Source organism: Meleagris gallopavo, chromosome 1, assembly GCF_905368555.1.
Source record: "Meleagris gallopavo chromosome 1, MGAL_WU_HG_1.1, whole genome shotgun sequence".
In the NCBI taxonomy this organism is placed as follows: domain Eukaryota; kingdom Metazoa; phylum Chordata; class Aves; order Galliformes; family Phasianidae; genus Meleagris; species Meleagris gallopavo.
Window position 1 is genome coordinate 169,996,053 of NC_139404.1, and position 138,540 is coordinate 170,134,592.

General features: G+C 39.2%; 4 protein-coding genes and 1 long non-coding RNA gene across 16 annotated transcripts; 3 read left to right on the forward strand and 2 right to left on the reverse strand.

Moving 5' to 3' along the window:
- Nucleotides 1–36,504: 36,504 nt before the first annotated feature.
- LOC146545780 (uncharacterized) lies at nt 36,505–46,512 on the reverse strand. 2 transcript variants are annotated; one of them, XR_014881041.1, is made up of 3 exons: nt 46,313–46,512; nt 39,066–39,255; nt 36,505–37,575 (listed from the first exon to the last, which is right to left on the reverse strand). XR_014881041.1 is itself a non-coding variant. In XM_085215986.1 (3 exons), the coding sequence occupies exons 1-3, from the start codon at nt 46,325–46,327 to the stop codon at nt 37,475–37,477; spliced, it is 309 nt and encodes a 102-aa protein (XP_085072112.1). In that variant the 5' UTR covers nt 46,328–46,512; the 3' UTR covers nt 36,505–37,474. The 2 variants fall into 2 exon arrangements, 1 of the variants encoding a protein (XP_085072112.1); XM_085215986.1 differs by having other exon boundaries at nt 36,505–37,578.
- On the forward strand, nt 45,532–50,420 carry LOC146545781 (uncharacterized). Its single transcript, XR_014881042.1, has 2 exons — nt 45,532–46,054; nt 46,141–50,420. It is a non-coding gene; the product is annotated as an uncharacterized LOC146545781 (long non-coding RNA).
- Nucleotides 50,421–51,903: 1,483 nt separating this feature from the next.
- On the forward strand, nt 51,904–88,627 carry SUPT20H (SPT20 homolog, SAGA complex component). Of its 10 annotated transcripts, XM_085215996.1 has the most exons (25): nt 51,904–52,044; nt 55,393–55,490; nt 55,665–55,778; nt 57,396–57,431; nt 58,497–58,555; nt 58,642–58,708; nt 65,371–65,500; nt 66,066–66,169; nt 66,641–66,757; nt 66,863–66,916; nt 67,849–67,988; nt 68,956–69,112; nt 69,200–69,256; nt 70,118–70,189; nt 71,115–71,272; nt 72,596–72,628; nt 74,989–75,106; nt 77,075–77,183; nt 77,416–77,583; nt 79,425–79,737; nt 80,778–80,932; nt 83,260–83,315; nt 86,552–86,657; nt 87,177–87,304; nt 88,078–88,627. In XM_085215996.1, the coding sequence occupies exons 3-25, from the start codon at nt 55,752–55,754 to the stop codon at nt 88,213–88,215; spliced, it is 2,502 nt and encodes an 833-aa protein (XP_085072122.1). In that variant the 5' UTR covers nt 51,904–52,044; nt 55,393–55,490; nt 55,665–55,751; the 3' UTR covers nt 88,216–88,627. The 10 variants fall into 10 exon arrangements, with proteins under 10 accessions (XP_085072122.1, XP_085072113.1, XP_085072115.1 ...); XM_085215987.1 differs by lacking the exon at nt 87,177–87,304; XM_085215989.1 differs by lacking the exon at nt 87,177–87,304 and having other exon boundaries at nt 88,081–88,627.
- Nucleotides 88,553–97,318, reverse strand: EXOSC8 (exosome component 8). The gene is made up of 11 exons (XM_085215998.1): nt 97,222–97,318; nt 96,817–96,853; nt 95,287–95,350; nt 94,035–94,108; nt 93,419–93,464; nt 92,350–92,455; nt 92,220–92,265; nt 91,870–91,966; nt 90,986–91,106; nt 89,179–89,285; nt 88,553–88,764 (listed from the first exon to the last, which is right to left on the reverse strand). The coding sequence occupies exons 1-11, from the start codon at nt 97,236–97,238 to the stop codon at nt 88,649–88,651; spliced, it is 831 nt and encodes a 276-aa protein (XP_085072124.1). The 5' UTR covers nt 97,239–97,318; the 3' UTR covers nt 88,553–88,648.
- On the forward strand, nt 97,277–117,548 carry ALG5 (ALG5 dolichyl-phosphate beta-glucosyltransferase). 2 transcript variants are annotated; one of them, XM_010729003.4, is made up of 10 exons: nt 97,279–97,462; nt 98,214–98,382; nt 99,813–99,859; nt 100,518–100,586; nt 101,647–101,739; nt 103,325–103,438; nt 105,520–105,579; nt 107,927–108,078; nt 114,956–115,041; nt 116,280–117,548. In XM_010729003.4, the coding sequence occupies exons 1-10, from the start codon at nt 97,385–97,387 to the stop codon at nt 116,390–116,392; spliced, it is 981 nt and encodes a 326-aa protein (XP_010727305.2). In that variant the 5' UTR covers nt 97,279–97,384; the 3' UTR covers nt 116,393–117,548. The 2 variants fall into 2 exon arrangements, with proteins under 2 accessions (XP_085072123.1, XP_010727305.2); XM_085215997.1 differs by lacking the exon at nt 105,520–105,579 and having other exon boundaries at nt 97,277–97,462.
- The last annotated feature ends 20,992 nt before the right edge of the window (nt 117,549–138,540 follow it).

Below are 138,540 nucleotides of genomic sequence, written 5' to 3' on the forward strand. Positions count from 1 at the left end.
TGGGCAAAGAGCCATGTGAGTTTCTTACAGCATAATAATGAATATGACAAAGTAGATTAATCTGATTAAACCTTTGGCCCCAGTGTTCAGTTGGAAGAAGCAACATGCACTTCTTTGTTTTCCACCCACTTCAAACTGAGCACGAGCACATCTCACTGCTTGGTGTGTGCACTCTGGTCATGAAACTATGCCATCAGCATTACTACAGGATGGTGAGAGGGAACAAGATGTGTTAGGGATACAAACTGAGAAGGCCAGTGGAGCCAACAGGATGACAGAAGGAAATCGCACATACAGTTGAGAGGCTTAGCAATCTGCCCATTTCCAGCAAAACTAAGACTCGCCATGGAAGAGAAAACTCTCACAGGAACAAGAATAATTGCACAATCAGGATAAGGAATTAACACTTGTTATTCAATTTGTTTATGAAGGCTACGCAAATCACATTTTAAAGAATGCTCATAGTTGCTACCTGCTAGTTTTTATGCAGCTAAAACACAGAACCACATATGAGGCATCCAAGATATTTTTTAAATTTAGTGTTTCCAGTAACGGGCATTTTACATTTTGTTGGGGAGATCTGACCTTCTCCGTATCATAACCATGAATCAGCCTTTCATGAGGCATCAATTTGTAGCCAAAAGATATTGCTTTGCTTTCTCATGATTTACGGTCAGGCATTCCTGTAGGCACAAAACATTTCTAGCAGTTCAAGCCAAAAGGACAAGCAAAACCATGAGAAGAACCAAAATCAATTAAAACACTCTATATTTTTTTTTAATGTTTTCTTATTTTCTTTCTTGAGGGAGATTTAGGAAAAATGAAGGAAGGACTTTGCATATTACTCACAATTGCTATAATATACCAATTAGAAAGTGGGTCAGTACTAATCCTGTAAACAAGTAGAAATCATTCCAGTGGGAAAAGGGACATGTTTATCCTATATCAGTCCTGACATCCACTTGACAGTGGAGAGCTATCAAGCCCAGAATAAGTAAGAATTCAAGCCATTCTAAGAAATATTACTAGGAGACAGCTGTGCTGATGCGTGAGATTCCTTGCTCATATGCAATCACTCACCTTTCAGTGTTTTCACAGAATCACAGATTTTCTGTGGTTGGGAGACTGGATGGGATCACTGGATGTCATCTGGTATAATACCCAGAGCAGGTGCCCAGGACCACATCCAGTTGGCTTTTGAAGATTGACAAGGAGGAGATCCCACAGCCTCCGGGCAGCCTGTGACAATGTTCTGTGTGTTCAGAGGGAACCTCCTGTGCACCAGTTTACGCCCATGGCCTCTGGTCCTGGCACTGGGCACACTGACTTCTTGGTACTGTCCATGCAGGAGCTTTTAATGAAACCTAGAGAGAGCAATCTTTGCAGAGGCAGATGAGATGAATTAAATATGGAAGAGCTGTTTTGAAGCTGGTCAAACTCAAGGGACAGACTCCAGCAAATGAATTTCTGTAGAATTACTTTGTGGGTAATTTTTCCTTCAGAACAAATTACATTGCAATCTCTTCTTTGAGGAATAGATCTGTGCTATTTTTACTACAAATAAAGTAAGACTAGGAATTCCTCACATGCAAATCTCTGCCATTTCAATATAGTTGATACCTCATTTTATCAAGTTTTCCCCTTTAAAACCAAGAAATTTATTTACAGACCTGCCCTTCCTTATTAGTCCATTTCATATAGACCAAATCAATATTATTTCAATATTATTTTATTCAGACAGCTAATCTGCAGCATTAAAAAAAATAAAATAAAAAAATTAAAAATTGCAACAACTCATTTTGATTAACCACTGTCTTCCTGTTCATTCCCTCGGAGCCAAGGTCTCACACAAGAATTCACTCATGGATAGTCATTACTCTCAAAAATGTGACAGTGATTTCTATAAATAGAAATTTAAACAATCTCCCGTCAGCAAAATCTCTTTAATTAACATGTCTCAAAGCATTTTCCCCAAAAGTGAATTCTCTCCAAATTGGAAATATATGGATTTGGCAGGTGGACTGTTTGATGGATGAGGAACTAGTTATGAGGTTGTGCCCAGAGAGTGGTGGTCAATGGTTTAATGTGTGGATGGAGATCAGTGGTGACTGGCATCCCTCAGGGGTCAATACTGAGTACCTTCATCAATGACATCAACAGTTGAGATCAAGTGCACCCTCTGAAAGTTTGTGAATTATATAAGCTCTTTGGTGGGGTCAACTCGCCTGAGGGATAGGATGCCATTGAGAGAGACCTAGACAAGCTCAAGCAGTGGGCCCAGGAGAATTCAACAAATCAAGTGCAAGGTCTTGCCCCCCAGATCATGGCAACCTCCATTGTCAGTACAAAATGAGGAATGAAAGTAGGGAGCACAACCTTGCCGGAAAGGATCTGGGAGTTCTGGTGGATGGGAAGCTGGACATGAGCCAGCAGTGTGCCCTCGCAGCCCAGAGAGCCTATCCTATCCTGGGCTGCATCGAAAGAAGCATAGCTAGCAGGGAGAGGGAGGTGATCCTGCACCTCTGCTCTGCACTGGTGACACCTCACCTGGGTACTGCATCCAGATGTGGAGTCCTCACATCCGTACCAGACACCATGCTGGCACTCTGTTTCCTAACTTATCACCGCAGTAAGCTGAGCTTCTAGCACCTCGTCTATTCCTGCTCATCCCAGAACAGAACCAGGGATTACTCTGCTCAAACAGGACTTTCTTGGCTGACAGCTGGCACTAGGGATGCTTCCCACACCTCCCCACGGTTGCACAATTTGACCCTGAGAGGCTAACTAGGCTTCGCCAGGGGTCAGCCCTGCTCCTCCAGCTGCACATCGCTTTCCCATAACGTGCTGAGACATTACCTGCGTTCATCAGTAGCAGCATTCCCAGGAATCTCTGTGATTGCCAGCTGTGAAAATGTCCCCGAGAAGACAAGCCAATACTGAGAACTGCCAGAACTGCTCTGCTTTGCAATCCAGAAATGCTGTGGGGCAAATTGTGGAGCAGGTTTAGGAAAGAGTGGGTTCACATCCTCAAGATAGGTAAGAGGTATCTCATAACCGATCCTCTCCACTATCTCAGTCATATTTAAGTATTAAAATTCATTTTCTCATAACTGCTGCCTTTACTTCATTTGCATGGCAAATGCAGTCCCTTTATTTGTGTTTTATCCGCACAAACACTTACCAACCATCAGCAGATGTCCTCTGCTGAGTGCTCTCCTTTATAATACATTCCAAGCTGACAGACACAATATGTAGTTTCCACGGGGACAATTATAATAAATCAAAGGAAAACATCCTCTGAACAACTGTGTAATTTCTAAGGAAGTCTTTCTTACTCTGTGAAAGAGGAGATTACTCACAGTATGACAAATCTGGAAGAACTGTTAAAGGTTTCACTCCCACTTGTCACCAATACTTAAAACCTGACACTCAGCTTCCAAACGTATTACAATTTACCTAACATTTTCTTGTTAGATGAAAGACCTTGCCAAAAATGAAAAACTCATTCCCTTCCCTTAAAACATGAAGAATTCAGCACAGTTTCTCATTAGCAGTCTTTAACCTGGTGTCAAAGGAACAAGGGCCTTGATCCAATAAAGCACTTAAGCACATGCACAACTTCAGTGAGATTAATTATCTGTGTAAGATAAACATATCCCTAAGTACTATTTAGAGATAAGAGCACATTTGTTCAGGTCCATTTCTGAAGTTTGTTTAAATACAATATAATGCCACAGTACAAAGCAGTGATATTCCAGTTGCTGATACCTTAAATAAAAGAAAGAAATGTCTACCCCACATGATCACATTTCTAAAGAATATTCAGAAGCTGTTCACAGAGGAATAAGCCTGGCAGAGAGGAATTAGAAGAAACAAAATGAGCAGGATGAAACCCAGTGAAGCTTTCAAAGGAAACACAACTTCAATGCTTTACATAAAGAAATCTTACACTATCGGGCAAATTCACCAAGCCATTGCCTCCATAGGTGTACAAATGGGACAAGAGGACAGCAGATTTCTGACTGCAAAGCATAAAACTAATGAGGCAACAGAAAGCAAATGAGATACAGAAACAGAGCTGGTCGGCTACAGCTTCGTTCCCTTTCTTTGAGAGGTTTTGAATAACAGCTGCGGAAATAAGCTGCTGGTTTCTTACCCTAACCCTCCTGGCAATTTTGTAATTGCAGTACAAATGCTCTAGAAGTCAGGATTAACTTTTGTATGCAGCATGCTGCTAATTGTTCCATGTAACTGGAGGATGCTAGTGGGAGAGACTGGGAATCACAGCTATGTGGTCATGCACCTGAGAAGGCAAGGAAAAGAGCCAGGCAAACAATCCCCAAACTGTTTTTTCCTGAGAAGGAAATGATCCATCTTGTCTGTGCTTTATAGCAAAAGAGAATCCATTGATTAAACATTTTTAATATTTCTGCTAAAATTATTAATGGTAATAATCAGAGATTAAGGACTCGGTGTTGTAGTGCCAAATGTTTGCTACTAAGGGAAAGATGAGTTTAAGTGACAAAATAGAAAGAAAATGAAATAATTCAGTGCTCTTGGTGCAATAACAAAATGGTTCCTGGTTAACACTAGTATCAATGCAATAATATTTGGTTATTATTTGAGGGCTGCTTCAAAAATAATGCTTCTTATTTTCTTATGTTGGCCCACAATGTCAGACGCAGGTGGTGGTGGTACGGCAGTAAAAGTTGAAACTTCCCACCAATATCCCATTACATTTTGTTGCTGTGTGGCAGATGGGGCGGAGGGGCAATCTGCTGGAATGGCACCTGACGTGGAAATGCATATGAGGCAAAGGTGTGTCATTGAATTCTACCATGCAGAGAAAATGGCACCCACTGGCATTCATCAGAGCTTTCTGAATGTTTATGGAGATCAAAAAGTGGACGTGAGCAGAGTGAGGCAGTGGATGGTGCATTTCAGCACTGGTGACAGCAAGAGTGGGTCACCTCCGCTGGTACAGAGTTTATGAGCAAAGCATGCAGACTCTTGTTCATCACTGGTGAAAATGAATACTTAATAATGGCGAGTATGTTGAAAAACAGTGTTTTGTAGCTGAAAATTTGCTCTGTCAAATAGTGTTACTGTGCTCTTTTTATCTGTTGCAGCTTCCATGGAATAAATAAGAGACATTACTTTTGGGGCTACCTAGGTATATGCCAGTATATAGAACCAGAATCACAGAATTAGAATCACTGAGTTGAAAGGGACCCACAAGGGTCACTGAGTCCAGCTCCTGGCTCCACAAAGAACCACCCAAAAATCAAACACGGTCTGAGAGCACTGTCTAGACACTTCCTGAACTCCAGCAAGCTTTGTGTCATGACCACTGCAGGGAACCTCTTCCAGTGCCTGACCACCCTCTGTTATCCAACCTGATAATTCAGCCTGAACTTTCCATGTCACAACTCCATGCCATTCCCTCAGGTTCTACCATCACCATTAGTGTCTACCCCTCTTCTCCCCTCATGAGGAAGCCATGGGACACAGTGAGGTTTCCCCTCAGCCTCCTCTTCTCTGAGCTGAACAAACCAAGGGTGGTCCTTCATACATTTTCCCCTCTAAACTCTTCACCATCTTTGCAGCCCTCCTTCGTACATATGTTATATATATTAATAGAATTGCTATGTTATGGCTACTGTGCTGTACTCCATGCTACTCTTCTCTAGTGGAGAATAGAGTGTTTAGCTGCTGTGAACTAATGTTTTACTCACTTTATCCTTGACCCTAGATGATGTACCCTTTCAGCGGTTTTTAACACTGTGTATATTTCTCCATTGATAGATACACAGCATAGTATTGCATGACTGCTTTGTTTAGTTCTAAAATATATCTCTGTAGTCCCATTTAAGCAGTGTATGTCCCACTAACTATCGCTGTAAAATATTGAAAAATACCGAAAGATATTTTCCACTGACGTAGTAAATGTTTGGATATTTTCATTTTTATACTGTTATTGATAGGAAAATTTTCCATGAGTGATAAATCATGAAGATTCAAAAACAGTCAGAATATGCTTTGATATATACTCACTCCTTAGACTGTATCTGGTTAATTAAAAAGTTTCCCTGGAAAATATGACCGATCTTCTAGAGAAGATAGTAAAGTGTAAGTAAATTATGTGAAGAGCAGACAGAAACATGACTGAGTCTCTGTGCTACTTTCAGAGGACATGTGCCTCATTTTTTTAAGGCTACATGAAAGCAAAATCTATAGCAAAAAAAAAAAGCACAGTGAGTAATGCTGGGCTTGTTGCCCACATTCTATGGATAGGAAACTATTGCTTTAGAGCAATAGGATCTCAGGATCTGAAGTGGTGCATAAGACACAAGAGCAATATGACTAGTCTGTGAAACATGCAAACCAAAGCCTACACGTTCTCACCATACAAAAATGCAAAGTAGAAATGTCTAGTAAATGACCATTAGAAGCACATCAGCTGATTGTAAATGAAAACCAGTACATTGTGTGAGATGACCAGCAAGACTGTTTTTAAGAAAAGTTAGGTTACTCCTCATTTAAAAAAAAATAAAATTATGAACACAGCTTTTTATTATTTGAATGCACTGGAGCAGAGCAAAGTCTCACGCTGTATGAGAAACAGCTCAACTTTAAAATAAAACTTGTCTGAAATTCTGACCAGGAAACATGAAGCATGTTTCTGCCTTCAGTTTTAGTCCTTGACCAAATGAGCTTCAAAGGACCCTAGAGTTTCTGAAGTGAATAACTGTGAATGAAAAAGATGTTAAAAGGAGAAGCTGAGAGCCAAGACAGGCCATGCACGGGCTATAGATACCACTGCTCCTCAGAGCTGCACACTTTGCTGACTTGTTCATGGTTAAGATATCTCTCTTCAGTGTGCTGTGATTATAGAATTGGAGGGTATATAAACCACTAAGTGTGGTGAATCAACTGATCATTCCCTTAATAACATAATGTTCAAAACCAATTGCTGACAGCAGTAGTAACAACAGACCTATCTGGTGGATGTCCTTTACACTCATACGAAAGCCAGTCTTCATCTGACACTTCTCCCAGATTCCTGATCTACCCTATATACCTGTAAACGTATTCCAATGAAGCCATTGGAGAACCTGCAGCAGCATTTTAATTTATTTAGTTGGCTTGTTACCTATATTTTAAGGATAACAAAAATTTCAAGTGGAAGACACAAGGTTGTGCACAAGGTTGTGTGGTTGGGCCTCTAAATAGCCTACATTTTGAGTCCAGCTGGCCATTTGCACAACATGTTGTTGTGCCAGACTTGCATGAAACCTGAAGTCTGAAAGGACAAAATAGAAACCGTGATTAAATGAAATTTCCTTTTATTCTGCCTTCCTGTACAAACGGGGCTTTAAAAATCAGTAACTTAAGTGTATTATATCACACATCATTCACAGGATATGGCATCAGTATCTATTTATGAGGCTAATATTATTTATCAGTGCATAAGACTGTTCCTGAAAAATCTGTACTATCCAAAGGACAACTAATTTATGCAACCAGCCCATATGGTTATTACATAAATTGCACAGGGTCCAGCACAATAAATTCAGTCGATATCATGTGCCCAAAAGCTCTTCAAAATCCTTGCTTGTTTTTCATAATTTACTGCTATAACCACAAACAGCTTGGGGGAAAAAAAAAAAAAAAAAAAAAAAAAAGCCTGATTCGGAGAAAATAATGATAATAAATAATAATAATTACAAAGAAAAAAACAAAAAGTACAATCCCATACATAAGCAGTCTATATGCCATTTTTTTATTCTGTATTTCAAACCTTCATATCTAAGTGTCTGAATTTGAGAACAACTATGGGCTAACCATTAGAATACTGCACTGAGGTTCAAAAGAGCTGAATGCTGGTGTAGCCCAAACTTCACCACTGACTGCTATGTGAACTTGTCCCAGGCTGTTTGGGGTTTCTATTTCACTTTTCTCCCTCTATTTTCACTTTTTGTTTATTTGTCCATATTTGTACCACCAACCTTCTGGGATCCAAGAAAATAGGAAAAATAGAAACACTGTTAAACTTGAGTTATATTTAAACATATATTTAAACTATTTGGAAAAGACCAGTAAATAGATCCCATGATCCAGGAAAATAATGGATTTTAATTCTAAATATTATTAGGGCAATATTGAAAGTAGCAGTCAGATTACACATTAGTTTGGATAACAAGTGTCCAAATCCTCAGAATAAAGTTAACTCTTTCCCCTCAGTAATCCCTTTCCTCCTTCAGCTGGATCTCTTCTCCCAGCCTATTCTGGAGCCGGTCTTCATATGCAAAAAAGAATGAAGCATAGTGCTTTAACTGTAATACATCTAAATGAAATGCTTGGAAGTGTCAGTAGGCTCCACAGCTCTCTAGTCATGCCTAACCCCAAGGAAGGAGAGAAACAGATGCTTCTCTTCCTGATCTCCCTCCAACTCTCCTTTGCACTGATAAGAAACTTGGACACATTTCCCCAGTGTAATGTAAGAGCTGCAAGGTCTTCCAACAGATGAGTGTGAGTGTGAACTATGTACTCCTCTGCTTAAAATCTCAAGGAATTGTGTGTGCTCTTGCTGCCCTAAGTGGAAAGAAGATAGAGAAGAGTTGAATCTAGTTCCAGCTTAGATTTCAGTGGGGAGAAGCTCTAAATAGCAGACTTCAATTGCAAGTCTGAGATATTTGTGGTTTTTTTTTTTTTTAATAATTTCACATTTCCATAAATAAGGCGTCAGAACTGTCAGAATGATAACAGGAAGTTATCCAATGGCATCCACAGAAGGCAGCCAGAAAATTAAATCACAAATTGTCTTTCATTTCATAGGGTGGAACAAAATTATTTTATGCTCTTACTGCTACCAGCAGTATTAGATATTTTTAAACAGCAACAACAAATAAAATAGATTTACAAATAAAGCTATGGAATAGATGCTGATTTTGGAAATACAGAGGAATACTAGAGGAACAGGTAGCACTCCTGAAGCATGGACAAAGAATTCTGCTGGAGGATGGAAGAAAAATAGCCCACTACACATAGTGACTTGTCTGTATTTTCATAGAACTGGAGCAAGTATTGTGAATCCTATTTAGTATAATACTGACAGAAGAAATAATAAGCAATACATTTCATAAAGCAGTAGAATGAAAAGCATTAGTTCAAAGAATTTTTTATAAAAAATAAATATTTGCTGTTTTCTTTTCAGAAAAATCAACAGGGTCACTTACTTCATACATAAGAAGAAAAAAAAATGCTGATCACCTTTAGGTTCAGCAGAAGAAAGGCACAAGCAGTAAACAGCCTAATCACAGTCCAAGGTTCTGCTCAGGATATGCTGGTTGATTAAAAACAGTAACAATTATGATAAACCTTCAAAGAGTTTTTGAGTTTGTGTGGTAAAATTAGGTCACAAATTAGGTGTATATGGACTGCAGATGGGTAGTACTTAAACCTCCACGAGTACTTGAAAACTTTTGCCAGATTCCTTTAAAGTATTCCTGCTTTTCTCTTTATAATACATGGTGGATCACACCTCCAGCTGACCTAAATCAGAATGGTTTCCCTGAAGAATATGAAGCATAAAATAAATTAATCGCACAAGTTCAAAATACGACATAAAATTTAAGAGAGATTTTCCAAGTTTTTCATGGCATTTAAACTACTAGACAATGCATCTGTATTGTATACTGTATTACTTCAATCTATTCTGTCAGATTTGTGTCCTTAACTCAAGAAGATATTCACTTTCTGATAACACTACTGATGAGTCTTAATCTGCAATTTTAGTAAGTTGTAAAACTTTTCTCTGGATTTTCTCCCATTATGAAAAGCCACTCATTCTATAGAAGGCACTTCCAGAATCTACAAGAGTCAAGGAAGAAACTTTTTTTTGCGTGCAAGAACCTTGAGTAGGCTCCTGCATATGATCTGGATGCTTTGCTAACTGTAGAGAGCTCCTGTGAAGATCACGGAATCACCTAATCACAGAATGGCTTAGGTTGGAAGGGACCCTAAGGATTGCCAAGTGCCAGTTCCCCTGTCATGGACAGTGCTACCACCCAGCAGCTCAGGCTGACTAAGATCCCATCCAACTGGGTCTTGAACACCTCCAGGGACATCCACAGCTTCTCTGAGCAGCCTGTGCCAGTGCCTCGTTTTAAACTGAGTGGGTACTTTTGTGACAGCTCGTGTGAGCTCTCCTGGTCATGTTAACACACAGACACACACACAGTGGGAGCCCAAGGAGGCAGAGACAGGAGTCAAGCATGTGAGCATGTCTAACTTAAGCCAACCTAAGCACGTGAGCCTTGGCCAATAGGTACTGTACTGGAATGCCAGCTTTCCATGATTTCCAAAATCTCTCAGAGGTTCAAAACCTTTAACAGCTCTGTTTATAATAAAAATGAATATACCTTCTCTTAGCCAAAATCATCAAGATGACAAAACATAAAAGCGAACAGAATGAAAACCAAACCAAAGATCTCTCTAAGTCAGCAGATTATGAATTAGTTAAAAGGACCATTTGGCACTGTATTTTTCTTTCTTCTCCCTGTAGCTGTTATGGAAATCCATATTGCACATTTTTGGAGAGCTTGCAGTTAGTTCTCCCAGACTGCATGGCTGTAGAATGATAATCAAGGTGCTGGAAGGCATATGTAAGGAAACTGAAAAGCAACTTACTTCACACAAAGGCCTTTTATATGACATTTCATAATCTTTGTGGGTCATTTCTTTAAGACACACTCAAACACTGGTCAGCAATAAAAGTAGAATTAGGCATTCATATAGACAACAAGGCTCTTCTTGAAAAGCTAAAATTTTAAGACATAAATTATTCTTACCTTAGGCTCACAAGCTAATGAAAAATCTGGGAGGAGGAACTTTCTGAAATTCAGGCTTTTCCCATAACCATCAGCCTGACCGTGCATATATCTTTTTTGGATGCTGCTCTGCCGAGATCTGGATACTTAACTAACAAGCAGCCCTTCTTATCTCACAGATAAATAAAGTGTTCCTGCTATTATCTTTGGTGCTTGCAAGTATTTTCCAGAGGCCTCCTGGAAAAATAACATCCTGTGACTTACCCTGTACCATGCCATTCCCCGTGGTTCCTGAAGACATCGTGCCTCCCAGAGCTTCTCAGTCCATCAGCTGACCCTGCAGGCTCCAGTGAGGTGTCCACAATGCAGACCTACACCAGATGTTATAAACTCAGTCTGCAAGAGCTCAGCCTGTGTCTCACCCAAGCAAGGACTTGGAGGGAAGGACCCAGTAAAACCGTGTCTGCAGCCCTGCACAGCATAGACAGGACTGAACTTCACAGGTGCTCAGAAGAGCTTCCCAAAATCTGATGGAAACCAAAGCACACTGCAGAGCAGCAGTCTGCCAGAATCATACACACAGGGCCACATCTGTGCTAAGGAAATGGGCCCAAACCAAAGCCCATTTGCAAGCTAGCAGTTATGGAAAAGTAAGCGTCTGTGCTAATGACCCATCTCCTCACCTAAGTCTCTCAATTGGGATTTGAATCAAACACTGCGGGCAGAGTTTATGCTTAAAATTTAGTCATATGGTGCTTACTGTATCAACACTTGAAGGTCAATACTGCCTTAGAGAGCTGCTTTTTTTTCAGTTGTTCCACATCATGCTGTTGGATAGAAAACAGTTTCTATAAAATTAGGACCTCTGGATTCCAATATATATGCATATACACACATATATTTATCTTTCTTTTTGTGAAAAACCAAACTGATCAAACAATACGTAAAAAAAATATTTTCAGTAAGCAAAAAATCAATGTTCTAAGTTTCTATTTCCTAAAGGAATAAGAGCCTGGAAGCCTGAAAGATGCAGTCATTAGTAACTAAAGCTCCTGCGATCACAGAGAGTACAGTTTTCCAGCAAGGGAAGCATTAGGCCTCTCTCTACATGCTTAGACTCTATCCTCCTGAGGAGCTCAAGCTGAAAATGCCAGCACGACTTTCCCAGAAACACACTATGCTTCAGAGCAATGTTCCAGCCTGCAGGAGGGATAACACCAGAAGGCCAAAGGAAAATGAGCACAATGGCCAAATGATTTATAACATCCATTGAAGGCAGTGCTGTTAAAAATGAGGAAAGTGTCTCCACTTTCTCCACTTTCAGCACTCAAGTCAATTGGTGCAATATAGTTATGCCAAAACCTCGCACCTTTTTATGCTGCACTGCCTGCTGCTTTCTCTATTGAGCCTCCCCTGATAACTGAAGGATCCTTATCTATAAGAGCCATTAATAGTCTGAGGTTTGTGCTGTTCTTTTTCCAGTTTTTAATCGCTTTCAGTACCAACTCAGTAGTTCTGTAATGCTGCATCATGAAGAAACTTTTGAAAATATGTCCCCTAATGAAGGCACTGCAATCATGGACGGAGAGTATGAGAGTTCACCTGTGGAAAAACTGCATTGTGCTTCCAGGTGTGTTCTTCACGGTAATCAGTTGTGAGTGTCAGAGCCCTCCCCTCCTTGTCACTGCCCAGCATCCTGCAGACCCAGATTTGTCAACTCCTTGTCTAGACTCTGTTCTGCCCCAGCAGGAGTGTACCAAGGCCAAAGTGTTTTTGCTTGCATCTGAACAGGTGCTCAAATTCTTATGTGTGAGGATCTGTCTGCCTTGACACTCATCAGCAAAACTTCCAGGGTATCAAACATATCCTCAGTAAAATAATGAAGTATGCACTAAGAAGAGCATTAATCAATTGCAAAATAAAGATATTTTAACTGCTTTGGTTTGATGTTTAATAAATGAAAAGAAAGGGATTATCCTATAAAATCAGACTGCTGATCCACCTATCCAGTAAAACTTTGTGGGATAACCCACCCAGAGAAGGGTCTTGCTCACTCCAGACAGACATGCTGAACTATATTCTGAAGTTCAGGTACTAATCCAAAACTAACTTAATGTTCCCCCTATACAAACATGCCTAATCTCTTGATGCCTGCCAAATTTTTTCCAACAGCTAATCCTACTATCATCTAAACTAAGAACTTCTCCATAAATTTAGGTCCTGATGGGTTGTCCAGACTCGTCTCCGGATGAAAAAGTCTACTAATAATTAGCTCCAGAACATGAGTCAGCAGGTTAACTTACATCAACATCATCAGTAAGCCTGGTAAAGAGTCAAGAGAAAATGTATCAATTCATCATCAAATAAATTTTTTGTAGTGAAAGTGAGTGTCATTGGAGTGCAGAAAGAACAATTCTTGAACTGCTCTTCAATGCCAACAGAAAATGTGTTACTGCAATTACAAAGGTCTTTGAGAGATTTCATGTCACTGATGGAAAATTAGATAACAGGAACTAGAAGGACTCTCAGCTTACATTTCAAAACCTGCAATACTGAAAAGATTAGTGTATAAATATATGTAGGTTGCTCCAAAAGTAATGCCTTCTAATTTTTTCCATGGAATCCGTAACAAATAAAAAGAGCACAACAACACTATGTAATAGAGCAAATTCTCAGCTGCAAAACACTATTTTCCAACACTGTCTCACCCATTAGCTATGCATTTTCACCAGCAATGAACAAGAGTCTGCATGCCATGCTCATAAAAATCGGCACCAGTGAAGGTGACCTACTGTCTCTGTTGCCACTGCTGAAATGCACCACCCACCACCCACAGAGCTCACATCCACTCTTTTGTCTCCATAAACATTCAGCAAGTGTCAGAGAACATCAATGGCTGCCATTTTTTCTGCATGGAGGAGTTCAGTTCCACCCTTTAGCTTTATATGCACTTCCATGTCAGACTTCATTCTGTCAGACTGCCCCTCTGCTGGCATCTGTCACACAACAACAAAATGTAATGGGATTTTGGTGGGAAGGTTCAATCTCTATAGCCATACCACCACCATCTGCCTCTGACATTGTGGGCCAACATAATAAAATGAGAGGTGTTACTTTCAGAGCAGCTCTCATATATTAATGTATAAATTAAATTATATATATATATAAAATAATAGCAACAAATGCTTCTCACTCCTGAGTCCAACCCCAGCCCAATTGAATTATGATAGAAATGCGGCTATTCATGTTCACTATGAGAATCAGACACATCAGGTCACCCTGCAAAAGACCCTGCACTCAACACTATATATCAGTACTGTGGTAAGCAGAAAGGCCCGTTAAAACGTGCATTTGGCAAACGTGGAAGGACAGCTCAAGTACCAGTGTAGAATAATTGCTTCCTCTGGGTCTCCTAGAAAGCTCCTGCTGAACCTGAGATTTACATGATGAGAAAAGAAAACAGGACCCATTTCAACCTCCATTGTTTTGCAAAAGGAAACAGTGCTCCAAGCTTTCCTAGAGACCTTGTATTTCCATGAAATCGTGTTTTTAAAGAGCAGAAGATGTCAAAGAAAGTTTGTGAGGTGCAAATACACAATCAAAGCCTTCTGTGAGAAGAGATTCCTAGAAAGACATGGAGTCAGCAAGTTCAGTTCCCTGGCTAGTTAACTCCAGCTGGTCCGTGTTATGCAGATTAGCGAAGGCATGGTCTGGTTGGTTGGTTATCTGTTTGTTTGTTGTTTTTTTTCAGGGAGACCAATTACACCTAACCTTGGGGGAAAAAAAAAAAACAAAAAACAACGTGTTTTATGGAGGTGTGGTCCATCCCTTCCTGTGGACATCTCAGGAACATTTTTGCTGGCACATTTTGATTTGATGACAAGAAAATAAAATATCCAACTAGCACTTCTGCTCCAAACCAAAGTAAAGAGGCTAAGAGCTGACCAAACTTCTCTCATAGTGGACAGGCTTTAATGGGGAAATTTTCCAAACCATAACAGATATAAACAAATAAATGAATGACTTTTTTTTTCTTTTTTTTCTTTTTTTTTTTTTTGTGTGTGATGGAGATTGTCTGCTAACTGCCTTTTCCAAAAGCACTGCATGCAGGAAAACAGAGAGAGTGGTGAGGTACTGGAACAGGTTGCCTAGAAAGGTTGTGGATACTCCATCCCTGGAGATGTTCAAGACCAGGTTGAATGGGGCCCTAGGCAACCTGGTGTAGTACCAGATCTGGAAGTTGTGGCAGGGGGTTGGAACTTGGTGATCCTTGGGGTCCCTTCCAACCCAAGCCATTCTATGATTCTATGAAAACAATTAACGGTTTTCTGCTTAGCACCATCTTGTGCTGACTTGTCTATTGCTAAAGTATTCAGCGCAAGGGAGGGAAGCACATTCAATCTCATCAAACAAATGCACAGTGTACTGAGTGACATGCTCTGGTGCTTGGGCTGGGTTGTTAGATTGGTTATCTCACAACGCTTTCAGAGCATAATCATTCAGAGCAGAGATTGCCAGAAAACATTATTCATTACCCAGAACAACAAAAAGCTGTATCAGCAACAGTGCAATTAAGTAGGAATAGGAGGAATAGCAAAAATATTATAATCTGTGGTTACATGTTGACAAAGTAAACAGATTGTTATGTTCACTATTCTACAGTCTGCAAAGCTCTCTCTAGACTTAGCCTTTGCAGGAAGCAACTAGTGAAATTAGAAATGTTGGCTGTGTAAAGCATCTGAGTTTACTTCAATTAGCTGCTTTTGCAAAACTATGAGAGGGTAAAAATCTGTGTTTGAAACCCAGCCACCTCAGTGACTGTGGGGCTCTCTATCTCAGCCCTGTGGAGTGCTATCAGTGATGCCAACAATCCTGCTCCATATATAGCTCACAGCCGTGCACTGTTCATACTCAGAGCACTTCTTTGCAAGTGTTGCCTCCTCTCCTTACCTCTAAACAGGCGGTATGCTTTACTCCTTGCCCACAGTTGTTATGTAGCACAGGGGTGTGTGCTGTTATTTACACTTTCAGATGGAATGGCCACCACAAGACATGGGGCTGCATGGCCATGCTTGGACCCACACCTGGGGCTAGATTTCATCTTGGACTGAGCTTCTAACACTGTTTATGTACTCCCAGCTCAGAGCAAAAACTGACAAAAACCATAGTCACTTTTTCCATTTGCTTTCCACTGTTCTTGGATTAGATGCTGTGGGAACAGACAAGGTTTCATAAAGAAAAACTCTGCATCCTGCCAAAAGCCCTCTCTCATCAGAAAAAAAAAATAAAATAAACCAAAACAAAATTAAATTAAGAAACACAGAATGAAACCATTTAAATGGCTTCCAAGTGTTCTGATTTTCTAGGGATTCTAATTTTAATGAACAGTCTTTTCAAAGCCTATGGATAGTTGTGAACTGAAGCAAAGAGCAGCATTTCCTCCTATATTCATGGCAGTCTGAAGCCCAGAGAGAATGAAACAGATTTCTCCGATAAACTGTGGTTCCGTCCGTAAACAAGTTCCTACAGTGGGTTCCACAAAGGGCTGGTGGCCAAGACAGCTTGTGGTTTCTCCAGAGCCAAACCTCCACTGTCTGCCTGGACAAGGTGGTGAGGGATTTCACACCCATCTCTGAAAATGTACTCCTGGAACAGGCAGAGATATATACAAGGAGGAAAAGTATAATGAAATATTCCCCTGGAGAAGCTGTGTTTTCCCAGTGTAGAAGTAAAGTGAGTGCTGCTATGAGAATGCCTACAGACGGTGTTCAACTTTTGGGGAGAAAATCATTTGCAAATTCTATGAAACAGTCACACAGCAAGAGATCTATTTGAGTATACATCCAAAGAATTTCAGTTACTATAACAACGAAAAAAAGGTTTTGTGATAAAAAATTATTAAAAGAAATATTTCCTCTGTTTTTTCTACCACTTAAATCCTGTCTAGTAAAATCTGCAATAATCTGAAAAGTCTGTGTCAAATGACAGCTAAATAAAACAAGAAGAAACAGATAAAGGAAAGATAGATTCGCTTAAAATTAGTTTAAATCAATACCCCTCTATTAGTTACCAGGCAATAAAATGAGTTTGATATGCCATTGTAAGTCTGAAGAAACACTTGAAGGTAAAACATGAGTTTACTAATTGAGGTGGAACTGGGAAGAATTGTGTAACTTCTAACATGCATAAGCCTCATTAAAGATACCTTTGTGAAAACTTTCCTTTAAGGGCCTTTATTAATCTTGAGTGTAATTCACAGCACACAAATTTATTGTCCTTTTTACACTTTCAGTTCCCTCGATGTTCAGGGGCATCTTCTGGGAAATAAGTCAGACCTCCTAAAATTAGACCAGATTACACTGGAATGTCAGTGCAAAGAAGCATCGGCTCAAGAACTCTGGAGGGATATCCTGCTTCCCTGCTCTATTTTCACGAAATTGATACCTACATCCACTTTGAATCCAACCTACCTTCCATGTGGGAGAAAAGATTTGGTAGGCACATCTCTTACCTTCTGCAGATGAAAGTGGGAGATGCTTTCTTCATCTAGAATAGGCTCAAGCCTTTTATTAACTGGCCCAATCTTCAGGACAGAAGGTCACTGAGGAGAAATTTCTTAATAGGATCAAATGATTTTCTGCCTGGATGTTTGAATAAAGAGACTTGTATTTTTAAAAGAGCAATTCCCGGCAGATTTACCTTCCAGTAATTTTCCCACAGTCCACCCAGACTTATTCACCAGTGCTGCTCATTTAAGAGTCACCATAGATTTAAGATTTTCGCTACAGTGAAAAACCTACAATTTTCTGAAAGCTGAGAATTTACATGAGAATTTTCTCTGTTACCTGGTACCAGAAATTTTCACATAGTTTGGAGAAGAGTTTTTTCGACAGCAGTGTGTAAAACAAGCCACATTTTGGACAGCCATGCAGATTTTTCTGAGCACAGCATGCTGTTCATTACTGGCAAAACATAAGCATGTGATGACTATAACAAAAAACAATGAGGATTTGCTCTATCAAACAGTGTTATTATTGCCTTTGTTTGTGACCCGCACAGCCCTGAAAACTCCCATATCTGAGGACACAGCTGGATGAGAGCTACTGATTCAGCATCCTTCCTGCCACACCTAGGTAGATTTCAAGCTGTCTCTCGTTAGCCAAAAACTAGTACTTCTCGTTAGATCACGTCTAGACATAGTCTAGACCAGGCCCAGTCCCCACAGACAGGTACTCACCCCAGTCTTCAAGCCCACATGTCTATATGCAATCCTCTCATCCAGATGGGTATGCGCCCACCTACACCCCTTTTCCACCCACATGCCTTGTTATTCTCATAGAAGAAACCTGAATTCCCTGGGCAGAAGACCTACCACCCCCATCAGCTTAAAATACATGATTGAGGGAGAGGCCAGGACTCTGGAAAGAGCTGATCAGTCCAAGATCAAGGTTACCAAACCAGACTACTGAGATGCAGGGAAAAAGCAAGCCAAGCTGATTTAGTTCCCTGGTATCTATTGTCATTTCTGATTACTTATAGTACTGAAGACACAGGACTGACAGACAGAACAAGAAGCTGTGGATGACCCAAGGTCTCTGACACCATACTAGATACCTGAACTAAGGCATTCAAAGCCATATCATAAATGGAGCAAGGTGAAATGTCATCATTTTTTTTCCTTTTGAAAACTAGTTAAAAATTTTGCAAAATAGACACTTCCTGCAGAATGCATGATGGAAAAGAGTGTGAAATAGATTATCTCCCCCAATGTAAGGACTTCTGTTGCTTACTCTTGGTTCCTCTGACAAACATGCCCCAAACTCATCAATCAAATTTTCAACCCATAATTTACCATGGTTTATGTATATGCAACACATACACTTTTATTCTTTTCCATTCAGCACCCCAACGGAGCCACGATCACTTGCAGTTACTTCCAATCAAAACTGCAAAGTATCAATGCCCAGCTAAAGTGCCATAAGATACATAAAGCATAGCATCTATGATACATAAAATTCAAACTTGTTTCTCTAGTCTGGACCAACAGAGTCTTATCATTTTTCACACAGTAATGTGCATAATTAGGGCTGAAACCCCTAGGTGCTTTCTGTTACTCCATTAGTGTAAAGAATGTACAAAGTTGTCTTAGCTGTCCATTATCTGCACAAGATCAAGTCAGATCAGACCACTGCTATTAATCAGAGCATGGTAGATTCTGGGACAGAATACACAGTGAAGTTACAGACATTTAGCACCAGAATTCTGCCTGAGTTAGGCACTAGTCTTCAGTCTTTGCTGATGATGATCTATGCCTTGGGAGTATGTAACACTTGAGCATAGTATATATATATCACAGAAATTGCAGAAACACCAAGGTTGGAAAAGACCTACAAGATTATCCAATCCAACCATCCACCTATCACCAATAGTTCTCATTAAACCATATCCCTCAACACAAAATCCAAACATTCCTTGAACACCTCCAGATGTTCACTCCACCATTTCCCTGGGCAGCCCATTCCAGTGCCTGACCAGTCTTTCAGAAAAGCAGTATTTCCTAATGTCCAGCCTAAATCACCCCTGGCGCAGCTTGAAGCCATTCCCTCTGGTCCTATCAGCAGTTACACAAGAGAAGAGGCCGACCCCCAGCTCACTACAAGCTCCCTTCAGGCAGTTACAGAGAGCATGAGGTCTCCCCCGAGCCTCCTCTTCTCCAGGCTGAACATTCCCAGCTCCTTCAGCTGCTCCTCACAAGCCCTGTGCTCCAGACCCCTCCCCAGCTTTGTTGCCCTTCTCTGAACCCGCTCCAAGGCTTCAATGTCTTTCTTGCAGTGAGGGGCCCAAATCTGAACAGTACTGGAGGTGCGGCCTCACCAGAGCTGAGTACAGGGGGACAATCACTTCCCTGTTCCTGCTGGCAACACAGTTTCTGATGCAAGCCAGGATGCCATTGGCCTTCTTGGCCACCTGGGCACACTGCTGGCTCATGTTCAGCCGAGCATCAATCAATACCCCCAGGTCCATTTCCTCTACGCAATCTTCCAGCCACTCTGCCCCAAGCCTGTAGCATTGCCTGGGGTTATTGTGGCCAAAGTGCAGGACCCGGCATTTGGCCATTGTGAAAAATCTCTTGTTGAGACTGGCATTTGAAATGATAATCTCAACAAGATGTTATGCTGCAGATATTTGGGGAAGGGTGCTGTTTACTTTATTCAACTGTATCTCAGCTTTTTTCAGTATTCAAGAATTTATAAAATATATACTGTGGGCTTTATGTTATTAATGATAATTTTTTTAAGAAATGTTTTTTATCCAAACTACATACATAGGAGCAAACAGCAGAACTCTTCAGGTAAAATAAATGTTTCAAAGTTACATCTCATCAACATTTTACAATGAAATTTTTCCTAGTTGCTTATAGAAAATGAAAGTCCGAGAGATGGCAACAGAGAAGTTGCAGAAATACTGCTTAATATTTCAGCATAAATAGTTTCTGTGGCAAATGATCCAGGAGTTAGTAGGATGCAAGGTGTCACATGAACACCAGCTGAGAATTTACTTTTCTAAAAATGTGACTATCCTCTGTGAAAGTCTGCTGTAAAGTAGTGTCACGTGGTTCAGTGCTTACAAGATCAAACACGTTGAATGCTTACTGAATATGTGTATGTTTTAGGTTTGGGTTGTCTTTTTGTTGTTGCTGTTGTTCCTTAGCACAAATGGAAAAAAACCATGCAACAGTTAGCCAGGCTGGATTGATTCAGGTTCCAAAGCTAGAAATTATGATCAAAAAGGAACACAGAAGTATGGCTTTTTCTTGAGCCTCTACAGACTCCAGTTCTCCCCCCCAGAGAAATCAAGGGTTCACTGATGGAGAGATATAAGCTTAAGGAAAATACATCCTCAGAGGAAGCTGATATGATGCAGATTTATGCTTCTTTTTGCATGTTCATACGTCTATCTTCAGATTATTTTAGTTGACAATCTAGCCTGATAACAATAAGACCATTGCTTTTATAAACAAAATTAGAAGAATGAAACAGATTTTGGAAGAGTAAAATAGAAACTTGAGAGATATACTCATGGACAACATTGTAAGAATGTAAGGATGGACCATAAGAACTACCACATTTGCATTTTGCATCTACAGTGGACTGCCAAATCTCTCTGCTTATTCTTCCTTAGAAGGAAGGAAGGAAAAAAATAGTTATCAATGTTTCACTGATTGAAAGTAGTGTAAGGACTTGTTTTGGCATAAACCATGGCATCTGTCCCATTTTATTCTTGCTCTCCTATGCGATTACTATAGTACAATCTGAGCTCCTTTCATTTGGACAGAAAAGGCCAAAGGACTGTTTTATATTTCTCTCATCAGCTCTCCAGGAGCATAAAAGAGCAGAGCCAGAAACAGGTCAGATGTGTCCTCTATGAATTTGGGTTTTACTTAGTTTGGCATTTGAATTTGCTTTGGGGGTTGTTTATTTTCATGTGATATTAGTTTATTCTTTAAAATACATGGTGACGTGTTTATCTTAGAAAAAGCTCATTTGAAAGAACAAAATATACTGATATTAGTAATGATCCTTAGTTCCCCAATGACCTCTTTCCAAATCCTCAGACTGCCAAGAAAAGTTCATGAGTGTTGCATTGTGTAGAGAAGCACATCATCAACCTCGAGATTTAGGACAGCTTTTAGCTATCCCAGGCCTGAGTCACTAAGTATTTCAATGAGCTCTTGAAACCAGCGACAAATGCCATTAAGAAGCCAGGGTTTGTCTGAAGGACAAGTTTGGCCCCTCTACAACTGAAGAGACAAGCAGCAGTAAACTTTATTATTTCAGACATCCTAACAGCTAAAAAGCCTCGTGTCCAGATAAGTAACATTGCTGTAGTGAATAAAAAATACAATAAAATCGTAATTAACTGCCTTAACATTCAAACTGCTTGAACATTATTGCACCATGTAACAAATATGCCTGATCAGAGAGAGATTTTTTTCCCTGGCATAGCCTCCCAGCTGCTAGTCAACAACGGTTTAGGATGTACCTGAGCCAAATGTCATATTTTGATTATGAATTTTATTTGCTATCTGAGGATTTATCCTCCACAAGCTAGCTGAACTATTTTTTTACTGTGTCTAACTTAGCCTTCTGTCTTTTCAAACATTTCATGATTTACTTGTTCATTATATAAAAAGTGACTTCCTTCTGTTTATCTTGCAGCTACTGCCCATTAAGAAAAAATTAAAAAGGAAGATATTGTAGCTGGCAAGCTGCACAGAGGAAAAGGATCTGGTGTGCTGGTCAACACTCAGCTAAACATGAGCCAGCACTGTGTCCAGGTGGTCAAGAAGACCAATGGCATCCTGGCTTGTATCAGGAATAGCACAGCCAACAGAAGGTGATCGTCCTCCTGTACCCTCAGTCTGGTGAGGCCACATCTCAAGTACTGTGTTCAGTTTTGGGCCCTTCACTGCAACAAAGATATCAAGGCCCTGGAGCGTTTCCAAAGAAGGGCAACAAAATTGATGGGGGGCTCAGGGAACTGGGATTGTTCCATCTGGAGGAGGCTTAGAGGAGACGTTATTGCTCTCTGTAATCACCTGAAAGGAGGTTATGGCAAGGTGGGGGTCTTCTTTTCTGTAATTTTTTCTGTTACGGTTCTTAGGATGACCTACCTTACCATGAAAGAAGGAGGCAGTTATTTTTAAACTACAGATTGAATTGACCAACAAAGCCTAGATATCTTTCCAGCAAAAACAGAAAAAAAAAAAAAAACAACACAAAAACAGTGACAAAGAGTCACTGGATTTTTCAGCATTCTTGGCCTTCCATCCATACCTGACTTGCTTTTGCTCAGCTTCAAGTTCCTATATGTCCCAGTACACTCTGTACTTTTCCTCCTGCAGTGCCTTTGCTGCAGGTGCTCACGGATAGTTTTAACACAGCATGGATATAACCTTGCGTCCAGAGCTATGTGAGAAAGTTGAGAATACCCTTGTCAAGCACCCCTCTCCAGGCCTAGGAGCTGAATTTGAGCTTAGACACAGCTCACAGTCCTTGCCCACAACGCATTGTAGGGATGCTGTGCTTGGCCCTGTGTCATCCTGACTTCATCCCTGATCTGCTCACCTGCCTTCCCAGCTTGGTCTCAGCTTAAGTATATCACCATGAACTTGTCTGGCACTCAAAGCCATTGTATACCCAGTTACTATTCCCAGACTTGCTCTGCTCCTCTTACTTGGATACCATGGGATGGAGCTCTTTCTCTCTGCTCCAGGCTCACCTTTTGCAGAGCAGCCCAACTCCTGCTCCCTGATAGGCATGAAAATGTTGAAATAGGTAAGATGACTGGTTAAGATAAATAGATAAGTAACAGTGAACACCACAGTGCAAGACCAAATGCCAGAGCAGTGGGCCTCTTTCAACTACTCAGAATATAAGTCTTTCAAAGAATACTTCTTGAAGTAAGATACCTCATAGTTACAACTGTCAAAAACCCTCAGATAGACCTGACAGATTAGCATGAATATCAGTCGTCTGCTCACTGCTAGGAAAATTTATCTGTTTCATTCCACATAGATGGAATCATTTCCATGAGACAAACCGACAATGAGCTAAAATATAAGCAAATATTACATGAATATGAAAGCGGTGCTCTGCCAGCTACCCTGTAAAATTGTTGTAGAACAAAGTATGTTATAAAGATTGTCAGATAGCTAGAAATTACATAACTAAGATAGGTTTCCATAGTGGTTTTAGGTGATTCATAGTCCTGTCACTTTTTAATCTTTTGGCAGGCACACCTTACTAGTTAAAAGAGCTTTTGAAGGAGTCTTTATACACAGTTCAAGGAAAACTTCTTGCTGGAGTGGCTAAATCATTATAAATTCAAGGCCTTTTCTCTTGATGTGGAATCTTAACTAAGTGAATAGTCCCAAGATAGTATAAACATCCAGTGTAATACTAGGAGAACTGTTTTTCTTTTCTAATAACTCATCTGCAATCCAGGTGGAATATAGCAGAAACAAAACAAGGCCTAAATATTCTAAACCTTTTCTCAAGAATCAGTTTAAAGAGATACTGTTTGTCACATTATAAGAAAGGACTACTTTCAAATTGAAATTTGTCATCTCAGAGCCCTAAGCTCCACATTCCACAGTACTCCATGAAAAGTTGAGGGGAGGTTCCCTGTCTTTTTAGACAGCAAGTTTCCATTATTCTTAACAGCACAGAAGTTTAAAAAGAGCATCAGGGGAGGGAAGATAAGAACAAAGGGAAAAATAACTCAAAAATATTCCATACTCATTAGCTTGGATGTCTAGAAAGAAAAGGTAATAAGTTATCAGCAGCACATTAACTTAACACATGGCCTTTAAAGATCCACATGCAGGTAATGAACTTGTTTTGTATTCGTCCCACTCACTGCCATTCTAAGTCAATGCCTGTAGATAAGCACCAGGTTTGCAAATATCTTTGACATTTTTATTTTACTTTTATAGTTTCTGTGCATTTTACTCTGCTTCTTCCTTTAAGAATTCTTTTATGGCTGAGGAAACTGAGAACTTTCTGCATGATTTCTTGCCTTAATTCTGAAGCCGCTATAATTAAAGAAGCTACTGACTACACATTTCAGGTTAGACTTAGTAGAGAATGTACAGCTCCTGGGAATCTAGGAGAATCTAGAAAGCTTGCCTAAATTTGGCTTTGGAGATTTTCTGTTGTAAAGCTGACCATTGGACAGAATTTATGTTTTCATAACTTTCCTGGATCCAAAAGAGGAATAAGTGACCCAGAAGGAATTTTATGTGTGAATAAGACAGAATATGCTGAGATGGAAATAGTTGTCATGTTGATATGTGTTGAGTACAGCAAGGCAGACTCTTTCCATTTCACAAACGTACACAATGCATATGGCTATGTGAACAAATAGGGAGGGAGGTCTATCATAATAACACTAGAGCTTTACATAGAAAAATACAGCAGGGACAAAGGAGACAAATTCCTGTGCCTAGAGTATGAGAAAGGACATCAAAGTTTCTGCTGACTTCAAGACTTGATACTTAAATCCATATATAGAGACTTACATATGTGTTTTCATTTTCAAAGAAACTGAAATGTGTCTGTACATTTAAGGACTTACCAAAATTTCAGCACCCAAACTGGTTCTTCATTTCCCCTTATTTCAACTACTCATGCAGTAAATTCTTAAAAACTTACACACCTAAACTAAATTTTTACTTTAAGTTAAAGAGTATTAAGTTTTTCTACTACTGATTCTCTCTGTATTTTTTCTAAGGCTTTACAGACAACTAACTTAATGGTGTTTTAAATGCCTTAAGTAAAGCGGTAGTCCTGATGCCTTAGTAAAAGGTTAATGTTGGCTTCACTGCTATTGTCTGGCCAAGCCCCAAAGTAGTTTATGTAATGCTGAAGGAGACAGGCAATAACTTTATAATTAGGAATCAAATTTCTTAGTAAGAATTTAGTGTTTTACTGGAAAATGTGGTTTTCTGCTCATAAGAACTGGCATCTGCATTTCTTCTGACATTTAACTTACAATGACCAATTCTTGTATTAAAAAGTTTACTCCCACCTAATTCCCCACCTCACCACCTTCTCTTTTGCCTGTCCAGACCACCACAAGTAAGCAAAGTTTTTTAGAATAACTGAAATCATGAGGACTGTTGTTTTTTTTGTTGTTTGTTTTGTTTTGTTTTTTAATACCTAGGCAGATAAGTATTTTGAGAATGCAGACGTATGCTTTCACTAGCTGGAATTATTTTCAAGGTCATACAATGCAAAAGAAATCATGCAAGAAAAAATAATACATAATGATGATGAGTCACATTACTTTGGAATGGTCTAGAAAGCCATCAAACCTCATTACTCCCCACTGGTAAATATTTTGTAGTATACTTCATATTTGTCTGCCACAGTAAATTCAATCTATGAGGCACAATAACTTCTTAATTACAACTTACTTAGCCTGGAATTAGTCTGAATTTGAGAACAATTACTTGCTGCAAATGCCCCTTAAGTTTATATAAAACTAATATTTTCCTCTCTTTCTAGTGAATAAACATAAATCTTTCAAACACAGACTATTAGTCTGTCAGAAAAATGACACGGCACATTACAGCATATGTACATCTTTTGCTCACACGATAAAAGCAAACCAGAAAAGGAAGCATATCAATTAAAGCTCTTTTATATACAGATCAGTAACTCAGTATATGGCTGCTGCTGCATGATTCATATATATGGACGTATACTCTTTGCATCTGTAATTTTCCCCACAAAAGTAGGTTAGCACCTCCCAGTGGGTCTTCTAGATATGACCAAAACTGTATCAAAAAAAGTGTCCAAAGTCCATGCTGTTGGTTACCACAAAGAACCGGAAGACCAGCATTTGGAAGACATCCTTAGGGCATACAATCAACCCAAATTTTGCTGGTGAAAGTAGTCATAAGTGAGTCAGCTCCACAGAGCAGAGACACTCCCAAGCCCCACATTCTGGCTTGTTCTGAAAATAGATTAATGGAATCTCTTCACGATAACCCTGTTACGTAGTGCCTTTTTGTAATCATGTACAGATGTTCATTAGCTTGTTATTATCTGTATTATCATAGTGATTGAAAGTCCCAGGCAACATGAAGGGCCTCTTATGGGACATAATATATTAATTTTCATTATGAGAGAAAAATCCAACTCTGAAGGTCTGAATTAGAATTAAAGCACTCTGATTCCTGAAGGGACACATCACAGAACAGTACCACTGTCACAACTTCCACCCCAGAAGTCTACTTTGTCTCCGGCAGAGGGAAAAAGCAGTGCTAAACTCACAAATCTTCCTCTGAGCTGCTCCAGTAAAGGCTGTGATATTTCAGGCAGACCAAAGCTAGTGATGCTTTACTTTAAAACACGACTCTGCAAATTTTGCCACTTCAACAGCTGGTAAATAACAAGTCCAGCTCTCCTCACTTCGCAGAGGGCATGAGGAAACAGAAGGCAACATCATAACCCATAAGTTTTGCTTTCTGCTTCTTTCTTTCTGAACTGAGGCTCAAAGTAGAACAGACTGACAAGCAATGGAAGGGAAGACGGCTTTCCTGCAGACACAGCTGGAGAACATCAGTGGTTAGAGGCAACATTTAGAATCCAGATTTTTAGACTGACATCTCAATTTTGTAACAGAGCATCCTTCTAGAGCATATGCTGTCCTCATGAATTAGTTGGTGGTAATTTAAGTTCTGCTCTGTTTAGAATTATGAACACTGATGAATGATGAACATTCTTCTCATTTAACTCTATCTCCCTAGGTAAGTAAGTACATTAGTAGCGTGAGTTCCTGCTGTAGGCAATATAATTCCGTTCATGCATTGTTAAGTGTGGCTAAACAGGTGCTTTCATGCAACTGAAACCTGAACTGCCACCCAAAGCAGTTCCTGCATACTTCTATGCAGACACAAAGGCTGCTGGGCCCTGACCCTGTTCACTCCAGTGGCTGCTAAAAGAGAGACAAAAGGAGCAATGGAATAAATGAAGCATGACGGGTCACCTCCTTCAGCAGTAGACAAAAGATATATTAGCTTAAAGTAGGATTCTACCATGACCTCCACCACCTCTCTCCACTGATTGCCAAGGAAGTTTAAGTAACTAGTTCATACTAGGTTGTCTGCAAGGCAGAAATTAATCCCTTCTGCTGTAATTAAATGCATTTCATATTAAATCTGATCAATCCAGCTGTGCTTCATCTAGTGGCAAAACCCTGCAACCTTCAGTGGTTTTAAATCATAAATAAATGACTGTTTACAAGGGTGGATAACAATAGGACAAGGGGGAATGGTTTTAAAGTGAGATAGGGGAGATTTAGGTTAGATATTAGCAGGAAATTTTTCACTCAGAAGGTGGTGACGTACTGGAACAGGTTGCCCAAAGAAGTTGTGGATGCCCCATCCCTGGAGGCATTCAAGGCCAGGCTGGATGTGGCTCTGGGCAGCCTGGTCTGGTGGTTGGCGACCCTGCACATAGCAGGGGGTTTGAAACTGGATGATCATTGTGGTCCTTTTCAACCCAGGCCATTCTATGATTCTATGATTCTATGATTCTATGATTCTATGATTCTATGATTCTATGATTCTATGATCAAGTTTTGTGTACCTGCACATAGTCCCAGTGGTGAAAATGTACACAAAGAAAAGGTAGAATTATATTTTTTTACTTTGGTTAGATATTGTGGCATAGAAAAATATCTTAATACATAGCATAAGAATAACAAAGAATGTGCAGATTATCAAGAACTATACTAAAACAGTTACACACTGTGTTTATGACAATAATATGAGTCACAAAAACTCTCATGGAAGGTATAAGAACAGATTCAATTCATTTTTAATATGGTCATTTTTCATCTGTTCATTGCTCTAATCACTTCATCTTTACAGGTACAAATGTATTTGTAATTGCATTTAAGATTTACATATTTAACTCATTGGACATCTGTCAGTTTCTTTCAGTTTAGCTTGTCTGATACACTCATCTAAATGTTTCCATATGTCAATGACTTCATTCTAGTAAACACAGAAAAGGAATGACAGTGCCAATGAATATTGCTAAGCTTCTTCCATAACAAAATTTCTGTAGCACAAAAAATCAAATACTATAAAAGAATTACTTGGAATCAGTCATAAGAAACAGCTGCATAGTTCCACAGAGCAGATTAAAGCAACATAGCTAATGCTGGAACAACTCGGGCTATGACTCAATGGAGAAGCAGACTGTTTGTGAATGTTCAGACTACTTCTCAGCCTCTGCTTTTAGTATTACACATAGTAGGGTTTATAGCAGCAGCCTGCCATCCTTCTGCTCAAAGCAGTTACCTACTGTTGTACATCCAGAAACCCTAGAGAAATTCATACACACAACCTAATGCAAGGGGTACAGGAACCAATAAGCATCTACACACTCCGAAGTTCATTTCTGTTCAAATAGAAGGCAAAAAGAGAGCTTAAAACAATCCTGCTGGAATTTTTACCACTTCTCTGCCAGAAATATAAACATCTGCATTCACAAAAGTGAAGAGAGCTGAAGAAGCTATGCAATATCTTCTCGAATGCTCCAATCAGTGATTCATCTCAATATTTGGCCATGCCTCAGCCTCTGTCACTATGGACTTTGATATCATTATGTCAATATGATGTCAACTCTAGCTTACTTTATTGAACGTTGATTTTGTAATAAATGTCAACATCAAAAATATAGACATGGGATCCACCTCACATAACTTCAGACCTCTATACAGAAACACTAGTGTTGAAAAAACAGATATTTGTATAGCATGGCTTATCTGTCAGCTTTGATGAACGATCCAAGATGACTGGGTCCTTCTAGGACTGATTTTTTCATACCATTGAGTAGAGGTGCATCTCATTATCTTCCACCTACTCAAAAATGTACTAATTTGAACTAATCTGAACAGCCAGGTGCCCTCAACAGTCAGAGGGGAAAGACTGTATTGGGGCCTGATCCATGTCAAGTAATCCACTGTAACAGTGTTCAGAAGATCACTCCTATGGGTGCAGTCAGATTCCTCTTCAAAAACCTCTCAGTCCCAGAAATGCCTACAGATCCAAATCACCAACACGCCATAGCTTTCACAGGTGGGCCCAGAAGGCCCAGTACTTGTTATTTCTTTTATGCAGTGATCAGAGAGAGGCAGATCACAGCCAGTCTCTGAAATACCAAAGGGTAAAAAAAAGGAAATTATATGCATATCTTTGTCTTTTGCTTAAATGTTACAAGCTCATCCATTATCAGTGTGTCTCACCACCTGGAAAAATAATGGATGAAAAGAAGCTGCCTTAAATATTAACCAGGAAAAAACATTTGATGGTGTGATACAAAGAATTATTTCTAATACATTGTGGTATTGAAACACCAGTCTCAACATCAATCATGGTTCTATAATTTCTGTTAAGTAAAGCAGCAGAAAACCCAAGGCTCATACAGATCCTTTACAGCTACACAATCTGTATATCAACAAGGAATGTCTCTTGATTCTGCAGCTCATCAAAGAAACTCATCAATTTACATGCAAGAAATCTGTGACAGTGACTTGTTTTGCAGCCTTGCTTATATGTCATGCTGCTTCAAACCACTGAACCAACAGCTGTATGTGGCTGCTGTGTGAACAACCCATTCAAGGAGCTAGAATCAGGTTAATTAATGACAAAGCTAAGTATTTATGCACCACCTCCATGAAGTCAGCTCCACTGCTTTCCTGCCTGCTTCTGCCTCAAGCCATGATAGTAACTTTAATTTAAGGCACTTGTAGAACTAGAACCTTATAGACTCAGACAGAAATGCAAATACACAGTCTGCAGAAACACAGCAAATGGAAAAATGCCTTCGGGTAGACTGCAGAAAAGAGGATTCTTGGTAGTGGATTGAATGTATTAAAACAAGCCCCAGTTTTCGAATGCTTTGCTAAAAATACAAAGACTGTCAATTTACTGAAACTTTCACAAGAATGTAAAAAGAAAGAAAAGTAGAACTCAGGTACTGAAGTGGAAAAACTAGACATGAAAGGAAGAGGGTATGCATTGGTGTATAAATCAGAGACACAGGCATAAAGAGACTAAGTATGCTCCCACCAAGAGAAAACCGGGTCTTAGTTTTAAATCTACATAATCTTTTATTAATCATTAGCATATATACTATATTAATTATTAGTCTGCATATTCATTATTTATATGTTAGTATTTGTATTAATTAGTTGGTTGGTTGGTAGGTTTGTTGCAAGCAGTTCTAGAGATACAGGCTTGAAAAACTGAAAGTTCAGGCATAGCAGCTCATTTTATACCCTGTCAATCAACAAAAAGAGCATGGGATCTTCCTGTTCAAATTACAACCTGCAGATTGTCTTCCACATGCTGGCAGCTGCAACAGAAACATATGTCCTGCCTATTGTAAGAAGACTGGTTCACAGCTTTAGAATCAGAATCATAAAGGTTGGAAAAGATCTATAAGATCATCTAGTCCAACCGTCTACCTACTGCCAACACTGCTCATTAAACCATGTCCCTCAGTGTCTCATCTACATGTTACTTAGACATTTCCAGGGACAGTGATTCCACCACCTCCCTGGCAGCCTGTTCCAGTGCATCACCACTATTTCAGAGGACAAGCTTTTTCTAATGTCCAACCTGAACCTTCCCGGTGCAACTTAAAGCCATTCCCTCTTGTCCTATTGCTGTTACCTGGGAGACTGGCCGCCACCTCATCACAACCTCCCTTCAGGTAATTGTAGAGAGCAATAAGGTCTTCCCTGTGCCTCCTTTTCTCCAGGCTAAACAATCCCAGCTCCCTCAGCCACTCCTCATAAGACTTGCTCCAGACCCTTCACAGCTTTGTTGCTCTTCTCTCCAGGGCCTTAATATCTTTCTTGTAGTGAGTGCCCAAAACTGAACACAGTACTCAAGGTGTAGTCTTACCAGAGCTGAGTACAGGGGTACGATCACCTCCCTGCTCTTGCTGGCTATGCTATTTCTTATATAAGCCACGATGTTCTTAGCCTTTTTGGCCACCTGGGCACAGCACTGGCTCATCTTCTGCCGAGTGCTGACCAACACCCCCAAATCCTTTTGCCCCAGCCAGCTTTCCAGCCACTCTTCCCCAAGTCTGTATTGTTGCATAGGGATGTTGTGACTGAAGTGCAGGAACGGCCTGTGTTGTTGAAAAATGATTTTCTTGTGATCATCTCTCGTCTGTTTTTCCTAGTTTTTCACATCATGTTTCTTCATCATACACAGTACACAGAACTATGTATGATGTAGTTTGGCCTGCAGCCAAAATAACTTCCCACTCAAGTATGAAATCACTAGAGGATGAAAAGACAGTGAGAAAGCCATACAGTGATTCAGCAGGAAACACACGATACACAGATGAATGTGAGTCAGATACAGAGGCTTTAGTGACAGGGTTGACTTCTCCCCATCCCTCTGGGACAGATAAGTCAAAGATTGTGCTCGGATGCATCCTATTCTCACACTGAGAACATAAAATGAAGAATGACGTTTCATTCATAAGACAATATGCATGGAATTAAAAGTGCAATCTTAGTTAAAGCAGGTGCTAACACATTAAATACCCTAAAAATGAGAACAGTGTAGGCACCTAAGATCATAAGAACTGCCATTCCAGCTATGAAAGCAACTTCATAAAACCTTCTAACCTCTTTCCAGCTTTTCCATCAGCATTTAATCCACCTCTTGCTGGTTTGCAAGATAATTCTAGTTGGAAAATGTATCTGTTCAAAGCATATCTACTGCAGTGAATTTGCAGTGAATTTAAGAAAAACAATAGGAAAAGCTTAAGTACAGAGGGATCTTCTTTTAATAATATTTTCTTTGTTCCCACAATAATCAGTCCAGGGATAAGCTGGACCAAAGCTTATATTTAGACCACCATTTCTAACAGTTACACAGGACATCTTAATCCCTTTTACTTATGAGGACTGTTCATTTTAACTCTTTTTGTATAATGTTAAACTGTGCAAAGTCACTCTCTACTCAACCTCTCTACCAAATGGTATTCAGAAAGCATGGCAGTTAACAACTGGAAATGCCTTTTTCTCTTTTCAGCACTGCATACAACTGACTTAGTAAAGTTCAGAAGTTTCCCTCCATGTATAGACGTATTTTATTTCTTTTTTGCCATTTTATCATTTTTCCAATGAAAATGTTTTAAAACTTATGAAGGAGGAGAAGGAAAATAAAAAATGCATGAAAAAAAAATGGTTGTTCTAAAACCAAAGGGAACAAAGAAAAAATAGTTCTGAATAAAAGAGCTCTGAAGTATTCAATCCACCTCTTGCTGAGTTTGCAAGATAATTCCAGTTGGAAAATTTATCTGTCCAAAGCATATCTACTGCATCTGTTATGCAAGCCATACATTATTTGCACAGTGCTGTTTTCTGGGAGCCAGGAAAGGAAAATTTATCAGTGGCAAATCAGATATATAATGAGAGAAAAACTTAATCTGCTTTTTACTGAAACCTCTTCCCTCCTTTATTAACTTTTGGGCTTTCCATTTAAGTGCTTGGCTAACTTTAATCTTTCTCCACATTTACAGTGTGATTATTGTTCTTAAAGTGGGACTGATTGGAAAGTGATTTTTTTTTTTTCTAAAATATCTACTAGAAATATGAAACAACTGTCTCTTACTGGGTACATTTTGTATTGCTTTTTCTTTTAATTAGAACAACTCCAAAGCAATGATATTAAGAAACAAATGTTACCACTTGATTCAAGTCAATTATATATTGTATGTACAATCAACCAGCTGCAGTAATCATATTTCTTTTACCTTGTATTCCAATATAGTATTTCAGCACTGCTTAGCTTTAAAAATAAAATATCTTAAAACAAACAAACAAAAAAAAAAAACAACCTGTTAACAGGCCAAGAAGTATTAATTTTAGCTAAATAACTTTTTCTCATTCTGTTATATGGCAATTTTTCTTAACTGTGGTAATAATAGTAATAAAATTAGTAAATTACAAAGTTAGTGAAAATTTGAGAAAATATAGAAATAGCAAATCGAATATTCACCAAACAATACAATAAGGAATATTTTTAAATCTTCTGTAGATGAATGCTGTGGAAAAAAAGTGCATTTTACTCACAAAAGAAACCTGGCACTATGTGATGCTGTCTGGCTACAGTGGGCTTTCCTCAGCCATAGCTGCAGGAACAATACTTTGAGATAAACGCTCCAGTCAATATAGCAGTGAAAGTGACCTCAGCTACAACATGATTTCTGATTTACCAGATCGTGTCACTGTTCATTTTCTGTTAAATTCTTTGTTGTTCACTCTGCACACAGACTTCTGTGTCAATGTCCAGCTGTTCAGTGTTTGGTTTACTCCACGTTCACTCTCATGCATTATTTATTGTAGGCTATTCAACACCATTCTGAAAACATCACTGAATTTTTTGGGTGTAATCTTTCATGGCTATTTCAGGTAACTGAAATTGTGTCTGTCTCTTGGGTGTAGTAAGCATTAAGTGCCTTCGATTCCCATCCAGCTGTGAGTCCTTAGCACTTCTACAAATTTATCCATAAGATCTCAACCTGGGCAGCGATATATTGACCACTTATTAGCCACCAGAAAATGATTTGGCCAGTGGCATAGAACAGCCATGACAGATATACAGGGCTCTCTATGACTGCAGTCATACATGCAATCAATAAAAACCTGTTCCTTCTTGGTAATACTTATTGAGAAACCTTCCAATTTCAGTAACAAGTTATGGGTCTTTCACGCTCCTGCAGATAAACCAAATTTATTTCCTACATAGGAGGGTGAACCATTGCAAAAATAGTGGTATATAGCATGGATAGCCTGTCCCACTAGACCTTGACAGTTAGTTAAGTAGAGACTATTGGGACAGTAGTGGGACAGCTAGTGAATAAACCTTTACTCCTTATGACATAGCCACAAGATGGCTTTCATTGTAAGAGTGGTATCTCTTCAGACTTCTTGTTTGTCCTGTCAACAGTCTTCTTTCAACACCTTGGACTGTGAGTGATTCAGCACTGAGACGCTATTTGAATGTTATCAGATATAGGTCAACCAGCACTGAATTAAATCTTCAGCAAAATGATACTAAAAAAAAAATCATCTATAAAGGTGGCTCTTTTTGTCAAGAATCATAAACTTAGGTCTGGTCTCAGAAGCCCAGGAAGGCAGCCCTAAATATCCAGATAAGCACCGAGGCATTTCTGTTAGTTCCTTACGTGGCTTTCTCCTCGTTATTGTCATAAAATGTGTACTTCATATATTCCACAGTAAACTCTGCATTTGAAAGAGGTAGCTGATTGAAATGACATAAAGCTTATTTACTGTAAAAAAGCACTGGTTTCAAACAGAAATAACAGTGCCAAAGACTTCTCCAGCTTACATCTGGACCAACTTCAACAACTGATTTTTTGTCTAGCAATTCAGAATATTCTTTGCTGAAGAGAAGAGTGAGGTAATACAATTAAGACTGTTCATAGTGTCTGCAGGAGTCTCTAGTTGCTGTCTACATCAGAACTGTTCAAGCTGCTTAAATGGTGAGAGTCAAATGAAAGGACATCCGTATTTATAACTCCATCAGACAAATTGCATTGGTGGTAGAATCCTTCTTGAAAGCAAGTAATAATGACATTAATTAGGAAGATCCCAAAATTGCAAATAAGAATCACTTCACAAACAACTGAAATACAACACAGAGTGATACTTTTGATAAATTATGTTATACTGTTCATAATGCATTTTGAAAAGAAGAACACGGAGTTATAGAATATACAATTCAACTTTCTAACTAAAAACTTTGTGGCTATCTTTAACATTATATGGTCTGATCATTAACATGAAATAGAATTGTTTGTACAACATAAATTTTAAAAGGCTGTAAAGGACCAGTGCCCAACTTTTTGGGCATGCCACAAAAATCTGAAGTGGATTAACAGAGAGGTGATCAGCAGGACAGTGAAGGGTAAAGGCTGGAATCAATTTCACATTGTAATGACTACATTTTGGTGTTCCTGTATCGGGTCTAGGGTAAGATTTAGTGGCCTAAAGAGATTTGCATTGTGACGGACTATCAAAAATATTCACACAGCCCTAGCAGCTATGTCAAGAAACTTGCAGAAAAGATGCTGAACAGCAGCTGAAGTCTGGGAACAAACCTCTCCCAACAAAATGGACAGTAAAGTCATATGCTTAGCCAACTAAATCCTCCTCCAGCCTGTACAATCAAGACAGCGATCCAGCTCATTATAAAAGATGCATCTACAAGTGATCAGTTTAAAAACCTTTTAAGACTGATGGGCTGTACTTGGGCAAATGAATCCCACTCCTGTACTTGGGCAAATGAATCCCACTCCATTCACTATTAATTAGACATCTGTTTTTTGTATGGGCACCTGAGACACATCAAGTGTATGTGGAAATTTCTTTTCAGACACAGAAACCTAAGTGTCTATAGTTTAAACATGATTCCCATCTTGAAGGTACAAATAGAAAAATGATACATGAAAATACTAAGATTTTCAAACAGAAATAGCACGAGTGGTCTGGAGCTCCATAGACATTACAAATGCAGTGAAAGATAGCAACTGAAGTGGTGCTCTCTTCTATCACATCCACTTCCATGCAGTCATAGGCCAACAAGTCCTAAGCAAGAAACATCTATTCCTTACACTTATACACACTGGAAGCCATAACACACTTCTTATTTTCCATATAAAATATGATCTATATTAGTACAGAAGACAAAAACCACAAAAAAAAAAATCAAATGTGCATCATGACATATCAAGGGCTTAGATTGTAATTAAACATACCAGCCAGTTGAGAAAATACAAATGTGTGTGGCATGCAGAGGCAAAAATATGCTACTGCTTGGGCAGCATTTTGTCCTACACATAGTAATTAACATTTCTTGTGAAATATAACAGAGACCTCAAACTGTGGAGGAGACCAAGTCAGTGAAAGGTGCGTGGTGTTTCTTTCAGGGCCGCAGACCTTGGGCTGTCTGGTTTCTTCAGTTAGCCTGCCTGGTCATGCAGCATTCCAAGACTGAGCTGAACTCACTATGAAAAAGTCCTTAGAATCATGAAGAGTGTGTGTGAATATTGATAAGACATTTAATTTAAAACATAAAAGGAAATTACAGATCAATCACAATGGAAATTGGCTTTGTTCATGTAAGAAAGGGCCAAATACTTGATTTTAGAATCAGCTCAAGGCTTTGGAGTCTTTATCATTTGCAGCATACTGTAAACTAATAATAACAAATGAACAAGAGAAGACAAAAAGCCAAATTGAACAGGAAGCAAATTCCCATAAGAAAGCTTTCTGGATTATCTACACAAAAAGATGCAGTGATTGTATTCTAGCTGGGACGCAACAAAACGAAAATGGCTTTGAATCAATTTTCTTCTTAATAGACACACTTAAGGCTCATAAAACTGAAAAGCAGAAGCTTCCAATGGCTGGAAATAAGAATATTCTCAATCAAAATTATGACCTGGTATATAAGATGAAGTTACATCAGAAGGATACTTGGCTTTCTCAACAGGTGATTTTTTCCATGTTATGTCAGTGTAGCAATATTTAATCTGATTTCTTTTCAGAACTACTTAAAATAAACAATGCACACCAATATTAATCTTACTGAATAAAGTTTTAAATTGACATAAAACAGAAGCATTTTGAAAAAATTATCATTCTGAGGGACACAAAGAGAGTAATAAAATACTGGTTCTTTCTGAGCTTGAGAAAACAAAAGGGTCCTGCTTTGAAGTATTAATTTCATTGATCATTGATTAATTTTACTGCACTTAAAATTAACTAAAAATCCAGTTTTTCCTTAAGTGCCTGAGTCTTCTTATGGACGTGTCCCAACTGCTTTTCTAGATGTGTTAATTGGAAGTGAAGCCCAGCAAAATCACCATTCAGTGTCTATTCAGTCTGGACGAGAAAATGTACAGCAGGCCAACTTTTTGATACCAGAGTTCATCTGATGCATAGAATGCTCCATCTAGGAATCCTCAGAAGAAATGTAATCCTGACAGCTCTGAAAAGCTCAGCACCTATTTCACGTCTAAGCCAGATAGGCGTTTCTCCAATTTCTGATCTCTCTTCTGTTTTGATACAAGAGCTCCATCTTCAAAACAATTTATAGGAAGTAATTCTGCTGCACAGAAAGTGGGAAGAGTTACAATTAACGGTATTATTGTTTTCAGTATTTTCAACAGCAGAGCAAATGTGATTTCCCAATCAGCATATCAGCATTCAGGAAACATCCTTTAGCTACTCAGTAACTCAAATACTTAGCTCTGTTCAATTTGGACTTAACAGTATGCTTATACTAGTAAAATGAATATGCCGAAGCACTTGCTCTGTCTCTCCAACTAGATGACATAGCATGATGGACTCACCATCTTCTTAAACAGGATGGTCTCATGACAAATACAAAGTAGGTGACAGAAACCCTAGCACAGAATGTAACTCACAGAGCTTTGAAGTTGCCCACAAACTTTTCTGGCATGTCCTATAGGACACACACCTCTTCATTTGCCGCACATTGCAGACAGCTTCACACTACAGCTGCTCTCTCATGGGCAGTTATTAAGCAAGCACAGCGTGTCTTAACATACTGCCTTTGGCTGCTTTCATTAAGCCTTCAGATACATGTGTCCCCAAAGCTCCTACAGCTTTGAGTTTTTGTTACTTATATTCACACTAGATAGCTTCCTATGCTTTCTCAGGCAGTTTGAGGATTGCCTTCTTGGCTGAAGCCAACAGAAGTGTTACTCAGCATAGGCTCCGTAACACCAACCTCTCATTTCTGGTTCTGGGGTTGGCAATGCCCAAAACAAAATGGATATTGAGGCCCAGGCCTCCCTGAGAAGGCCAATAGCAACAAGGATGGTCCAAGGCTGCTACATATTACCACTTATCAGGAGATCTAAGGCCTGAAAGACTAACGCCTAAGATCACATTATGTAGTGATTGGGATGACCAGCAATGGGTGAAGTACTTCCTCATAGAAAGGACCATCTCTCTGCAGCTGTCTGCAGAAAATCAGCTCTGGATGGCCTGAGACCATCATAATGCATTAGCCCATCCTGGTGGAGAAAAAGATTGTCATTCTTCCCTCTTTGCAGCTCTTGGCAACTCTTGGGTAACAACAGTACCACACTAACTGTAAAAGTATTTTTTCTTACATCTAATCTAAGTCTCCTCTCTTTCAGTTTGAAACCATTTCCCCTTGCCCTATCACAAAAGTATGCTAAAGAGTCTATTCCCCTTCTTTCTTACAGCTCTCCTTTAGATAATGAAAGACTGCTCTCATGGAGCCTTCTCTTTCTCAGGCTGAACACCCTGACTGCATAGCAGAAGTGTTCCATCTCTTGGATCATTTCTGTGACCCTTCTCTGGATGCACTCCAACAGACCTCTCCTGTCCTGAGGACTCCACATCTGGATTCAGTTCTCCACGTGGGGTCTCATAGCACAGAACAGAGGGGCAGGATCACCTCTCTCACCCTGCTGGCCATGCTTCTTTAGATGTTATGGGGACCATCTCAAAGGCCTTACTGAAGTCCAGATAGATTACATCAGTGGCTCTTCTCTTGTCCACCATCGTAGAAGACCACTAGGCTGATAAAGTAGGACTTGCCTTTGGTGAAGTCATGCTGGTTCTCTTGCATCATCTCCCTGTCTTCTTCACAGTGCCTTAGCACAGCTTTCAGGGGGATCTGTTCCAGGATTCTCTGTTCCAGGAGAATAGTTACATGGTCATCGTAATGAACCATTTGTACAAAGTTGCCGTGAGCACTGGAGCTCTCTTTCACACGAACAAGTATGAACTTTACCAAAAAGACAATATTAGAGAGCAGAAGAAAATAATATTAGCAAATGATCATGTGCTATGTTATCTTCATTTATACTAAGACAAAGTAGGTTCTTTCAGCCATACTGGAGGTCAAACCAAAATATTATTTCAAAGACCCAGCCTATTCTTTGGATTACAGATCATTACTATTGTAACCCATTCTTTCAAAACATCACTAAGCAGGTTATATTCCTGGATCTAGCCCTTGATCTAAAAAATATTCGTTATATCTATCTCAGATCTTCTTTAAGCCTATGCTTTCATTATCAGTATATGGAAGACAAACACAGAGCTAGAAATAAAACTTCAACAACATTTAAATAAAATTTTGGGAATATATAGGTTACAAAATATATTATTAATATCATGTCATTGCAAAATCAGCCTATGTAACTTCACATTAATGATAGATCTGCTGAAGGAACCCACTTTGCCCATACTAAATATGAGAGATTATTTAACATTAACTGAATAATATATATAACATTATAAATATCTAAAATACAGAAACCACTGACAGAGTTTTCACTTCTAGAAACATCTTGTGAGATTTCTTGCTAGCTGACTTTTTAACTATTCACCTTCGCAGTACAGCTCTGACCTCTAGTGGGTTGAGTGAAACAGTTATCGCAGGCAGGATACCTCGTTAATTGGGTTTCATATTAATTTTAATTTAAAGCTAGAATGTGTAGAAGTTCCAGCAAAGCCATACAAGCAGTCAAGGGCTATTATTTTATTACACAGATGAAAATTAAGCACAGGCCAACAGCAGTATTGTGTTTGCTTTATGGCAAAATCCATCTGACCGATGAAGTGTTTATGAGACTCAGCAGATGAATGTTGATGCTGATGTTGGGAGATCTGTGTTAAATAAAGCCCATTTATTAGCCTCTTAGCTATCTGCATAGTTTGGTTGACTTATCTTTTTTGACCAAGAGATATCTATCACTGTATTCAGAAAAAAAAGAAAAAGAAACAGACAAGTTTGGGATAACTAAATTGCCATTTTTTTATAATCTAAGCATACCTGATTGCTAAGAAGTATCATCAACTACGACATTTGATAAAAACTGATGGCCCTTAACACTTCCATGATACATAGCAGATTGGGGATCTTAGATCTTTGGTTTCCTGCTATTTCTGTCCCACATTGAAAATTAAATCCAGAGCTCAAAATGACTGCTGCAATGATTTTGCAATGAAACATGGGAGGCTTCCATGTGAAGACTGCAGAAAATATGCAAGATATGCTATTTTCATAAATAAAGCCAAATGAAAAACAATGTGGTAGGAATGAAGACAGCCTCTTTGAAATTCTTTATATATGGACTTTCTTAACAGGATAGCTACACTTACTAAACTATACTCCACAATCTATATCCTTCAGTCTCCATTACAGTAATGCTAATGAAAGCATCCATACAGTTAATTCTCTTAGTCACATATCCAGATTAATGTAATGTTGCTCTGATTTATCATGAACTAACAGAAGTGAATAAGACCAAACTAGACAGAGAACACGTGCATCATGTATGAAAAATAAATACCTCTTCCCAAGATTTACTTAGTGCTACACTTTCACATCTGCATGTGATCAAAATCTAAATATGCAGATATGTTTTCCAGATTCTGACTACTTCAAGAGAAGACCAACAAATGTGTTGCTTATGAATTCTAGAAAACTCAGCCAGAGCACTTCATTTAAAAATTAGTTATGTAGGAATAGTACGTTTCTTTGCTTATTTATTACAGAAGCAGTTCAATAAATAATGCATTTTTTAATCTTTGAAGGAAAACGTTAGCTTTCTATCATTATTATCAATTAATTATCTCAATAGCCATACTAAGTTTGTTCATTATAGAAGCACATATATATATATAGACAAATGAGGACTAATTTGATAAAAAAATTCAAGGGATTCCTGAGTTTCCTCTACATTTTGTGACATTGACAATCTTGCATTCAGACACCATAGCCTTAATTAGAGAGTTTCATTTTATTCTCCCAGTGTAGTTTATCATGGCAACCTCACCTCACCAAGCTGACCACTATGATCTGTTATGATGCAACAACTGGTACTGCCCCCTGAAACAGAGTGTAAGTGGTGGTTTAAATGTATTCTTCCTTTCATGGACTAGTATGCTACAGTCTATTACATAACGTTGACATCACTTACTTAACCCTTTGGCTGTACCTACATTGCTCTAAGTTCTCTTCAAAGTGCCCTCAATGACAAACTCTGCATCTCCCCAGGAGGCTCCTTCTACAGCACAAGCAGGCTCAGTCTTACAGTGTATTATTGGCACTGTAGTGCTTTGCAGCACAACTTCTCAAGCACCACACACCTCCACCCCCGTGAATGGCTTTTGGACGGAGAAAGACAGTGATCTATCAGCAAGCAAAGTGCTGCCAGGTAGCACATTTTGACCTAGAATTCAGACAGAATCCTGGAACAAATATCAAAAGCACACTTTGTCAGTCATAACTGTTTCTAGGTAAGCATAAAACAGGAAAAAAGCTCATGAAGTGGCTTTTCTATATAAAATGTAATCTGAACTGCATAACTTCCTTACTTTGGCCCCAATTAGCTCTGCCTGCCTAGCTTCAAATGATCAGGGGGCTGACCTACTCTGACTGTTCTTCAAATCTCCATTTTCCACTGCTTTCACCTTCTTTTTCTTAAAAAAAAAAAAAAAAAAAAAAAGGAAAAATAAGAATAATGTTAGCTCCTAAATTCAGACTCTACAATTCACCCTCCTGTGCAAAGAAATCCCAGCAGGTCCTTATATATTTCTTTAACAGAGAGTGTAGTGATAGAACGAGGTGTAACAGTTTTAAATTAAAAGAAGGGAGACTTAGATTTGATATTAGGAAGAAATTCAGAGCGTGGAACTGTTTGTCCAGAGAAGCTGTGGATGCTCCATTCCTGGAGGCATTCAAGACCAAACTGGATGGGGCTTTGAGCAGCTTTGGTTAGCAGGAGGTGTCTCTGCCCATGGCAGAGAGGTGGAACTATTTGATCTTGAGATTCTTTCCAACCCAACCTATTTTGTGATTCTATGATTTATGATTTCAACTCCTATCAAAGTTTGTCCTGTGAGAGCCACCAAGTTGAAGTAAAAGGAAAGCAATGAAGAAGACACAGTAATTAGATATTCTGGGACAGGACTGATTGTCTTCTATTTCTATGAGACACTGCTAGGAGTGAGAGTCTGTTGCATAGGACTGTAAAGTAACATATTAGAGGTGCAAATAATTCAAGGCAAGAATAGAGCAGAGTGATGACATTGGAGAATTTGAAATGATTGGTATAATAAAGGTTGCCTCCAAGAGACCCAATACATCTGCAGCATGAACGTCCTGTTTGTACTACTAAAGCTCCATTGACCTGCAACATAGACAAAGTAGCCTAGCTTCAGGTAGCCTTACTGCAGCTGCCATCAGAAGAGCCAATTCAAAATAACACATGTAGTTGGAACTGACTGGCATCAGCTGTTATATTTTCTTCTGATATAAATCATAAATAAATCTTCTTTAGCCATCAAGTTTGAGATCCAACAAAAATACTTAATTAATTGAGTATAAGTTAAAACATTCTGAAAATCAGGGCTGTTTTGAAGGTGTTTCTGGCTGAGCTTCCCAGAACTGAGGCACCAGAGCTATTGGAGAAAGAATCAGTCTGAGACAAAGACAACAATTTCAGGTGTCTATATATGTCAATGCTCACGTGGAGCAGTCCAAGAATGTGACTCAGCTGACAGCTACAGATGAACTAGATATTTGTAATCAAGCAACTAAAGCTTACTCAAGATACCTTCTTTAGAGTGAGCTGTACTGATTTCTAGGCTTTACTGAGTATAAAAAACCCTACATTCCTAGATACTTTATGTGTATTAATTTTGTACTTTGCTCCAATCAACAGTCACTTCAAAACTTATTTCAAAGCATTTCATGTTTTCTTCACCTATGTTGTCTGAAAACAAGTATTTTTCTGTAATTTTCTGTGAGTGTTTTTATGAAGGAAAAACGAATGTTCAGATAAATTGAAAAGAAATTGAATAAAAATGCTGTTCATATTTTTTTCCAACTATAAAATTCTGTTTCAATGATCAAATTAGAAATGTGTGCCAACAAAAAATAATAGATTATTGTACTTGAAAAGGTGCATCTGACCTTAAAAATAAATAGAAACTGTGGGTCTTAGCATGTCTGCAAATCATTTGAGACCTAAATATGGATGTACATACTCAGGATAGGAAATATTAACCATGGGATTTATGAGAGCTCACACAGAAAGTCTGTGACATAACTGATTTAGAATTCAGGAGTTCGTGGCTCTTTGCCCTAAGTTTAACTCACATGCCACAGTCTGGCTGACTTGAATAAGAGTTTTCTACTCGTGAGCATGCTGTCATTTCTCTTTTCATCTGTACTCAAATGAGATAGGCCATACTTGAATCACTGTCTCAGTTCTGTCTCAGAGCACATAAATCTGTCTCAGATTGGTATGCTTGCATGTCATTTCATTTTGATACAGCACAGGGAAATGAAAAACAGGTTTGCAATTTTGTGCTGGGACAAAAGCATCACCATGGCTACAGAAGTCTGAGACTCCATTCCCATGAATGCATCAAACACACTAAACAAGCAAATCTGTTTGTAGACAGATAAACATTATTAATGAAGGCTTATTATTATTGTTATTAAAGAATAATCCAATTTAGACAGATGAATAATGAGACTGGCTTCTCAGCTACACAAACACATTTAAAGCTCTTGCTCCAGGAAGGAATCTTGCTCCAGGAAGGAATTCGCATGTGCAGGAAAGTACCTTTCTGAGTAAATGAATTACCTTTCCTTCAGACTCAGAAGGCAGCAAAAGATGCATTGCAAGTACTTCTCTTAAAGTTCACTCTCCAACACAACCTTGCAGCAGCACAGTCATTCCCTATTCCTTCTGAGGGTTACAGGTATAGGACCAGTTGATTTTGAAGCAAAATTCAGCAAAGAAGCAATGCTAAGAGAATTTAGAAGTGTTGAGTGTCAAGTGTTAGGTGTCAAATGTTAAGTTCTGTCAGTATAACAGAACAAAACTCATTCTGTAGACCCAAAGCAGAAAATCCATATTATACTACAATAGAAAGGAACGTGGGAGGAATAGACCTTAAAGGGAAGTCTGTTTAAATACGGAAACTCAAAAGCGACAATAACAAACCTGTATTATCTTTCTGGATTCCAGAAGTCAATTTGTGTGATGGATCTGCACTGCAGTTTTTTATGTAACAAAGCAAATTGGCTTGTAGCAGCACAAAGCAGACGAAGCCGAATCAGTTCATCTTTTCTGTTACAACCAGACAGAATATTTGACTCAAACAGATGAAAGTCTGAAGTCTGAAAGGGAGATATTGCCGTAAGATGAAGGAAACTGGGAGAGCAAGTTTTGGATGGAAAACAACTTTCATTATGTTGGATGATAGAATTCAAGTTGCTGTGTTGTCTAGAGGGTAGGAGTAACTGATAAGCTTGTAGAAGCTGCATTTACTGAGGCCCATCTACAGACTCAAAGATAGACTGCTTTAACATGGACTTCTAAGAGTAGATAAGAATTAAAAGGAAGAAATGAATAGCCAGTTTCCACAGTGAACCAGTAAGGATCTACACAAATATGTGTTGTTCAACACATTGCTAGGAATGTTGGCAAAAAATTCTGTAATATCAGATTATTCAGAGTAGTAAAGATGAACTCACTCTCAGAAGCAGCTGAGAAGTAAAATAGGTGAAATCCAATATAAATAAAGGTCAGTTTAAACCCCAACTTGCAGAATCTGAATTTGAAGGAGAATCTTGCCGTGGTTTTTCGGAAGCTGAAGATGTCACACATGAAAACTCTGGGAAGTCTGGCTTTTAATTTCAGCTGCTGTCTATTAACTTCCAAAATTTTAACATGGGCCTTGTTAGTGCTAAGAATCCAGCAATATAGTAAATGGTGGGATGCAGGTGTGAGAATACAGACAAATCAGTGCTAAAAGGGTTTATAGGAAAGAAAATGTGGAATGTTTGTTTTCCTCAAGTGTGAAAACAGCAAAGCGAAGCCAGAGGCAAATCTGCAAACAATATGCATGCATTTGAAATGACCCATCCTGAAATACAGTATGGGGTCTGTTCTCAGTTAACAGGTTCCAGAGAAAAGTGACACAAAAACACCTATTTAAAAAAATGGGAGCGAGAGAGCTGAATTTAAGCAGCAAGGGATGCAGAGAAACTGTTTTAATTTTTATTATCCACATTCCCTATTCTGAAGGAGAAAGAAAATTCATTATTTGGTAGCAAGAATCTTTGATGAAGGCTGTGGGAATACAAGAAAAACTGTTCAGAGCAGAAGCTGTGCAGCAAGATAAACAGCATGAGAACCAAGGACACCTCTAGAAGAAGAAAGAACATCTCACGGCTCTGATTGGATAAGCACCTGTGTGAACAGTTGAAGAGTGTTTTGTAGAATGCTCTGTTGACATGTAAAGGTGGATGGGAAAGTTGTAGGGGTGGATGGGAAAGCTAGAAAAAGAAAACTTGTGGAGGTATATAAGTGATGAGAGAATTGTAATAAATGATTTGGATCATTCGCATCTGAGTCCGTGCATCAGACGCTGCAAATGGCGCCCACTGCGTGGGCCAAATCAAGCCGACGCTGAGTGAGCCCGGTCCGGCAGCGCCGCCCGACTGAACTACGGAGAGATTGTTTCGCGCGCGCCCACTCCGTTCTGCGGGACAGAAGGTGAGCAGTCGGGAAAGATGGGGAGTTCGCTAACGAAGGAGCAGCAAGTAAATCTCGCAGCATTACAGTTAGTTTTATCGTTTCAGGATCAGCCTGTATCTACCTCAGCATTAGCTACTTTTCTCAAATGGCTAAGCAAAAATGTCCCCGAATTTCCGAAAACTGGTTTCTCTTTTGATGGAGAGCTTTGGGACAAAATTGGCACAAAACTCTAGGAAGCTTCTATTACTAAACAAAGAACGGCTGCTAAATTTTTACCTGTTTCCAAATCATGGAAGGGCTTAAACAAATTCGACAAGGAAGAATTTCTTCCGACTATTCCCCACCGCCCTCCCTCCCACCTCTGCCGCTGCCACTCGGTGCAGAAAGCAGCCCTGATCGGGATTCAAGCCGCAGCTCCGACCCCACCCTTCTCCGCAGAGAAGATAAACCGCAACCGCTCCCCACTGCTGTTGCCCTCGACCCCGCCCCCGACACTCGTCGCGCCGCTCCCGCCTTCGGCCCCGCCCCCGATGCTCATTCCGCTCCCGCCTTCAGTGCCGCCCCCATCACTCGTCGCACCGCTCCCGCCCTCGGCTCTGCCCCTGACGCTCGTCGCAGCCCCCCCGCCTTCCGCTCCGCCCCCGACGCCCGCGGCGTTGCTTCCTTCTTCCACCCCGCCTACGTTGCCTGCTGCTGCGTCTCTGCAGCCTGCGTGTAACTTGATTAAAGACATTGAAGCATCTTTTCTCAAGGAAGTTAACAACCCTGCTTTGTTTGCACAGCTCAAGCGAGATTTACATTATGTCTCTCACCCTACTTTTCCTTATTTCATTATGCATCATTAAGTGTACTCATCTAACATTGAAGTCTATTCTTAATAAACAAAAAAGGGAGAATATGGGAGATACGCCACAAGAAAGATTATGTAAGGCTTTACTTGTGCTGAATTTTTGAATCGTGATCATACAGATACAACTCGTGTGGATCATCATTTTGGAGCCTCCCCAATGCTCAAGGAACAACCAATGGTCAATGTTCAGAATATGGCCACAGGGCATTGGGAAGGTCCCTTACCACTGATAACTTGGGGTCATGGATATGCTTGTGTTTCCACAGGGACTGGCCCTAGATGGGTTCCAGCATGATACGTTCGGCCTCATCTCAAGGCAGAAAATAGCATCCAGCCTTTATAATGACTGGGATTGTGTGCTTCTTATTTATTGGTATTGCTTTGTAACTTGTTATATTGCAAATAGCAGCAGTAGTAGTGGTATGATATACTGGGTGATTTTTCTGCAGGTTGTTGTTTCTTGAGGATCAGTAAGTAATAATGCCCCTGGTGATACTCTAGCATATTTGCTCACTAATATTGATTCTATCTCACATGCAAAAAGCTATACAACCATTAATTTTCTATTAGCCCAAAGGCATAATCATGAGCACTCTAAAAGCATCTGTTGTACAAATTTTAGTGATCATTCAAAATCAATATATCGGAATATACAAAAGTTGAAGACCTCTTTCTAACCAGTTAGAGATTAACACAGAACAGGACCCTCAGGGATTTATTTCCAGATTGCAGAAAACTTGAGTTGCAGACCAAACACATATTTGTTCCTTTTAGTAGGTTAATAGTGTTTCTTGTCATTATACTATGTCTGTCTTTCTCACATTTAGAGTATTGTCAATCGAGGCCTTGATTGTGTTATAATGATTATGTTATTAATATAATTAGTGTTATTATTAGTGTTATTATCTGCCCCACTAGACCTGCTATTCACAAACAGGGAAGGTTTGGTGGGAGATGTGGAGGTTGGAGGCTGTCTTGGACAGAGTGACCATGAAATGATAGATTTCTCGATTCATGGTGGAGCCTGGAGGGGAATAGTAAAACTGCTACTTTGGACTTCAGGAGGGCGGACTTTGAATTGTTCAAGAGACTAATAGGGGGTGTCCCCTGGCATTCAGTCTTAGTGAGTAAAGGGGTCCAAGAGAGCTGGTTGCTCTTCAAGAAGGAAGTCTTAAGGGTGCGGGAGCAGGCAGTCCTCCTGAGCTGCAAAATGAGCCGGCAGGGAAGAAGACCGGCATGGATGAATAGGGAGCTATTCTTGAGGCTCCGAGAGAAAAAGAGAATCTACCGCCTGTGGAAAGAGGGACAGGCAACTTAGAATGAATACAAGGAAGTCGTTAGGATGTGTAGAGGTGAAATCAGAAAGGCAAAAGCCCAGCTTGAATTTAACCTGGTCGCTAGGGTGAAAAGGAATAAGAAACTCTTTTATAAATACATTAACAGTAAGAGGAGGACAAAGGAGAATAGCCACTCTTTGCTGGATGAGGCTGGGAATGTGACCACTGAGGATAAGGAAAAGGTGGAGGTTCTGAATGCCTTCTTTACGTCTGTCTTTAAAAGTCAGACCAGTTATCCTCAGGATACTCCTCTCTCTGACCTGGTAATCTTGGCTGGGGAGCACATTAACCCCGCTGTGATTCTGGAAGAAACAGTCAGAGACCTATTACTCCAACTGGACTGCCACAAGTCTATGGGGCCAGATGAGATCCACCCGAAAGTGCTGAGGGAACTAGCGGAGGTGATAGCCGAGCCGCTTTCCATCATCTATCAGCGCTCCTTGTTGACTGGTGAGGTCCCAGAAGACTGGAGGCTTGCCAATGTGACTCCCATTTACAAGAAAGGTCGTAAGGAGGATCCGGGGAACTACAGGCCTGTTAGCCTGACCTCAGTGCCAGGGAAGGTTATGGAGCAGATTGTCTTGAGGTAGATCATGCGGCATGTGCGGGATGACCAGGGGATCAGGCCTAGCCAGCATGGGTTCACGAAGGGCAGGTCCTGTTTGAACAACCTGATCTCCTTCTATGATCCAGTGACCCATCTGGTGGATGAGGGAAAGGCTGTTGATGTGGTCTACCTAGATTTCAGCAAAGCCTTTGACATTGTTTCCCACAGTATTCTCCTGCAGAAGCTGGCAGCCCAAGGCTTCGATGGGTACACTCTTGGCTGGGTAAGGAGCTGGCTGGAGGGCCGGGCTCAGAGAGTGGTGGTGAATGGAGTTAAATCCAGCTGGCAACTGGTCGTGAGTGGTGTTCCCCAGGGGTCGGTGCTGGGGCCTGTTCTCTTCAATATCTTTATTGATGACCTGGATGAGGGCATCGAGTGCACCCTCAGTAAATTCGCAGATGACACCAAATTGGCTGGAAGTGTGGATCTGCCTGGGGGTAGCGAGGCCATACAGAGGGATCTGGACAGGCTGGAGAGCTGGGCTGAAGCCAATAGGATGAGGTTCAACAAGACCAAATGCTGGGTCCTGCACTTCGGCCCCAGGCAATGCTACAGCTTGGGGCGGTGTGGCTGGAAGACTGCGTAGAGGAAATGGACCTGGGGGTATTGATTGATGCTCGGCTGAACATGAGCCGACAGTGTGCCCAGGTGGACAAGAAGGCCAATGGCATCCTGGCTTGCATCAGAAACAGTGTTGCCAGCAGGAGCAGAGAGGTGATCATTCCCCTGTACTCAGCACTAGTGAGGCCGCACCTCGAGTACTGTGTCCAGTTTTGGGCCCCTCACTGTAAGAAAGCCATTGAGGCCTTGGAACGTGTTCAAAGGAGGGCAACAAAGCTGGTGAGGGGTCTGGAACACAGGCCATATGAGGAGAAGCTGAAGGAGCTAGGAATGTTCAGCCTGGAGAAGAGGATGCTCGGGGGAGACCTCAATTGCTCTCTATAACTTCCTGAAGGGAGGTTGTAGTGAGCTGGGGGTTGGCCTCTTCTCTCATGTCATTAGTGATAAGACCAGAGGGAATGGTTTCAAGCTACGGCAGGGGAGATTCAAGCTGGACATTAGGAAGTATTACTTTTCAGAAAGGGTGGTCAGGCGCTGGAATGGACTGCCCAGGGAGGTGGTGGAGTCACCGACCCTGGGGGTGTTCAAGGAAAGGCTGGATGTTGTGTTGAGAGACATGGTTTAGTGGGAGCTATTGGTAATAGGTGAACGGTTGGACTGGATGATCTTTTAGATCTTTTCCAACCTTGGTGATTCTATGATTCTATGATTCTATTTTATAGTATGGTAGTTTGCAAATAAACAAAAAAGAGGGAATTGTGGGAATACAAGAAAAACTGTTCAGAGCAGAAGCTGCGTAGCAAGATAAACATCATGAGAACCAAGGACAACTCTAGAAGAAGAAAGAACATCTCACGGCTCTGATTGGATAAGCACCTGTGTGAACAGTTGAAGAGTGTTTTGTAGAATGCTCTGTTGACATGTAAAGGTGGACGGGAAAGTTGTAGGGGTGGATGGGAAAGCTAGAAAAAGAAAACTTGTGGAGGTATATAAGTGATGAGAGAATTGTAATAAATGATTTGAATCATTCGCATCTGAGTCCGTGCATCAGACGCTACAGAAGGCCAGGCTGGATGTGGCTCTGGGCAGCCTGGTCTAGGTGACCCTGTTGGTGACTCTGCTTGTATTAGGGGGTCTGAAACTAGATGATCATTATGGTCCTTTCCAACCCAGGCCATTCTATGATTCTATGATGAAACTCAGTAAACCATAATACAACTCATAATTTCTCAGATAGCATCTGTCTTCAAATGCTCTGGATGCGTAAGAGAAATGGCAATTAAGGAGTTTTAAATGATGACTTTTAAAATGACACATGGTTCAAAAGAAGTAAATAAGATGAATAAATTTAAAGACAGATTGAACTAATTGAAAGGCAGTATAGATGGACTCTCAACCCCCAGGACTGATTTTCCAGTTTTTTCACAGAAAAGCAGATCAGTTCTATACTTCCAGCTTTCTTTGAACACCTAGGTTCAAGATCTTTAGGCTTTTCAACATAGACTGTAGAAAGCACAGAGACAACACAAAGACAACGGGAATAAGCTGAATGAAAAGATGAAAGAAAATATGACTTGCTATAAGGCATCTTAGTCTATGATTTCCAGAAGAGTGAGTAACTGGGGAGAACAGGCTTCATTGCAAAGCTGACAAGGAAAAGATTATTTAGAAATTAGTATTTCACATTATCTCAGTCTGATATTCAGAATGGTTCAGAATAAAAGAGGATGGTGAGGATTTTCAACAACAAATGGCTAGATGACAAGGAAGGCAAGTTATATAATAAGCATTAATCAGTGAACTCTGCAAAAGATTTCAAAATGTAAAATCTATTAATAGAAACAAGTATAACAAATGCCAGAAACATACAGCAGGATTTGTACGTACATCACCAAACCTTTTCCTCTCCCCAAATTATCATCACAAATCCTGCAACATTTCCCAGAGGATTATAACATGGATAGAATCTCTCAAGGGATTCTTGCTACATAATTACAACACTCTAATATTATTACCACTGTACAACAGTTGTACATATGGTCATTTTTTTTTTCTGGTAATGTTCTCAAGTCCAGATATAAACTAACTTGGAGGCAGTGCTGAGATTTGTCCTTGAAAACAGTTGTTCACAATAGTACATACTGCTGAAAAGTGTTGACATGTGTAAGATGTGATTGTGAAGGGAGGTATATGTTTCTCTGGTCAAGAGACACATTTTTTCTGTGAGTTGAATATCTGATTGGAACCGTACATTTGAACATCTGCAGGTAATATATTTACATCAACTTAAAATGGAGTCGCAAATATACAGAAAAAATTGATGCTTTTTTTTGCAACCTTGAAAGCTATGCTTAAATTGTTTTATAAAAATGGAAAGCATGGCTGCATATTTTTCGCCTTACACAGGGGCAGCCCACCGAGGGGCGGGGCTCCTAAATCCCGCCCTGCCGTCTCCACAGCGACGCCGACAGTCCGTTCCCGCCCACTGCCGAACCCCGTCGTCGCCATGGTGACTGCGCCCGCCCCTTCCGGCAGTGGGCGGAAGTGGCGGGACGGAAGTAGCTGTGAGCGCCGCTTTGGGCAGAGGAGGGGGCGGATGAGCGGGCGGCGGGGGCCGCAGTGCCGGGGGCAGGGCCCTGCGGGAGGCCGGCAGGTAATGGAGCGCGGTGCTGCCTGCGCCGAGGGGGGAGGTGGCTGAGGTGGGAGGCGATGTCGCGGCGGACCCCTGCTCCCTGGCGGGAGGGGCGGGGCGGAGTAGGGTGTGCCTCGGGAGCGGAGGGCCCGGCCTGGCAGCTGGGCTCGGCCCGGCTGCTGCGGTCTTTGGTTCAGTCCGGTCTCTGCCCACCACTCGGATTTAGGCCCTTTTCTGCGGAGTCGGCGGTGCCGTCGAGCGGTAAGCGTGACTGGGCTGCCCACGGCCATCCTCTGTGGACTGCTCGTTGCCCACCGCTTGCCAGCAGCTTTCAGGCTGGTGCGAGGCTCTGTATGTTTTCTGTGGAAGTTGATAACACATTGGCATTGCTGAGCAAGGCTGTGTGTGGTGGCAAACAGATGCCTGTTGAAGTCTGGGAAAACATTCACCCAAAACAGGACACTCACAGACTTCATAGAATAGTTTGGGTTGGAAGTGACCTTTAGGATCATCTAGTTTCAGTCCCCTACTATAGGCAGGGACAGCTCCCTCTAGACCAGGTTGCTGAAAGCCCCATCCAGCCTGGTCTTGAATGCCTACAAGAAGGAGGCATCCACAGACTCTCTGTTCCAGCGTCTCACCACCCTGACAATAAAAAATTTTGCTCTCATATCTAATCTAAATCTACCCTCTTCCAGTATAAAACCATTTCCCTTTGTCCTGTCACTACATCTTTATAAAAAGTCCCTCCCCAGCTTTTTTGTAGGCCTCCTTCACGTACTGGAGAGCCACTGTAAGGTTCCCCCAGAGCCTTCTCTTCTCCAGGCTGAAAAGCCCCAAATCTCTCAGCTTATCTTCACAGGGGAGGTGCTCCAGCTCTGTGATCATCTTCATGGCCCACCTTGGACTCACTCCAACAGCACAGTGTTGTTGATTTGGGGAATCTAGAACTAGATACAGTACTCCTAGTAGGGTCTCACAAGAGCAGAGTAGAGGGGCAGAATCACTTCCTTCACCTGCTGATCATGCTACTCGTGATGCAACCCAGGATACAGTTGGCCTTCTGGGCTGTAAGTTCGCACTGACACCTCAAGTTGAGTCTTCCATCATCCAACACCCCCAAATCCTTCTCCCCAGGGCTGCTCTCAAGCTATTCTCCACCCAACCTGTATTTGTGCTTGGGATTGCCCCAACCCAGGTGCAGGACCTTGCACTTGGTCTTGTTGAACTTCATGAGGTTGGCATGGGCCCACTTCTGAAGCCTGTCCAGGTCCCTGTGGATGGCATCCCTTCCCTCTAGTGTGTCAGCTGCACCACTCAGCTTGGTGTTGTCCGCAAACTTGCTGAGGTTACACTCAATCCCACTGTCCATGTTGCTTACAAATATGCTAAATAGCACCTATCCCAGCACCAGTCCCTGAGGAATGCCACTTGTAATTGATCACCCCTTGGATATTGAGCTGTTGACTGAAACTCTCTGAATGCAACCATCCAGCCAATTTCTTATCCAAGGTGTGGTCCATCCATTAAATCCATCTTTCTCCAAGCTGCTGACGAGGATGTCATGCAGGACAGCATCAAACACTTTGCACAAGTCCAGGTAGATGACGTCAATTGCTCTTCCTTTATCTACTGACTCTGTATCTCCATCATAAAAGGTTTGTCAGGTATGATTTACCTGTGGTGAAGCCATATTGGTTACCACTAATCAGCTCATTTTTATTTTCCACCTGCCTTAGTAGGGACTTAAGAAGATCTCCTCTGTGATCTTACCAGGCACAGAAGTGAGGCTGTCTGGCCTGTAGTTCCCTGGATGATCTTCTGTTCCCTTCTGAAAATGGAGTTTATGTTTCCCTTTTTCCAATCAGCGGGAACTTCACCAGACTTCCGTGATCTGTCAAATATGATGGATAGTGGTTTGGCATCTTCATCCGCTGGGTCCCTCAGAAGCTGTAGATGGGTCTCATTGGGTTCCGTAAACTTGTGTACCTTCAGGTTCTTTAGATGGTCTTGAACCTGATCTTCACTTACAGCAGTCAGGTCTTCCTTCTCCCAGTCCTTACCTTTGCTTTCTGCAGCCTGGGCGGTGCAGCTAGACCCCTTGCAAGTGAAGGCTGAGGCAAAGAAGTCATTGAGCACCTCAGCTTCCTCTGTATCCCTCGTGATCAGATCTCCGTTTTCATTTTGGAAGGGACCTGCGTTTTCCCTGACTTTCTTTTTATCACTGATATACCTGTAGAATTTCTTCTTGTTCCCTTTTATGTGCCTGGCTAGATGCAATTCTATCTGGGTTTTAGCTTTTCTAACCTGGTTGTCCTCTGAGGTAACCTGTTCATCCTTCCTGTAGACTTTCTTTTTGCACAGAAGTAATTCCAGGACCATCTTGTTGACCCATAGAGGCCTCCTGACAAATTCTTACCAGTCTTCCTCTTCCTCAACATACAGTGCTTCTGAGCTTGCAGGAAATGGTCCATAGCCATTTTTGTGGCCCTCCTCTGAACCTGCTCCAACAGCTCAATGTCCTTCTTGCATTGGGTGCCCCAGAACTGGACACAGTTCTCCAGGTGGGGCCTGGAATAGAGTAGAGGAGCAGAATCACCTCTCTCAACCTACTGGTCACACTTCTCTAGATGCAACCCAGGATACGATTGGCCTTCTGGGCTGCAGGCACACAATGACCACACATGTTTGGTCTTTCATGAACCAACACACCTAAATCCTTCTCCTCAAGCCATTCTCTGCCCAATTTGTATTTGTGCTTGGGATTGCCCCGACTCAGGTGCACAACTTTGCACTTGGCCTTGTTAAACTTTATGAGATTAAAAAAAAAACATAATTGGGTATGCTAAATATAATTAAATATAGGAGCCTTTTATGCTTCTCCAGTTTTGGTGGTTGGGGTGCCTGTGACAGAACACTATACTTGGCTATTTAATTTCAATTGTATAGTTATTACTACTTCTATTTTGTAGAATTTTGTAGTATTTTGTAATATGAAGTCATTAGAATATGAACTTCTGCACTTAAACTGAACAGAATGTGGTGCTTTTTTTCAACACTTTTGAAAAAAAGTATACTATGGAAATGAGATTTAAGTACAATTAACTGTTTTTCAGGTTGCTCAGTGATGTTGAACACCAGTCCTGGAGGTGTTCAAGATCAGGTTGGATGGAGCCCAGAATGGATGGGCAGCTTGAACGGGTGCCTGATTTAGAGGTTGGCAACCCTGCCTGGAGCTGGGGGGTTGAGCTAGGTGGTCTTTGAGGTCTCTTCCATACTAAGCCATTCTATGCTTTAAAACATTGTATCCAAATAGAATGCTTGTTTAGTCATGTAGTGATTTTTGTTTTTTTCTCCTTGATCTTTCAGTATCCCACCTGTGACCATAAAATATGATTCTTAGCCTGCTGCACCAAACTTTGTAACTAATTATCTCACAACTTGGTCACCTGGCTTCAACTATAATGGTAAGTTATAATAATATAGTTAGATAATTTATTTTCAGAACTTTTTACTGGAGTCTGCTAGCTCTGACTGATGAAGATAGAGTGATTAATATTTGATTTCCTTAAAAAATTTGATCTTGTTTATTGCTCCTGAGTTCTTTTTTTATTTTTTTTTCCCCTTTTTCTTTTTTTCAGTTTTCCTTCATAACTTATCCTAAATGCTTAGTCATTGCCCAGCACATCCCAGGAGAATCACATAAAGATTGCAGTGTGTTTTGAGTCATGTATGACGTTAGACAACTAATGCAAGTACTTTTTCCACTCTACCTTTTTGTACGATCAATAAGTATATAGATGTTGTATAGAATACAAATAAGTTAGGCTGCTACGATTGCTGCTAAGATTATCACATTTGAAAAGATAATCAGAGATAAATGGAAAGTGCTCACCGGTGTTGTAGGCTCACAGGAACCTCCACAAGGAGCAATCTCCAGAGAGAGATCCTTCTTCAGTGGCAATCAGCCCTTAAATGGTGTCTAGGAGAGGTGAAGCCAGGCTCCACCCCTTCCGGTCACACAGCTGAATTGCCTTCACCTGTGCTCCCGTGCTGACCCAGTGCTCGCCTCAGATGATCAATCAGAGGTTCAGGCTGTGATTCTGCAGTTCCCATACACTTTTTTAATGTTCTTTTCTCATTTTGCTATGGATTTTATCTGCTGCTAAGAAGATTAGAAGGTTAGAATCGTTAAGGTTGGAAAACACCTCTAAGATTATCTAGTCCAATCATCTACCTACCACTGATATTGCCCACTAAACCCATGTCCCTTTGTACCACATCTACGTGCCTCTTGAACCCATCCAGGAATGGTGATTCAGCCACCTAACTGGGCAACCTGATCCTGTGCCTGACCACTCTTTTGAAGAAGAGAATGCAGTCTGAACCTCCCTGGTGCAATTTAAGGTCATTCCTTCCTGTCCTATTGCTTCTACTTGAGAGAAGAGGCTGACCTCCACCTCACCACTACCTCCTTTCAGGCAGTTGTCGAGAGTAATAATGTCTCCCCTGAGCCTCCTCTTCTCCAGACTGAATAATCCCAGCTCCTTCCTGTGAGACTTGTGCTCCAGCAACAGCTTTGTTGCTCTTCTTTGGACACACACAAGGGTCTCAATGTCTTTCTTGTGGTGAGGGGCTCAAAACTGAACACATTAGTCAAAGTGCAGCCTCATCAGAGCTGAGTATAGGGGAGCCATCACTGCCCTGCTCCCCACTGACAACAGTTTCTTACACAAGCCAGGGTGTTGTTGGCCTTCTTGGCCACCTGAGTACACTGGAGGCTCCTTTTTAGTCATGCACTGACCAACATCCCCAGATTCCTCTACACATAATAATGTGCCATAAGAAACTTCCATATTTTCTTGCATACAGAAATAATGTTCTGAGTGCAGGATCTACATTCCCTTTTTGTAGAAAAATTACCATTCTTTGGCATTCATGCCTGAATGTTAAATGTTTTCTGTGTTGGCTGTGCTGTTCAGGAAGACTTTGGCTTAATATTGAATTAGCAGCCAGCTTAAAGGAGTACAGATTTTCTACTCTCTGTCTGTAATTGTTTTTATTAATATTTGTAATTACTTTTCTGAGGTATAATTTCTATTCCCACTTTTAACTCTAACTGCCTTTCATTGTTCTTCATAGTGTAGCCAGAACTTTGCAAATGTAGACACTCGATAGCGGGATTAATTGTTCTTAATGTAGTTACTTGAGGTCTCATTTACTAAGTTTGGTGAGGACCAAAGAATATTTGAGACCACATTCAATTCAATTCATATCAGCAGTAATTGAAGGGTTTTTATGGTGGCTTTTATGTACAAGGCTGTTCAAACAATTAGCATGCTTTCTAAAAAAGTGTCTTTATAATCTTGCAGCAGCAAGCTTTAGAACAGGCACTGGATCGAGCAGAGGTAAGCAATAATTACTTGCTGGAGTATAATATATTGGGATCGTACATAAAATATAAGAAATGCAATTGTGGAAAGTAGTGGGAGGACAGAGGGTGTGTTCATGTAAGTGTGTGTGTATAAATAATGACCCATACATTTAGCAGTGGATTTGCAAAATTCTAAAATTGCTAGACCAGCCATCTGTCTCTTATCCATTGTACTGAGTCTATCATCTGATGCAATGATTATAGACTCTGCAACATTTAAGTCTTTCCCCTTTTAAAAGCAACTAATCTGTGAGCAGTGAAATAAAAAGTTTTAAATTCATGATTATGGATAGAAGAAATATATGGCAAAGTTGTGTTTAACAATAGCCCAGTTGGAATGAAAAGGCAAGTGCCCTTGCTATTTCATGTTGGTATAATGGTTTCCAACAGTAGTGCTCGTGGCAATAGGTTTTCCCGCAGAAACACATTTTCATTGAAATACTATTAATCTAAATTGTTTGGAGAAGTACTTTGGAGAAACATACAGACATTTGGGTAGAGTTTGTTAGAATACTGGTGACATGTAATGCGATGGTAGTTCTATTCATATTCTTTTCTAATTAAAACCTAACATAAATGCAAGAGACAAGGGTATAATTACACTTCTGTAAGTTGGCTATGTTGGAGAATGCATGATTTAAAATATATACTGTTGAAATATAAAATTATAAAATATAAACTGTTGAGCCAGTACACATTAAATTGATTATCTGAGAAAGTTATCTTAGTATGTAAGAGTGTTAGTGTGTTAACTTAAGCAAATATTACTGTAATTATAAAACGTGGATATAAAATTATGTCTCTGCATGCAACTCATGCCATAGCTGTGTAATGCTGTATTTCACTGCTAAAACGAGATGTCTCCTTGTTGATGAATATAGCATACAGTAGACAACTTTTAGTACATTTTTAACCATTTATTCTGTTAGTAACTTACCGTATACATAGAACAAAGTCCATTAATGACTGAAATCACATGTTAACTAGAATTCTATTTCCTTGTAGGATATGTACTATTTGATTTATTTTTCTCTTCCAGTATATCATTGAAAGTGCTCGTCAGAGACCTCCCAAAAGAAAATATTTATCCAGTGGAAGGTAGTGAGAGTTTCAGACTTGATGTCTTTTAAATAGTATTTCTTTGATTTAATTTTGGTTACATTTTAAGGCATTTTTTATTTCAGAAAATCTGTATTTCAAAAACTCTATGACTTATATATAGAAGAATGTGAAAAAGAGCCTGAGATAAAGGTAAGTGAAAATTTCTCAGCAGATTTCCAGTGCTGTCTGAACTGGCAAGTTCAGAGTAGATTATTTTGTGTTTCATTTAATTCTTTTATCAAAAAAAGGGTAAGGACTGGTGGTTGTAGTAGTTACCAAAGGTTAAGACTTCAGTAGAAACAATGACTTGCATGGATTAAACTGACTGTGTAACCTTATAGAATTTTCTTAATTCAATTTGAAAATCAAGATGAGTGCCACTGACTATCTGATAATCCCAAATCTGTTTTTAAAGGTAAATATTTAAAAAAAATGTTTTTAAATTTTAGATTTTAAAATTTTTTAAAGGTAAATAAATTTGAACGCTACCAGAGGGTTGGGAAGATTTTACTTCTGAGATGCTTTTCTGTATATGGAAACAAGATGAATCTGCAGTAGTTGGTTTTATGTAGTGTACAATACCAATTCATATGGCAAATGCAAGTAAAATGTTAAGAAAAATACAGAGGTGAAAAGATTAAGCCATCAGTAGCAAATGGGTAACAAGGTATTTGAGCAGCAAGGAGAAGATTGGGATTGCTAAACTAGAAGATTTGGTAAAATTAGGGTTTACATACAGTAGTTGTTGTTAAATCTGGACTAAGATGTGGATAGTTCACTGATATTTTGGTCTTATGCTGTGGATTCTAATTGCTGAAAATGAGAAGTTCAAAGATTAAGGTGTGATGTTCAGAATACAGTGTTTTTAGGAGACCTGATCCATCAGTGTAGGATTGCTTGTTGGTTTTAATTTAGTACAACAAGAAGGAAACAGTATTCTGACTAGAGACTGACCAATAACTTCAGAGATTTTATGTACAGAACTGTCAAGCTTTCTATTGCTGTACTGCATCCTTTTAACGGTGTAAGCTGTAAACAAGTTGTCCATTCAGAAGCAAACTGTCTGAAAGTGAGGAAACAGTTGCTCGTAATAGTCCACTCTTAAGTAAAAAGTATCTCATTGGGATGAAGCAAACAGACTTTAGACTACAGCTTTCCTCAAAGTTGATCTGTAAAAGCTTACCTTATTGTATAACTGATGCATGTACAGATGTTATGAAATATACCAGAGAGTTTGGCTATGCAGTTATTATACCAAAACAGGATAGAAAGCTTACTCATACCCTGGGCTCACTATGTAACTTCAGAGGAGGGGATCTCCAGAAAAGATCCTTCCCTACTGGTAGTCAGCTCTTAAATGGGTCTAGGAGAGGTGGAGCCAGGCTCCACCCCTTCTGGCAGCACAGGGGAATTGCTTTCACCTGTGCTCCAGTGGCTGACTCTTTGCTTGCCTCAAGTGATCAATCAGAGGTTCAGGCCGTGATTCAGCAGTTCCCATACACCTTGTGCATTAGTTATGAAACAGAAGTATTTTCTTGCATCTGCTGCAAGGGCTGCACACTTGTTGCCTTTACTAGCTATGTACAAGTCTCTGTGCTTAGCTAGCAGTTGCAGTCTTCTCTAAGAATCTGATTTATAGGCAATTAGGTCACAAACATCCTTCGGTTTCAGTTTACTCTTTGTATTTTATATCCAGAAAATGATGCATCTGTGTAAGTTCTGTCAAGTTTTAAGGTTGATTGCGGTAGAGTTTTGTTTTTTTCTTGCAGGTTTTGATTAATATATATATTATATTATAATTATATATAATATAATTGCACTGTAATCTGCAATTGCATATTATAATATGTAAGAAAAAAAATGCTAAATAGTCCTTGTTGCTATTAGATCAAAAGCTTTTTCCCATGCAACTACTTATATTTAATCTTCCTTTGTGTGTAACAGTGGCCATGTAATTTCCCTTGATAATTCTTACTTTGAGACTGCTGATATGTGGTTAGCTACACTGTTGTCATACCTTAGGAAGCCTTAAAAGTAATGCAACCAGGTGGTCCATCATATGAGACTTTTTTTTTTTTTTTTCCCTTAAGGAATAATTACTCATTTTGGTATATGAATTACTCTAATTGTTTTGGGCATTTGAGTAATTAAAACTGGTTGACTGTGGAATGGGTATCTCAATACATGCTCACCTCTGCCCTTTATAATTTAAAAAAGAATAGAATAAGTATGCCGTATGGAGAATTGTATTGAAAATTAATTCTTAACTGTTTACCCTACAGGAAGTATTCTGGAAAAAAACTTACTGTAAGATTTGTGATTTCACTTTGAATTGGTCTTGGCCTTTCAAAATTACTTCTTAAGTTATCTAACTGAAGAATATACTGAAAAAGGCAGTGGCTTACTGAAAATAGGAAATGCTGAGTGCTCACTTTTTCTTCTTTTTTTTTTTTTAAGCAGTCAAAAATCCGGGTCTTTTGTCTCTTTTTCCATGCTGCAGTTGAAAGGAGTGGGATAAGACAGGATACATACAGTGAGATCTATTAACCTTCAAGATTTCAAGAAAGTGATGTTACTGAAATTATGATGGCTGTTAAGAAAAATTTCCTGAAACCAGTGAGATTATGCAGTAGAAATAAAATGATACGAAAAAACTTAAACTTTGTTTCTTCTAGTAACTTAAAATTAGAAAATACTATAAACTATGTGCAGATTATGATGGTGAGCACAGACAAACTCTTCCTTATTGACAACTTATTCCATTGTCAGGACCTGCAAAGAATTAGAGATGTCCAGTCTGTGATCATGCACCTTCTCTGCATTTGTATAGTGATGTTGGAATTAATGAAATATGTGTAAAGGCAAGGGAAGAACTCTGTTAAGGCCTCACCTGCAATATTGCATGTAGGCATAGAGCCCCCCAGCACAGTAAAGATGCAGAGCTGTTGGAACGTGTCCAGAGGAGATCATGAAGATGCTCAGAGGCTTGAGTACATCTCCTTTGAATAAAGGAGAGGGAGGGAGGGAGCTGGGCTTGTTCAGCCTAGAGAAGAGAAGGCTCCAGGGAGACCTCATTGTGGCTTTCTAGTGCTTGAAGGGAGCTTATAAACAGAAAAGATACCAACTTTTTACATGGTTTAGTAGTGATAGGACAAGGGAATATGCTTTTAAACTTAGAGGGGAGATGTTATGAGAAAATTCTATACTCAGAGGGTATTGAGGCTTTAGCACAGGCTGCCCAAAGATATGGATGCCTCATCCCTGAAGGCATTTGAGGTCAGGGTGGATGGGACCCTGGGCACCCTGAGCTGCTGGGTGGAAACTTTGCTTGTGGCAGGGGGGTTGGTACTGGGTCGTCTTTTAAAGTCCCTTTCAATGCAAGCCATTCTGTGATTCTTTTCTTAGATTTTCATTTTACAGATAGTAAATATATATAAGACTTTTTTTTTTAGATTTATTTTTATGTAGATGTTCTCTTTATGTCTTTTGACCCATTTTTCAATTGTAAGGGCGATTGGGAAAATTGATTTAGGGTGTTATAGTGAAGGGCAAGAAAAGCAATCATAATAATGATAAAATCAATTTCTGTTCAACAGTGATGCATTGTGGGGAAGACTAAGATATTAAAGTTAACATTTTAATTATAGATAAGAATGAAGAAGTAACAAACGTAGCATAGAATGAAGAAGTAACAAACATAGCATAGAGTCACTGTGTAAGTTGTTAGGCAGGAGTATTCAGTGTTTGTGCTCAGGGTGTTTTCAGGGAGACAAGGGTGCCACTTTTCTGCAGGTGATGTCAGAGAGGGTTGGGAATATTAGCTGATATAACAGCAGTTTAACTGACTTGGTTGTTTTGTGTCTGAGTTCTTGCATTTATACTGTGATGAACATTTGAGAAATTTAATCCACCTCAATCCACTTCTTAATCTTTGAAATGTTTCCATGCATCTGAGCTTAATGTCAGTTCAAAGCTAACACCTGCAATAGCCAGCTCAAAGGAGAAAGCTGATTCTCTGGTTACAGACATTTTCATCTTAGTGAAAGGTAACTAACTACCTGCTTACTGAAACTTCTGTACTTAAATGCCAGTTTACTCCAATGACTTGGGGAGGTTTTTTATTTTAAAATGTACTCAGCCTCCATCTGAAGAAATTTAGCTCATATGGATGAAGTGCCAGAAAAGTGTGTTTGTTTGTTGGTTTGTCGTCTGCTCTTTCCTTTGCATCCTTTCTCATATTCCTCAAAAACAAAAATACCCGCTGAGCTGTAATTGGTTAACAATTACTGAATAGAAAATAAAAACTGAAAGGTAAACCTAATGTCTTTCCCTGAATAAATTTATGTCATAGTAATGTGATTAACTCAATTTAATTACTTTTACAATTGAATTACCATTGTATATGTTACTTATCAGATGTTAGAAGAGCATAGTCCTATAAAAATAAATCTTCTTGTATGCATGGACAAATATCTGGGGTAGAAAAAAAAGTAACGTGCATAGTTAAATAATTGTTTTTCTTAAGCTCATGTAAATAAAAGGATGAACTAGACTTTTTTTTTTTAATTTTACATATAACTTTAGTGTAAATAATTTTCTTCTTAAAACTGTCTTGCATATTCTGATCTTATTTTAGTCTTTGGTAATTCACATATTCCTTTCTATCTTCCTAATGCCATTTTACAACTACATATGAAAATATTGATGTAGAGAGTGAGTGGCAGGTTCTTTTTGGTGGTGCCCAGTGACAGGACAAGAGGCAGCAAGTACAAACTGGAACACAGGAAGTTCCACCTGAATGTGAGAAAGAGCACCTTTAGAGAGTGGCAGAGCACTGCAACAGGCTGCCCAGAGAGGTGGTGTAGTCGTCGTCTTTGCATATATTCAAAACCCACCTGGATCCTTCCTGTGCAACCTACTGTAGGCAACCTGCTTTAGCAGATGCTTGGACTTGATAATTTTCCCAGGTTCTTCCTTTAGGACTGGAGGGAATGGTGTCGAGTTGCTCCAGGCAGATTCAGGTTGGACGATAGGAAAAGTTTCTTCTCCAAAAGAGTGGTCAGGCACTGAAATGGGCTGCCCAGGGAGGTGGTGGAGTCACCGACCCTGGAGGTGTTCAAGGAACGTTTAGATGTTGTACTGAGGGATGTGGTGAATGGGGAAATACTGGTGAGGTGGGTTGTTGGATGGGATGATCTTGGAGGTCTTTTCCAACCTTCGGGATTCTGTGATTCCAACCCCCCTCTTCTGTGAAAAAATGACCTTATCAACTGTTAAAATCTGTCAGAGCAGTTGAGTGCTGACCTTCTTTTCAGATGGTAGTTACTGTACCCCTGAGTACTTCATACTGTGTCTAAGTGAAGGTGATGGCTGGCAGACCATACACAGTGATGTGCTGGCAATTGAAGCTGTGTCTTTGCAGTCTCTTCTTTTGGGTAGATGTCTTACAGGAGTCGAATAGGAGTCTTAGCTGAAGATTTTACCTAATGAGCTACACCTCCAGAATGGTGGCATTTTTTAACTGTCTTGTTGCTAAGATGTATTTTCTCCTCTTCTGTCCCATTCCTCCAGTTCTTTCCCCATCTGTTTTTCAGAACTTGTGCTACTTCATTCTTTCCTTTGTGTTAGCTTCCACCATTTCTAAACTGTAAAAGGAAGTAGAATGAAGTCACCATCATTCATGATGCATGGAGGGAGTTAACTTTGTGCTGTTATTCCAAAACTACTTAGAAAGAGATGAAAAATTTTGCTCCTTTTCTTTTTTTCTTTATATATACCTGTTAAATGGTCTGTTGGATTACGTTGCTGTGCTTACTTATGTTTGTTGCTTTTTTTGTTGTTGTTTTAATTGTTTTCTCTTAGGAATGGTTTCAGTAGAAGTAATAATTCTGTTTCCTGTCTCCCCGGTTATCTGGAAAACGAAATCTGCTCAAAAAGAGCCCTCCCACTACTATTTAGTGGGTGTATACGAAATAAGCAGTTGGGCAGACTTACCAGAGCACTAAGATTACCCTTCCAGTGAATACCTTCACCTGCTACTAGCATTCAGCTATGAATTCTAGCCTCCAATCACAAGACATAAAATTACTTCAAGTTTAGAGATCGCAGTTTTGATTTTTAAAGGGGTATTAAATATGTTTACATTTTAAGATACACCTGGGGTCTTTGAAATATCCATTCATTTATATATATACATACATATATATATACATACATACATATATATATATATGTATATATATATATGTATATATAAAATATAGTTTATCAGGAAAAATATCTTTCTTACACTTAATAGGGAAATAGTCTCTGTAGCTGTTACATCAGATTTCAGCAAATCCAGGCAAGTCAATGCAATTAACAAAGCTTCTAAATGATGTAATTCAGTATTTTAATCTGGGAAATGTATGTTCTTTCAGACTAGTAAATACTTGGTTGTTGGTATCAAACAGTGTAAATTATATTTTAAAAGTGCACACAGTAATGTTACCAAAGAAAGGCACGCCACAGATTTACGACATAGTAAGTTTTAGCCTAAGGCCATTCTTCCTAACTGTGTTGCCTGTGGACTTGAGATTGTTGGGGTTTTTTTTGTTGTTATTGAAATGAGTGATTAAAAAATATGTGTGCAAGTATGTAAAATAATACATAATGAATATAATCTACTGAATACATTCAAATTAAATTTAACTGAGCTTATTTAGATTAATGTCGAAGCATGTATCTTAATAGTATTCTGATTCTGGCAATTGTTTTTAATGCTACTAATTACTTGATAGTATTATGTTCATGAGCAATGTTTACTTTTAAAGCAGAAGCTGAGGCGAAATGTGAATTTACTTGAGAAGCTGGTTATGCAGGAGACGTTGTCATGTCTGGTAGTGAACCTCTATCCGGGAAATGAGGGTTATTCACTTATGCTCAGGGGAAAAAATGGTTCAGGTAATATTTTTGCTACTTAATTTTTAAAACTATTCAGAATGCTTTATAAATAGTTAGAATGTGTTTCTATTGCTTATATTTAACTGTTTTGCTTCTAACATAAAAAAAACTGTACTTCAAATCTTCATTTTCTCTAATAATGATCTTTTGATAGCCTTTCACTCTCTTATTTCCCCACAGCTTCGTAACTGTTCTTTTTTCTTCCTGGTTCCCTTATTTAAGTTTTCTCACTTCAAGTTCCTTCTCCTAAATAATTTGTTTCACTGCCTCCTATATCTGCACCTGCTAAAAGTCAGCTGCTTTCCATTTTGATCACACCTTCATGTCACCTAGTACTGTGGCATGCAGTAAGAAAGTGCAGTGTCCAGTGAGATATGAAGGAACATTGTTTTCTAGCACAGTAAGAATAAAATCATGCTCTGGGAACAGTAATGCATATAAAAATTAATATAGTGGAAAAAAAATGATGATTTTGATAAGCTTCCACCAACCCTGTTTTAGATTTCACTTTGTTAAAGTCTGAACATGAAAGGCAAAAGAAAAGCAATGTTCTGTTTAAATTCAGATTCTGAGACCATTCGACTGCCTTATGAGGAAGGAGAGCTGCTTGAATATTTGGATGCAGAGGAGTTACCACCTATTTTGGTTGATCTCTTAGAAAAATCTCAGGTTTGAAAGTTTTGTTTTCAAAAATAAATTGCTTTGTACCTAGACAGACTTTGAACTGTGAATGCTTCACATAGGTGATTCCAAAAAGAAGGTGTAAAATGCTTGTGCGTTTGAAGCTAAAATACTGAATGCCTCAAATAATTTGTTGATAATTAAAAAAAAAATCACAGCAGTGAGGGAGAATGGGATAGAAGGCTTTGCTGTTATTTAGGCTGACAGGCAACTTAGACTCTGTGCTCAGCAAAATGTTCTTTGTTTTTTATTGTAATGAAATATTTGACATGAGAATTTCTTAAACCTAAATTGCTCACATGTGAAAGAAAACATTTGAAGCTCATTTTTAGTAACATCACTGATGTTGACAAAATTGGTATTTTTATCCATAGTATCAGTGATACTGATTTTTGAGGCTGGGGTTGAGGAACAAAGCAAATATTTGGATATTTACAAGTTGTTCTTTGTTTCTACCAGGTTAATATTTTTCACTGTGGATGTGTCATAGCGGAAATACGTGACTATAGGCAGTCTGGTAACATGAAATCTCCAACGTACCAAAGCAAGCACATTCTTTTGCGTCCTACAATGCAGGTAAGAAGTGTTTCATCTATTTCTCACTGTCACGGTAGTTACAGCTCTTACTGAACATATATTAATAACTCACAAAGCTAACTGTAATTATGCCTTTCCCATCAGACCTTAATTTGTGATGTTCATTCTATAACAAGTGACAACCACAAATGGACACAGGTAAGTCAGCAGTTATTTTAAAACTTTGCAATGACGTGGTGAATATGCTTAGCTTAAAAAAATCTGATAAACATAACTCACAAAATTTTAGATTTACTCAAAGTGATTATGATGTGCATAGCAATGCATGCTACATGCTCCTGAGAGCTGTTGAATTAACTTGTGAATAGTATCTTCCCCTAAGATGTCACAGAAAATGGTAGGAATTGCTAATAGAATCAGGCCTTGTCTTTTGATAATGCAAAATGACATTATTGGAATTACTCTAACTAGTTTACCTTACTTCAGTAATCTTCAACATACAACTCTGGAGCAGTAATTACAATCTTTTAACACAATTTCTCCTTCAGCAGCACATTGCTATTGATGTTACTACAGTAAAGAGAATCTTAAATAATTCTGATTGTACAGTTAAAGTTAGTTAAATGTTGTAAAGCAAGCAACCACTCATCTGTTTTTCAAGACCACAATCTTGCTAAACTACGTTTCAAATTGTAATCCAAAGTCCCATGCAGCCCAGTGCGGTTGTGGATGCCCCTTCCCTGGAAGCCTTCAAGGCCAGGCTGGACGGGGCTTTGAGCAGCCTGGTCTAGAGGGAGGTGTCCCTGCCAATAGCAGGGTCCCTTAAAGGTCCCTTCCAACCCAAAAGATTCTGTCATTCTGTAATCTTTATGTCACTGATTGCCTGTCCATCAAGATGAGAGAAAGATTTCATTCCTGCTACTGTGATGAAAAATAAAAAGGGAAAGAAAAGAAAGCACGCTACATTACAGTAGTTTCTCTTTTCCTTTTAGAAACCCCAGCCAAAACTCTGTAACTCTTAATGACTGCTGACATAAATGTTGGGTATTTTCTCTTCTTGAGTATAGGTCTGTATTGATTTGATGTGAAAGTCTTCATTTTTGCATTTATTAATACTGTGTGTTTTACAGGAGGACAAACTCCTACTTGAGAGCCAACTTATTTTGGCTACAGCCGAGCCTTTGTGTCTTGATCCATCAATAGCAGTGACCTGTACTACAAACAGACTCCTGTACAACAAGCAGAAAATGAATACTCGCCCCATGAAACGGTATTTTTTCATTGTGAAGCATATTTCAAGTTTTTATGGGGTGTTTCAAAGGAAAACAAGCTGTGCTTTGCACAAAAACTTGGCCTTCTGTTATGCAGTTCTCAAATGAATACCTACTTAAAAATCTGGAGTATAGAGAACAGTTGTGAAATCTTAATTTGAACTGTTCCATTTTGTAGTGTTTCAATACTAGGTACTGCAGTATGCTTTTTTTTTTGTACCTGAAAACAAGCGTTACACTATTTTGACATAACTCATTGTAAATAATGTGGAGTCCACTGCATACAAAATCTTGATATTGTTTCACTTTTGTGCTGGTGATTCGCTGCTTTCCACAAAAGCTTGAAATAATTTGTTATTTTTTAGTAAAAGAGATGTATTCACTCTGTAGAACTAAAAAGTACTAACAATCGTTAGTACTAACAAAAGTTTGCAGAAGTATATTTAAAACAACCAGTGGTGCTGATTAAGTGCAAATAGAGAAATCAGCCAAGCTGCTGTTAAAATTAGAGCATGATAGTTAACAAACATTCCATCAGAAGAGTACGCAGGTGTTAAATGAGTGTCCAGGATAGCTGAATATGTGCTGAAAGATTGGGTGTGACACAAAGGATGAAGAGTAGTTGCTGTGCCTATGAATTTCTGAATGCACAAGCAGTACATAAATATTTTGGCAGAATTGAAATCTTTGATAATGTACTAATCTTGTAAGTTTGATTCTCGTTTTGACATTTTAATTATGTGTTTCAAAAATAACCCCATTCTTAGCTCCAAAATACATGAACAGAATAATGGTATTCTGAAGAATTTGAGATTGAGTTTGAATTATGCTGTATAATCAACCAAATGAGTATTTCAAAACCTGTTTTCTACTCTCAATTAGCATTTCACGGCATGTTTTTGTGCTCGTTGACAGTGGGGAATTTCATATGATGGATTTACAGACTTATCTGTCATCTTACCATAGGTGTTTCAAAAGGTACTCAAAGTCATCTCTGAACAGGCAGCAGGAAGTAGCTCACTATTCAACTCCGCCTCAGCTCAGATTAGTTGATTACTTACAGAAAAAGAAGGAGAAGAAAGGAGCCCAGCAGTATGACCTCAAAATTTCTAAAGCTGGAAATGTGAGTCTTCTAAGACGTAGGTGGGTGACCTTCGTAGCTATTCATTTTAAAAATTAGCATACTAACATCATTTTGTTCATATTCTAGTGTGTAGATATGTGGAAACAGAACCCTTGCTACTTGACTGCACCTTCTGAAGTGGATGTAAGTTTGGTTCTTACCTTTTGCACTTATTAGCAATTGTAGTCAATTGTATTATATGAGAGGAAGGAAGTGGCTAAATATTATCCAATATCAAATAGCAATAATTTTTTAAAAAAATTGAGAGTTGAAGTGGAATTTTCTTTAGTTTAGGATAAAAACAAGCTACATTGGAATACGTTGCAACTGCAATGTGATAGTTTGGATAAGATCAACAGTGCAAACTGATCTTTAATATTGTTCATCTATGAGATTATCTTCAAGTGTCTATTTGAAGTTGTCTTATTTTAAAAAAAAATGAGGAAAGTATCTTAAAAGGAGTTGCTTCTCAGCCTGGTAGAATTTTTCTTTGCAATGTATACTTTAGGAAGTAGAATTATCTGTTACAAAAACATTGAAAATGATATTGAAAATATTCATTGGAAATTCTTCTCATAAGTCTGTATGCATTCTGATCTCAAGGATATGCCTATTCTTGGCTTTTGTTACTGTATTCTACTAGCATAGAGAAGAGGTTGGTAGAGTAGCCAGGATTGTAGCTTTGTCTTAGTAAGGATGGCAGTGCACATCACTATATGTTATATATATATAACATATAACTATATGTTATATAATGCTATAGTTTTAAGCCACACTTTTGTTAAGTTTAACATAACAACTATGGTTAACAATAAATGTAAGGATCTCCAATTTAACTTTTCAGAATGCTAAATACAGAAGGTTGTACTCACTTTTTGAAGGCTTTAGCATTATCCACTTCAAAAGAAGAAGCTGTGCTAGGCTGACGTTAACTCGGGCCAATATGATCATTAGTTTGGGGATTTCTTTTGTTTCTGTTTTTTTTTTTCCTATCTCCATTTTAAGGTGGAAAAATATGCCAAAGTGGAGAGTTCTATCAAGCCTGATGACTCACAGCCAACTGTTTGGCCAGCACATGTGAGTAATTCAGACCTTTGACCAAGCTTTTCTGTCCCTAGTTAAAATGTCCCTTATTTCAATAAAATCTAAACCAATGTGGGAATAATATTCCCTCTTCCAGTGTATTAACCTTACATGTGCTATATGTGTTTGGAAACATTATTACAGAAACTTGTAATTTCATACACAACCTCATACATATGGCTAGTGTTGGAATTTCCTCAGATTTGCCAGAAGCACAACAGAAAGCAATTTTAATCTCCAAAGTAATGTGCTGTTACTGTATAGTAAATAAATATAAGAATTTACAGGGAACAGTACTCCGATCAACAAATTGCCTTCTTCATGCAAATGCTGTTTCAAAAGAGATTATGTAATATTAAATGCCTCTTACAGAAAGCCCTTTCTGTGGTGTTGAAGTGAAACCTTAAGATTTGATGCAAATTGATGATTTGATAAAGAAAGGTTGTTTTAACATTATTAGTCATAAATCAGTTCATTAATTCTTTCTAATTTCTGAGGCATTATTAACAGCATGTTTATTAACAGCATCTATCAAGTGTCTTTTCAGCCTCATGGTAGGTAGAAGTAAAACTTCCCTATAGAGCTTCATTTTCATCTCTGTCATCTTATTTAGAACTTTTTTTTTTTTTTTTTTTTTTGCACTGCCACTATTTTTATAATACTTTGTACATATGTTTACCTGGACTTCCTTTCGACATCTAACATCACTACTTTAAGATTTGCAATGTTAGGCTATTTATTAAGAGACGGTAAACTTTTTTTTCCCCCTTTGTCCTCCTAGTTTTTGTAGTAGCAACTACATCCCTCCTTATAATGTGTTTATTTATGTCTTGTATTGCATAGGACTGGCTTATTTTACCGGCTTTTTTTGCTACTGTTTTTGTAAGATTTACTTGATCATTTTTTTTCTGTCTTCTAGGAAGTAAAAGATGATTATGTGTTTGAATGTGAAGTTGGTAATCAGCTGCAAAAAACAAAGCTGACCATTTTTCAATCTCTTGGCAATCCGTTGTACTACGGTAAAATTCAGACACTCAAAGGTGATGATGAGAGTGACAGCTTATTAGTTCCACCACAGTAAGTTGTGTTCTTTTAATCTTTGCTGTGATCCAACAAATGAAAGGCAACAAACACTACTTAACATTTTCTGGCATGAGAGCATTCAGAAGCTAGAAATCTGATTCAAGAGGTTTTTTTGTTTTGAAAATTTCAGCTAACAAACCTCATTAAAATAATTCTGATGAGAAAAAATATATTTAAGATATGATGTTGGTAGAGCATGTTCTTTTATACAAAATCTGAATGCTCTTGTACGTTAAAACTATGTTTTAAGAAATATCTCCAGTTGTGAAAATGTTATGCCTCATCCTGCCAGACATGGTTACCATGTGTTTCACAATGGTTCTCACAATTTTAATCATTCTGATGAAATCTGCCAGATGCTGTGAAAACATAAGACCTGATTATATTACATTTATTTTTATATAGAGAATTTAGGGCTAAACAAATGAACATGAGCTCCCAAAGAAGTTTAGTCCTGTTTGTAATACTGGTTTGAATCTGCTATTGTTAGCTTCAGTTTTTACAAATGTTCTCAATTCTTAGCTCTTCTTGTTGTATGTGACACTACTTTGCATGGAGAAACCTGTGCAGCAGAGTAGGCAGGGAGCAGTTAGCTTGAGCAAACATTAGGTCAATTAAAAAAAGAAAAGAATTTTTATCTTTGTTTGGCATATAATTGCTTTTTTTTTGTTGTTAAAATCTAAGGTTCTTCTCTTTCTGTACTTAATACTGATCTACTTAGAACAAAAGATCTAGTTTATAGTTGTGTAATAACACTAGGAGTGAGGAGGAGTTGTTTTTTTTCTTAAATTGAAACATTAAGAGAAGTAATAAGATAGTTTGCAAACCAGGAGCATTAAACAAAAGAAAAATGCTTGATTTTGGAAAATGGTGGGAAACTGGAATTTGGACATGTGAAATCAAACAATGGAAACCAAATGTTGAAATCCTACAGATAGGGCTGGTTTTGACATACAAACATAAGTGCTGTGTGGGTATTTCTGTGTTTCTGGGTTGGTATATTGATTTATTCTTTTCGCAGTAGAAATGGAATTAAAGAAATTTAAAGAAAAAGAACTCCATATTCTATCTTTTACTTTGTAAGTAATACAAAGGCACCTGTATTAGAAAACATGCGTGTATTGTACCCATGGTTACGAAGCTAAGTTTTTACTTCAGGTACTAAATAATACCCAATCCATCAAATGAGTAAAGTATCTCTGGGAGAGTCTAAGAAGAGAATAGTATTGATATTCTTTCAAGGTTCATAATTATAAAAATCATACTATTTTAATGCAGTTCATCACTGAAAATGTTTTTTACTTTTTTACATTTCAGGTTCCTCATTGGTTCTAAGACTGATGCTGAAAGGTAAGTTGTATATGCAACAGATATTGTGTATAAGACCAGCTGACTTGATGCTTAGTTTTGTTCCTTTTTGCTTTTGTGACTGTTTATGTTGTATTTATGTGCAGGACAGATAAGCAAAATGAGAGGAATTAATTACTATGATAATAAGTAGGAGATAGCCTGCAGTTCCCACATTTAATGAGCAAAGAAATATAGATGGAAACAAATGTGTAATATGGTTTGTCCCAAAATCTAAATTCCGAGCATGTTGTTCACTGTTTGCATGGTTATTCTTGATCACACACGTAATGATAAAATTCTGAGAGCTCCTACAAGGAATTTTGTCTTGAGATTTTGTGTGGCAAGTTAGCACTCGTGGAAGTTCTGAATTTCAGCTCAAAGAGTGATACAGGACTTCATTTATTTATGTTTTTTTAATGCTGCTCATTGTTTGTTTCAGCTTTCTTAGAGAAGCAAATACCAAAACAGCTCTCCAGTGTGTTTAGGTTGTAGAATGGTTGGAGTAGTAATACTGTCTGTCATAACTGTGTGATAGCAAAATAAGGATTTCTTTGAATATTTATCAACATGCCTGATGTTACTGGATGCGTGTGTACCTTCTTGCATACAAAAGCAGAGCCTTTAAAAAGCAGTTTCTCACAGTGCTGATTGCACATTTGTGCCCTATTAGGAGACTTTGACGTGGTGCACATGCCATAACTGTTCCCCATTCTTGTATGCCTGGCAGGAGATGAAACCCAGAGTTCATAAAAAATTGTAAATAATACTCTTTGTTTTAGTAATTTATTGACCAAAAATATCGATTTGCTTTCCTAGTTCCTTTGTGCTGATAGAGGCTTTTGTTGCTGGTGCTGCAAGCTGAATCGGGGAATTGTTGGCTGAGAACCAGCACAATAGTAATACAGACGTTTAGTTTTGATCAGTCTTATGATTGATTTTCTGATCATATTTTCTGCTCTTTCCAAATCTTTCTGTCAGAATAAGCAGTTGGGCTTCAGGGGTAGAACAGGAAATATTAAAGGTGGAAGAGGGCAGGGCCTCTGTTTGGGTACATAGCTTTTTATTACTTGTCCCACTTCAATTTTGAATTGTCTAGGTTCTAATTGCAGAAAAGGTACTCTGCCTCCTTTTCTCTGTTGTTAAGCCTTGGCCTCTGCGTATGGCAGGATATTACATCAGTATTGTACCAAATTAAAATGCAGTTCATGGTTGTCCAACCTTTTGGCTTGCCTTGACTGCGTTGACTGAAAAGAAATTGTTTTGGGGGCCCCATCAACACAGGTTGCTCTGAAAGTAATGCCTCCTGTTTATTTTCATGGAAACTACAACAGATACAGAGAGCAGTGTAACAGTATTTAACAGAGCAAATTGTCAGCTACAAAACGCTGTTTTTCAGCATAATCACCACCATTGGGTGTGCGTTTTGCCAGCCTTGAACAAGAGCCTGCGTGTCACATGTGTGAAAATCTGTACCAGTGGAGGTGACCTGCTGTTGGAACTGCTGAAACACACCACCCATCACCTCATTGTGTTCACATCCACTGTTTGGTCTCCATAAATGCTCAGCAAGCAATGATGAGTGTTAATGGCAGAAAATGTTTTTTGCAAGGAAGCATTCAGTTCCACACCTTTGCTTCAAATGCACTTGCGTGTCAGACACCATTCTGTCAGACTTGCCCTTTTTCTGCCATCTATCACACAGCAATAAAATGTAATGGAATATTGATGAGAAGGTTCAGCCTCTACTGCCATACCACCAACATCTGCCTCTGGTGTCATGGGCTAACGGTAGAAGTATTAATTTCAGAGCAGCCCTTGTAAAATTTATAAGATAGTTAATGTACGTAAGCAAGAAAACTTATTCTAATCTTTAATATTTTTTATTATAACATTACAGAAAGAGCAACAAAAACAAAACTAGTGGGATATTTGTAAAAGTAATGCATCAGTCTGGTTCAGTGTAAGCAGTTGCCATTCTTAGTGAGTTCAGAGAGACCTTTGAAATTTTCCTCTGCTTCATCCTTGAAAACAGTTGTTTACAAATGTATGTACTGCCAAAACGCAAGGAATAAGTGAATAAGGCATGATTGTGAAGGGTGGGATATGTTTCTCTGGTAAGATAGGTCTTACAGAAGCTCAAGTTTCATATGGGAAACTGCTTTATCTCAGGAGCTGTAGTTGGCATTAGAAAGAAGAATAAGAACAGAACCCAAGAGCATGTCTTTATGTATGTGTATTTTACATGGATATGTATTTAAAGTCCCTTTTATGCATAGTTATATGTTTATATATCAGCTGTGTTTATATTATTTTCAAATTATTAATCTTGTAAAATGTTTTTATGTATTTGTTTGTTTCAGAGTGGTGAACCAGTATCACGAGTTGGTAAAAAGTGAAGCCAAATGTCCTGTGAAAATGTTTCATAATTCAGGTGGATCAATCAATCTTAGTCATCTTTCTCCAGGGAAGGAAATGGAAGTGAGTTTATTGAGCTCAAAATTTTTTATTCACGCTTGATTATTGAATTATTAGAATTCTCCTCATCGTTCACATTTATAAGTAAAATAATGTAAAAATTCAAGCTGAATTAATTTGAAATGCATTGCCATAATCATTTATGGTGAATATATTGAGGAAGTTAGAGGAAAGCACTTTTGTTTTTACTATTCAGTAATTGTGTATTTTAGCCATGACTTTTTTTTCTATCTATATAGTATATATATCTAGTCTGTATTAGAGTTAGCTCCAGTGGTTTGATGCAGCTTTTTTCTCTATTCAGATTAACCTTCCCCAGAGCAGTATAGTACAGTGCACCTGTGTGTTATATAAAATGCATCAGTAAGCATAAAAGTAGATATAGTTGCTGAACTTTTTTTTTACCTTTAAAACTTATTTTCCTCTTAATTTAAAGAGAATAATTTTCAAATAAAACTGGAGGTGCATGTGTTCATATGTATGCATCTGTTAGAAATTTCCTACATTCCTGAACTTTCATGCTTGTTGACATTGCCCTGTGCCTTACTTACGCTGGCTTTCTTGGTGAGATTCAGTAGTGTAACTTCAGCTAGTAAATGAATTTGTGTCTCTTGTGGCTATATGTGTTGCTACATCTTTCTACTAAATAACTCCTCTAAAGTGCCACAACCGTGCTCTGGGAGCTCTTTGCGTCAGCCAGAAAAGCTGCAGCAGTTACAGAAAAGAATGTGAGTGTGTTTTAGTGTGTGTATACACATCTACACGTGAGTGTGTATGTGTGTACACATCTACACACAGCTCACACACTGCAAAGTCATAGAATAACTTAGGTTGGAAGAATCCTTCTGAAAGCCATCTTGTCCAGTTGTACAAGCCCCCGCTGAAGGGTGGACCAAAATTACTTATTTTGCTTTATTTGATCATCTGTTTTATTTGGAATGGAGCTTTAGTCTTTGTTTTCAAAATGACTTTCTCAGGAGTCTTTGATAGCAGAAGAGAAACTAATGCTCAGAATTTTCCTCAAAGTACTCTTTTTGTTAGCAGTTAGAAATGAGGCAGTGTCTCTTTTTGCTGCGTGTGTTTTCTCCAGAAAAGTTAATTCTGCACAGTAGTGGTTGCTCTGATTTCTTAGCCTGTGTTAATCTAAATTAGGCCTCCAGTGCTGAAGCATTCTGTTTGCTTTAGTGAGAGCTTGATTTTCTAGTTCCAGATTGTTTGTGGATAGTAGACTTGTTTAGATACCATTTTCATTTATTGGATACGTGTTTTATATATAGTCCATATATGTAAATGTGTTTCACTGAGTCTTTTGATGATGTCAGCTATTGAAATTATAGATTTATGGTCTCTTGTGGGTGGCTAAGAACTATAGATTTGATTTGCTGAAGTTAAATTGTTTTTAACCACCCTGATAAGCATGTTAACAGAGAAAAAACAAAAACCTAGCACATTTAATATAAACAGGCTAGGGAAATTCTGATCCCACTGAAGTCAGTGAGAAAAAGTATTGACTTGTGCACATTCAGGATTTTCCTGAATGTATTCAGATTCCCATTCCTAGGAACAGAGATCTTCATTGATTGGAATAGCAGATGTTTGCCAGTTGGTGAATGAATGAAATAACCTAATTTTTCAAGTAAGAGTAAACTGTCTTTTTTATTCAAGTGCATCTGTCACTTGCATTCGTAAGAAGTTACAAAGAAAGATATGAGAAAAGCAAAGTCCTTAATATTTTTTTTCTCAGTTTAATTTTTTCTGGAAGTATAGAGTTTCTTCTTGATGGTAAGCACTTGATCTAAAAAGGATTTTTAGTAGCTTATTTTCTGAATAAATACAATCCTGAAATGTTTTAAGGATATTCTGTCATCATTTTGAGAATTCTAATACCAGTTAACTGATTTATGTTATCTGTCAAATATATGGAAGCTCACATTATTGCTCTGGTAGTGTTAATTTCTCTTTCCCTCCTAGCAGCCCGAAAGTATATCAGGCTCTGTTCAATCTTCAGTATTGGGGAAAGGTGTAAAACACCGACCTCCTCCCATCAAATTACCTTCAAGTTCAGGAAGTAGCTCTTCAGGTAATTATTTATCCACTTGAGCATTTCCTTTCCATGCGTTCTGCTTACTGTAAAGTGATTTGCTGACCCTTTAGTAAAGTTTGGCATTTTAAAAGTCAGTATCTTCTCCGTGAAACGAGATTTTTTTATGTAGCACTTTGTTAATTTCTGATTGTGTCGTATCCTAAAAGATACTTGAGTTATCTTGTCGAACAAAAAGATATTTTAATTTTGTTTGTTTGCTTGTTTTCAGGTAATATCTTTAGTCCACAGCAGTCAAGTGGCCATCTAAAATCCCCAACTCCTCCACCTCCTCCACCTTCTTCTAAGCCACCTGGTCTTTCTCGGAAACAATCTATGGATCTTAACCAAGTTAGCATGCTCTCTCCAGCTGCCATGTCTCCTGCGAGCTCTTCACAAAGTGAGTCACGACCTAAATTCTCCATTAAATCTTAGGCTTTAGCATAAATGTTTCCTGAGATAAAACTTCTTAACCTGTGAAACGATTAAAGTTAAGTGTACAGTGTACCCTAAATTGTATAAGTTATGCAGCCTTAGGCAGGTCTCTTGTTCACTGTATGTATTTTTATGTTTATTGTAACTGTGTTCGTTTTTTCTGTATATATGTATGCACCCTTTGTGTATACGTTTTAATACCTTTTATGCAATTAGTATGATCTCCTCTTCTATGAAAGGCTGGTAGATGATGTGATGAGATGAAATTCCAAAGTGTAGATTTTTCCTCCAGTGTAAAAACAGTATGTTAGATCAGTTTGCCTTGACATAATTTAAGCATCTGATTTTTTTAAATGTTATAGGAGCTGATGCAGTTGTATCTCTGTGTATGTATATAATCTGATCAGTCCCAAGGTGGTGATACAATAAACTATAAGATGATTTTTTAAAACACTCCTACACTGTTTTACAAATCATTGCTGATTGCAAGTGTGGTGGTGATGCTGATGATGATAGCACCATATTCTCAGGTGTTAAACTGTAAATTTCAGTAATAAATGACATCCTAGCTTAATTATTTTCATTTAACACTGACAGGATCGTTGTAATCATAGCAATAGATCAAACTCCATTTTTAAAATATGTATGTGTCTTGAGACATTTTGTGAAAAGATCTGTACAAAGAAACCATAGCTGCAGTTTCAGTTTTAATGAATAATCATGTACTGCACATTCCAGTATCCTGCACAGTGTTATAATATGCATTTTTTTCATTAAATAATTTAAAATCTCTGTAGCTCAAAAGTTTGTAACTTTTCTGCCTTCTTGTTTTGCACAAAGAAAAACTAGAAAATTTAGACAAGTTTTCTTCTACCAGATTTACTCAGTGCTTATTTTAGTGCTATGGATTGTGTAAATCTACTGCTCACAGTTGTTACTTTAAGAAGTAAGGCCCTGATCACAACAGCTGGACGTTCACACTTCTTTCCTTTCTTTCTGCAGGACATGAAAGCTTTTTTTTTTTCTTTTTTTCTTTTTTTTTTTTAAGAAAGAGAGAGAGAAAGAGAAAAACATTGAGCTTTTTGGTTGTTTTTTTTTTTTGTTTTGTTTTTGTTTCATTTTTCTATTGTTAAGCTATGCTAACATCATCCACAACAAATATTGCTACGTACAAACTACATTTAAGTAAAGACACCAAACAGTAACTTGTAAAGATTCAGTATTATCATCTGGTTCTTATTTTAAAAGAAGTTGTTCATTTTATTTGGTCAGAAGTTGGCAAATGGGAGTTTAGCTGTCTGATGAAATTCAGAGTGACCCCCATGGTGATTTAGTGGCAGTTTATCTGTTCTTTGTTGAATCTGTTGTTTTCCATGGTACGTTCTTAACATGGTGCTATTGTGCAGGCAGTGCATACAGACTGTGTGTTTAACATTTTAGGACAAAAAACATTAGTTAGGTGAAGCTGGTCGCTAAGAAATTGTTTTGGTTTGGTTCAAATATTTCTAAATAGAGTTATGACTTAATGTGTGGTAAACTATGGAAGGTTCTTAATGTAGGATACAAAACAGTGTTTGGCTTAAAGGACGGAGAATGGGCGTTCTGTGTGATTATCCTGCATCCTTAACACTGAGTGCGTGCTGCAACACTCGTGTCATGTAGAAATTAACACTTGCCATTTAAAAAATGGGACAAATTTCAGTGCTAAGTAAGATTCCATTAATCTTATTATACAAAAAAAAAAAAAAAAAAAAAAGACAGGCCTTTTATAACAAACTAGCACTTTTTATTTTTCTCAATGAGCAGGGTCTGGAACTCCTAAACCATCTACTCCTACTCCAACCAACACCCCTTCATCGACCCCACACCCTTCTGATGCTCAGAGCTCAACTCCTATTACCCCTTCTGCCACCCCTACTCCCCAAGAATCAGGCTTCACCCCTCAGCCCACTTTGTTAACCCCGTTTGCTCAGCAGCAGATGTCTCTGAGCCAGGCACTGCCTGTAATGACCATTCCTCTTTCCACCATGGTAACATCCATTACTACAGGAACAACCTCCACCCAGGTCATGGCAAACCCTGCAGGACTTAACTTCATCAATGTAGTGGGCTCTGTGTGGTAAGTTCTTTGTTATGACGATTTCTTAGTTGGGTTGGTTGGTGGTGGATGAGGTTGGGTTTTTTTTCATTTTCTTTTTTCCTTGTTTCATTTTTGTTTTTTTGTTCTTTTGCACAAAGCTGTTCAGCATCCTTTAGGAGGATAGGTATTTCTCAATATTTGCAATACAAAAAGATCATTGACTTTGTAATTATGAAGTGGAAACCCACTAGAAACTATTTATATTTCTGAAATTTAAGGCCTTTACTATCAAAATATTGAAAGAATTCCATTAAGAAAATTTTACTTTCAGCTTTTCCAGATGCATATAATTGAATTCCATAAGCTGTGCCATAAGCTTAAGACTTCTCTACATGAGAAATGGAAAGATTTTCATTTTTAACATGTCTATGAATGAAAAATGTGTAAAACTTAAGAAAAGAGCAAGTACGTTTTCTGACAGTTTAATCAAATACTGAAGTAAAAAGTCCTTTGATCTGTAAAGCTCATTTTGCAGTATTAAGAAATAATGCTGCTGGTGAGAAAACGTTACATGGTATGAAGTGAACTGCTTTTAGACTGAATGAAAATACCACAGTCAGTGTAGGATGGACTGTGTAAGATACACGGTGCTCTTCAATGGAGTTATCAGGCACTGGAGTTTCTTATCTGAGATGTTGGCACTTGATCAGTGCTGATTAGTTGAGGAGGCTTCATTATGGTGCTAGAAGAAAACATGAGCCGTTCCTCAGCTTTTTGGTGCAATACTCCAACCATTCTGAGGACTGATCTTTTCAGTCTTTCTAAAATAAAAGAACCACTTATGTTTTCTATGGATTAACCTAAATAAAAAATTGTTTGCTGGAATATGGATTTACATGTTTGTTATACCTAGGCATAATGATTTTTATTTTTTTTTTCACACTGCCTTGATGCTTTATCCATAATCTTATTTCTGGCAAACAATTGAATTACTTTCCACAAGACAGAGGGCAAAACCTCAGATACTTGGCTTTGCTTGTACCACTTGGATTTGATGTGTTGTCTTTCCTCTTCTACAGTGGAGCACAGACATTGATGAGTGGTTCAAACCCTATGTTGGGGTGCAACACTGGTGCCATAGCCCCTGCAGGTATAAATCTGAGTGGCATTTTACCATCAGGAGGTCTGGTACCAAGTGCACTGCCCGCTGCAATGCAGTCTGCCTCTCAAGCAGGTTAGTGTGAATAAAATGGAAAGCCACCCTTCAGAGAGGGACAATGTGAGAACATCTTGTGAGAACAATGGGCCAAAGTGGCTGTTTGTGGATGAATGGTTATCTGATGACTTGAGCTCTGGAACAGCATAAATACTTTTCACATTCTAAGTGTAGGCAAATGACAGATTATTTGACTATTAAAAGCTAGGCTGGGGAAATATACTTTACATCCAGATTATACTTGACACGCCCAGCAGGATGTTTAAGGTCAAATCCAAATTCAGGTACAACTTTGATAATAACTGTGTGGAAATAGACATGACTGAATGTAGAAAGAGGCCTCCGTTTTTAAATGTGCAGAGTGTTTTATTCTATCTATCTATCTACTTAATTCTAGATGGACAATGAATTTGTTTCTAATCGCTTTCAAATATGACTATATAAATAACTCAGTATGCTTCAGTATTTATTAAAGCAGTATTTATTGTTTCCAAAAAAATAAACTAAGACAAAGAACCTGAAAATATGATTACTGAATCGAGAGGATAGAAGGGACATCAAAATATGTATCTCTTACACTGACAGTGTCAGATCTAAGCTCATACTGAGCTGTCCGTATCTAAACTCTCCATAAATGGTTTTGCTCACAAAGATTCCAGTCTCCCTCAGTAACTGTTTAGAGTAGTTCATGATATGTATAAAATGTTTTCTTCTAACCACAGCTCATCTCCTTAATTGCAAGTTAAACTACTTTTTCTCCTATTCCGTGCAGAATTCCGTGTGGAATATAGTTGTTCACCATTTCTCTTTACCTTCTGTCAGAAACATGCTGTTGTGTCCCACATTTGTCTTGTCTTTCTGATAGGTTGTATTTTTCAAAACTTTCATAATCCTGTCACTCTTTTCTAGACTGTCCAATTTGCTCACATCCTTAAAATGTGATACCCAAAACTGGACACAAGCTTGAGCTTGGCTGATTTACCACTGTGGAGCACAGCAGAATAACTGCATCTCATCTCTTCCACAACATTCCTGTTAACATTTCCCCAAGTGAGGTCTGCCTGTTTTTATTTGCGTTTTTTTTTCCTGCAACGGCATTGCATTAACCTACGATTGGCTGTAGTGGCTTAGGCCAAAAATCCACCCAGTTTATGTTCTGTCTCTGACAGTGGCCATTAGAGGATGCTTAGGGAAGAGTTTAAGGTGAGGCAGATGTAAAGCGATGCATCCTTTGGTCTATGACTGTACATCTTCTGGCAGTCTCCAGCTGTGGGGCTTTCTCAGCTGCAGACTGCTTAATAACCAGTGGCAGATTTAATTCTGGGATCTTACTTGATTGGTTTTTGAAACCCATTTATAGTTTTGTTACCTGCAGCATTTTGTGACAGTTCTGTAAATGTAAACTGTGTGAAGAAGTTCTTTTCTTCTTTGCGTTCTATAATTTGTGCTATGGATTATTCAGATATACCTGTAACTTCTGTAATTTCACATTTCTTTGTGTATAGATGCAAAGCTGGTTACTCAGCTTTGTACTTGTTCGTTTGTCCTTTTTGAATTCAATGTCACTGATTTTGGACTTCTTTCCAACTCATTAGGATCATTTCTAATTCTAATCCTGTCCTTTTAGGCATCGTCAACCCTTGCCAGTTTTGTCACAGATTTTTACACTCTACACTGTCATTCACATAACAAATGACAGTAGAGGTTATCTAAGTCCATGGCAGACCTCAGTGGGGATTCTGTTTGACAGCTACTGTTTTACCGGAGCATTCAGATCAGTTTGGTACCCACCTCAGATAACTACATGTAAACCTTTTTAGCGTAGCTTAGAAGAATTCCATGTGGAGTAATGCCAAAAGCCCTATGAATCAGATGCATTTTCACAGGGGCATTTGGAGGGGAGAGCAGCTGCTAAGGTTTTGATCAGGGTTTTGTGGTTTTAATGATTGAGAACCAGCGGACTTGCTACTTCATTCAGTTCTTGGCCATTACTTTATTGTGCAAACAATAAAATGCTTCAAAGCCAGAAGGAGACTCGCTGAAAAAGAACTGCTATAATATTCACCACATTCATCTTTGTCCTAAAAGCATACACAAATTGCAGATTACCGTGTACAGTGTTCAGTAGTTTTTCTGTACAGCCAATTGTCTTTAAATCTGGATCACTGAACAATTCTACTTCAAGGAAAATGTAGCATTCATGTTTAAATACAAAATTTAAGCTTGCCAGTTTTCCCGCTTCAAAATGTTTACAAATAATCCCAGTGGAAGGGTGTATTGATTGCAATACACATATATAAATAAGTAAAGACTTTCTACTAATAAAAAGATGTTTTCTTCAACAGGCAGCCCTTTTGGTTTGAAAAATGCATCAAATCTTCGGCCCTTAAATCTTCTACAGGTAATTGATACACATGGACACAATCCTTTCTTACATTTCTATAGACTCGTGCTTAGTGCTGTTTACTATATTTAGCCCACAAGAATCTTTGAAGCCAGTTGATTGGATAAAGCGTGTACTGCAATTGTTAATTGATTTATTTTTTTTTAAGACATTCAAAATGGGAGGAAATAGTTGTTTCCATAAAGATGTCAGGTGGAAATTATGTTCTCAACTCGCAACAAAGCAGCTAGTTTTCAGTGTCAGTGTAGAAATGCTGACATTTGAATTCAAGAGACTAATCCAAAAATACTGTGTTCAAGTCTTTATTGCAAATCATTTTTTCTTTAAACTAATGTTATGTTTTACATGAGAAGCGAAAAACAGTAGAGTAGAGTCAGGGTTACACATATAAGGCCTAAAAGTGGACGTGAACATGCACAGGTAGGTGCAGTGTTGACTTTAAATTGCTGCTGGCAATGAAAATAAGACTTGATGTGGGATAGGCTGTTAGAAAGGTCTGTAAATATTTTATTTCCTTTAAGCATACATGCAGGTAGAAACATGAGCAAAAGGTGCATATTATGTCTGAATCCATTTCAGGGCAGAACAGGGTGTAATTTCTAGATATTCAAATTACTGCAGAGGTGCAGCTCCAAAATGCCACAAAGGCTGGATGTGGCCGTGTGCAGCCTGGTCTGGTGGTTGGTAAGCCTGCACACAGAGCAGGGGGGTTGAAACTAGATGATCATTATGGACCTTTTCAACCCCAGGCCATTCTATGATTCTATGAAATGTTGCACCATGCTTAAAAAAAATGGATACCAGTAGGAGATCATGGGCAGCATTACCTACTTCATTCTGCCACTCCCATACACACTCCAGAGCTGTGGGAAGGGGACAGCACAGGAGGCAGATATGCCAGAATAGAGCACTTGTATAAAATTAAGTGCTTGTATTTATGTGATTCCAAATTGAAGTATACTCTTTCACATTGCCTTTGTCGCTGACGAGCCAAAAATAATTTGGCTGAAAATCAGTGCATTTAAAATGGGTTAAGGAAGTGGAATCAAGATTCTTTTAACAGTTTTTGCAGGTTCTTAGAAGAATCTGCTAAAATTCAGTGGAATATTCAGAATATGAAATTAAATTAATTTACAGTGCTTTTGAAGACTTTTTGAGTTGCTAAAAAATTTCTGATACTGGTATAATCTACTATATTAATTAGAATACATTGAAATGTATTTTAATTATCTTAAAATTATCTGGCTACAGTGAGAGCAGGATTGATCTCTTCTCACTGGTGACGGATGACAGGACAAGGGGAAATGGCCTCAAGTTGCACCAGGGAAGTTTAGGTTGAATATCAGGAAAAACCGGGTTGTAAAGCACTGGAATAGGCTCCCCATTGAGTCACCATCCTGAATGTGTTTAAAAACCATTTGGATGTGGTGCTGAGGGACATGATTTAGCAGAGGGTAGTAGGGGTAGTATGGTTTGGTTGTGGTTGGACTCAATGATCTCTAAGGTCTTTTCCAACCTGAGTGATTCTGTGATTCTATGAGACTTCTTCACAAAAACAATTGTAAACCAGTGAATTTTAAAAGGTGATTATTTTTTTAATTCTCCAAGGAGTACATCATTATCAGTGCCGTGTTCATCCTAGGACAGGGGGAAATTCAGCAGTTTGCTTGAATTACCTAAGTCTAAAATTGCAGTGGAAACTGATCTGTCTACAAAGTGACAGATTTTGAGTGGTTGGTACTGCCTGTGGCTAAAACTCTTACAAGCACCAGTAGAGCAATTTGGGAAAACTAGCTGCTCTGCTTTTACGCTTCCGAGAATTACATTTGTCTTTCCAGATATGCAGGATTTTTGTACGCAAAATTCTCCATGGTTACACAGCTCAGTTTTTCATAATGTTCACTGTGTTGCAGTAGACTGTTCATAAGTGACTCTTTAAAATGGTTTCAGGGTGTATCACCCCGTGAGATTTATTCTTAGAATTTATTCTTACTTTCTGAGTTACTAAAAAATCATGCAAGTTCGCTCTCTTGGGGTTTATTTTCTAGATATTGAACATTAAGGGCATTCATACAAAGGCTGATTTGAGCTTAGACCTTCCTACGACAGAAAGTTCTTTGGGAGAAAATCCATCTCTCTGCATTGGCTAACTTGCCCCGAGGAACTGTTTGTTTTTTTTTACTACACCTTGTAGTTTAGGACTGGGATCATGAAGCTAGAATGAGCTACTTTGTACACTAAATCCCACAGTTTTTACTAAGGACAGGAAAGCATGTGTTCACAGTGCTGTGAAGCAATTGCTTAGTGGAAAAAAAAACTTTGGCCCAAAAAGACCAAAAATTTTCTGTGCTGCCAATAGAATGCATACATACTTCTTACCTAGGTTTTTTCTTTCCGGTGTTGGTTCTGTGACTTTGTAAGTCTTCTTCGTGGTCTTCAATGAGATAATGATGCATGTCTCAGTGTTCAGTCTTTTAGTCCAATTTACCCAAATCTTACTGGCATTATTTCATATGGTCATTCAAAAGAAGTATTGCAATTGCTGGAAAGGCACCAGCTCAAAAACTGGTGGGTTTTTTTTTTTTCCTCCTTAAAACATTAGCCAGCAGTTTCTGTAAGTCATATGTGTAATACATACTTTCTTACCTTTTGAATAAATGCATAATTTAAGTTCTAGAAAAGTGCGTGATGCAGCACCCTTTCACAGCAGTAGACACTGAATCAGGTTCCAGTAATTCCATTTGTGTGATTAATGTCAGAGCTACTTTGTTTAGAAAACGAAACTTTAAAAGCAGTATTTGTATTTATCATGAAGTTGAGGCACATGTCACACAGTTTAATGTTTTTATGCTTACCCTGTTTTGATTATGATTAGGATCTTTTGCATATTGATGGCTTCAGGTGTCCCCTGAAGGCTTTGGGGTGGGGAGCTAGAGAGGAGACATGATGCCATTACAGCCATAAACTGTAATCTCTGCTGCCTGACAGCAGGGAAGCTGCTATCTACATGGGACTTCTACTATTTCTCCCACACAGCTGTTTGGGGGCATTAGCATCTGTTTGTTATGCTTCAGTAGCAACTCCAGAATAGTTTGTATATAAATGCACCGTGATAGGTAGAATTAAATTAAATGTTTTCAAATAGCACTTCAAAAGATTGTCTTCACACCTGCTTTATTTACTTATTTGTACTAAAGTTTGGTAATAAGGATCAAGCTTTTCATTTTTGCTAGGGGTCTGACCAAGGTCCATCAAATCAAGATCAGGCATTGTCTGCCCAACAAGCTGCTGTCATTAACCTGACGGGAGTAGGGAATTTCATGCAACCTCAAGCCACAGGTATGTGCTTGCTGAGCCTCCTTTTGTATCTGTGTACGTTGATAAATTCACACTGAAATGAAGTTTGGTCTTTCTGATTTAAGAAGATCAGAACAACACGCTATGTATTATCAGCATATGAATTGTACAAGAAATATTTGACTTTCAAAGCATGCACTTCTCTGCTTTGTTTGGCAGTTAAGTGTAGTAAATTTATTATATCGCTGTCACATCTGATCTGAAAACAAGATACAGGAAAATTCCATGCCAGACTTCATTGAGGAATGCTTAACTGTGTGCTGAACATCTAGTATAATAAACCTCTTTGTGTCTCCACAAGCACTTCATAATCTAATTATGTTCTAACTAACCAAGTATGTATATCACGTATATTTTATTCTGTACAGTTTCCAGTTTTACTCAGACTAATTCTATTGACTCTCCTTTTCTGTTACGTTCTTCCTCTGCTTTCCTTTCCCTGCCCTGATAAACTTGACCTGACCTCTTTGACCTGCCTGCTTTCCCCTTCTCCTTTCTTAGTGTTGTCTCAGCTTGGCTCTGCCATGAACAGACCTGGGCAAAGCCTTCCTCAGCAGAGACTGCAGCTCTCTTCTGCCTTACAACAGCAACAACAACAAGCCTTGCAGCAGCAGCAGCAACAGATACAAGTAATCCAGCAACTTCACTCTGACTGTTTAAAAAAAGAAAACAGTAATACAGTTCTTAGCTCCAAATTCAAAAATCTTGGTTTCTGTTTTTTTTAACTGTCATTATGGTCTTAAAAAGAAACAAACCTCTGAATTTTGGCAAATGATCGTGATAAGACTTGAAATCTGTGATTCTCTCAGCTTGGAGCACTGAATTTATTTTTATTCATTTAAACCATCCACCTTCCCGATTTGATAACATTCAAGGAGTGCTTGTGGCACATTACTAAATAAACTGCCAGGTGCCATTAGGATTCCAAAACAACAAAACTGTAAGCACCTGCAAGTTCAAATGGAGTGCAGCTATAGGCAGCATGCGGAAACAGCTCTGGCAAAGCATTCCTTCAGTATTATCATTCATATGGCCTAGGAAAATATTAAAAGATTTCTGCACAGTCTCCTTGTGAAATACATAGAAAATAATACACGGGAAAATGCATTATGCTAAAAGAGTGTCACCAAATGTTTCCTGAAGTTGCTGAGTTACTGCAATGGATAGAAAGGGCAAAGAAGTAGCTGTCAGAGAATGCGTGTAAAACACGAGACATGCCCTCAGGCTTCTGTGCCACTGGTGCTGCTTGACTGTACTCATGATATGTTTCTTTTGTTCACCTAGCACTTCCTCCGTTTTTGTTTCCCCCCCACCACCACCACCTTACTGTCGTTCTTTCTGATGTGAACCATAGTTTTGAAGCTAACACTAACAAGCTTTTTCTCCTCCTCCTTTGTGGCAGCAGTTGCGATTCTTGCAGCATCAAATGGCTATGGCAGCAGCAGCAGCACAAGCAGCTCATCTGCGACATCAGCAGCATTCAGGCAGCCACTCAAAAAGTAAAAGGAAAAGAAGCACACCTGCCCCTCCAAAATCCTGAGACTTTTTCTTTTTTTTCCTCAGTATAAAAATGATTTCAAGGTGTGATTTTTATTTTTTTTTTCCCCTGTTTAAAAAGGATAAAGCTTAAAAACAAATCAGTATTTTATAGTGCTGGTGGGAAACTGAACTTTTGACATTACACTGAAAAAAGATGAACTTCTTGGAAGCCAACCTTACATAACGTGGTGACTTCATCAATAAAGCAGCTGGCGTCTGGCTTCCTTAAGTCACTTAATTTTTTAACAGAATGTTTTATCTTGTATTTTTTACCATTCAGCAGCATTGTACATAGTAAAAGGGTGAAAAACATTTTAGAAGAAAATGAACTTTGTAAATGTAGTATTAGTATTTGTTTATTTAGTATAAAAAGGTTTGTGAACACCGTAACAAATACAATTTTTATAAATCCACTTTTGAAAAGATCTTTTTGTTCACTTGGGCTTTATACTTTTTATTACTTTGTCTATCAGCTTCTTTACTTCTTTGTGTCTCGTAATGGCTCTGCTGATACAGTCCTGAAGCTTGGCTCCTGTCAGAGGACTTCCACCTAAGAATTGGGAGGGGAAAAAAAAAAAAAATGGTTTTCCAGTTGTACTTCAGTTACGTATCCCTAATTGTATTTTCCAAATCAAAGTATTAATACAGTAATTCTCCCAACCAGCAGTTTTCACCTGGGGAGTTATACAGCTTCCCCAGCTGTAACCTCAAGCACAGGAAAAAAAACATTAGGGCTAAAATGTAGACGTGCTCAAAATCTGCCTTTTGCTATACAGAAGACCAATTATGACTTGTTAACATCAGTCATGCTGCATCCTTCAAGATGGATTTTAACAGTAAGTGGTTTAATCAGTACATCATCATAAAGGGCCCATATTTTACAAAAAAAATGCAGGTACATAACATACAAGTCAAGAAAAGACCATCCTTTTCTTTAGTTCTTGTGTGGTAAGCTCGGAAGTACCTGGTTTGTGGACAGAACAAAGTCTGTCATCTTCATCTGTGACAACAGTCACTGTTCCAGTTGCTAAGTCTTCTTCTTCAGCAGTTGGGTCAACAATGAGTAATGTGCTTTTGAAAGAAAAACATACACAGGCATTAGTATGTTATGTACCATAAATATCACTGCAAAAAAATGTTACTAATTAATTTTAATGTAGTCTTATGAAATAATTCTAGGCTGATGTAGTGCTCAAGCTTATCTATTTTCTTATCGCACTGTACCAACTAAAAAAAAAACACAAATAATTGATGTATGTCTGTTAAAATATTAACTGTTAGAATGCATCTTTGTGCAAGTTTCAGAGAAGCTCAACGACCACAGGTCAGCCTTAGTTTTCTCCTTTAAAAAAATAACAAACACCACACAAGAAAAACCTGCAAAAGCCACCAGCAGCATTACTAACGTTTAGCTGCATCCATAAAACAGAATCTAAAAATACTGAAGTATATGCCTCTCAACAAGGAAGACTGTATGTGAAGTTTTCATGAGTCTCAAACGCTGGCACAGCTGCCCAAGAGAAGCTGTGGGTGCCCCATCCCTGGAAGCACTCAAGGCCAGGTTGGATGGGGCCTGGGCAGCCTGAGCTGGTGAGGGGCAATCACCATGGCAGGGGGTTGGGACTGGGTGGGTTTAAGGTCCCTTCCAGCCAAAACCATTCTATGATCCCATGAACGTCTGTAGAAAAGTAAGTCAGAATTCAGAAACACACACACACACGCTTATTTAAGAAAGTGAGACTTCTTAAACAACTTGATGCAACACTCATTTTTAGTGAAGTAAACAAAGACCAAACTGAAAACTTTCTTCCAGAGGCAATTTTTGGTCAACTGAGAAATATGTGATTTATGTGCAAATAATAACCTCCTGACAACTGTCTCCCTGTCATGTTATCCTAATCCCCTCACTTTCAGTCTACATTAAACTTCAGGTTCAAGAACCAATATTTAAGCCACTAACAAAAGCATTCTAAGTTATTGAAAGTTTTGTACTCTAAGTTTGGTAGTCACCTGGACGACATTTCAAGTCTAGCACCCCCCTCACTCCATCTCACGTACTGACCTCTCTTAAGTACTTAATCAGTTTTGTAGCACAGTAAATAATAGTTGTGGTTTCCTACTTTTATTCTAAGGAGCAAAAGAACACATACTGAACAGACCAATGAAGAGCCTATAAACAATTTCAGGTGAGCAATCAAGTTATCAGATGTGATTACTCTGAACTCTCAGATTCCCTACCTACAGAAACAAGGACTTAGAAGTGATGATTATATTTCAAGTTGGGTAAATATGTTTCCATTATCAATCTGGACCAGTATTTTTTATTTCCTCTGTTGACAAATACTTGATATAAGCTGTTCAAAAATTACCATCTTTTATATCAGTTACGTATACACACTTTTAAAAGATTATCAGTGTTCCTAGCATTCTTTTGTCTCAAAGATACTGCGTAAACATACAGTACCTATTCCAGAAGTTTCAATCCTAGACTACTTTCAAGCTTGTCTTAGGCTGGGAAACCATTCTGCTTTAAGTCACAGGAAGAAGTTGGACAGCCTTTGTTTCATTCTGCTGCATACTATTCATAACAGAACTACAATCAGCAGGACAGGCCTTGGTAGCAAGAGCAAGAGGAACAGGCCTGCCCAAATATATATTCTTCACTAGAAGTGGATGAGACATGCAGAATTGTCATCCTAAGCACCTTCTGGTTTTCACTACTTCTTTTAAATACTCAGCAGTTTTTAAGTACAAAACAGTTACAGACTTACTCATCAAATATAGCAAACGATGTGGCAACTGGATGCTTTCTGATAACCAAGGGATTCTTCTGCTTTAAATTAACTTCGGACAAACCAGTTTCTTCATTTATAGTAACAGATGGCAGCTGTACTGAAGAAATGAAAGCACTGCATTGGTACGATACTAAGCATTGCTTTCGTGGTCCTAGAGATATCCCAGGCTATTGAAATAGTTCAGCTGTTCTATTACCATATTGGTAAGCCACTGAAAACTGATGGGAATAGAGTTGTGGCTGCATTACTGGTGCTCCTGTACGAAGCATTTTTTAAATTCAAGGAAAAGTGTTTAACTTAGAACTACCTGTTCAAGTAAGTATATAACATTCTTCCTTACACAGAAGCATTTTCTGCTTCCAAAATACCATACACTTACAATATCTTTAACAAAAAGCATTTTTCTCACCCAAAAAGCCTACTGGACATACAGATATTTCATAAATCTAGAAAAAAAAAAAAACACAAATCTGATCATCAGATAACTCTTTGTCAACCCATACAGTATTGGAGACAGGGAAATCAAGAGCAAAGTAGCTATAGGAATCTTTGAATGCATGCAGGTCACACTAAGAAAGGAAGCCTTACTGTAAGCTTCTCTTTATGCTTTCCTACATGTGTTTAACCCACATCTCGTGGGGATCGATCCATACATTGCACGTATGAAAGCACTTATTTCAGACTATCTTACATTAAGCTTGGAATATTCTGTTCTGCCAAACAAGAAAGGCCTCAACTTACTCAACTGCCTACACAAAATCGATGAACAAAGGAAGATGAACAAGGTAAGACATTTAAATTAGTGGCCATTTCTGCCAGCAGCAGTAGTCAGAGTGTGTTTTACTCCACGAAAGACTTACCATTTTTCAGTGCTGCTAACAAAGCAAAGGTACTGGCATCCAAGATGTTCCCATCGTAGTCCAGACATATGATATCACAGTATAACACCCAAGCAAGCTACCAAAAAAGGTTTGCACATGTGATGTATTACAGCAGCTAAATAAACAGTGCAATATCTAAGAAAACACGGGCCACATGAATAAATATACTTATTTCTCACACGAGAAAGAAATTTTTACAGTTCAAACATAAATCAAGCTATGCTGACTAAAAAACAAAGCCAACAAAATCTATAACCCCCCATATTTTCTTTAAAGTTGTAACATTGATCTTGCTACTGTGACCCTCATCATTTGGAGACAGAACTTACCTTGCCATCTGCAATACACAGATCTTCTTTTGCTATTATCTGTGAACTAAAATAAAATGAGTGTAAATCAGGGAACAGAAACTCTTCCTAGAGTATTTTTGTGTTTTAAATGCAGCACAATGGCTCTTACTTTTCAATCACATCTGCAATGAACTGGCTTGCTGCTTGAGCCTCTTCACCAGGAGGTCCGGAGCGAAACCTCGTTGAGCAGAGAGACGGCAATTCTACATTTGGAACTGGGGAGCAAAGGTCATTAGTTATAAACTAATGGGAAATCACAAACAGAAATAGGACAATATGTACTTCTAATACCATTTTATATACTTGAAACGAAAGATAAAATCAAGAATTTTTCAGTCAAGCCTTCCTACCTGTCCCCTCAAAAAAGAAATCCAGTATGACTTTGTAGTAAAGGACTTCTACAAGTCTGTAGTTGGAAATCCATACTCCACTGAAAAGCCAATGCTGATAGGTACCATTTTCCATTTGTATTCCTGCTATGAATATCATGACCACATACAAACTCTTCCGTAAGCGTTAAGCATTCTTAATTAGATCATGAAACAACACCATATTCATCCCACTGCCTGGCTTTACTGGTATGCTCTCTGCTCTTCTTCAACTGTCAAAACTTGATGCTTTCAATTGAAAGCAAAAACATGCATAAACGTTCATGGGGGAGGTGGGAGAAAACCTGAGACCAGAATCAAGTTCACTGCAAACAACATACTTTGCAGAAGATCTCAGTTCCACAGAGTTAAAAATCACACAGGATGTACTTCGATTTCTACAGTTCTCTGAGAAATAAGTAGATTTCTCAGAGACTCTTTTCACAAGAAGCACTTTTTGTTTTCAATAAAGAAAGCCTTACACAGTGCTGTATTTCAGAGATGAACTACCTTCCTCCTCCTAACATACACGCTTATCCCCCAGTGGAGGTTTATTTTCAACCTGGGCTGGAACCAGGAATGAAAAGACATCTTTGCATGGAAAACTCTCAAGCAGAGCAGGGGAGATCTGAAATTTCTGAAGCACCACTTCCTAAGTGCCAATTTGGAAACTGATTTCAGGGAAGATAATACAGTTCTAGCCATCTTCTTTCTTTTAAGAGGCCTTCACAGCACATCAATCTGTCCCATGATTACAGCCCTTTAGCTGAAGGGAAAAGATCTGAGTAAGAATGATACCAAAAATCTTACCAATATATCCCTTATTAGCAGAATCTACCGCAGGTGCAGCAAGCTCCTGGAATAAAAAAGGTAAAAATAAAGAGCTGAATTCTGTTAATAAGATTTTCCTGCTATTTTGTTTATGAAGTATCATTTTCTTGCCAGTTACTATTACAATTTAAAAGAGCTATTTTTAATGAGTTGATTGCAAGTTAATAGGTAGCAAATTGTTTCTAATTTCTAATTTACCTATGGGAAAACTTCTTGCTGCAGGAGTGTGAAGTGATTTGTCTTAAGGTTCACGGCAGGCAATCAGCAGAGCTGAGCTAACAGGGCACTCAACAGCTCAGCCAGCTCTTCACCAACCCACTTATGGATCAATTTTAAGGAACTCATCAATTATTCTGTTTGTTATTTCTGGAGAAAACCTCTTATATCCTTGTGTATGTCCTCCCCTATGTACAATACACATCACAAAGACACACGTTCTCTGAATGTACAAGTCGCACTGGACAACTAAATAATTCAAGTGAAATACTGTCATTCTGTCTGACTGATATCTTATTGTAAATCTGTGGGAGAGGCATTCTACAAATGAATGTACAAGCTCAGCTAACAGACAAGTTAAAATAAAAACCAACCATACCGCTTTCACTCCACAAATTACTGTAGTATTTCCCAACTTCACCAAGGCGGAACCATCTGCAGTTGTAATTGAACCTGAAGAGAGAAAGTGCTGTTTAGTAAAATCTGTTCTTTTTCATTCAAAGGGCCTTAACATCCACCTTTACAGTGTTTATTCTCCATTATTCTAAACCAAACAGTCTCAGCAAAGTCTTGATGGACCCAAGATGAGAACTGAGCTTCCCTTTCTAACAAACAGTCAAAATACTGGATTACTAGCAATCCTAAAATTCAAGCTAAGAATCACTGAATTCATTACCCAAAATATTTCTAGTATTTTCCCCCAAAATGTTACCAAATAAGTCTGCTTCATTATCTTGATCCAGCTTTCCCATGACCACCATATTATTTTTGGCTCATTAATACAAATTTGAACTAAAAATATCCCTTAAATTAAAAGCACCCAGTGTTCTACTACAAGAAAACGTTACCACACAAACAGGTAAAACAGCAAAAAAAAAAAAAAAAAAAAAAACCCAGCTCTAAATGCCACAATCCTACTAGTGGGAAACTTTCAAACCACTAATCAAGGATGGCAATGACAAGATCACAATGAAAAGGCAACGTTAGACTGAGGAAAAAAACTACTGTGTCAGTTTGAGCAGTGATCAGTAGCTATTCCATGGCAGTTTAATGCTAACCTGCACAGTGCTTTTAGGAAGTGATGTCCAAGAAAGGCAGGTAAGGTCTCTGCTCACTGCCTAGAGTTATCTTGCCTCTGCTTGAGACAGTCATCAGGCTTCAAATAAAACAGAAGCAGGGAGAGCCCATCTCTTTCAAGGTGATAGGCACTGACTGCTCACTGGTCAGTGTTGACACAGACGCTGCTTTCAGCATCTACAGTGTGAGCTGCTCATCTTTGAAACAGACAGGTTTCCAAGACCCCCTAAATAATGCTTTGCACACCAGCCCAGGAGCAGCACCGAATAGATGTGAGCATGCTGTTATCTTTAATGCTTGTTGGAACTACAAATAAAAATGCTCTCTCGTTTCAAAATGTGAGCACCACAAAGACTGACAAATCAAAGCAAATCATTGAGTGTACTGGCTATTATGAGATTAATACTACTCCCATTATTATTATTATTCACAGAATCGTTAGAAGTTGGAGAAGATGACTAAGATCATCTAGTCCAACTGTCAACTCATCAACACTAAGCCATGCCCCTAAATAGAACTGTAGAATCATAAAGACATTCCAAAAAAATACTTACCTATGTTGACAGTGGTTGCTCGGAATTCACCTAACTCCCTCCCATCAGGTCGACAGTTCTCTTTCTAAACAAAATTTACAGAGGTCAAATTAGAAAACATTCGATTAAATAACACACCAAACATAGCATATTATATCAAACAACAGAACAATGTGTTTTTTAAAGGAAAAGTAAAGCATTCTTTTTCTTTTAGTAGAAATATAGTTACAAAATTGCTAGGACAAGCTTGATCTTATTCCAACTTGTTTTTCTATCAAGTGATATCCAGTTTAGGCTTGTAGATCACAATTTTTTTTTTAATTTAACTTATTGAGAAGATTAATATAACAGATTGACTCTGTGTCTCAAGGATAAGTACTACAGGCTAGATTCAGAAAACCATCCTGAAATGGATACTCATTGATGACTTAAAATGAGAGTTTTTACCTGTCTACAGCTCCCTTCCTTACTCTCACCCAGCAGAGTTCTGGCAATGAAGGTCAGAGTGAATCAGACCAAACATAACACCTCTAAATACTGCCAAGTCAGACACTGCACAACAAAACCTGAATCTTAAATTAAAAGCAGCATCAATTCATTTTCATGTTAGAGCTGGACTACTATTCATTGCAAGTTCAAGCTTCTCAAAAATCAGAGACTTTTGGTTCAATTACAAGAACTGCAGTAATACTGTACTCATTTCCAAGTCGAGACTATTTCAGTAACATGCAGATTGCATGACAGAAAGTTAGCAGATTTCCTTCACAGTTATGGTGAGCAGTCAGTAGCAATATTTTCTATTAGCATTTAGCAGCATCAGAGAGCCCTGCCTTTTTAAAAGAGACACAAAGCCAATGAAAGTATTTACTCACCTGCAGTTAAACAGGAACACAACCTGTGGTGGTACTAATAGCACAAGCAGGAGGAAAAACAACTTCTGAAGATTCATGACCATTTTTCCCCAATTTGACAAGGTTTATGTCTTTCCCTCACAGCTTCAGGTTTCCACGTAGACATGAAAGACACTGAGGCCAGAGAAGGGCAACAAAGCTATGAAGGGTTGGAGCACAAGTCTGATGGGGATCAGCTGAGGGAGCTGTGATTGTTCAGCATGGAGAAGAAAAGGATCAGGGGAGACATTATTGCTCCCCACAACTGCCTGAAAGGAGGTTGTGGCGAGGTGGGGGTCAGCCTCTTCTTACAGATAGCAGTGATAGGATGAGAAGAGATGCCCTTACACTGCTCCAGAGGAGGTTTAGGTTGGGTAGCAGGAAATTTTTTCTCAAAAAGAGCATTGAGGTGCCAGAACGGAGCTGCCTGGGAGTGGTGCAGTCATCGTCCCCAGAGGTGCTCAAGAAATATGTGGAGACATTCAAGGCACTGAGGGACGTGGTGCAGTGGGTAGCATTGCTGGTAGGTGGACAGTTGGACTAGATGATCTCAGAGGTCTTTCTAACCTTAACGACTATATGATTATAAGTTTAAAAACCGTATGTACGCAAAAGAAAGCTGCAAACATAGATGCATACACGCACACCATCTTTTACTCACCAAAAATCTTCTGTAGTATTCTAGCGGTTCCACTGTTCTAAAACAGACAGAAAAGGGGGGTTCACGTGCAAGCTCCCAAGGAGAACACAGGAGAGAAAAGCAAGCTGGAAGCCCTTAGCAACACATCACTTGAGAGCGAAGGCGGGCAGCAAAGCCGCTCAGCTGCGCGGTCCCTGAAAGACCAGGGAGCTCCCGGTCCCACGGAGCGCTACTGCTTTTAACGCAGTCATCCACGGGCCCTCGCGAAGCCCCGTCACCGATTAACCCCGCACCAGCGGCTTGCAGAGGAGAAGCCCCGCCCTCGCCGCGCCACGTCCCCAAAGCGGCGCGGCCCCGCAGCGCGGCTCGAGCGGACCCGGTCACTCACGGCGCGGGGATCGCAGGGACCGCGGCGCCGCGACTTACTTGAAAGCCGTCGCCATGGTGGCACCGCCGTCCTTTGCGGCTGTAGTTCCGGACCTGCGCAGCGGCCCGGCCCGGAAGCCTGAGCTGGCGGCACGGTACGGCGGGGCGGGGAAACGGCGGCTTCCGCATCTCTGGAGCCGCGGCTCCTTGCCGCCCCCCGGCTATGGCGTTGCCGCTGCCCCTGTCCTTGCCCGAGCTCGGTGCGGTGCTGGCGGCCCTGGCCGCCCTCCTCCTGCTCCTGGTGAGAGCCGCGGGCATCCCGCGTGGGGGGCGAGGGCCGCCCGGACCTGGGGGTCCCGTTGGCTGGGGGTCCCGGTGACTGTGCTCGTCCGAGGTGCCGTGAAGGAAAGGGGTTCTCGCCGCGCCTGTGGGAAAACCCGCCTCTGTGGCCAGGGTTGGTAAACCGTGTCATGCAGCGGCAGCCGCTACACGAGAGGGTTCTGGCCCTCTGGTGCAGGCTGTGCGCTGGAACAGGTTGCCCAGAGAGGTGGTGGATTCCCTATTCTTGGAAGCGTCCCTGGTCGGGCTGGTTCAAGCACTGAGCACCTTGACCTGGCTGGTCGTTGCAGGAGGTTGGACTAGATGACCCTTTCAACCCAAGCACTCTATAACTCTGTGATAAAATCCTCTATTGTTGATCTGTCTTGTTACCAGAATATCTTTGGTTGCCCCTTGCAGAGCGTTCAGCAGTTAGATAAACCTTTAACAGGATGCTGGTAGGCAAACTTAGGAGGAAGTTTTTCACACAGAGGGTGGTGACACACTGGAACAGGTTGCCCAAGGAGGCTGTGGATGCTCCATCCCTGGAGGCATTCAAAGCCAGGCTGGATGTGGCTCTGGGCAGCCTGGTCTGGTGGATGGTGACCCTGCACATAGCAGGGAGGTTGAAACAAGATGATCTTTGTGGTCCTTTTCAACCCAGGCCATTCTATGATTCTATTCTATGATTCTTTAAACAGAGCTCACAGGTTTTCTCTTCTTTTTCATTATAGGTCTGTATGATTGCTCATGTAACCGCAGTAAAAATGCCAACCCTCCATCGACACGCAGAAGAAAAATTCTTCGTCAGTGCTGAAGGCAGGAAACCTGTACCGAGTATCCACGACCCCCCTACAAAGGAACTCTCTGTTGTTGTGCCTTCATACAATGAGGAAGACCGGTGTAAGATTTGTCTTGTTTTGAGGAAAAAAAAGTGAAGTCTGTTGTTACTGTGATAATGCAGAGGTCACTTTCTGTTGGCAATAGTCTTTAACAGGCCAGATTATGGTCTTGTATATAGTTTCCAGAAAACTGACCAACTATGTTGAGTTTCAAAATTAAGATATTGCGTAATTTGATTTCTTATGCTAAAAATAGCATGGAGCACTTGTAGCAATCTGCTTTATTTTAATAAATTGCAGCAGAAAGCTGCTTACTGCCCCGGTAGTTGCTATAAGGCAAGACATAGAAACAGACTTCTAAAATTAATTAGAGAGCTTCCCACTCTGTAAGCAACAGCTGCAGTCTTAGATAAGGAAGGAAAAGGGTGATCTCTTGGCTCTCATTTTGCTGTTTTGTGTGCTCTTTATGAGGACAAAATACTAAAAAGTGAGTGCTTTCCTTTCTGATAGAAATCATTAAGCTCTGTACCTGTTGTTGATGTGTGGTAGCTGATGTTATTCCTGTTCTTGGTGAGTGAAAGTAGTGAGCTGTTCAGGATTCCATTGAGAGAGACGTGGACAGAGGAGGTACACCTGACCCTTTCACAGAATCACAGAATGGCCAGGGTTGGAAGGGACCTCAAGAATCTTGAGTATCCAACCCCCCTGCCACATACAGAGCCACCAGCCTCCCCATTTAATACTAGACCAGGCTGCCCATGGCCCCATCCGATCTGGCCTTGAACACCTCTGGGGGCATCCACAACCTCTTTGGGCAGCCTTTTCCAGCACCTTACTACTCTCATAGTAAAGAACTTGACCCTTCCTAGAGAAGAGTGCATTCCTCAGTCCTGCTTCTCCATACATACTTCCAGTAAGCAAGGACTTCACGTGTTCCATGTGCTTTTCACTTAGTTATCTCTGTCTTTGGAGAACAAAATAATCACTTGAACCAAAGGCAGCCATGAGGCTGAATATTTTTCTAACATGCAGATAAATCAGTGCCTACTCTTTGGCATCATCATGGCTAACAGCCTTACTAAGAAAGGAGATAGTACGACTGTCATTGGGAACGTCTCTTGATATCTGTCACTTTGCTTGAACGGGAGAAATCAGTGCTGATTTACAAGATTTGTCTTGGAGAATTTCATTTTTTATTTTTTTTTTTTAGTACTTCATATCATTACCTAATTCAAAATGGAATGTTGTTTCTTATATTTAAAAGAAATGATTTTATGTCGTCATGCATGTATGATTTTTTTCATTGCCTTTTTTGCATTTGAATCGCAAATCGGTCCTAAACTTGTTCACTAGTGTTGTATGGTTGAAGCAATTCACTCATCTTACCCTTCTGGTTGTTGTCAGCTTGGTTGTGCTGATGCTTTTTGGTGCATTTGTTGTTTAGCCTGTTATGATCTACTAATTATCTTTTTTTTTTTTTTTTTCTTCTAGTACCTCTTATGATGGATGAAGCTTTGGATTATCTAGAAAAAAGACAGGTATGTTAATTTTGCATTCAAAAAAATGCTGTCTTTCTATGTGTTATGTATCAGAAGTATGTGATCTATTAACTTTGTTGTTTTGGTGTATGTTAAAGTAGTATAACAGCCTCTTGGAAGTAAAACGTGTCTTATCAGTTCGCTTTCTTTTGGATAAAATGATGTAAGGCTTTTTTTTTTTTTTTTAATTAAATTGAATGTGCTACTGTATGATGCATGATATTTCTCCAAGATAGAGATGAGGATAAACAATACATTTAACATTCCAAACTACATATTGGTTGGTCCCAATCAGTTTTTAAACATTTGTTCTTCTTTGGGGTTGGTTATTTGAGTGAAGGTGTTTGGTTTTGTTTATCTGTTTTAGCAGTAATGTTGCTTTGAGCTTTCGTGTTTTTTATAAATTGAATTGATTTTTCAGTTCTAAATAGTAGTTGAGGAAAAATAGGACAACCAATGTAATGGAAGAGGCATCAAATATGGCAAAATTATTTCAATAAAATAACTATGTTAGCAAATTTACTGCATAATTTTGGAGCCTGTCTGCACACGTGAATGCGTTGAAAACTGCCAGACACAAAGAATGCTGATGCTTGAAAGGCCTACTGTGAACTTCAGAAATGGCATGCAATGCACTATTTCTGTTTTTCTTTTCAAGAAACAAGACTCTTCCTTCACTTATGAAGTAATAGTGGTTGATGATGGTAGTAAAGATCGGACCACAGAGGTAAGGAGATAATCAGAGGTATGAGTTTTTACGTTGCGGTTGTGAAATACAATAACGATGTATTCTGGCACTTGAAATAAGTGATTCAAATTCATATTTCTGAATGTTTTCTGCTATGGTCCTACATGCAGTATGAGTATCACATATACATAAGCATATATATATATAATTATTTTTCAAATGCTCGTATTCTTAATTGGCTGATGTGACAGACACTTTCCTGCAGCTGAAACTCTAGAAGTTCTAATCCTAGCTTCAATAAACAACTTCTAACGTATTCTTCGCATGCAAAGTGATGTGAATGTGATCTTGAGGAAGCATAAGACGCCTTGTAAAGTACCTGGTTCATACTGTGATTGACAGGAGAGCTGACATTTTGTCTGTCTCTTTGCCTTATCTTTCCTGACGTTGTTCAGTTAAAAATCCCAATGCCAGTAGCAGTGTTTCCCACACAGTTCTGTGTTCTTCTACTTCGATGAATGTTGACTTGCAACAACTGTTAGAGAAGATGAGGAAAAAGCTCATGCTTTCTTTCCCCCGTAGCATGGAACAAAACCTGCACATCTCTGCAGTGTGAATGGGATTTTACATCACTGAATTTTTGTTTAAGACCACAGAGAGCAGCAAGACAAGTGAGAAGTAGGTAAAGACAAGTGAGAAATAGGTAGTAGTAGTAGAAAATTATTCTACTTTTGAATGTTTGTATTAGTATAAAAGGTCTGAAACAGTGTGCTATAAATTATATTAGGACTGGGAGTCTTCTGGTCTTCAATGAATGGGGTTTAGAATTGCCTGGAGGAATATCCTGTGCTTCCTGAATATGAATACCTCCTTCACACTTCTTGTGTTGACTGTGAACAACTTCTTATTTTCCCAAACACACTCCAGCAAACACTGGCAGTGTATTTGTTGAGACTGAAGTGATTACAGCTCTGTGCTATTAAATGAAAAAAAGGAAAGGGTGAGCAATTGTAAACTTTTACCTTGAGTCTTTTTTCTGTTTTATGCTGGTTTTTGTTTTTGTTGTTTTTTTTTTTTTTTTTTTTTGTATGTCTATCAGGTTGCAATGAAGTACTGCAAGAAATACGGAGGCGACAAAGTGCGAGTGCTGTCTTTGGTAAAAAATCGAGGGAAAGGAGGAGCAGTCAGGATGGTAATTGATACTTTCATCTCCTTCTCTGTCTGAACTACATGTACCCAAATACACAGAAAATACAGCCGTGCTGATACACATTTTGAATTCAATATAGTAACAAAATGACTCCTAGAAAGCTGAATACAAATTCCATGAACTGAAGCAAAAACTCTTTACAAAATTGACTTATTTTAGATTCTGGAAATGTAATGTTTATATTCTTGTTCTGCTCGGAAATGACTTTGCACTGTGAGGGAAAAACAAAACAACAACAAAAATACACTCATAGATTTTGTAAATATGAAGTTTGAGAGTATTGTTTTCTGGGTTGCTCATGGAGGTTGTGGATGCCCCATCCCTGGAGGCATTCAAGGCCAGGCTGGATGTGGCTTTGGGCAGCCTGGTCTGGTGGTTGGCAAGCCTGCACACAGCAGGGGGGTTGAAACTCAATGATTATTGTGGTCCTTTTCAACCCAGGCCATTCTGTGATTCTATGATCATTCTTTTCATTAAAAAAAAAAAAAAAAAAAAAGTACAGTGAAGTTTGTACTTTAAGCCCACTGCTTATTACCTGTATTTCATAGTAGAACAGGAAACATTTATGCTTCCACATACTAATATTTGCACATAGATCTTGTCATAAAATCACCCTATCCTTAAACATAAAACAGCTGCTACACATTTGGGGGGAACATTTTTTTCCTAGGATAAATGACACTGTACTCGTGTGGAAAAGGATGGTATCATTTGTGAGCTATCAGAGCCTTTATGAACCTAATGAGAAACTGTAAAATGTAAAGTTAGTTATGATTCAACAAATATTTTTACTCATGCATACCATGTGTGCAAATTTTAAGCTGTATCTTTAGCATGTCCAGTTTTGGGTGGGTTTTTTTTGTGTGTGAGTGTGGTTGGTTTTTTTTTGTTTGTTTTTGTGATTTTTTTTTTTAGGGAACATTAGTATTTTATATATAGCAAATGGAGAAAGCATGATGTTGAGTCCTTGAGCTATTTTTTAGTTATTCCCAAATGAGGCTGATTGTGTTTGTGATAAAGTTTTGCAGTTCAGAGTGCAGAGTGGGATCCCTTCGTAACTTTTTAAGTCCAACGTGCTCAGTTATGACAATACATTTGGCAAACCCTCTCCTATTTTTCTTGCCCTTCAATAAGTATCAAAGATCTCATTGTCAAGAATGTGACAAAACAGGCTACAAAACCTTCTGCATCATGGATGTTTTGCAGTGACACTGTATTACTTCTCAGAACTAATTTGAGATTATCTCTTGCATTCTTTTGAAAGTAAGTTAGAAGAACATATAGCACTGCATCCTCCTTTCCATAGCTCAGATGACAAAGGAAAGCTGTCCAGTGCATTGGTAACTACTAATTACTGCTTTGTGCTCCCCTGTGTAGCTGACTATAGCAGCATATCTCACGATTTGAGTTGTAAAGCTTTTAGTTTGTAACCTTCTGTAGATAAGAGGGATCCTTAAGGTCCCATTTTTATGCATTGTCTGTCGTTATGGGATGGTGTGCAGTATGTGAAGTTTCTAGATGTTACTACAATATAAATGCAGATTTTTCTTGACTGTTGTGATTGCAGGGTGTTCTTAGTTCTCGGGGGAAGAAAATTCTTATGGCTGATGCAGATGGAGCTACAAAATTTGCAGATATTGAAAAAGTGGAAGAAGGTCTAAAAAATCTCCAACCGTGGCCTGTGAGTATAAATTCTGTTTTTTCAGTTTAATACATACACATACAGATGGGTTTTTATAATTCACTTTGAGTTGTTTGGGGTCCAGCTGAAGTTCTAGCTGTAAGTCTGAAAATGTTATGCTTTGAAGTTGTGAGAATGGGCTGTAAGAGGTAGCTTACATGGAGCTCTTACCTCCTTTGCAATCAGTGTGCCTATGAAATATGCAGCACGTTATGTTCTACTCATCATTCTTCCTATGTTACAGTCACTATAAAAAGCATGTGTTCCTACTCACTGAAATAACTTTTATTTTGCTTAGTAAGTGTAGTATTTTATTCTTCTCTGATGTCATCTTGTATAGCTAAGGATGCATCTTAATTTCACCCTACTTTTTAACTCTTTTTCAGAGTTGTTAGTTTAATGACAATATTTGGAATACCTTTTATTATAAATATAAATTCAAAAACTGTGAAACAAGATGTCCTCTGTGGATAGCCATTGTCTTGTCGTGACCTGAAAGAACTGAGGGTGGTTTTTTTTTTTTTCATTAGCCCAATGCTTAACCCAGAACAGAGGTACATCTGGTGAGGTTCCCAAAAAGCAAGAAGTGGTGCTCAGCTTTCCAGTGGGAGCTCTTCTGGCTGCATCTATGCGACAGGTGGCAGCTCCCACTGTCTGTCTGTGAGTGTGAGCATGCAGGGGCCGCCGGGTGGCAGTGTTTCCTTCATGCTTCTCACTACCACGGCGGCTGCCGGGTCTCCAGCATCAATCCCATGCTCAAAAACAGCAGGTCTGGGAGTTTTATAGGAGTCGTCTGAGAATAAATTTAAAAATTCTGTTTTGATTGCCTCTTTTGGTTTAATTTGAGATTATATTTGTGAGTGATACCGTGGTAATTAATTTGTTTGTAGATGCATCCGTGGAACAAGTATTGTTATCCTTTTCACAGTGCAAATTAAAGGGAAAACATATAACTTTAGGTGCCTTGTAATGCTAAATGTTTATCAGTGCTGTTCACTACATTTCATAGAATGGTTTGGGTTAGAAGGGACCTTTAAGATCATCTAGTTCCAAACCCCTGCTGGTGGCAGGGACACCTATAGACCCTATCTCTATAGACCATGTTGCTCAAAGCCCCATCCAGCCTAGCCTTGAATGCTTCCAGGGAGGGGGCATCCACAGCCTTGTTGGGCAACCTGTGCCAGTGTCTCACCATCCTCACAATAAATAATTTCTTCCTAATATCTAGTTTCAATTTGCCCTCTTCCAGTTTAAAACTATTTCCCCTTGTCCTGTTGCTACATATTCTTATTAAAAGTCCCTCCCCAGCTTTCTTGTAGGCTCCCTTCAGGTACTGGAAAGCCACAATTAGGTTTCCTCTCTAGGCTGAAGAGCCCCAACTCTTAGCCTGTCCTCAGAGAGAGGTGCTCCAGCCCTCTGATCATCGTTGTGGCCCTCTAGACCCACTCCAACAGCTCCATGTCCTTCTTGTGCTGGCAGCCCCAGAGCTGGATGCAGTTACTCCAGGTGGGGTCTCACGTGAGTGGAGTAGAGGGACAGAATCACCTCCCTCGACCTGCTGATCACGCTTCTCTTGGGGTACCCCAGAATATGGTTGATCTGGGCTGCAAGATCACACTGCTGGCTCGTGTTGAGTCTTTCATCAACCAGCACTCTCAAATCCTTCTCCTCAGGTCTGCTCTCAATCCATTCTCCACCCAACCTGTATCTGTGCTTGGGATTGCCCCAACCCAGGTGCAGAACCTTGCATTTTTATTGTATTTGTACTTGAGAGGAACAATGTAAACTAAATTGTTTATACTTGATAGATATGAATAAACTGCAGCAACTTGTATGCACCATATACAAAGTGTATTAGCCTTTAGATCATCTGTTATCTGCAGAAGTGATTTATTTTAACCTTGGAAACCAGCAGTAGATAAAGTATAGCTACAGAAAGCAGAAAAGTGTATGGCTTTGAAGTTTTTATCATACGGTCCTTATCACTCTTTAAGGTTTCATACAGAGTCTCAACAGGAGATTCCAGTGACTCAGAAAATGATAGTTTAACTAATAAGTCTTTAATGTGTATTCTTGTGCAGAACCAGATGGCTATTTCCTGTGGTTCTAGAGCTCATCTGGAAAAGGACTCGATAGCAAAGGTTTGTTTCCCTTTCCTCCTGTATACTATTACTCAAAATATTTCCGTTATTTGATTCTGTTACACAGATTTTACAGTTAAATAAACATCTGCAAGAGAGTGGGAGCTTAACAATAAGAAATGCTGTGAGTGGATCTTGTGCTCCATCACATTACAAAGGATGAGTTCTGCATGTCAGGGACCACCAATTCTGAACTAGTTTCAGTGGTGTTCCAGTTGAAGGATTTCATTTTCCTAGTTGAGAGCATCTTAGAAGCAGAACTTAAATTCCTGACAATTAATAGCTAGAGACCATTTAAGTTTGCTGTTATTAGGAGGTAAAGTTTTAGAGGCAGGTCTGTAGAAGGTAACATTTTGTGACTGATGAGTTAAAGCTTCTACAGGAGTAGTCTCTGTGTGAATGTACGTCTTCTGCCAGTACTGGTGCTGGAGTGCAGGGGCGACTGATGAGCTCATTTTTATTGATTCTCTTCCAGTGCAGGATCTTGTTGATCTACAAATCTTGAGAGCTGTTCAAAATGAGTTAGGGATAATTAGCAATAAGCTGTTTGAAGGGTATCTTAATCAGTGGGAAAGTACTGTAATTTTTCTGTATTACTCATGGTGAAATTTTTGAGTTTTGAACACACAGATGGGTACTGTTCAGTCTGTGGCTCTTGTAGAATAAACAGTGCTGCATAGGCACGGTCTTATCTTGCATCTGGTTTTCTGATGTCTTGGCAGTCAGTAGTTGACAAAATGCAGGCATTGAACTTGTATTGCAACAGACATGTTGCTGGACTAATTTTTCCAGCATCATTGCATGTGTTCATCATCTTGAATGTTCTCAAGAATGAGTTTTTTTAATACTGATGTTTAATACTTGAAAATATATATATATTTTCATATTTCATATATTTATATGAATGTGTGTGTGTGTGTGTGTGTGTGTGTGTGTGTGTGTATTATCAAATAGTTACAGAAGGCCAAAAGAAGTTGTGTTGGTAATGTTCAGCCCCTGGTAGACCTTCAGGTTTTTGTTTTTTTTTTTCTGGTTTATCAGATGGTATTTGAACAGTTCTCTGGGAAGAGTTCCTATAAATACTGGTGGGTATATGTTAATATCCTCAAACAAACAAAAAGAAAATCCACATAATTTTCAGAAATAGGGATAAAGCTTTGACATGGAATTCACGTGCTGGTGTGACTGAATTTGCTGTTACTTGTTAATTGTACAGCCGGTGAGTTCTGGGGGTTTTGTAACAACATCATCTCCATGGAGCTAGGTGGAGACTATGTAGCTGGTAAACTGTAGCCCACAAAAATCCTTCATGCTGCGTGGAAGCACAGAATATACCTACATTTTCTTCAGTGCATTCATATTTCTTATCATCTTTGAAGGATCTTACTAAGTGACTGGGTGCAAACTGCAGAAACACAGTTTGCAGATGAGAGTATTCCTTCTTCGCTTTCAGTTTCTCCCCCATTTCTTACTTTTGATGGTGCATGGTGTTACTGAATGACAGTCATGCACAAGTAGCCTTGTGTTCCCTGTCACACAGTAGCTCACCTTTGCCAGAATGCTGAAGAATCCACACCAGATCCACCATTAACCTGGGGCTAGAGCACTTTTTTAGAGCTGTGAATTTCCTTAAGCCAAAGACTGTTAAATAATAAGCTGAACATCATCTCATTTTGCAATCAAGGTTTGAAATTATTTGCTTTAAAGGCATCTCTTATCACCCAGAGATGCTTAACAGTTAAATTGCTGTCTCCATTTTGCATGGTATTTAGCTCGTGGTCTTAGATACAATCGTCTTAAATTCAACTTAATTCACCAAATTCAGGAGTGAGTTCAGAAGTGATGGAACTGAGCTGCAGTTGTTTAGGAGCTGCCTCAAATGCAAAACTGGCAGTGATTCTGCAAACAGAACGGATTCCATTGACAAACATATCCACATGACATGATGTCAAGAGCACAAATGTAACCGAAGAGTAGACTGGGAGAATCACAGACTCTCAATCTTGAGTTGAAATCCAGGTTTGGGCTTCTGCTGCAGGTAATATGGTACTGTCCAGAGTGAAAAGGTGCCACAAATTAGGGAAAATAGCAACAAGAACATGGACTTTTAATATCTCTCTGGATATTCTAATCATGAACTTGACTGGCAAGTCTCTCCTTTTCTGCTGTAATTTTGTTTCATTGTAACAACTGAAAAGTTCTGGTTTGTTTCCTGCACTAAAGAAAATAGTTTATGAACTTTGAAAGCTGTCTTGAAACAGGGCTCTTGTCCTGAGAGCCAGCTCTGTTTAAACACTGCGCTCATCATCTAAAGGAAACCATCTGACTTCTTCCCTTTTGTTCACAGCGCTCTTACTTTCGAACTCTCCTTATGTACGGCTTCCATTTCCTTGTGTGGTTTCTCTGTGTCAAAAAGATCAGGGATACACAGTGTGGATTTAAACTTCTAACTAGGGAAGCTGCATTGAGGACATTCTCAACCCTCCACGTAGAACGCTGGTAAGTTTTCTTTGTTGTTGTTGTTGCTTTTCTTTCCTGATTAACATGATTTTGGAAAAGTAATTTCAGCATTACAACCACTATATGAAACACAATGTGTGCAAGACCAGGTTGGATGGGTCCCTGGGCTGCCTGATCTGGTACCAGATCTGGAGGTTGGTGGCCCTGCCCGTGGCAGGGGGTTTGGAACTGGATGATCCTTGAGGTCCCTTCCAATCCAAGGCGTTCTATGATAATATTTAGACTAAACACCAATATGTATACTTACTCTTGATGTTAATATAAAATGCCTATAAAATCAGTTGTCTAATAATCCTTGCCCTGAATTCATAAGCTTATTATTCAGAATATAAATATGCACACACAAAGATTTCCTTCCATAACATCTAGACTGTATCTGCTTGTCTTCTTGGGTGACAGAAGAAGGGATAATTTCAGGATGTAATTAATTTCATCCTAATACAGGGCTCTAAAGTATGCCAAGTGAAGCTTGGCCAACAAGTGCTCATTTCCTGCCATCAACTACAGAAAGACTCTGGACAACTTGTATAGGAGTTATCTCTACTGTAGGTGGCTGAAGTTCAGCAGGGTACATTCCACTCAGTGTAGTAATATGTAGGAACAAACTGTGTCAGAGGCTTGTGCCTTAATTGCATCCGAAGGATAAAACCATTCAGTAAAAGCCATTTGGACTACTAACCCAAACTTGTATCTAAGGCAGCTCAGTTTCTGGTCCATATAGGCAATGTCAGTCGTCTTAATAGACTAAAAGCCAAGACAGTTCTTCCCTTTTGCTAAATGAATCCAAAAATGTCTGCACAGCAGACAGCACAAGTGTTGAATTAGCACTGAGTAGTAGGAGGCTGCGCTGAAGTGCTGGATGTTGTCAAATGCAGAGCAGTGCTTACCCAGTAAATGATAGAGGTTTTGTCTGTGTGTCTCTCAGCAGGATGATAACATACTTCACTTACGTAGTGTTAGGAGCACAGTTACATTCTTGGAAGCTGAACATCTCATGTTCTGGTAATAGATATGTCCATGTAAGCAACATAGCTATCCTGCTGCTAGGTCAGAGAGAACAAAAGCCTGTTAAGTAAGTTTCTGTACTTACATTATTATCAGAAAGACCACAATTAAACACCCCTGGTGTTTTTAGTATTTCACTAACACCATCTATACCATGGAGCCTTGTGTTTCCATATTCACTTTCTGTAGACCAAAGTGGGAGTGGGGAGCAATGGGACACAGCATCAAGATCTTCCTTTATATGATCCTCTGTCTGTTTTTGGCAGTTTCTAATATTAGTTTAAAAAGAGGGAAATAACTCAATTTTAGCTGTAGTAGAAATGAAGCAGTAGTTGCTCAGAAGTCCAGGTTTTTTCTGGTTTTATCATGCTTCTCTTCCAGCCAACACTGACTTGGATATCATCTCTTTAATGCTGAAAATCCTAGAAAACTGAAACCACAGTTATCATCCTGCTATGCTGAGTTTGATTTATAGATGCTTATTTTTATGAAATCTTAAAAGCAAACTGAAATATACAGAGAAAGATAATGTTTTTATCTTTAAAGTGATGAGAATCAGACAACAGTTTTTCAAGAGAGGCTGAGAGACTTCCCAGAATATTTTATTATGCTGAAGTTTTAGAAAGCATTTCTAAAATTAATAGATACTGGATATTGTTTATATTTTTGATACTAAAAAGTCACGCTCAGATCCTAAGCGAGTTTTTCTTTTCCCATTAATGTTCTTATTTACTTTTTGGTGTAACTGTTCCTCAGAGAGCTGGCTGTATATACACGAACAAAACCCAAACATTCTTGAAATTTACTTTCTACATAACAAAGCTTTGACATTAGTTTGAAATAAGAGCAACCTTTTGAACAGAGAGCATATGCTTCGTGTTTTAGGTTCTGAATCTGATTACAGCACTAATCTATTTTTCAGAAATGGATGGAGCACGTTTTTTAAATTAAGACTTAAAAGAAAATTAAAAGAGGTATTTTAAAAACATAATGAGGACAGTTGGAATTACTCACTTTCAGAAGTGAGAATTTCACTTCCAAAAGAAGCTCCATTTCTGCATCCAGTCTTGTCCTAGGGAAGTGTAATTTTTATGTTAAATTGTAATGCGCAGGAAGAAAACTGGAAAATTAGATTGCCTAACTGACAGAATTTTTTTGTGCAAAATTTGATCTTTTTTTTTTTTTTTTTCCCCTGACTACAGAAAAATCATAACAATTGTTCCAGACAGAATATTTGTTTCCTCGCCCAGAAGAACTAGATGTGGCAGCAGTTACTTTTCTACCTGGAATATTGATAAAATGAGTAGAAATTCAGAGTGTAGTTCATGCCCTGGCTTGATTGACAGTTTGTAAAGCAGCAATTTGTAATTATATTAAGCAACTTAGCAGATTATTGGTTAGATAGATTGGTTAGCTTAAAATGTTTATAGAGTAAAATTGATAGAACAAATTGTATTATTTTAGTCTATAAAAATTGGTTTGTGCACTGAACAAGCCACTTTTTTCACATTCAAAACTCACACGTTCAGTATAAAAGACATCCCATGATTGTTTCTTCTATCACTACGCTGTAAATATAAATCTAAAAATTACAGGAAAATAAGTATTGCTTAGAAAAACATACAAATATTTGTTACAGGGATATTTTTCCACTGCTTTGGCATCATAGGCAAACACAAGCGGTGGAATGAATTGTTTTTTCCTGTTTTTGTGCAGGACAAGTAGAATTGTTTATGAACATCTAATCATAGAATCATAGAATGGCCTGGGTTGAAAAGGACCACAATGATCATCAGGTTTCAACCCCCCTGCTATGTGCAGGGTCGCCAACCACCAGACCAGGCTGCCCAGAGCCACATCCAGCCTGGCCTTGAATGCCTCTAAGGATGGGGCATCCACAACCTCCTTGGGCAACCTGTTCCAGTGCTTCACCACCCTCTGTGTGGAAAAACTTCCTCCTAATCCAATCTAACCCTCCCATCTCAGTTTAAAACCATTCCCCCTATTGCTATCCACCCTCGTAAACAGCTGTTCCCCCTCCTGTTTATTTGCTCCCTTCAAGTACTGGAAGGCCACAGTGAGGTCTTCTCAGAGCATTCTCATCTCCAAAATCAACACAAACGTATTTTGCTGTTAAAACTATCTCTGTTTTGTCTTGTAGAATTAAAATATCCTGCTCCTGGCAGGTGCACGTGGGTTTTCAAAGGCCTCATTACAGCTGGAGGTTGTCACCGTATTTCGTTCTTTGGCCACTGAAAGTTACATCTGCCCTGTTAAGAGTTCACTAGAACATGTTATCAAAGAAAAGTTATAAATTCCAGTCATAATGATATAACAGAAGGCCAAATGTTGGATATTTGATACATTTAATATTAGACAAGCAAGAAAGAGCCTAATTGCAATTTCAAAATAACTATTAAATTCTCAGGATATGTCAGTTGCTCCAAAAGTAATGTCTCATTTATTTTCATGGAAATTGTAACAGATACAAAGAGTACAAAAATGCTGTTTGATAGAGAAAATTCTCACCTACATAACACTATTTTTCAACATCGTCACCACCGTTAGCAATGCATTTTCACCTGCAGTGGACAAGAGCCTGCACGCTACCTGCTGTCACCACTGCTGAAGAACACCACCCACTGCCTCACTGTGCTCACATTCACTGTTTTGTCTCCATAGGAGTTCAGTAAGTGTCACTGAATGTCAATGGGTGCCAAGTTTTCCACATGGAGGAATTCAGAACACCTTTGCTTCAGGCACACTTCTTCTTCAGAAGCCAGATTGCCCCTCTGCTTCTGTCTGCAACACAGCAACAAAATATAATGTGATTATTGGTGGGAAGGTTCAATTTCTACTGCTATACCACCACCATCCACCTCTGAAATTGTGGGATGACATAATAAACCAGAAGGCATTACTTTCGGAGCAGCCCTCATAGTACTTTACAAGATGAAACAAGTTCAGTTTAAAAGGGATTTAATTTCAGTTGAACACCCACCAGCTTGGTGTTACATCAAGTTTAAGCCAGCACAGTCGTAACTCGTAACTTAGACAAAAGCATTTAGCGTAAATAGAGCCACATGGAAAAGTTTTCCAGTATTTTATACTTCATGTTTGTATTAATTAACACATAATGGAGCCACTATTAGAAATAGATGGGCAAGCTTCACACCATATATTTTTGGATGTCTAACTTGAGGTACTTAAATTAGAGGCTGAAGTTCCTATGTGATCAAGGCAGTGTTAAGCTTTTCTCATTCAAGCTAGAGCCACACTCGGGTACTCCGAGCAGTGTTCCCCTGCCCAGAGGCTCTTACTTCCACTCTCTGCAGCAGGATCCTCTGAAGTATATGGTGTGAATAATACCCTGCAATTCCTAGCAGTGCTTCTGTCACACAGTAACTAGTTGCAAATGGCTGACATGCTGCTTCATGTCAAAACGTATGTATTGCATTCACCAACTCATCCGCTGGCATTGCTTTGATCTCTAGAGTTGGCTCCTGCTAAAATACCCACACTTACGTCCTAAAACTTTGTACCACCTGGATTTGGTGCTCTGCAGTGTGAGGGTTGTATTATCACGTATGGAATACACTGCAAGCTATATTCCCTGATAAATTATTGTAGCATGCATCTGTACTCAGCACTGGTGAGTATTGTGTTCAGTTTTGGGTCCCTCAGTACAGGAAAGACATTGAGGCCCTGGAGCGTGTCCAGAGAAGGGCAACGAAACTGGTGAGGGGTCTGGAGCACAAGTCTTGTGAGGAGCGGCTGAGGGAGCTGAGATTGTTTAATCTGGAGAAGAGGAGGCTCAGGGGAGACCTCATTGCACTCTACAACTTCCCGAAGGGAGGTTGTGATGAGGAGAGGTTTGGCCTTTTCTCCCAGGCAACAAACAGGACCTGAGGAAATGGCCACAAGTTGTACCAGAGGAGGTTTAGGTTAGACATAAGGAAGAACTTTTTCTCTCAGAGAGTGGTCAGGCACTGGAATGGCTGCCCAGGGAGGTGGTGGAGTCGCCGTCCCTGGCAGTGTTCAAGAGGCGTCTGGATGAGGAGCTGTGAGATATGGTTTAGTGCTTGTGGTAGCAGTGGTGATGGGAGGGAGGAGGTTGGACTGCATGATCTTGCAGGTCCTTTCCAACCTTGCGATTCTCTGATTCTATGGAAAGGTCGTGGGGAGCAGAGGAGGAACTGTACACAGGCAGTGTACTACAGAAGTCATTCTCCTTCCAGCCTTGAATGGCATTTTGTATATTTCAGGATATGTTCACTGTTGCACTAATGGCAAACCACATGTAACAATGTTAGTGTTCAACCTGATTAATTCCCATCCTTTTAGTCTTTTACTTTGAGCACAGTAGTTCTCCAAACTATTTAATGTTGCTGTGCTCTGATGTATGTTGCTGACATTCGGGTAATTGGTTGTCCATAGGAATTGTTGCAAATCACCATTAGTTTGCTGGGCTAATACTTTATGGAGTAATATTTTTAGAACAGTTCATATAGTATAATTCATCAGACAATTATTCTGTCTCTTAAGTTTTTTAGTCAGTTAAGTAGTAAATATTACAAAATTAGATTTACTGTTAATACACATGACTCATAAACATTCAGAGGTGAACAAATGTTTTTTTTGGCTTACAAACGTAAAATGTCAGCAAAATGTCAAATAATACGATTTCAGTAAGAGACCATGGTATAATTAATAAAATAATATTCAACCCTAATTTAAAAAAAAGCAACAGTAAAGTGTCAAGGCTGCTTGGCTCAGATTAAGTTGACAGGGAAAAAAGGAAAAAAACATCAATTTATTCCTGTAACTGTTTTCATGGCAATTAAAAGGCTTGTGTTCTAATCAAAATCAGATTTACAGACTGTTTCTAAATCCTCTAAACAGAATAACTGTAGTCTCTGTTGATAACTTCTGTTTATGCCACCTCAGCATGTTTTACTGCTGTGCACAGTGTGTCAGTAGTTCCTTCACACACATACAGAACAAGTCCAGGTTGATGTGTGTGTGAGAGTGACCTCACCTTCAGGCAGTGTGCTGCGGTCTGTACTTCAATGGAACATACACGTATGTGTCACACCTGAGTACATATTTTAAAGTCACTCCTAATGTTGCATTCATTAATAGTACAAGGAAGTGATGTCTGAATGTGGCTGGCCACCGCCTTCATTTTGCCTTTTTGCTTGCTTGCATCTTTCTGTCCCACAGCTGTAGTGTCAAATGAGGTTACTAATACCTTGAATTCAAACAACACCAGAAGCCTTGATTCAGAGGTCCTACCTAAGCATTCACTTGCAAGAAGGAAATGCACAATTTTCTACGCAGAGAACAAAGAGGATTAAAGCATGTTTTGGACAAACTGGGTGGGGGGCAACTGACTTAATTTAGGGTAGGATCTCCTCCCAAATTCATTTTGTTGCACAGCCTGCAGAGAATCATGCCAGCAAAGAAAAAGACCGGTCTCAAGAGGGTTTTGGTGTTGCACATTAAATGGTTACTGGGCTCTGTTATTGCAGATTGACATTGCTCGTTCGACTCCTTGGTCTTCAAAATTTTCTAGATCATGATTGTGACAGAATGGAAAGTGAGCAGTGGTGTGGACACAGCATGAAATACACCTTCAGAAACAGAGTGCAGTGAAGTGTTGTTATCTGTATGTTGGCTGTTTTCTTAGTCATTCAGTGAGGAAATTTATTTTCCTTTCATGTGCATTGGATCTGTAGAGAATTGGTATCAACTTTGTAACTCAATGCCAACCTCTCTTAAGTTAACAGTGCCACCATCTTCCTCCTGGAAATAATAATAACTGAATTTGCTATTTGCTGTTCTACTGCAGGGCGTTTGATGTGGAACTCCTTTATATAGCTCAGCACTTGAGAATACCTATAGCAGAAGTTGCTGTCAACTGGACTGAAATTGAAGGTAAGGAAGCGCTTTCTTTTTTGTTAAGATTCCTTAAGTATCAATCCAGAATAAAATAGCTGAGGATTTTCTCAAAGTGAATCATATTTTATCCATTTTTGATAGCACACAGCCTTCTTTCCATACAAATTCAGAATCCTTGTCAGATTCTGTAATGGCAGGGTAATACAGACACAGGAAGAACAGGTGAACAGAGAGCAAGGGAGAGAAACTCTCACTGGAGACAAAGTAGGTAATTATACTGCTAGGGCTACCTGCTAGGGCAGAAACAGTGGTGAAACACTACTTCAGCACATCCTCTTGCTATAATGTGATAATAAAAATGTTGCTCTTGTAAAATGCTATGCAGAAAGCCTGACTGTCATTTTTTATTTATTCAGCTCTGTTTTTCTGTATCTTTCCTTCCAAAATTCTCATCCTACCTATCAAGACCTTCTTTAGAGCACCCTCTGTTAAGATTTGGTTTGACTCTTTAAGATATGTACAGAGGTCTCTCTTATTGGGATGGTAGGAGGAATAGCTCCATATATATACCAAGAGGTACTGCTTTTGCCACTTGCTTGCTTTCCTCCTATCAAATACAGTTCCTTCCTTTCTTTTGCTCTGATGTTTTTTTGTTTTTTAACCTGAATCTTTTCTCCTCGGCACAACCCTGAACAACAAAAAAGTGTGATGAGTTGTGATGGTGATAAAGGATGCAAGCAAGCAGAGAACATCCTAAGCCAACTTCACTGTAAAAGAGAATGTTTTCTTTCAGTGCAGTTCCAGGTGTATTGCATCCACTATAGATGTTAGCAAAGATGGAAGAGGAGTTATGGTGTGCATTCCTTACATTGCCTGGACATTGGCACGTTCATATTGCTGTAAGAGAGCAGGAGATGATCGTCTTCTACAAAGTCACTCAGAAATCCTTTACTTAACTGTTGGTGTTCAGGTTCCTGTTTACTTGAGCAAAGCCCTACTGCAAAGCAGTCTGTGTATCCTGTGGCATACGCTGAGTTACTGAGCTGCTTCCAAACTATATCTCCCTGTTTATGGTATAATGTAATGGCTGTAAGGCAATACATTTTAATACGTATTTTTACAGTATTTGTAATATTCCTTAATTAAAATTAAAGTCTGCGTTGTAAGGCTGAACGTGCCGAAAATGCAGAGGTTCACGACTAGTAAAAGTATGCTTTGCTATTCCTCATTTTTTCTAACAATGTCCTTCTGATTTTCTTCTTCATTAATCACAGGTTCTAAGTTAGTTCCCTTTTGGAGCTGGCTGCAGATGGGCAGGGATCTTCTTTTTATACGACTGCGATATATGACTGGTGCCTGGCAGCTTGAAACAAGAAAATGTAACTAGGTTATTTACATTTTTCAAATGTATTATTATACTTAATGGAACATGAGAACAGTTTCAATCAAGTGAAATGGTGTTGAAAGCTGAGGTAATTCTTTATTGCTCCTGCTGTATGTTTCATTTTTGCAGCATGTATGTGTTTTGTAAGATTCTCAACAAGGGGATTTGTACAATGTTCTGTAAAGAGAAAGCATTTCCAAAGAACATTTTCTTGTCTGGTTATTGGGTCTTCCTTTTATTAAATAGTTGCATTACCATGTCATGTAAACTCACTCACATAAATATATCTGCCTTTGTCTCATCGTACATTCAGAATTTCTGCTAGTAAAATTTATACAAATTAAAGAGAGGCACTCTTTTCTACAAGGTGCAATATTGGGCTGTGATTGACCACAACCACTTTTCTCTGTAATATCTGGAAATATATGGCTATATTACAACTTGAATGATCAATCTTGATTCGCACTAATGTGTATTTAGATTCAGTGTTATGGGAAACATTAATGCGTTTTACTGATTTATAAAAGCAATGTTCATAAGGCTGTTCTAAGAACTTTCAGTAGTCTCTTGACATTCCAAATGTTCTAAAGCTGTCTGAAGCTAACACAGTTTGTCTGGGATCAAACTGCAGATCGCCTCCAGGCTGCAGAAGTTCCAAGAGAAAGCACATTTCATTTCCAAATGTTGTCATTTATAAATGTTTTGTTCATACATACTAATTAATACTGCGTGCTCAAGGCTAGTAGTCCTTGGCATCTCTGAGTCTGTAGTGAAAAGGGTATGGAAAACTAATGCAGAAATGAGACCTAGTCCACGCTTGGGCGCCTGTGCATTCGCCGTGCCAATATGAAGTTCTCACTCTTTGAATGTGATCAGAGGAGAAGGAAAGGACCTTGAGTCTTTCTTATAATGCCATACCTTATTATAGTACGCAGCTTTAGCTGTCAGAACAGTTGTGGACTGCCAACAAACGAAGCCAAATACAAATATGAACAGATTTAAAGAATGAGGGGTATACGGTCTGTACTTTCACATACTTTTCAACTGATGATTTTTCTCATTCCTTCTGCAGTGGTATACTGCAATATTGAGTTTTGCTTCTGTAAGGGTTACCTCAGTTTTCTGTATAATAAACTGCTGGAATAAATTCTCAAAAATATCTTTGATTTTGCAGATTTTGTTCTCCTGTTGATTTCACATATATCTCTCATTTCTGCAAAACCAATCACATGATTGACTGCTGACACTTAAGTGAAAAAACAGCTTCCCAGTTTTGGTGAGAGAGATTGCCCTGATCAAACCTGGATAATTGTAACTCTGGCTGTGATTAATTAAGCTTGCTAGCCCACCCTCAAATGCAGATTCCTAAAATGTTCCTCACGTCTAACCTTAAATTTGAATTTATTTTAAATCTAACCAACATAGTTCATCTTTCTCAAACGATGAGACCTAGGTCATACATTGTTCTCTGCATGATCTGTAAAAATCTGGTGACCTCTTCAAGAAATTCTTCTTTTGTATTGGATATCAAAGCTTGGAAAGGGGGGTGCTGTTTATGAGTTTATACATATATATATATATAATTTTTTAATTTTCTACAAAGATCTTTTAAAACCTTGCAGATAAGACTCTCCAGTAAGTCTCACTATTGAGCTGTCTCCTTTAACAACTGTGCATAGGTCATTCCAACAAAAAAAACTTTATCTTCCACCTCAGAGATGCAGAGGTAAGGCTGGATTTACCATTTTTGAGCTTCTGGGGATTGGACAGTGGAACTTGTTACAGAAATTTCTCTTCTGGGATGAATGGGGATTTTCTCAGAAAATTTGAGCCCTGGATAAAGGTCACTTCATGTCTAAATGGTCCAGAATCTGTTCTGTGTCTCTGAGGTCTGTGGGCATGGCACAGGTCACAGCCAAACATCTTTGTCCTTCTCAGCTGCCTTTCAGAGCAGGTTTGCCATATCCACGCTCTGTGTTGGAGGTAATCCTGACTGAACCTCCACTCACTGCCAAAGTAGGCCTGAAAAATATTTTAAGAGCATGTGACAGACATAGGCAGCTGTGAGGCACCTGGCACAATATAGGTTACTTGTGTAGGTGTAGGCTGACACATTCCCTTGCAGAAAGGATAAAGTTGAACGGGGATGAAAAAAAAAAAAAAAGAGTAAACTGGAACAAAAAGAGCACCGGGAGAAGCTGAAAAGGAGGCTGATCTGAGACTGAGATTGGAGGGCAGTGAGTGAAATGGGAGACAGAGCACTGAGACTGCGTGAGGAATGGGGTGGAACAGCACTGGACTCAGCAAAAAAAATACAAGAGCAAGGAATGGCTAAGGAGACAGATCAATTAAGGATGGAAAAAGAAATGTTGCTAATGAGGGAAAGGGAAGCTGAAGGGGTTCACTAAGACAAGTCCTCCACAAGAATAAGGTTAGGACAGAAATTTCACGGTTTAAAACAAGCTGGGACTGTGGATACGGCAATATTCAGAGTCTGGGCTGGAACCCAGGATCCCTTTCTAAGTGTTTCTCGGTTGTTATTTAACCTTCACAAAATCCTTTGGCAAATCATATCTCATCTTTGTGTGCCAGTCCTTAACTGGCTGCCAGTATCAGTTATTCTTCCAGCCCTGGTCACTGCAGTCTGCTCCAGTTCTGAACAGCATTAAGGAGCAATGGAATCTTTAACAAAGATGCATGAGACTATACAAACCAAACTTCAGTAAAAGATGGCTTTTCCAAATTAGAAATCCAGGTATGAAGAACGCAGGAAACAAAAGTAGCCTTTCTGACATTTTCCCACATTGTGTTTATATGTTGTGAGAGGAAATCCTTGCTTGAATAAGGACAGCTTTTCCTCTAGTTGTATTTCTAGCAATTTGGACTGATTTGAGAATTATAACTTGTATGGCAAAGGCATCTTGATTGATTGACTTGTTTATAAATGGGAAGCTTGGATAGCGTGTTCGTGAGACAAGGATAAAAGAGGGGCAGTGCACTCTCCTTCATCAGCGTGAGGTTACAGCAAGACAGGCACATGGTTCTTATTCCCTCTTGGTGAAATGGTCAACACATTCAAAGGGATGTTAAGAGAATCCAAGCCCACATTTTAAGAAATGGTGAAAGGATTCCCAAGCCATTCTGAAAGTCATTTCAAGGGGGTATGTGGACTGTGATATATATCAGTGATATAGATGAGGCAATATCTCTATCTTTCAACAGATCAGACTTTAAAAAAATGACTTCCAAGTTTGCTACAGCATGTCCTAGGGTTGAAACACGAACAGCTGCTTTTCTAATAGTACTTTGGATTGTTTTCAGGTCCAGAACAGTTTCCTGCCATTATTGAAGCAAGTACTTCAAGCTTTCTTTGCTGCCTCTCCATTCTTGAAGCAGAGGCAGCAAAGGATGCTTACTTCAGCTGAGAAGAATGGTTAGCTTTGCTGCAGAACTGGAGTGAATGGAGAGAGCTACAAGTAGTAATGTCTTAAGGCTATTTCAAACAGATTCATCAGTCACAATACTTATGTTTCACAGTGTTAATATCCATTAGCAGCACTCTGTAGTGCAACGGGGCTGTCATACTTAGTGCTCAGAAGTCTCCTGGGTAGCATCTTCAACTTCTTATATTTGCAGATTATGAAAGAAGCATAGGCTCACAGGTGAGCAGGGCTCCATCAGGCACAGGCTCTAACAGAAGGTTAAGCTCATGCTTGGCTTGAGGCTATTACTCAGTCACCAGCATTCCTCTAACTGTATGTTGGGCAGCCATACATAAACATCATAGTCTTGAGGCAAAGGTGTGCTTACTTTATAGAACCCAACAAGGAGAACAAGGATTAGCAGAAAGTGACTTTATGTTATGAAAACTAAAGTGCATAGGAGCTTGTCCACAGTAAAATGTAGTGTGTATGAGGAACTTCAAAAGATTCTACAGATCATGGCTTATCTAGATCCGTCCACTGCAGAGCAAAGATTTTGAACACTGATAAATGCCAGATTTGTGTCAGAAGTCTTAAGAGCACTTGTGTCTTGAGACCCACATCAGTACATAACAATGTATTAATAACTTAATCCATGTATTTACTGAACGGAGAGAAAAAGAAGCACAGTAGCAACTATAGACTGAAAACTATTCAGCAAATATAAGGGATAAGAAGATGTTTTGAGGTACACAATGGCTATGAATTTCTTACACGAGATGACTATGTGGCAGAGACCCAAATTACAGCATCTAACAGTTCTGACACCCAAGCAAGCAGTAGTCTCTGACACCAAAATATTTTACACAAACCAAAGAGTTTTATAGAAATGTCAGAAGCAAACTGAAGGGAAACATAATTAATTTGTTTGAAACTGTCAGAAGTCAGATCCTTTAAAAGTTAATGACATCTTATAAAAATATGGAGCAGTCAGAAATGCTGTGTCTTTGCATGAAATACATATACTAAGTCATTCATATCCCGATCGTCTCCAAACTTTTACCTTAAAAGGAGGAGCTTTTCTTGTGAAATCTGTACATTTTTAGATACTAACTGATGACTCGGTTTAGTGTACTTCCAATATCTGTATGCAACTATCATCTGAGCCAATGGGAAGTTTGGAATCATGTATCTTGATCTTCCCATGAAGATCAGATCAGATGACAGCTTTTGGACCGAATCCAATACATGACTTCAGAAGTTAACCATCAGGTTCCTGGGTGCCTGACCTTATGGTTATTGGAATCCAGAATCCTGAACGAGGCACCTTTTACCCATGTGAACTACTACTTGTCCCAGAGCAGTCTGTTGGCTTTAGTCAGAGCTGTCTGACATCAGCCCCTTCAGCAGGCAGAGAGGTCTGCTCACTGCACGGTCCAGAATAGAAGCCTTTCAGAAAAACAGGTCTGAGCTTTCCTTCAACAGAGCAGGAGCCTGCTTACAATTCAAATCAGTACCTAAGAAATGGGAGACCAAGAGCAAACTCCCACACTGGAGGGAGATCAAACCCATCTGTCCCATGGGATGTTCTCTTAAGTACCTCATTTATCATAGCACTTAGCTGAGGGTGAGGAAGACTTAGATGCCAGCCCTTCTCTTTGGGGTATTTACTTTTTTACATCAAAATCAAGGATAGATTTCTTCAAAATACTACTCTCCTTTGTGTTCTTTCCAGCATAACACAGTTGGAATTGTTGCACAGCAATCCTAGAAGCGGCAGAAGATGCTCCTAAGTACTATTTCAGAAGCAGCTGTGCTGGTTTAATTGCACACAACCATAACAAGGAGCATTCCCTCTACACCTGTTCTGAGGCTGCTTGGAATCTCTTCACCAGTTCTGCTTAATACAATGGCAGGATGCCATTTTCCATTTTTGTTTTTCTTTTCTTCTCAGATAATTTTCTGTCATTTCAGTGATTTTAAATGACTCACTGAGTGCTCCAGCAAGCATGCATTAAAAAGCAGCAAAAGGAGGAACTTCCCCTTTTGACAGTCATGAACTCACCACAAGCTCATAGAATGACTTGTCATCTATGGACTAAGCCACTTTCCTAAAGTAGGAAATGCAAATCTAAATTTTTTCTTTCCTCTTTCAAGCTGAGACAGGAGCTGAAGGTACAGACTTCCAGCAGGCAAGTCCTGGTGCTGTCTCTATGTATTCGAAAGCCACCACTTAGTTTTATGCAGTTCCACAACACAGAATGGGAGGCTCTAGCGGGCAAAACACTGATTGATTCGAGTTAAATGTAATCCTGCTTAACTGCAGAGATTCTACAGGGAGCTGAATTGTAAGTAGATTGCTTCCCTGGTCACAAAGCCTCTTGTCCAAACAAGGGCTATGCCTAGCTTTTCTTCATTCCTCTCCATAGGGAAAGTTTAGGTTAGATATTAGGAGGAAGTTTTTCACACAGAGGGTGGTGAAGCACTGGAACAGGTTGCCCAAGGAGGTTGTGGATGCCCCATTCCTGGAGGCATTCAAAGCGAGGCTGGATGTGGCTCTGGGCAGCCTGGTCTGGTGGTTGGTGACCCTGCACATAGCAGGGGGGTTGAAACTAGATATCATTGTGGTCCTTTTCAACCCAGGCCATTCTATAACTCTATGATTAACCAAGGTTTTGCACTTGAATCATGATAATCTCAGATATGTATAGAGACTGGGAGAAGAATTACTTGAGAGTAGCCCTGCTGAGAAGGACTAAGGTATCCAGGTAGAAGAATTACTTGAGAGTAGCCCTGCTGAGAAGGACTTAAGTATCCTGGTAGATGAAAAACTTAACATGAGCCAGCAGTGTGTGCCTGCAGCCCAGAAGGCCAACAATATCCTTGGCTGCATTAGAATAGGGGCAGCCAGCAGAGAAAGGGAAGGGATCGTCCCTCTCTAGTCTGCCTTTGTAAGGCCCCATCTGGAGTACTGTCTGGAGCCCCCATCACAAGAAAGATGTTGAGCTTTTGGAGAGGATCCATAAGAGGGCCATGAAGATGCACGGAGGACTGGAGTGCCTCTCTAGGCTGAGGCTTATTCAGTCTGAAGAAGACAAGGCTGTGAGGAGACCTCATTATTGCCTTCCAATACTTAAAGGCAGATTATGATGACCTAAATGTCCTATCCAACTCTAAGGATTCCATGACTACGATTATAAACAGGAGGGAAATTAACTTTTTACATGGGTGATAGGACAAGAGGAATAGTTTTAGCTAAAGGAGGGAAGATTTAGATTAGATGTCGGGGGAAGTTTTTCACTGTGAAGATGGTGAGACACTGAGACAGCCTGCCCACAGAGATTGCGGATGTCCCATTCCCGGAGGTGTTCAAGGCCAGGCTGGATGGAGCCCTGGGCAACCTGATCAACTACTTGATACAGCAGTTGGCAACCCTGCCTGTGGCAGGGAGGTTGGAATTTGATGATCCTTGAGGTCCTTTCCAACCCAAGCCATTCTATGATTCTATGATTAACTAGTTTTGGTAACTCTCCAGCATTATCACAAAACAGGGTAACCCTGAAATGAATAGTAACACAGCTGTAAGCAGTTTTCAGCCATATAAAGTAATCAGAAATCTCTACTGTGAAGCATAAACAGCCAAGTGCAAAAGACAACTCCAGTTCATTCCGTGTCAATAGCAGTGTATCAGCTTACAACTCTCAGAGCTCCTGTGCAGACCTTTCAACAACCAATAACGCAGAGAAGTCCAGGTAAGTGTTTCACCACAGGGAGGGAAGTTGTATTCATATGTATAAACATATACATAGCAATAAGTCCAAGGCACTGGATAGTCCCAGCCAGTGCATAACTTGAATCCCTCTGCCACTTTTCAAGACTCTGGAGACCTATCCGTAATTATTTATGTACCTATTGTCCAAGTGTTCTTTAGGTTCATAGCCATCATGCTGACTGCAAACTAAAAATAGTCTAAATGAAGAGACAGGCAAAGATAGGAGGCTGCAATGAAGTTTCTGTATCTCAATGTTTATTACTTAAAATAGCATCTAACTTTATTTATGATCCGTGTACGTTTCTTAGGGATGCAGTGGCACGTCTGTTATAGCTCAAGGGGCATGAATTAAAGTAGTGTTCAAGCACTGTTGAAGACTGCATCCTGCCAACTGAACCATAAGTTATCTACCTCTTCGGGATAGGGATTCAGAGGTTAGGAATTGGAGGCTGCTATGTCGTGCCTGTTGCGTTAGCCAACAGCACATAAGGGAGTCTCGACCACAGTAGCCCAGGGGGTCACCAAGACTCAGGGGAGAAGCTACAGACAAACCTTTTGTTTCTTGCTGGAAAAAGAGATGGTATTTTTATATGACTGTGCTTAAATAATAGTTGTGAGATCATAGCTGAGAGGAGTGGGTTAAATATGATTTCATTTGAAAGATCTATCAGTAGAGAAAGAGCTAACTAGCCTCCATTTTCCTGGATAATTGTTAAGATTTTCATAGATCCATCCATTTCATAAATCTGTTCAACTGCTCTAACTGCTTAAATAGGTATTTCCCTGGCCTAAAGAAAATAAAAAACATTTTTTCCAGTTCCCTCATGTTTGGAGAAGTCTTCCAGATACCAGCACACTTTTGCAGATAAACAATCAATCAATTTGTAAGTTGCCTGTCTATCTGCCAGATTCTTATACTAGTTACATACATATACACACAGCCTTAGCAGATGCACATTCATTAGTGCCATGGATAGACCTTATTTTGCTAAAGCAATTTGTTCCACGTCTCCCTTTCTGCAGAAGGAGATGGACTCTTGCTGGATGTAATCCACTGGTAGGAGCACTCCATAGCTGGCACACGTAGGACACCCATTTTAGAAGAAAGAAGCAGCCAGCCCATTTCAAATCAGCAGCCTGGTCAGCAGAGAAGCTCTGTAATGCATGATGGCAGTCATTAGAAATAATTTGACGTACTTCAGGCAAATGGGAGCAGCCAAGCTGCAGCAGCACAGGGTTTGCAGTAGTACAGTGTGTTGCCAACTGCAGTGTAAGCACTCCTACAGCAGGCCCACAGGGAACACTTGAAACTGCCCATGAGAAAAGCCACTAATTGGGAGTGCTCCTCCTGAGACTCCTTGCAGCTGCCAGGTATTGCATCAGACCCTCCTCACCCATACCTTTTCCAAGGATACGTTTTACCATCACCGAACAGTAACTCAGTCATCAGCTCTCTAACAGGCTGTGAGTGGTTATCTTCGTCTACATGCACTCTGCCACACTTCCCAGCACTGCCATACAAGCAGCAAATTATACAAACAACTTCCTCAAGCTCACAGCCTCTCTCCATGTGTTTGTTCAGTATTCAAGAAACAGCAGCAGACCGGACAAACGTCTTCCAGAAATGGCTTAGCCACAGGCGATCCTTCTTACCTGTTTGGCCTTAAGTCCCTCTCAGGTCCGTGATTCCACCAGCCAGGCTCTGCTTTCCTTGTGTTTTCATGTTCTGCTATTGAGATTACTGCCCTCCTTTGAACTATCAATTGTTTATTGTTTAAATAGAGTGAGCTTCAGAATCTAGATTGAATTCAAGCATTTGCTGCTGGCATGTTCTATGCAATATTCTTTAAGAATGAGGTGACATTAACTCTGGAATTCCCATCTGTTTTTTGCCATGTTCTAATGTTTCATCTGGGTTATTCTGAATCCGTATAAGGATCCCGCTACAAAACAAGGAGAAATACTGAGTGTCAGCTTTTGGACTGGAGATCAGAAGAGTTATTTGAACCACAGAATGATGAAGAGTCATTCAGTTCTGCAAACAGTTTTGGCAAATCCACTTTGCATGGTCTCTGGAAAGCAGCCTTCCACATGTGGGACAAATCTTTATCTTCCTATCTTTGTTAAGCAGTGAGAGGTTTAGCTATGGAAGTCATTCAATTATGTCAAGGACAGGCTTCATCCTGTAGCCACATTGCAAGCTCAGTTGCACGGACTGTCACGAGCTATCCTGCTGCATGCTCTAAATCATCTGCTGTCAAACCAGGAACTAGGTCAAAACCACAAGGAATTTCCAACTCTTTTCGGTTGACTGTGTCTGATGCCATTTGAGGTCTCAACAACAGAACTGCTGATAACTTTTCTATCTTGTTGCCAAAAAATAAAAGAAACCAACACCATATCCATGGCCATCTTCCAATCTTTAAGCCAAGTCATAAGTTTTGGAAGTGCTAATCCACTGTGTCAGCTCTTCCTTTGGTCGTTTTACAAGTCTGGCTAGATTCTGCCTGGTAGAAGCTTTCATGATAATGAAAGCTGAAGAACAGATGAGGCCAGGACAGATTTTACTTTTTTTTTAATCAAATAAAATTGTGGTCTCAGAAAAAAAAATTCTGTCTAATTCTATTGCTCTCAATGATTTATTTTCTCAATAAAATGCTTCATAAGAATAGGAACAGAATTAAAAATCACCAGTTTTCAGCAGAAGTGCTGCAATGGGACTACAAAAAGTACCAGTTACTCTCATAAAGGAGACAGCGAGTAATTTCATTCAAGTATTTGCTAGAAGCTACAGAAGGAATGGTTGACTACACAGGAATGTATTAGATTTAAGTAACTTTAGAGTGCACTATTCATTTATTCATGTATTTCCTGAACTTCTATGATACATCTGAAATTCTTTTACCCACACCTCTACCTGCACATAGGGCAAGCGATCCCATGGCAAAAAAATATGGACCTTTTCATTTAATTTATCAAAGGAATCAATTATTGGGAAATTGTTTACCAGAATTAGTATATACAGCTAGACTACGTATTACAGCCACTCATCTATAGGCTTTGCTATTACTTGCTATAGCCATTGCTTACTGTTTTACTAGCCATTACATACTATAACCATTCTATTCCATTCCATTCCATTCCATTCCATTCCATTCCATTCTATTCTATTCTATTCTATTCTATTCTATTCTATTCTATTCTATTCTATTCTCTAAGTGGTAAACAAAAAATATGCAATACTATGACCTATCAGACCCTACACAAATAATGCAGAATGGAGATGTAACCCAGCATTTTGCCTATGTGTGTGATGTCTTTCACCAGTGCCATCCTAAGCTTCATGCTAACCAAGGAAGAGTTAATTTCATATCCTGTACACTGCCTTCTCTAGATAAGCGAAGAGGATCATGATAAAATCCCAAATACAGGGTCACTGCTCAGGTACCCTAGGAATGAGTTACACCTGAACAGCTATTCAAAGGAGAGTGAACATGGCTGCATCTTGCATTCAGAAAACTGAAAAGACTGGAAGGAAGGAAAATCCAGTACAGGGCCCATTCCCCAAAAGCATGGATGTTGCACCTCCGATACTGAAGGAGTTCAAGATAAAATAGTGAGAGAAGGTTGATCTTGCTGCATCACCCTCCCTATGAAAGAATTGTTTCAGGAGTGGCTTGAACAGACCTGCAGGTTTAAAGGAATCTAATTTTACATGCACTGATTTCTCTGGGTTGTAAAATAATGAAGCATTCTTTCTATTCCTGGCAACTTGTGATTTATGTAAGATTATACAGTACATCTGTCTATCCGTAATCTGGAAGATGGGCATGATAATTTATTTACACTCAAAAAAAACCACCCAACTACTAAATTTTCCATTGTGAGGGCAAAAGATTTTAATACGTTGGAATAAAAGCTCCTCACAGTGAATATCAAGCATTCGCAGGGGGATATGAAGTGATTTCATTGACCCTGTTTACCCTTTCAGCAGGCTGCACTAAAAATCCTGGGGGTTTAGCTCCTTTCTTCTCTATTAATATAAGCATTATGCATATAGCGCTGTAGGTGTACAGTCAACATCAATCAATTATATCCCCACTTTAAGGACATATTATTATGTGGTGATTACTTTGGGGAGAGTACTTCTGCTACTAAGTGCAAATCTAATGCATACTAAAGTTGTACATGATTGAGCAATGAGCCAGAGCTTTTATTTTTCCATCAAGCAAGATGTTTTGGGAAAACATTTGCAGAGTGATCATTCATAAAGCTATCTCACTCAATCCGATAACCTCAGATTTAGGAAAAGTTAGCAAGCATGCTGATTGGCATTCTCAGCTCTACCTAGACAGTAACGTACAAGGAACCAAAAAGTTTCTCAGGAACCACACATTCCTAGCTCTGCAAAAGCTTCATTTTTTTCATGTAAGACTCCATGTTCTGCTGCAGACTTGTAAACATTTTGCCCATAATTTGATCTGCATTTATATTCACTTACAGTTTAATCCCATACAGTCCTTCCAGGTAAGACCATATCCAGTATAAATGAATTCTTCATTCTCAAGAAAGAGATCAGATCAATGAGCAATGCACCTATGGTGGTTGTTGCCTCTGCAGACAGTAAGAGAGTTAAGAACTTCAAAATAAACTGGCCCACAGTTCCAAGGGTTTTGCTTTGCACAGCAAAAAGGCTTATAGGAAACATTCACTGGATGTAAAGTCAGTGGCAAACATTATCTTTAATAGCCAACAAATAAATTAATAATAGGGAAAAAAAATGGAAGATGTAATCATTATTTTAATAAGACACAAACCTGACATCAAAACATTATGTGACAACACAGCATTGTGTCTGCTAATTGCCACTAAATCAGAGTGTACAGATCTTCACCTGCATGAAAGTCTCCAAATGCCAGAACAAGTACTGCTACAAGTATTTTGGTTTCTGTTGTGAAGCATTATACATGCACGCTACATTTCAGATATAGACATCATTGAGCAGATTGATTGTATTAATGTAAGGCTTCTCAAGTTTTATGATGCCATGGATTTTTCAACAGCAGGGAACAGTCAGTCTTACAGATCTACTACATTTTTGCCAGAAAGTAAAAGGCTAATGACGTGAAATATGAATGCCACAGTAAGGCATAAGATTAATAGCCACTGAGTAATAAAATCATTGCTGACAAAATATGTCCAATGAAAAGTTTAAATCTTTTCCAATGAAAAGTTTAAATATCCTCTTGGGAAGGAGTCCTGGGTCTTGTTTCCAGTGCCGCAGATTCATTTTATTCAATGACTTGACAGGCAAGAGTTGTGAAGCAGTTCCAGCACATGGACGAGAACCAAGAATTCCCATTCTCAGACACGTCCCTCTGTAAAAAAGGAGCTCTGTCCTTCTCCACTTAGTCTGTGTCCTCAAGAGTCTTGAACCCTTTGCTGGACAACAGCCCAATTTCAACAAGAGTTCAGAGACCTGATGCTACACCTTCCCGTAGCTTTCCATAGTATTTTAAGAATGTAGTACCACTGTTTAAAATTTTAAACTAAGGAGGACCCAGAGCCCCTCTGCTTCATTTTGCTACAATCATTATATTACTCTGCTAACACAGCCCTCACTTCCTGCCTTCATCCTTAGATAGCGTGGTACTCACTCTCCAAAAGAGAGCTGCAAGTCCTTTGTGAAGCCCTCTTGTCAAATGCCTTTTACAACACACCTCTTTATGTTGGTTTCTAGCAGCTGATTCCAAATGGCTTTACTCCCCCGATGTAAAAATGGAAACAGAAATTGCCATACAAAAGCATACAGAACTTCTCTACCATCAATACAAACACATCACCGTGAGACTGCCCTAGTGCTAAAAGGTGTGATCTTGATCTTCTTGTACATCCTCATCTCTTCCCTCATATCACTACTGAACAACCACACATATATCAGCATGTTATCCAGCTGAACACTAATGCATCTGAAGAGTGCTGTGTTTTCAGCTGTTCCTGTTATCTATCAACCTCTCCACATTCAGACCCAGTTATAAATGCCTGCACAAGGGAAGGCATAGCCAGGGAAGGTAGGACAGTCCCTGCTGATAGCAGACCTGTTTTGATCAGCTAAAGACCATCATGGAGCTGCACACACATCATGCTGACTCCATTATGGGAGCACCCTGTCTTGTTCAGTGCAAAGAGCCCAGCCACCTACCTTAAGCTGTGAATCATAGAATCATAGAATTGCTCAGGTTGGAAAAGGCCTTCAAGATCATCAAGTCCAACTACAACCTAGCCATACTACCCTAACTCTCACAATCCTCCACTAAATCATGTCCCTGAGCATCACATCCAAATGGTGAAATTGCCCTATTTGTTACCACATGCATACAGTCAACAGCTTTCATCAGAAGGGCTAGGGCATGCAGGAAAAATTAATTATGTTAGCTGCCATCAAAACTTTACCAGAAGTGGATCATACATTCCTGTTGTAGAGACAAGCCCCATTCCCAAACTCTTCATTAAGGCGTAATTAATTGGGAAACCACTGTTTTGTAAGCAACAGACCACTCAGTTATTTCTGCTAGAGAAAAGCAGATTAGAAGGTTCAAGGAAAAAGCAAACAAGTTGAGCGGGGAAATTTTTCCCAAACATGATCTTATTTCTACATCCCCTGAAGAACCACTGTAGGGCAGTTTTTATCAGTCAGTGATATACGCTGTTAGGTCTTGCCTTAGCAAGACACACAATGCGATACCCCGGGACATGATGCCAGTCCATTGGAACTACCAAATAACATTAAGGCAACCTGAAGTGAGGACTGGCATCAGCCAAGGGCTAGGTGGCAGATTCCGGCTTCACGGTGTGGCTGACTCCACTGGGAAAGTCTCCTGATACTGTCAGTGAGCCAGAACAGTCTCCTAAGGCAAAGATCTCACCTGACACCTAGATACAGGGTATCTCCACCACAGCCTGGCTCCTGCCCTCACTTCTTATGTGCTCCAGCATCCCTGGCCTGGTGCCACTCCAGCATCCAGCTCCTTTCCCAAGACCTTTTGACCTATTCTCCTTATTTATATGGGTTGGCCTCTCAGACCTGATACGAGGGCAGGAAGAGCACAAAGTGCCTTCCCTTCATCTTCCCTACCCACCTCTATCTCCAGCAAAGCCCCACAAATCCACACCTGCCCCACAGCTGTCACTCAGTTCAAACAATCTAAATATGAAGTACTTCTGGCTCTGCATTGCTTTCAGTGGATCTGTAACTCTCATTTCTGGTCCAAAACTCACAGCTGCTGCTTGTCCACCACCAGGATCTCCAAGTCCTTATTCCCCTAAAATGAAGGCTGAGAGGCTGCTAGGAAAGACAGTGAATACCTCACGCATGCTGGTGCAGAAACACTTCATTTTATCCCATTGCTACTCAAATATCAACAGTAGCACCAGCAGGCCTTTGACCCATCTGTAACAGAAATGCCAAATACAACAAAACTCACTCACTTCCAGCTAGGATATAAATTCCTTGGTGATTCCTCAACACTTGCAACTTAGCTTTCCTACACAGCTGGGCTGATGGTGATGTAGATCACTAACGGCCCTAGATGCCCTATTGCAGGCCCGTGTCCATCCAGGCTAACATGCAAACTGACTTGGCCGTGCAGCCATTAGCACAGCAAAAGGTAACAGAGTTGTGGCACTGCTGTAGGCCCTACTAAGCATGAGGTGTTTGCCTGAGACCTTATGTTTTCACACAGAGCTGTGATTTGTTATCCACACCTAGGCGGAGATGCCCAGGCCGCACCACATTCACTCTCTCTTAAGAGCTTAAGAAAGTTGCCTTCCCCAAATGTAAATGGAGAGTCCGAGGAAACACAAGCCTTTGATGTGTGTGGGGGGAGATGTAATGCATTCAGGCAGAATATTTTAATTATGTGAATTACAACAGGGCGGCCTGCTCTTTTTTTTTTTTTTTCATGCTGAGTCATTTCCACTTGGACTCTGCAAACATGGAACCATGCACTGAGTGTTTAAGCGTTTTGAATAAACTCTAGCTTTGGCAAGCCTTAAGCAGAGAAAAAGAAATCAGTCCTATTCTTCTTTATTTCCCCCAGCTTATTAGAGGCTCCTTTGAGAAAGACTGGAGCTAGCTGACTCTACCCATTGGAGATAGGCAGTGCCATGGGCCACATGCTGACACCATCTCACCACATTCCCAGGAATGACTTCTGAAATGTCTCTGAGGCCGTGAGCTGCCGTTCAGTCTTATTTGAATACAAAATATGGAGAGATGAATGAGGGTAATTTCTTGTCCTTTATGAGAAAAACCTGATACCCTGTACATAGTTGTGGTATTTCTATACAGTTTACATACTCACCACCAACCTTTTTTGTTTTTTAAATCTTTTGATTTTCTTCATAAAGCAATCGCCCTGCTGAAGTCCAGCTAAATTAGGTGTTTATTCAGCATCTGTTCTCTCTAAATATTTACTAATGAAGGACTTTTAAAAAACTTTTCCCCTCAGCCTGCTCGCTAGGCAGCTTAACTTTTTCCATTTCTTTGATCCTGAAGTCCCCCCTTTTTTTTTAAATTATTCTTCCCTTGGCAGCTGAAGGAAAATGTAGCAATATACACCAAGCCCTTCCCCACCCTTGCAGTTAACAAAAGATACTGGTTGTAGATCAAAGAATCCATCAGAACACACTGCTTCCTATGCAATAAGCCCTCTGTCTCTGGAATACGCAAGTTTATCTTCATTGTGCATTCCGATAAGATGTTATTATAGTAGTGACTTTAATTACATTTCTCATTATTGCATTAGTGTGCAGTAACATGGGGTTTCACTGCATCTAAATGTGATAGTTTGTAGAACATGGTGCCTTTAAGTCTTGGGAGAGAGGGAAGTAAAACTTCAAAAGTCACAAAACAAACAAACAAAAAAGCTTCATTTTACACACATTTGAGCAAAAGTCCCTGTGGAAGGAGTGAGAAAATTTTCTAGAATGTGGACTGGGAGATGGAAAAAGACGAAAAAACATAAAAAGGCAACATTGTACACACCTCTGTGTATCTCTGTGATGCAAAAACAGTAAGATTCTAGAAAATAAGTAACTATTCCACAAATTGAGAGACAGATACCTTTTGTCTTGCCTTCATATAGTGATATAGGTGGAAGAATATTTTAGTGGAGCATCTTTAAATGTTGATCTCTATGTAGGAGAACTATTTATTCTACAGTAAGATCAGAAGTCTTACAGCAGTGAGATTAATGCGCTATCTCAAAGTATTTTGTCTTAGGTAACAAGTGGGTTAAAAAATCTTTGTAAGTGTAAAATATTCATTATGGTTTGTATACTTTGGATGTCTAACAAATATCAGCTGAACTGATATTCAGTAAAACAGATTTTCATATAACTCAGCTTCTCTGATAACTTGATTAAATATGAGGCCTGCTATTTGGTGCCAGGTGATTCCCAGAGGATTGAATTTATCACATGCTTAGTCTTGCAATCTTTACTTAATAACTGCTTAATCTATAACTTACTGAAGAATGGTGATAGTTCCCATAAACAGCAGTCAACTTTAAATCAGAGTATAAATTATCAAATGCATTTCTCTTTGAGAGGCATAGACCTCAAAACAGACCTTTGCTACTGGTCCTATGGAATTAGAAATAATTTCATGATCTCCAACTGAATTGCTGTTGATGTATTTTCAAGGGGCGGATTGCAGCTCAACAGTTTTCTTCTTGAAGCCTCTAGCCAAAATATTCAGTCAGTCCCCGGCTTGTTTTAAAGCAACTATGTTGTAAAATGGTGCATTGCTTGACCCTGTTGCTTGAAGCAACTGTAAGTTTATGAGGTTTTTTTTTTACTTCTGCCAGATAGTGAAAATACAGATAGGTCTGATCCATATAAATCAAGTTTTTAATTAAAATACAGTGGGTTTGCTAACACAAATGGCATTTTTCCTTCTATTCACTGTATCCTGCTTTAATGCCAACAATGAACAAATAAGCTGTGCTTATCAGTGCAATGTTTTTGTCTGTCAAATATCACTAAATTTTTTTTTCCTCTCATTATATTTTGAGTTTCAAATAGTCTAGTTTGTAGAAATGCCTTCTTCCCCCCTGGAAGGCATACATTCTATCTTTGTTTAAAACGTGGGAGTGTTTTAAAATAAAACATTATTAAGGAGATGTTTGCCATCAACATTAATTGTGAACATCTTTTCATGTTTTCATCTGGAGAGGGAAATCTGAGGACACAATTCAGCGAGGAGAGTTTCAAATAACAATTCCAAGATGGTCTTTCATAGAAAATGTAGCATGTCTGTACAGAGATTACCCTTTCTATTTTGAGACATTTTTTAATGAGGTAGTAAGTCCATGAAAAAGGAAGGAAAAAAAAAAACAATGTTACCAACCTGTTGATTTGACTGTTGTTTTTCCGTTTCTACAGCAAGAATATTAAGAAACCACATGAGCTTCTGAGGAGCCAAATAACCTTACCTTCTAAGTAAACACAACACGCAAGGACTTTTTAGGGATCACTGCTCCACTATGCTGGTTTATGAAGATAAAATACAGTGAGAACTATCAGGAAGTTCACAAGCCACTGAGGTAATACTTCCATATGTCTTTCTCTTACAATTATAAAGACAAAAGTATTTTGCATCTATTTTGTAGCAAAGCTATGTAGGTAGAACTGGTTCAGATGAGTTTCAAACAAACAAACAAACAAAAAACAAACAAACAAAAACAAACAAGAACGGGAATTAGTAGGCTATGTTGACCACACTCTTAAAATATCTTTCAAAACATGTGGACAGTCTTCATAATTAATCTTCATTAAAAACATGGCTAAATGCCTTGCATTAAAAATGCCTCTACAGCCTCACTTTTAAATGTAATTCCAGGAGGGGTCAGGAAGGATATCCTCTAAGGTCAATAATTTCTTTCAAAAGTTCTGCTAACTAAAGATGACATTTCTAGCCCCAAAATCTTTGCATCTAACATGAAAGGAGTATGATTAGACTTAGTCTTGACTATTAGAGAAATCTGTCATTAAGCTAAAGAAATTGCTAAAGTGCAAGGTGTCATGACTTGGTTGTATTTGTGATGTGTAACCGTAAGACAGTCCAGACAGCTATACATGCACTTAGTAATTTAACAAAGACACAAACAAAAAAAAAAAAAAGCAAAAAAGCCAGTCTGGAACAAATCTGAAAACAGTTAAAAGCTAAATCAGCTGAAAAGAAAGAACATAAATAGAAAATGGAATAATAATTAGGAACTGCCTAAAACATTCTAAAAGATGCTTTAAAAAGCACCGTCCAGCTGAGAATGGAGGCAGTTCTAGTTAACAGAGAACAGACAGACTCGGAAGGGGTATGAATGCAAATACGTTCTATAAAACATAGGAGGCAAAAAAGAAGTTGATATTTCAGGGAAAAAACAAACAAACAAACAACAAAAAAAATGCCATACCAAACATGGAGGAGCAAAAGAAAAGAAATCCATGGTTATTAGAATTAAAAGTAAGAAAGGAGCTAAGCATCCCAAATTAGAGTACTTTAAGCAACAATTCATATCACTGGTGGAAATTATGTTACTAGGTGGAAATGATAGAACTGTGAATAATGAAGCAGACTCTTCAAAAAGTAACTGGAAAAAAAAGTGAAATGATACATTTTCTACGCTACAAGCTAAAAACATATTTTCTATTTTAACAGTATTGAAGATGATGTTAAAAGGCAAAGTACGACTTAAGACATTGTGAAATCATCAGGTCCTGATACCTTGATCTCAAGAATTTTAAAGGTGTATGCTGAGGAGCTCTCTGACCCGTGCGCGTTGTTTCAGTGGATTTTAGAAGACTGGTAACATTAAATCAGAAGACAGCAAATACAATGTCAGCATATAAAGGAAGATATATAGCATGAATGGTGTAATTAGCAGCCTCTCAGAGCTAAAAACAATTACAGGTAGAACAGTGGACAGGCCATACAGGTCTTAGTCAATAAAGAATTAAGGGAGGCCTATGTGGGTTAACACCAGTCAACAAAAAATATCTGCTGAAATTAAAACTGAATTACAAGTTTGGCTGGTAAAGGAAGTGGGTCTGATATTACAGACTTTTTAGAGGTATTAAGCTTCATACTACCTGACATTTTAATTAGGAAATTAATGTAAGCTGTATTGAATTTGTATTATTCTAAACTGATTAAAAACTGGCTAGTTCCTACGTCTGAAAATGTCATCGTAAATGGGGAAAATTTTATCAACCTGATGGGTTTTTAATGAGGGCCCAAAGAGATCATTCCTTGACCTTACAGTATTTAACTATGGTTTTAACAATGACCCAGAACAAACTATGAAGTTGTTTCTGAGAATTTTGCCAATGACATAAATCATGGCACTGGTAAAAGGGAAGAGAAAAAAATTCAGGACAATATAGTCAGATTGCAAATAGGGCAGGTGAGGACTTCAGGACCACTCCATCTTCAAGGAAGGACCAGATGACAGTTAGCTAATATGCTTGTCAGTGAGAGGAATTCTGCCCATCGATAGGGGATTTATTCCAATACCTGCTTGTAAGCCTAGTGCTAGAAAATGATGCATGTGTCTACACGCTTGAAAGTAAGCTGATGTACAGAAACAAGGAATGTTGGCAGACACATGAGAAAATGGAGACTCTGATTAACCTCTAGAGAGGTCTTGAGCATCTGTCTCCAAGAGATTCTGTGATTTTGTGGTAGCCATTTTACTTTACAGGAAAGATAAACCTAACCATGGAACAGTTGTACAACATGTACAACAGCAAGGTTTGTAATGAATTTTCCACCACCAAAGGCTTCAAAATCTTCACATTTTCCAGAAGAATTGCTCTAGCTCAACCATTGCTATTGGCTTTGAAACCAAAATTCTAAAACTTCTGGATGTGTATGGACAGTGGTTCACTCTGCCTCTCAATGTTTGTGAATCTTTACATGCTGTTTCTTTTCATCCAAGCAAATTTTCAACAAGAAAATTGTTCAGACTATTAGGATAAAGAATGGAATCAGATGAAATGGCTGAAATTCATTTGATCCTTCCCAACATCAGGCATAAAGTTCAGAAGGTGAAGAAAAGGCAAGGAATAACACTGGTTCTTGAACCAGCAGAGACTAAGACACATAAATATTTCAGCCAGGACAGACAAACTGCAGGGAAGTGACACACTTCAGCCAGTGCTGGCTAAATGGAAACAGAATGAAAACAAAATTCTTCTGTAGTTTAACTTCTAAGGTTTACTCAGTCATCAATATTGTTATGCAAAAAATACAACCGATGCAAAAGTAGGTTATCTCTGTCCATCTGATCTCATAGTATTGAGGAGAAAGAAAAAGTCTGTTGACAGGAAGACCCTGTACTTCCAAGTACTGTCAGCTAGTTCGGGTCTAGCCACATCTTTTGGAATAAAAAGGTATCCCAATGATCACATTTTTCTAAGCATTTCAGAGTTGTACTCTCTGCAGCAGAGAACAAATTCAGCCCAAATAACAAGATGGATAGCTGGATCTAAATTCATTAAAAACTTTGGTGGTCTAAAGTCAGGATCTATAAAAGAAAAAAAAAGAAGGAAAAAAAAGAAAAAAATGAGGGAATATATGGTGCTCTGACATAATAAGATGATGACGACTTTCACTGGAGTTACTTCAAATTTATGTTCTTGTAGATCAGAGTAGAATTTGCCCCTAAAATCTTTAATCATAGATAATATGACTTCATTCTTGTGCAGCTGTTTCAGCAGGTACTTACATACACACAGGAACAAATATCTTTAGCTCAATTACAATACTGGCTGGAAAAATCATTCTTCCTAGTTCTAAAAATTGTACTAAGTTTAGTTGCAACCATTTTAAACGCTTTTCTGAGATATTTTTGTTTGGCAACTGAAAGTTAATGTTCATTTTTCACCATGATTGTGCTCACTTGCTTCTTGACACATTTTTTGAACCTGAATGGAAAATGCCATGAAGATAAATGATAAATTTTGGATCTTACTAGTTGTCTCATCCCCAAAAATGACAGAATCCACATTGTGGTGGCAGTACTTGAAACCACTCAGTATGTTCAACTCAGTGTCTCCTAGCATTTCTGTGCTATTGTTATACTGTTTTCTCAGGTGCTTCTTGTTACATGCCCACTCTACTGAAGATACCCTTTTTCCCTTCTCTCCCTTTAGTCATGCATTTCCAAACCTCTCTGCTGCCTCCATCTTCTGCTTCTATGATTCTCTGAATTTATAGCTTTACTTCTAGAGTCTGAAGCAAGGAGTAGTGAGACAAGAGAAATTCTAATTTCTTTGCTGTGGGTGAACAAAGAAACCAGCTGCTCAGCACAGTCTCTGTGATTCTGTATTGACCAACGTGTTGCATAAGATAGCAGCTGTTTTTTCCACCTGATTTTCTTCTGAGAACTTGTATCTTATGCTACAAACATGCAGAAAATTGATGTGAGCAGCATGAAGCATGCCTGTATGGAACAAATGCTTCATTCTGCCTGTGCTGGAAAAGATGTGTGGCAGAGGACTCCGTGATTGTTCAAGTGTCTATTGTAAAAGCTGGTACAGATGTGCTCAAACTGCTCAGAGCTATGTCTGGATAGCAAGATACCCAAACAACTTGTGAATAAGAGGGTAAACTGAGCAATCTCCAAGCTCCTAGATATCACATGCAACATCAAACTTAGCAAAATCCAAGCATGCAAGGCTGGAGTTGGTCCAGTCCCATGTGGGGAAGGGGAGCAAAAGGAGTGGAGTGGACATCCCAGCATGGTTTGGTTTTGTTCATGTACCCAGCAAGGAATGGGCTACTTAAAGTAGCATCCTTCCTTTTCACAGCAATGCACACCAGGCTACATTCCCAGTTACAGAACAGCCCTTGCTTTCCAGGACTCTGGCACAGAAGAAGCAGGCAGCAGAACCAC

What these genes read in the sequence shown, in the direction of transcription:
- LOC146545780 (XM_085215986.1), bottom strand. An exon ending in CCAGCATGACTTCACCAAAG is followed by an intron (nt 37,579 to 39,065) that starts GCAAGTCCTACT and finishes CTTTCTGTGCAG; the next exon opens with CAGAATTACTTCCTATAAAT.
- SUPT20H (XM_085215996.1), top strand. Translation starts at nt 55,752, where the DNA reads ATGTATGACGTTAGACAACTAATGCAA. An exon ending in AAATATTTATCCAGTGGAAG is followed by an intron (nt 58,556 to 58,641) that starts GTAGTGAGAGTT and finishes TTTTTATTTCAG; the next exon opens with AAAATCTGTATTTCAAAAAC. An exon ending in GGCCCTTAAATCTTCTACAG is followed by an intron (nt 83,316 to 86,551) that starts GTAATTGATACA and finishes CATTTTTGCTAG; the next exon opens with GGGTCTGACCAAGGTCCATC.
- EXOSC8 (XM_085215998.1), bottom strand. An exon ending in TAATTTGTGGAGTGAAAGCG is followed by an intron (nt 93,465 to 94,034) that starts GTATGGTTGGTT and finishes TTTTTATTCCAG; the next exon opens with GAGCTTGCTGCACCTGCGGT. An exon ending in GTTAGCAGCACTGAAAAATG is followed by an intron (nt 91,107 to 91,869) that starts GTAAGTCTTTCG and finishes TCATTTCTTCAG; the next exon opens with TACAGCTGCCATCTGTTACT.
- ALG5 (XM_010729003.4), top strand. Translation starts at nt 97,385, where the DNA reads ATGGCGTTGCCGCTGCCCCTGTCCTTGCCCGAGCTCGGTGCGGTGCTG. An exon ending in ATACAATGAGGAAGACCGGT is followed by an intron (nt 98,383 to 99,812) that starts GTAAGATTTGTC and finishes TTTTTCTTCTAG; the next exon opens with TACCTCTTATGATGGATGAA. An exon ending in AAAAGGACTCGATAGCAAAG is followed by an intron (nt 105,580 to 107,926) that starts GTTTGTTTCCCT and finishes TTTTGTTCACAG; the next exon opens with CGCTCTTACTTTCGAACTCT.